This window comes from Trachurus trachurus (genome assembly GCF_905171665.1).
Source record: "Trachurus trachurus genome assembly, chromosome: 12".
Classification (NCBI taxonomy): Eukaryota; Metazoa; Chordata; class Actinopteri; order Carangiformes; family Carangidae; genus Trachurus; species Trachurus trachurus.
Window position 1 is genome coordinate 18885440 of NC_139908.1, and position 138375 is coordinate 19023814.

At 40.8% G+C, this 138375-nt stretch overlaps 6 protein-coding genes across 8 annotated transcripts in view; 4 read left to right on the forward strand and 2 right to left on the reverse strand.

Moving 5' to 3' along the window:
* Positions 1–20472: 20472 nt before the first annotated feature.
* On the forward strand, positions 20473–45281 carry LOC310994553 (5-hydroxytryptamine receptor 4; the record flags this gene model as incomplete). Its single annotated transcript, XM_083983286.1, has 6 exons — positions 20473–20553; positions 21509–21688; positions 22354–22554; positions 22802–22955; positions 24470–25131; positions 45188–45281. The coding sequence occupies exons 1-6, from the start codon at positions 20531–20533 to the stop codon at positions 45279–45281; spliced, it is 1314 nt and encodes a 437-aa protein (XP_083839412.1). The 5' UTR covers positions 20473–20530.
* Positions 45282–54827: 9546 nt separating this feature from the next.
* slc26a1 (solute carrier family 26 member 1) lies at positions 54828–62311 on the forward strand. Of its 2 annotated transcripts, XM_083982991.1 has the most exons (8): positions 54828–54938; positions 57232–57715; positions 57810–58016; positions 58104–58350; positions 58538–58769; positions 58941–59124; positions 59454–59741; positions 59909–62311. In XM_083982991.1, exons 2-8 carry the CDS (start codon positions 57308–57310, stop codon positions 60485–60487), a joined length of 2145 nt encoding a protein of 714 aa, XP_083839117.1. In that variant the 5' UTR covers positions 54828–54938; positions 57232–57307; the 3' UTR covers positions 60488–62311. The 2 variants fall into 2 exon arrangements, with proteins under 2 accessions (XP_083839117.1, XP_083839118.1); XM_083982992.1 differs by lacking the exon at positions 54828–54938 and having other exon boundaries at positions 57158–57715.
* Positions 62312–64463: 2152 nt separating this feature from the next.
* Positions 64464–70222, reverse strand: paqr3b (progestin and adipoQ receptor family member IIIb). Of its 2 annotated transcripts, none has more exons than XM_083983883.1 (7): positions 70075–70222; positions 69415–69658; positions 68988–69150; positions 67992–68147; positions 67575–67772; positions 67255–67345; positions 64464–66594 (listed from the first exon to the last, which is right to left on the reverse strand). In XM_083983883.1, the coding sequence occupies exons 2-7, from the start codon at positions 69609–69611 to the stop codon at positions 66452–66454; spliced, it is 948 nt and encodes a 315-aa protein (XP_083840009.1). In that variant the 5' UTR covers positions 69612–69658; positions 70075–70222; the 3' UTR covers positions 64464–66451. The 2 variants fall into 2 exon arrangements, with proteins under 2 accessions (XP_083840009.1, XP_083840010.1); XM_083983884.1 differs by having other exon boundaries at positions 69415–69719.
* Positions 70223–73017: 2795 nt separating this feature from the next.
* LOC310994937 (anthrax toxin receptor 2-like) lies at positions 73018–84978 on the forward strand. Its single transcript, XM_083983850.1, has 17 exons — positions 73018–73320; positions 73977–74048; positions 75055–75126; positions 75296–75377; positions 75487–75591; positions 76067–76135; positions 77315–77395; positions 77507–77567; positions 78225–78320; positions 80790–80859; positions 82419–82497; positions 82579–82674; positions 82849–82908; positions 83352–83444; positions 83674–83847; positions 83931–84011; positions 84813–84978. The coding sequence occupies exons 1-17, from the start codon at positions 73193–73195 to the stop codon at positions 84849–84851; spliced, it is 1458 nt and encodes a 485-aa protein (XP_083839976.1). The 5' UTR covers positions 73018–73192; the 3' UTR covers positions 84852–84978.
* A 63-nt stretch (positions 84979–85041) lies between these two features.
* LOC310994935 (ras-GEF domain-containing family member 1B-B-like) lies at positions 85042–101131 on the reverse strand. The gene is made up of 14 exons (XM_083983847.1): positions 100892–101131; positions 92074–92673; positions 91844–91966; positions 91296–91433; positions 90652–90867; positions 90147–90221; positions 88590–88682; positions 88244–88346; positions 87788–87867; positions 87486–87581; positions 87293–87388; positions 86891–87014; positions 86691–86763; positions 85042–86579 (listed from the first exon to the last, which is right to left on the reverse strand). Exons 2-14 carry the CDS (start codon positions 92665–92667, stop codon positions 86546–86548), a joined length of 1845 nt encoding a protein of 614 aa, XP_083839973.1. The 5' UTR covers positions 92668–92673; positions 100892–101131; the 3' UTR covers positions 85042–86545.
* Positions 101132–129339: 28208 nt separating this feature from the next.
* LOC310994345 (chondroitin sulfate proteoglycan 4-like) overlaps positions 129340–138375 on the forward strand; it is a gene marked incomplete at its 5' end in the record, with an annotated part of 15407 nt that continues 6371 nt past the window's right edge. The window contains 12 exons of the mRNA XM_083982996.1: positions 129340–129403; positions 131642–131805; positions 132444–133547; positions 133682–134092; positions 134195–134316; positions 134461–134569; positions 134696–136024; positions 136156–136248; positions 136578–137075; positions 137323–137457; positions 137737–137922; positions 138042–138224. Of these exons, the coding sequence (XP_083839122.1) occupies positions 129340–129403; positions 131642–131805; positions 132444–133547; positions 133682–134092; positions 134195–134316; positions 134461–134569; positions 134696–136024; positions 136156–136248; positions 136578–137075; positions 137323–137457; positions 137737–137922; positions 138042–138224 (4398 nt within the window). The remainder of the gene's footprint in view (positions 129404–131641; positions 131806–132443; positions 133548–133681; positions 134093–134194; positions 134317–134460; positions 134570–134695; positions 136025–136155; positions 136249–136577; positions 137076–137322; positions 137458–137736; positions 137923–138041; positions 138225–138375) is intronic.

The following is a 138375-nucleotide window of genomic DNA, read 5'->3' on the forward strand; positions in this document are numbered from 1 at the left end:
GGAGTCCAACGCAGAAGTTTGGTTGGTGTTAAAAAAGTTTTTTTTTTTGACCAAAATTAAAATTTCTTCAAATTTCTCCAAACTCTGATATATCATCTGGTGGGCCTAGGGGACTCCAACGCAGAAGGTTTGTTCGAAACCGGGCAACATTTTGGTGAAAATGACCAAAAACCACACAGGCAATTTTCAAAATTTCTAATCCCTGGGGGGTATCGAAAAAGTTTTTTTTGACCAAAATTCAAATTTCTCCAAACTCGAATAGCCTACATTATCTGGGGGGCCTAGGGGAGTCCAACGCAGAAGGTTTGGTTGAAATCCAGCCAGTGGTTTTGGAGAAAATTACTAAAGAGCCCTACATATTGTCCCCCCCAATAAAAATACCCTCATTTTCAGACTTCACATTCTTCACATTTTCGATTAACATCTAAAAAGAAATTATTGAAATGATGGAACAAATAATGCTTGACAGATTTCTGACTCCACGTGTCTTCCACTAAAATGCAAGTTTCTTACACAGATGCTGATGACATCAGCAGGCTTAAAAAAAATCTCAGGGCTTCATATTTTGATATTCATCCATATCAACTGGGTGAATCCTCGATTCTGATTGGCTGCTGGGTGTCCATTAAAAAGTGATAATGGACACCCATAAAGATGTTCCGGTAAAATAGCCTGATTACGTTCTAAATATTACTGCGCTGGCTCAAACGCTTGTTAGTAACCACGGCAACGGACACTCGGACCAAAACAACTTTTTTTCAGCGCATCACGGCACTGGAGTCTGTAAACACACCAGCGGTAAGAAGTGCACTGGACCTCTGAAAAACTTTGTGTCACGTAACATTTAAGCCTTCACCTCACCTCCCTTCATTGATCAGCTATCAGGCTGTGGCAGACTCACTGGCTGTAGTTATGCTGCGGTCACAGCGGGTCCCTCTTTTTTTCTCTTTTATCGCCGACGAGTTTATTAAATTATTATTATTATTATAACCTTTATTTATTCTCGAGAGACATTGAGGTTGCCCTCATTTTCAATGTCGTCGAGTTTACAACGCAGTTTAAAAATATTGACAGTGGTTACAGTCATTTGAAGTGATTACAACCAATATACACTTAACAAGAAACAAGAAAAACAATCATCTGAAACAGTTACAAATGGAAACACAGTTATTCATGACCAAGTACCTAAACTCACTGAGTGAAGGGAGCGCATCCAATCTCAGGATGTGCTGTAACGCGTTCCAAGAGCTAGGGGCATCATAACAAAAAGCAGTCTTGCCAATACTCGTAAAGACTCGAGGAACTTTGAGTAGCAGTAGTTCAGCCGAACGGGTCCTGTAAGTACCAGAGTTCCATTCCAACATATTTGCTACATACAGTGGTAATTTGCCTGTAAGAGCCTTAAAAATATATAAAAACCAGTGCCTCTTGCGCCTTTCCTCAAGAGAAGGCCAACCAACTTTTCCATACAAAACACAGTGGTGAGTATCATATTTATCACCCGTGATAAATCTTAGAGCTGAATGATGGACTGAATCTAGACGTTTCAGAGTTGAGGCAGCAGCATGTCTATAGATGATATCACCATAATCAATGACGGACATAAACACCGCTTCAATTATTAATTTTCTTGAGAGCATTGGAAAGCAAGATTTGTTTCTGTACAGAAAACCAATTTTTTGTCTCAACTTTAAGATAAGTTCATTAATATGATATTTGAACGAGAAATCCTCTTCTAGCCAGATCCCAAGATATTTGTACTCCTTGACTCTCTCAATTTCTGAGCCAGTTTTGGTGTAAAGATGGATACTATTGTAATCAACATTTTTGGATCGGGTAAACAACATAGCTATATTTTGTCTTGTTTGCATTAAGCAGCAGTTTATGTTTGATTAATGAATCCTGAAAAGAATTAAAAGTAGTTTGCAGGTTGTTGATGGCTGTCTGAACAGAATCCGAAATACAATATAAAACTGTGTCGTCCGCATAAAAATGGACATTACAACCATTTAAAGAAGGAATAATGTCATTGATATAAAGAGTAAAAAGCAATGGACCCAAGACTGACCCTTGTGGTACACCTCCCGTAACAGTCAAAAAATCTGATTTTGTATGGCCAAGCTTAACACATTGATGCCTGTCAGTCAAGTAGCTCTGAAACCAAGCACACGCAATATCATCCAACCCCATTGTCTCTAATTTTCTCAGGAGCAGATGATGATCAACTGTATCAAATGCTTTAGATAAATCTATAAATAGAGCAGCACAGTGATACCTCCTGTCTAAAGCTGAAATTATATCGTTTGTCACCAGTGTGATTGCTGAGATTGTGCTATGGTTGGCCCTGAAACCAGACTGATATGGATTTAAGAGTGAGTGGTCTGAAATAAAAAGCTTAAGTTGAGAGCTGACTAAGGATTCCATAATTTTTGCCAGACAAGGTAGTTTGGAAATAGGGCGATAGTTATTCAAATTATCTCTATCTCCACCTTTATGTAAGGGGACCACATGTGCTGATTTCCATTGTATCGGAAATTTTCCGGTTGAGATGGATAGATTAAAAATGTCTGTTAATTGCTGGGTGACTATTGGTGCTGCTAGTTTCAAGAAAAAGGAATCCAGATTGTCCTCACCGGTAGAGCACTTAGGATTTATGGCCTGTAATTCATCAAGCACCTCACTGCAAGTGAATGGGTGGAAGGAGAAACTAGAGGTGTGAACCTTGGAGGACTTAGCAGTACAGCTGCCTGAATCGAAGTTGTTGAGGTGGAGTTCCGGGTACTCCTTATCAAATAAGGTTGCAGCTTCTGCAAAGTGTTTATTTAAAACATGGCATATTTCAGCCTCATTTAGTGCGACCGGGTTCCCAATTTCATTGTTTAGTAGTGGGATTTTAGAGATCTTATTTTTATTTTTATCCATATTTACTGCTTTCCAGAACAATGTTGGGTTTGAGGAGGAGCTAGTAGTGTTGGGCGATTTTGACATTCTCAGATCGTCCCAATCGCCCTCCCTGGAGATCGCCGATAGACCTATCTATCGCCGGGGTCCGGGGGGGGGGGGGCGGCGCTGTTCCACGTGTTCGTTCGACGGGGGGGGGGGGGGGGGGGGGGGGGGGGCGGCGGCGTATGAGTATCGCTTTTACCGTGCCCTGCTGTCATGCATGCGCGCTTCTCTCTCTCTCTCTCTCTCTCTCTCTCTGTGTGAGGGCTAATAACAGAGAAAGAGCGTTATGATCAATGAACAGAACGCTATTGCGTTGCCGAAAGCCGAAAAATCTATTCATGGCGGACGTAATTCACCGGATGTCTTAGTGAACACCTCGTCGGGCTGTGACATACAGTAACAGGGCTGGCGTCGGCAGCCTAGTCACTGCCACAACACCAGCTAAACGTGTTTCCTCAGATTTGAGGCGGAGTGGCCACCCTGTTTACCACAGAGATTTTATGTGCGGTCATATGACTACCTGGCTCCGTCTGATTGGACGTCGCCAGTGGCTGCATTTGATTGGTGAAACACTGTCATATGACAGAGTATCTGTTGGAAGCAGCAAGCCAAGCGGCTTCATTAAAACAAAACAAACAGATTGCGCATTAGATCAATAAAAAAGTAGCGAGTATGTGAGTGTGTAAAATCGCCAAGAAAACAAAACATCGCCGCTCGTCCTTCCAATCGCCGATAGACGATTGGATCGCCAATCGGCACAACCCTAGGAGCTAGTGATGAGATTCAGGTAATAATTTGATTTTGATTTTCTCAGGGCTGAAGTACATTTATTCCTAAGTTGTCTAAAGCATAACCAGTGTGAAGGATCACCTGAACGTCTTGCTCGGGACCAGGCTTTATCCCTCTCACAGAGTAGGGCTGATAGCTCTTTATTAAACCAGGGTGCTATCCTATCTTTAATTCTAAACCTCTTGAGAGGGGCATGTTTATCAACAATAGAAATAAAGGTATCGGTAAAAGAGTCAAGAGCAACCTGAGCATCACTGTTGTTCACTGCAAGATTGGCAAGAATATGGACTTCGCGGAAGCAACCGTCCTCCGCTTCGCGTCGGACGGTTCACGCCTCCGCGTCGTCCATTAATTTCTGATAATGGACACCTCGTCGGGCATTATCCCTTACATAAAGTTGTCCCATACACAGGGTCAGAGGGAGGCGCGACCAAGATTTACTAATATAACAGTTAAGTAAGCAGTGATACGGAGAGGGACCCGTATGCAGGGACAAGGGCGCCGGCATGGCTCCTCCATACCGGAACTCCCAACCGGAAGTTGGTTGAACTCCCAACCAGAAGTTACTATTCTTCATATTATTTCGATGTAGATACAAAAGAACACAGTAATTCAAACTGTCCATGAAGAAAATATTTTTTTCTTAGTTACAGTAGATAAATGACGTGTCTGACAACGGGAGGGTTTTGACGTCCTGAGTTTGCTGCTGTTAGCTGCAGCCACTGATGCTTTAGACATTGTGATTCCCCTGAACTGAGGGGCCTTGTCCCTGCGTACGGACACTCTTGGTGATACGCGCTGTTGGCTGTTAAATAAACAAGAAAAGTAAACACAATAAATTATTCCCTGTGCAGTACTTTTTGAATGAAATGGTGAGCCTCTACAAAGTTGTGGCATGGTATGAGTTGCATATCCCTGCAATCCCCCCCCAGTCCTGACATCATTCATTGACAAATATATGTTTTAGATTAAGGTAGTTTTCAAGTTGTTAAGAACAATTTGTGCCCACTACACAGTAGGCTAGTTGACAAGATTTTCATTACTACGGCACACAAGACACAACTGAGAAATCTGAGTTGCAGCAATTTCAGGATAAAACTATTCAAATTTTGTCTACTGTATTATTGAGATCCAAAATTGTCCAAATACAGGCTAAATAAATAAAGTATGATTTTCTGTACTAAGAAACCACAAAATAAAACTACACTAACTACAAAAAATATATATTTTGGCTTGGCTGTTTAACTGTCTCCTGAGATGAACTCATAATGGATCAGTAACAGGCAGGGCAAGGCAATTGTATTTGTGTGGCCCATTTTTTTTTACAAACACTTTTTTCTCAAAGGGCTTTACATGGCATCATAACAGGAACTGTGACTTCAGAGTGTGCTCAGCCCTTTGCTGTTCACATTGATGACGCATGACTGTTGTGCCAAATACACTTCGAACCACATCATCAAGTTCGCAGACGACACAACGGTGGTGGGCCTCATCAGCAACGACGATGACTCTGCCTACAGAGAGGAGGTCCATCAACTCATCAACTGGTGCGACAAGAACAACCTGCAACTCAATGTTAATAAAACAAAAGAAATAACAGTGGACTTCAGGAAGAAAAACATGTCACACACACCTCTCACCATCAATGGCAGTGCTGTGGAGTCTGTGAAAAGCACCAAATTCCTGGGGGTGCATATCACAGATGACCTGACATGGACAACCAATACCACCTTCCTTGTCAAGAAAGCACAGCAAAGCCTCCACTTCCTCCGCAGGATGAGGAGAGCCAATCTGCCCCCTTCTGCACTCACCACCTTCTACAGGGGTGCTATTGAGAGCATCCTCACCAGCAGCCTCTCTGTCTGGTACGGCAGCTGTTCTGCTGCGGACAAAAAGGCCTTACAGAGGGTGGTGAGGATAGCAGAAAAGATCACCAGATCAGCCCAACCACTCATCCAGGATCTGTACACATCCCGTTGCTGCAAGAGAACCATCAATATCATCAAAGACAATACCCACCCAGCACACAAACTGTTCTCCCCCTTACCATCCGGCAAACGCTACCGCAGCCTGCGGTGCAAGACAACCAGACTCAGCAACAGCTTTTTTCCACAGGCCATCAGACTACTCAATTCACTCAAGGACATACACATACACATATGAACATACACATACACATATGAACATACACATACATAACATATGGACTTGTTTCTGCTGCTCTGCACTTTGCACTTTTCATATTGCACTTTATTACCTCCCCACAACATCATAGGCCTCTGTCAGTATATTTGTGCTTTCTATGTCATGTATGTGTGGTATGATGATGTTGAAATTTTTAAATGTTTTAATGTTTTTAAATTGCACATTTGGAGTTTGGGGAAACGCAATTTCGATCCCCTGTGTAACTGTCAGTTACATTGTGTGATTGTCTGATTGACAATAAAGTTTACTGAACTGAACTGAACTGAAGAGTGTGTAATGTTCACACAAGTATGACTGGACAATGTACTAAATGTATTTTTGCACCACATTCATAGCACAAAAAAAACTACCAGTGATCCTATGAGTTTCTTAATTTGTGATTTATGAAACAGGACTTCTGCACCTGCAGTGAAATGAGTGATTTGAGAAAGTGTAATCATTGTGATATGTTTGTAAGATAGAAACATGTTATATACATCCACTCCTAGAAATGTTTCCCTCTGTGACAAATGTATGACTATTAAATACAACTGCAAATACCACTGTCACAGGTCAATGCCCTCAACATCCTCATATTCCATCTACCCACCTGGTGTTGTTAAAGCTTTCACACAGCAGAAATAAAAAATACATTTCACTATTTTGTATTATATACTAACAGCAAATAAATCATAATGACTTCACTGTATTGTTCGCCAGTGTCACATCTTTTCAGGACCCCTGATTGTGTCAGGAACCACAGCTCCATTTTCTCATTAGGCCTACAGTTATACAACCACATGGTGGCAGCACCTCTCTCTCTCCCTCTCTCTCTCTCTCTCTCTCTCTCTCTCTCTCTCTCCCTCCCTCCCTCACTCTCACTCTCTCCCTCCCTCTCTCTCTCTCACTCACTCGCTCAATGGCACCAGGCTGACTGTAGCCCAAGTGTCACTCATCTGCAGCTCATGCAGATGGGATCGGTCTTTATTTGTTTCTACATATCACCAGCTGGAATATGAGAGGCACTGAGGCGCTCTGAAGTGTCTGAGTGGAGGGACGGAGGCTAGGAGCCCGGTACAGGTGAGAGCAGGTTACATGCGGGTGGTTTTTAAAGTTAGACAGAGCGAAGAAAGAATGAGAAAACATGTTTGTAAGAGTAATTTAAAATTAGATAATGCTACTAAGACATGTAGACATGTGAAAGAGAATACACTTTCCAGATTAAGACGATAACAATTAATTCCAAAAAGAAAGAAAATCAGTCCTATCTACTTAGTTCCTATTCTCATAATTGTCATCTTATTGGTTGACGTAGAAATAACCAGGCTGAATCATCAGTGCACTGAAGGTGCAAATACAGTAATTTGAATGTGACCATCACTTGACTCATGGTCGGTCTAATTACAGTACCACTGTCGGTTTCATTTTCATCACCCGCTTTTATACCATTAAAGGTCACAACTAGACCACATTCAAAGAAAAAAACAAGGCAGTAGAGTACAATGTTTTATATTTCTGCTTTAGTTTGTTACAATTTGTTAACTATGAATTTACTTCCATGAGATGAATAGTATATTATTATATACTAAAATGTCACTGGACTTATATAGAGTACAGGGAGGTTTTATTTGTGCACAAGAGGAGAAGTTAGTAAGTCTTTTTACTTGAAGACAGATAGGTTTTGTTTTCTATTTAAAGAGACACTTGATCCTCGAATAAGTGCTCAAACTTTTGTTGAACTTCCTTCCTCATTAGGTTTTATCACTCGCTTTATGACATGACTTCTATCACTGAAGTCAGAGGTGTGCCATCTGAGAGTGTGGATGGGTAAACATACTGTGGATGTGACTTATAGGTGGAAAATTAGGCAGTTACAGTAACCCCAGTGGTGTCATCCAGGTCTGAACATATTCATCAGGGTCAAGATGAAATATGTTGGTCTGGTAATGAAACAGATCTTCATATGACAAGTGTCGCTGGGGTTTAAACTTTTTCCTTGCTCGTGCATCTTGGGAGTTGGTTGTGTCAGAATTCAATACTCCGCTCCTTCAGCATTCCTCGCTTTTTGTTTTGGGTCTCTCTCTGCTGAGAGATTCATGAAGAGATTAGTGGGAGGGTGTTTAGCTCCAAAGATTTTTGCTGGCTGGACACATGCAAAGGTCAGCTGTTGTTCAATTACTCCCAACACAGTCCAACTGATTGCTGACCTGCCAGATTGTCTCCTTGGTACATTATTACAGCAGATTACACTTGTTACTGTACGTGCACAAAAGCTCACGTGCACACGTGCATTCTTCTGTTAAAGCGAATGCACTTCAGGAGGGTGATCTGTAATTGGCTGCTTTTCAACTGATAAAGCTTTTAATTGATTGTAAGCATCCTAGTAGACAATACAGTAAGACAACTGATACACTAGTATTTGCAGTGTTTGAATATGAGTGTGTGTCTGTGTTTGTGAAGAAAAGGAGGTAGAGATGAAATAGACAAGTTGTGCAGGCTGTTAAAAGATTGTGAAAAGTGATTTCAAAAAGTTGTTGCATTGATTTTTTTAATGATATTGTTGTATTCTAACCAATCAATTAACAATTCAGAGTCATGATCCCATTGCAGTAGCACATAATCTTCAACTCTGATGATGTGCGCTCAAGCTTTTACAAACTTTTAACTCTAACTGGAAGTAATCATCCTCTGCCTGCCCCAGACTCAACAATAAACTTCCTTTTATTGTTTTGTCAGAGTGCAGGTGCATAAACCAGTGTATCCATTAATAGTGAGCGGAAACATAGAGATAGCTAAGTTGATGCACAGATGTTGAGCCATTAGCAATAGGTATAAATAATCTAATAATCTAGTATCTCCAAACACAACATTTATACCAATCTCAGAAATGATGGGTCGTATAGAGTCCTGTTGATTGTGCATGGTTGCATCCATCCATTAGCTACACTGCTTATCCTCATAATTTAGCAGAGGGTCTGAAACCTATTCCAGCAGAAGGATCAGCAATCTGCCACAGTCCATCATACATAGACAACCTCACATTGACGCCTAACCAATACAGGCACAGGGAGAACATACAAACCCCAGGGCGCCTAACTTTACTACCTTTAATTGAATTACTGCTTTGAGATGACAACACTAACCACTGGTCAGCCACTCGTAGAGCATGTCCAACTTTGATGCAGGAGATTGGAGTTCCCCTCCTGTCACAGACCTACAATCAGTATTTGCTTTTGTATTAACAATAACCACAATCTTTCCATAATCTTAACCAACTGCCCTTATCATATCTCAACCACATTTTATTTGACATGATCTTTCCCCTACTGTAAACATAATTTACAGTAGTTGCCTTGTGCAGATCTTCAGTTTCATAATCAGCTTTGTTGATACAGTAGCCTACTCTCATTAAACACCTCAGTAGGATGTATATATTGTATGTTAATATTGATACTGGGCTCGGTAGGACCTCAATTTGTTCTTGCAGCCTCAATACTTTGTGGCATGAATTCCACGAGATGTTGGAAACAGACATAAAGTTGTGCAAGAAATAAGGGAATGCACACATGTTTGTGTATAATGCAATCTGCCTTTTTTGTATTAGTACTAAGATAATCATCCAGATCCATCATCTGGTGATAAGGGTTGAGATAATACTGTACAAGACGGAACATCTTCATCCTTGAATGTTGAAACAGTAGATAACAGTTAGTAGATAACAGACAGGCTCACCCTTACTTTACATTGTATTTTTCCTCATTGTATAACTACTGTACATTTTTGAAGTAGGCTACTATAAAACTACTTAACCTACTCTGGCTGCGATAGATCAGTTGTGTTTTACTAAGATATCCAAATGTATTTCTGTATCTAATTTGAGACTTGTCTTTATTTCATGAGACCAGCAGCATGTTTTCACGAAGAATTAAGGACGTTTTGATAAAGCAGTGGATTATGGGTCGTATTCACTGATCTCACTTGAAGTATTCCCATTTTTCGCTGTGATCAAACATAATCAACATGGAATAGCTGCTGTACAAGACGACTGTGATAACCCACAGCCCACTCCTGTTCTGATCATTTGCCAGCACAAAATATTGCAGATATCAAAAGAGAGTGACATATATTAAGTTAGACTGATGCACGTCTAAATTATCACACGGGATGCAGCATTTTCAAACAAAGCAGCAGCAGCAGCAGTGGTGTCATCCAAAAGCAATCCCCTTGGCCATTGTTTAAACCCCCTCTGGTAATAAATCAACTTCATTGCTTTCACTTGACATGGCTCCTATTTTCAGGAAATCTTGTCCAAACCAGTATTAGCCTGCCAACATCTTTTGGCATTTCCACATGTACAAAACATATTACACACTGCCCAATCCTTTAAACACACAGCAGTGGTCCAATCTAGCGTTGAAAAATAAGAACCAACAGATCCTCATCACTCATTTTTATCTTAAGTTATTTCCCAGGAAAAGAAGGTTCCAACTCTGTAACCTCTGGCAGCATCTGGGAGGAAGACAAAATAAATAAAAGACAATTTGTGAAAACAAGCAGACATGGTGGTTTACTATTATTACACATTTTATTGCATAAAAGATTGAATCTGGATAAAAATTCAATCTGCTTTTGATTATCTTAGATAAAAATAAGGATTCCTGTCTCATCCAGGAATGTAAAACCCAAAGAGTGGGCATTATCCCAACACTGGCCAGTAGCCATAAGTGGAGTGGTAAATTAATCAGGCAGGTGAAACAAATTGGAGTCAAGAGACAGTGACTGTAGTAGCCTACTTGAGTTACCTGCTCGGGGTGAGGGGTGGGGTGTGTCAGCTGTGGCCTCTGCCTTTACCATGAGCAGTTAACTTCTTGTCTCTGCTCTCGCCTATTGTGTTGTCCTTATTAACCACTCCCTGCAGACATGTAGGAGAAAGCCACTGCCCTCAGGCTAATTTTAGGCCGTCTGTATCAACACCAACTCATTAGCCTGATTCTCAGGGCCAGCCAGGCTGTGTTCGTTATCAGTGTCAGCTCACTCAAAGCAACGTATCAGTCTTACTCTTCGTTATCGAAATAGAGTTATCATATGATCAGTAGTAAATTCAAAAAAGTGTTGTCAACAGTGATAAAAGCTATTTTGTCTGCCGACTTCTTTTTTTGATAAATGTTTCCGTCAGAAGGAGCCATTTGGAGATAAGCGCCATAATGATCAAACATAATTTAAACCACCAGTGAAATCAACAAGTGTGTGTGCAGAGCATGGCTGAGCAGATTTATGTGTAGAGAGAAAGACTTTGGCATTTTCATTGCAATTTACTGTCATGCAAGTTCAAAGTGTCCAACAGAAGAAACTTTTTTTATTTCAATTTTTGAACATTTAACCCCTCCAAAAAATGTCTGAAAAGTATTTACCGTAGTTTTGTCCTTGATTTGGCCACTCACATTCAAATAATGCGAGTTTGTTTATATCTGATTGGTTGATTGGTTCACTTCATCACTGCTCAGTTGATCACACTCTAGATCTGATCTATTATGCTACTTGCAATTCATGTTTTTTGGGATTGATTACATAATTTGCAATCATCTTCCGGGTGTAGTGATTAGCGTGTTAGCTGCGTGTACAGTAGGCTATATTAGCATTTTCTAAATTCTGTGTTACACATCATAGTAGTGGCACGTTTCTCAAAAAATACAATCAAATAGATATGGACTCATGTACTGTAGTGACAGATTCTCTGGGTGTAGTTTTAGCCAACGTTAAACGGTGCCTGTAATAAGATTACTCAGACTACTCCAGCGATCATTCTCGAAGTTGGCCGATGGTGACCAGTCCACATCTCTTAATCAAATTGAAAACCAGGCCCTGCAGTTGTTTCATGCTTGTTTGACTTTGTCTGACTTCCTTGTGTATGACCACGGGGTGGGTTTCCCCTAAAAACACTTTGGCGTCTCGGTGCTCTATAGTTATCGTGTCCAAACAGTGAAGATGGCAAAAATACCTCACATGCCATTGAACAAATACAAGGTTCTGAGCATCTGAAACATAACAATCAGCTGTTGTTGTTGTTGTAGTTGTTGGTGTAGAGAAACCTAAACTGTAGTTGTCTGTCCTCCCACTATTGGTATGTTTATCTCTTAATGCAGCCAGAATTTAATTTCGGGCTCATACTGGAAATTCCAGAATCTTTGTTGACGATCTATTTGCGGACTATGTGTTACTTGAAAGAAGTAAATATGACAGGACAGGGAGGAGATTATTTTCTCATGGAGGTGGTTTTTCTTTTTTCTTTTTTTTGGCAGGTACATGACTTGAATAGGTCAATTTATTCTGTGAGATGAAGTAACCCACATGTTGTTGTGTGACACTGTCTTCACTGATCATGGGCAAAACTTGTGGATGTTTAATTTAAGTTAATCATTATCATAGTAGATTTTATGTGGAACAGGTGTTTTATTGTTTAAACTGGCATAAAACTTAGAGGAAGAAGCTTTTTTAATTATTTGTTGGCATATAATTGTTTCCTTGAATGTATTTTAGGCATGATTTTCCAGCAGAGCTTGTACAGAAGGAGATATTGATGTGGACAGTAGTAGTATGAGAAAGTGGAAAACTGATCAGTACTAACTAAATCCATGGGGATGCACACAGTGAGTGATTGCCCTGAGTATAGATGCTTTATTTCCAGAGGCTGCTGGTCTTTTTCTTTTTTTTTTTGCATTTGTTTGTGCATGCACTTGCGTACACAGCGGTGTGTTGCCCACTTTATTTGTCAGTCATTATCCTTTTACCTCCTTCATCAAGTGAGCTGGCACTCCTATTGTGACGAGGCTAGCGCACTCAATTGCCTGCTCACAACCCATTAACCCCCGCCCACACAGCTTTATCCACAAGACACACTCCGTCCTCTGCCGGCTGCATCTTGCTCCAGTCATGAGTGCAGCAGGCCAGTGTGTGATTGAGTGCATCATTGTGATCGCATAGTCACCAAGGGAGAAAGGAAGGAGGAATACGTAGTAATTGTAGTTGACACCATTTAGGATGGGTTTTATGCTTTTCTGTTGATTTCTGTATGTGAAATCTTTATTGGTGATTTCAATTTCCATAAGATGCTACCTTGGCAACGACTCATCTTGGGGACCACTACTGTAAACAGTTTTATAATAAGCAATTCCATAATGAATCAGAGACGTCTTGTAAGTCCTATTAGGGTTATCAGTCTGTGGGTTTTCTCACACTGCTCTATCATTTATCATCAAGCTCTAAGTATTTTAAGTAAGTTAAGTAATGAACATAGTTTTGAATGGTTTTAAATAACTTGGAGAAACTCAATCTGTTTTTCAGCCACACTGTGTGTTCCAGGAATTCACCAGTCTTTCTTTATTTTAGCTGCCAAATATGGTCTTTAAATGGGGAGGGGGGGAACTGTCTCCAGATGTTGTCTGGACTGATAGTTTATAAAAACCCACCAGATTAACTGTCCTGTTTGCACATCACATGCCACATCCACAGAGTTTACGTGGCCTCAAAAAGACACAAAGCCGACAAATGGAGCAGAAGTTGTCATGTATGTGGTCTTTTTTTCTCCCCCCTCCAACATTTGAGCCTGGTATGAGATAATGACTTAATTCTCTGCAGACTTTGTCCAGCAGGATCTGTCATTACAGCATCTATTCCAGGCTGATGGCCCATTCGTCCCCACAAGGTTGTGACTTCAAGGTATCACTGCAGAATACTCCTCACATTCTGCACCAATGGACACCTTACTTTCCTCAGTGGTGTAGAAAGAATCTGTTTTATCATGTGACAAATGTCCAGTTTTACCAAACTGATGCAGCAACAGTAGCGTTTTGTCAGTGATCTGTATGGGATGTCAACTGTGGGAAAAAACACTACAGCATACAGTAATTGCATTATTTTATGTCAAAGAAGGACTGGACAGTGTTGGGTATTGCTGGATTGGAGTTTGATATTAGCATGGTTGTTAGGCTTTCAGTTGATAGACTGATGCAGATCAAATCTTATCTCACACCGGCTAAATCCAAACGTGCCTGTGTTGTGTCTTATAGCGACCTTGCTATTGTTACCGTGCTTACACTCAGGAAAGGTGGGATTTGGGGATTATGTGAATGTCACAACTTCACTGTCAAAATGCTCACTAATGTCTTGTTTTATATTTCCACACCAGTTGAGTACAGCAGATTTTTAACGTGTGGATGTCTGGTTTGGGGGTAGTTTAAACGAGTCTTCGATGGAGGTGTAATGTAGTAGCCTGATGTAAATGGCTTTTTACTCTTGAGTAATTATAGCCATGTAATGCAATCACTACATTTTTCTAGTAACACATCCAAGACAGAATCGGGGCTAGCATGAGCAGTTGTGGCCGGTTGCACTCTGCTTTAATAAGGCCTGGCAAATTTACTGCACCTCATCAGTAACATGAATTATTCCATACTGTGGGGAGTAAACGAATGCTCTTAGCAACCGAGATGGATGGGTTATGGAGGGTTTGAGTTTTGACTTTCTGCGCACTCACTCTTTCCACAACAGATTTAAGAATTTGATGTGTATTGATTGCAATCGAGAGTTAAGTGTAACATAGTCCAATCCAGCCGGAGAAAGTTGTGTCTGTGTGCACTGTATGCGTGTGTTGCTGTGGCTGCTTCGGGTGGTGACAGGTTATTTCATGGTTTTGATTGGCGTCCCAAACCAATTCGTTCTTGAGCAAACTTTACAGGTTTGTCATTTCTCCAAATCCTCTGTTTCCTGCTGCTGCTGCTGCTGCTGTTAACATAATACTGTATCAAACCTTCTTTGCTCAGTATGTGTGTGTGCACGTGTGTGAAACCGGATGGCGTTTTCTCTTTTATTCCTTTTTTTGCTTTAGGCCTGATCATTCCTGAGTGAACCTGACAAGGGATCTGCTTTTTGTTTTGTTCTCTTAAAGTTCTGCAGCCGTAAAAAATTGTAGCGAAATGAATTCATCATCTTTCCACGACCATTAAGTCACTTGTAATGAAGAGTTACTGAACCCAGCAGTGTGTGATGTATCTGTCTCTGTTTATAATGTAATAAGGTTTTAAGATCACGTTGTGTTTTTGCTGTCAAGTAGAAAAACAGTAGTGTGGTTCTGATCCCACTGAGCATCAACAGAGAGCTGAGTGATGAAATCTTAAGTGTTTAGGGACTCTTAAAATGATTTCTCCTCTCATTTCTCATTTCGGTTTTTTTTTTACCAATTTTTTTTTTTCTTACATTGTAAACAGCACATGTTTTGAAAGTTGTGAAACATTAAAGAATGATGACAAATGTCATCAGCATCTTTGGCAAAGTGACAGTCTCTGGTTGTTTTGATTGTCCTTTGACTTTCCTCACAGTAAATGACCAGTTAGCAGCAACCTGATTTGCTAAATGTGAACTTGTGCAAGCTGTGTGGATGGCTATTTAGAGACAAACACGATTCTTTGGCATCAACACACAGGCCCTTCTGTGCAAGGCTCAAAGTGCATTAATTTGGCAAACAAGTTTAGTGTTCGGCGTTGTTTGCAGATCTGAACATATGAGTAAACAACACCTCCACCAGTGAGTCCTAATGATCCATTAACATTTAGCAAAATGTGTAAAGATGGACCACCAAAACCCCAAAACACTGCAGACCAAAATGAAAAAGAGCAAGGGTTCCTTTTTAGTGCCAGCACTGAGAGAAATTCATTGTAGAAGAGGCCAATTTTTATTCTCACAATAGACCAGAATGCTCTTTTCTCGACTGCCTGCTCTTTCTGTGTTGTTGCTATCACTCTCTCCACCTGCTGCATTTAAGCAATATAGGACACAGGGAATGACAAAAGTATAGATATATAGAAACTGTATAGAGAATAAATTAAACAATAATCCAGGTGAGTTTGAGGGAATTGAGTAAATTAAGTTTTATTAGAATGTTTCCCCATTGTACGTTGTTATTGTCAACATTTTTTATAGATTCTTTAGTCAGGATGTTCATCTGTGAAAACAGGTCAACATGTTATTTGATGTCCACTTATGTCCATTTTCTAGCAGAAAAGAGATGTTACAACACTGAGGAGCACCTTGCCCCAACACAAAATATTTGCGTTGTTTAGTTTTTATGGCAACAAGATCTACATCACCACTGCTACTAATGGTGCGTTCCAGGCAGGCTTTTTAACCCGTAAGTCACGACTTCAAGTCACCAGTTATGAGTTTGTAGCGTTCCAGGCAAGTTACGAGTTACGAACTGGGAACTGGGAGTAGATCGATCTAGTACGAGTTCACAGGTGGGAAGTTACGAGTTTGACTGTACGTTCTAACGGGTAACCATAGGAACAGGTCGGAAAAATACGAGTTACGGGTTGCCTGGAACGCACCATAAGTATCAGGCTGATCTGTCGCCACAACTCCCCTTTTTAGTGAGTTTCTATCATAATGCAGAAACCAGACAGAAGCCTCGATTTTCTCAGTAACGAGGGTGATGAAATCTACCCCACCTGATAAGTTGTCTGAAGAAGAGCTGTAGTGATAACAGGAGCACCTTTCTGTGGTTCAGAGATTTTCAACTCGAAGCATGTAGAGTGATGTGGTCTGAAAATGCCATATGACACCTGCCCTTAAACAGTTATTAAACCGGTTTGTGTCTTGTTATTGAGATCAGTTTTTATCTTTTCATTTCAGATTTGGCATTGAATGTTGATAAGAAGATATAAAATAACAAAAATATTGATCTGGTAATCCCGCTCTGGTAATGATTTAGCTGCTACTTTACACACACTTTACAGCAGGAGAGCATCTGTCCCGGCAGTAGTTTGTTTAAGACGCATCTTCCTTACTCAAACATTTCAAATTACAGGAGGATAGACAGCAGAATATGATACCTCCCAGTCGCCTTGGCAACCGTACCAGAGATTCCTCCTCCACATGCAGTACAAACAAACAAATGTGCATGTAAGCACAGACACACACACAGATACACACACATGGTTCAGCCCTCTCACAATCTGAGGTGTGAGATTATGTGAGAAGTATTTACTTCCCACCTGACAAGAAAACAAGTGAGAAGAGAGTTAAGGAGCATCTAATTTTCCAGCATTTGTTGATCTAACGATGATACAAGGATCACAGCACAATAGTATTTAATAAACTTAACATGATTTGCGACTTTCAAACCTTTGTTACATTACAAATGATCTCAGCAGACACATCTGGGCACATTGTCGAGCGCCAGCACATTCCCAGCTATTCTTGTTTAGAGTAGCCTACATGTGCAGGAAAAATCATTGTTTAGCTGGAAATCTGCTTGTGTGTGTGCGCATTTTTCACAAGTTGCATTTCATAATGAGTGGTCTATAAAATAGTCAATATAAATAAAATTCACTTCTTAATTGACTTGACTACGTGTGTATTGTTTTAAGGTATGCATTTTCAGTCCCACCTTTGAACAGCGCCTGTCTTGACTGACTGTCAACAGAAGTGAATATAATTTAAGTAAATTGTTATAACATTGGAGAAACCTCAGCTCGTCATCCCATCACCCTTAGCTCCACTTTGTGTTTAGTATTGTTACCATGCGAAGATACTAAAATAAGATAGTGAACGTTATATATGTTGAGCATCAGCATGTAAACATTGTCACTGTGAGTATTTTGGCATGCTGACATTAGCGTGTAGCACTGCTGTGCCTCAGTACAGCCTCATGAAGCTGCTAGCGTGGTTGTAGCATCCTGTGTCTCACTTCAATGTAATGAAAGAAGAAAATATAATCAAAATAAACTTTTTAAATAGCAAGAATAACAACTGTGAGCTACACAGCAAATAAAAATCACAAAAACTAAAAGCTCTGCAGAGCTCCCAGCTCAGAGTTTATTCTGTTCACTTCAGCTGTGTGTCAGTCAGATGTGAAATGGACACGGTGAGCTGTGAAAACACGCCTCCCTGGATGTGCATCACACAAGAAAACCACAGCGACCTGACAGAAATATAGCTCCTCTCCTTTCGCGCTCTCTCTTTCTTTCACTCCTGTGTTTTTTTTTCTTCCTTTCTTGAAATTCATATTAAGAAAATATTTTCTCATTTCATTTCAGAGTGCGATGTGTGAGTAACCAAGTGAGCAACGAGAAGATGGTGGGTAGTGTTAGTTTTGTTGTCCGGTGATGATTTTTGTGTGTGTGTGTGTGAAAGACAGAAATTATAATACTGATTACAATTTCCTCAAGAGACAGTTTAAGATTCAAGCAGCAATCAGTCATGTTTCAGTGTGATTTTGAAAACTGAATCTAATCTGTGCACCATTGTTGAGCTGAATTGTTCCTTCAGCAACTTGACATTTAATTATATTCATTGTCTATAATCAGTGTTTTTGTACCCTAATTGTGAATTGTTTTTTTTTTGTTCTTTTTACTGAATGGGCTTTTTGTGACCAGGCCCATAGAGGCCTAAAGGCTGAGCAGGGCTAAAGGCCTCAATGCATTTAAGAGTTTGTTAGATCTTTTTTTTTATTTGCCAGGTGTATGGAGGTGTGAAAGTGGGCAGGATTTGATCTACAGTATATGTGATATAGATAGATATGTGATAAAGACTGTCAGGACGTTGTGCACCACACAATGATGTTTCGGCATTCAACCTCATTCTTCTGTTTAACTGTTTAGATACTGTTATGATTTTACAAGAGTCAAGGAATTATTCCAATGTTTAGGTTTTGTCTCTCTTCTTTTGGTGGATCTGGTCAATAGGAAATCGAAGAACATCTGTGTTGGTAGTCGACCACCCACAGATGGTGTCGTTTTTTACTTATTGTCCGTGATCCATATGCATTCAGGAAAGGACACGGTGTCTTACTGGCCCTAGTTAAGTGCAGATGGTATGTACAGTATGCTCTTCAGCCAAGTACAATGAGACGGTGGTGTAAGAAAGTGGAGCTGTTGATGCTGTCTGAACTTTCCTTGTCAACTCAGTTTTGATTTCACTTTTTCACAAAAAAAAGAAGAAAAAAGCGTCATATATTTTCACAACCTAATGAATGTTATATATATATGTCAAAGACATGATGTCTGGACAAGTCAGAACTGGAAAAGCTGTCAACCAGATCAGGCTTTCTCAGCTCTTTTGGCTCGGGGGAACATAAAAACAAATCAAGCCCAGTCTGGCGGACCCGTGCTGCATCTGTATTTCTTCTGAGATAAAGTCGAAGCCTTTCGGAGCCAAGATTCAGTCTGGTGAATGATGGATGGTTACGGTATGAAAAAAAAGTTAGACATTGGGTTAAACTTACATCATTGTTATACCTGGACTGGATGGTACGAAGAAAAACCATAAATGGTGAACTGTCTGCGGGAAGTGTTGTTGGCAGAATCACCAGTTATCACAGTCTGTCAGGCGATGATATTGACCCTTGACTGAGATAAGACTGGACAGCTGTCATAAAAAGGCAGAGCTGCAGCAGATGTTGTAATAGGTGCTTAAAGCTGATAAGACATCTCCAGCACTCTACTGATGAAAGGCTCTCTGCTGTCCATCAACAACACATACTGAGGCCTAAAAGGACGGGGAGCATGACTCCACTTCCTAATGCTCTTTGTCATTTCCTGTTACACTGATTGATTTTATAAAAATGGTTTTAGTTGTTAGAGACAAACTGTACAGTACGCACTTGTTTATCGTCTTGGTGTAATATTTTTTTTTTACATTTTACAACAAATCTATTTTTAGCTGTTCATGGCTGTTGGACTCTTGCTCCACTATTAAAAAGAAAGATATCAGCCCTATCTCTTTTGTTTACTGCTAATTGGCTGTGTCCAGTTTCAACCTTGCTGCGCTGCTAAAGGGGTGGTAGAGCCTTTGTCCTGTATATTTTTGTGTACATGGTCATTACAAAAAGTGCATTGTAGTGTAAAATAACAGCACAGAGGCCACTGAACTTAATCAGAGAGCTAAAAATAGCCAACAATAACAAAAAGCAGCTGTATACTGATCTGAATCAGAACTTGGCAGAAAAGGAGAAGATAAAACATTGACCTCCAGCGAATGCTTTAACCTTCCTCCTCTGTTTGATACTAATTGTCATCTCGTTACCTCAGGCTGTTGTTGGTAAATTCAATACCTTTCACGTAATTACCAGGTTAAATATGGGCTGCCGGGTCAACCAGTGTGACCTTCAGTAAGGAGAACTGGTATCTGCTGAATCTCCACCAGCCCCAGAGGTGTTGTTCACGAGCTGATATCTGACCTTTGATCTCTCTTGACAGGGAAACAAGGAAGGAGAATTTCTCTCGTGGCACCTACTAAAACATATATTATTATTGCATTACACAGACAAACTAACATGCTGATGGAATCTGGCAGACGCAGCTGCTTCCTGCTGCAGCCTATTTGCCCTATAAATATCACACGCTTTCAAGCTGCGATCCAGCTACTTATTTATATCACATTTTTGACTCTGGACAGACAAACAAGAAGGAATTGGAGCGGTTTATATGCACAAGCTGACCCATATTTTCAGGAGAATGCAAACAAGTCTTTACATTGTGTGTGTGTGTGTGTGTTGACAGGGCTAGAGCATGGGGTGATGAGGACTCTCCTCTGCTGATCTCAATGTAGATGACCAGTGATGGCCACAGCATCACCTCAACAGTAAGTCACACATTTAAGTATTAAAGAAACCCCCCCTAATCTCTCCAAATTAACTTTATGCATTTCTGTCAAATTATTTTAAAAAATGTAAATATAAAACCTGATTAATTGCAGTATTAATTGTCCTCTACACAGTCAAATCTTTTTCTTATTTCAACCTCAAATACAAAAATGCTTGTGATTTATGCCTGCTTACCCCTAACAAAGTGTGACTCTCTACTTAACTAAAGAAGCTGAACACTACATAATCACAATATCACCGATTCAATTGTATTTGTTCTTCCATTTCATTTATTTCCTGCAGATCAATACTATATCAACTACCAATAAACGGCAAATTGCCAACATTTTAAATCATTTCATTTTAGGAGGTTGTGGTGAACAACCTAGTGAAAAGAAAGAATTTTAAGAAACGTGATTGTTTAATTTCTGTGAGAAGGAGATGAGAGGATACAGTACAGGTGCAGTGCAGTGTCTTTTATCATGCAGTGTAAAAGACATGGGAATCAACTAACCTGGTTCTCTCAAGACAGAGCCTACCAACACTTCTAAAGCTAATTTATAATCATGCTGCATCTCACTAGTTTAATGTTATACACAAACAGTGCAAAGATGATAACATGTAATTTTAGTAGAAGCCAGGCTAGCTCCTGCTGCCTTGCCCTTCTTTGAATCAAAAGTATAAATCCTCTAACTCATAAGAGAAAGTGGATTAAAGGGACGGACTGGGTTATGATGATGTAGCCTGCAACTTGTGTCCCCCACCAACAGTCAGCACTGATTTATTTTAACCACCAATATTCTCTTGTCATAAACTTTAACCGTAAGGTGACAGGTCATTCTTATGTGCTCTTTTTGTTTGTGGAAAAAGCTGATTTAATTTTGTATGATAATAATACCAATATAGTAGGAGTTCCAAATGCTGACAGTGCTGTGCTCTCTTTTTGTATTGCAGTTTGTTGGATGTCACAATAAACACAGGACAACAAGAGCAGGAACAACAGCAGCAGCACCAAGAATTCCTGAGCTCACTGGAGACGATAGCTCTCACCATCTTCCTCTCCATCATTATTATCATGACAGTGTTTGGTAACCTGCTGGTGATGGTGGCACTCTGCAAGGACAGACATCTGCGGTGAGACTGTGATCTTAAACTCCAGATGAAATCAGAATCTGTGCAAAACAAACCCAGCCTCACATTTCTTCCCTACCATCTTTGACAAAAGACAAATACTTGTTGAAGTACTGATCTTAAGCAAATGACAGGTTGGTCAAAACCTGCCTGTAAGAAAGAGAGAAACTGATCTAAAAGTTGTGGTATACTTTGGAAAGTGGTTAACAAGGGACCAAGTCAGGGCATTGCTGTTTTGTTCCTGCAAAGCATTCTGACAACTAATGTTAAAAAACAACACATGAAACAATAATTAATTAATTAATTAGTTAATTAGTTAAATGTAATGTGTTTAAATGAAACCTGTTTTTGAAATCATATTAAAAAACCCAAGTAAAAACATATTTCTTATGCAAATGCAAATTGATTTGTAAAGATCCTTGATTTTAAATTGCAAAGTGTTTTTCCCTAAAACTGGACACATGTTGCTTCATATTTCTGCAAATTCATATTAAGAGTTGGCAGATTGAGCAGCAGCAATAAAGCTTGGAGATGCCAGCTCGTTATATGTGAAACATGATTGTACCATAAAATATGCAGTACATCACAAACTGTTTCTGTTTCATTTTAATGGATTATTTCTTGTTTCTGATTTCCCCCTCCTCTTCTCTCCTCTCCACTCGTCTCAGGAAGAAGAAGACCAACTACTTCATTGTATCTCTGGCGTTCGCTGACTTGCTGGTTGCGCTGGTTGTAATGCCCTTTGCTGCGATTGAATTGACTACTGGCCAGTGGCGGTACGGCGAGATCTTCTGCCTTGTCCGAACGTCTCTGGACGTCCTGTTAACGACAGCATCCATCCTGCACCTCTGCTGCATTGCACTAGACAGGTTTGTGTGTGTGTGTGTGTCCGAATGAAGAAGAGAAATTATGACATGGATTTGAACCTCATTTTGGACTTTGATAGCTTAACCTCCTTTCAGAGGCCTAAAACACTGTCAAGGAAAATACAATCCGTTGCCAACAATGAGAAACACTGATGAGAAATAAAAAAATATTAAAAAATATTAAAAATATATATAGATAAAATAAAAAGCGTGGTGTGCATTTTGTATGTTTTTGTGTGTATTATTCCAGGTACTACGCTATCTGCTGCCAGCCTCTGGTCTACAGAAACAAGATGACGCCGTTGAGGGTGGCAGTGATGCTCAGTGGCTGCTGGATCATCCCCACATTCATCTCCTTTTTACCCATCATGCAAAGCTGGAACGCCATTGGCATTGAGGAAATAGTGAGTCTTCGGCCGCTAAGACACAGTAATGGGCTGAAAAACGTATAAGAAAGTGAAGAGTTCATATACCTCCCTGAGATACCTGAGAAAGATGTATTTTCTGCAAGGGCAAATGCAGGAGAAACCTTTCCAACCTAATATTGTCTGTTTCTAATAACGTTTCCAATCCCTCGAACAATGACACGGTAATGCAGTAATCACAAAACAATTCCAGTCCCCGTGGAGGCTCTCTTGCTGAGAGCAAAGACAGCACTTCAGCAAGCATTTTTCTGCTGGTTTGGATATGTTTTGGCGTGAGATTATTTCAGAGCTGCCTTGAAATGAGCTGCAGGACTCCCAGAGGCAGACTGGGATGGATGAATTTATTCAGCCACACTTAATGAAATACATGGCTATTTCTCTCTGTCCTTCAGTCGGGCAGCATCCAAACAACAATCTTTTCTTCTAAATAGCCGGCTTCAAGTGAGATGTCACAGACAAAATTGCAAAGGGCATGAAATGACCTACGCCGGCACTTTAGGTCAGGTTTTGGTTTGTTATTTTGTGCATTAGGAGTAATGTTTGTTTGTTTTGGCTTATTTTTCTTTCAATTTTTTATTTTAAACTTCCAATACACATCTGCTCTGCCCCAAAAATGAATAGTTCAACTGAAACTTCTCATTCCAGCTGTCACAGAGCTACAAGAAGTGATTACATAATTGTGACAAAACTGTGGTACAGTATATCTACTTGGTTTAACTGAACATAGTTGTGGCGGCATGGGGATTTGAAACTCAGGAGTCTCTGCTCTCTCTTAGCCTTGAAACCAGAAATACTTCAGCTGAGTAATTTGTGAAAGATAGCCTTTAGATGCTTTTAGATGATGGATTTTACTGCCCCATTACACAAATTTATGACCATGTAGAGCTCAGACGGTGGTTCACCAGTACCCAGTAGGCCCAGCTACTACTCAAGGGAATGAGCAAAAAAATAAATAATAACAGCGCTTTATCTTGAGGTAGTTCTGTACCATGCAAGATCATAAATTTACTTGAACTTAGTCAGATTTTCTATTAAATACTGGTTGTTGACCAGGTGGCTACTACTTCTTTCTTTAACCTACCTGAGCTTCAGCCTCCCCAAACTCACAAAATATGCCTGTGCTTTTCTAATTAACATTTTTGTTTGTTTGTTTGTTTAATCCATACACAAGCAGAAAGTGGGGGAAGCCTATTTTTGAACAGGTACTGCAAGGCTAGTTGTTTCTCCTTCTTTATGCTAAGCTAATTATTTCCTCCTGATTTGAGCTCCCAACTTAGCAACTCTGACTCTGGGAAAGAACGGGTATTTCCAAAAGTGTTTAACTTTGATGAAATTCAATTATATCTGACTTGTACTGAGAATTTTAATGTTTAATTAAGACCTCATCTGTCTAATTTGTGTATTTACTTCATACCTTGCTTGGTCAAAAGACATACTGTAAGTTGCACAGTGTTTGTTGTTATTTTTCTCACTGTGTCACTTGTCTGTTCCAGATTGAGGAGAGGCGAGCTCTGACAGGCTCCAACGACACAAGCTGTGTGTTTCTGGTCAACCGGCCCTACGCCCTCATCTGTTCTGCCGTGGCTTTCTACGTCCCGTTGGCCCTCATGGTCCTTGCCTACCAGCGTATCTACGTCACAGCCATGACCCATGTACGACAGATTGAGACGCTGCAGCGCGCTGGTTCCGCTCCCGTAAGCGGGACGGTTCCGGTCATCACTGTGAGGTCCTCCACTTCTTCAGAGCCTTCAGAGCATTACCATCTTAGGACAGCAATGGGTTCCTCCTCCTCAGAGCAGGCTCCTATAGCGAACAGCCGCATGCGTGTTGAGACGAAGGCGGCAAAGACGCTGGCCATTATAATGGGTTGTTTCTGCCTGTGCTGGGCGCCGTTCTTCATCACCAATGTGGTGGACCCATTCATTCACTACTCAGTGCCCTGGCAGCTGTGGACAGCCTGGCTGTGGCTTGGGTACATTAACTCGGGGTTGAACCCCTTCCTGTATGCCTTTCTGAACCGAGCGTTTCGGAGGGCGTTTCTGGTGATCCTCTGCTGTGGGGACGAGCGGTACGCACGGCAGGGCAGCTACTCCTATAGACAAACCCCCAGGCCGTGCTCTGCAGCATCAGCGAACGGGACGTCTATGGCACTGAGGTAAACACACAGTTCAGTTACAACCACATTTACACCACTTTCTTTGAATATGAGTGAGCCTGATGATTCTTTTTTTCCTGGTTCATATCCCAGTTGGGTTTGGGACACTCACAGGTAAAGCCAACCCTTTGAGTTTGCATAGTCGGCCAGTAGAAACAGTAGTTTGCAGTATGAGACTGTGAGATTTTTTTCATATCTGATGGGAAGCAAATTAAAATGCATGTTAGTGTGAGCAGGGCCGTTGTATAGGGGAGAAAGGTGATGATAATACTAGGGGCCCAGCCCACAAAAAAACCCAGTAGTCTAATCTTTGTATGACTAAATTATTCTGCATAAGACCCTGAATAATACTCATAGTAATGCTGCATTAGCATCAAAACAAAGTAGGTTAAATAAAAAATGATAATACATAGTAGTCTACGAAAAAAAGTGGAAAAGTCAGGGGCCCACTTTAGTATTCTTTCAGGGGCCCCAGAATTCCTAGCAACGGCCCTGAGTGTGAGTAGCTAAACAGATGTGGGAGAGTGTGGATGTTTGTTCTGTTTCGCTGTTTTCTTGGTTAAGTGTCTATCAAAGAAGAAATCAAGGCCTCAGACAGGAAACAACACTCATTTACTGTATCTCTGCTTGCAGAGAGAAATGGATGCATGGCACCTTCCTAAGAACGATTTCTATCTGTTTTCTTCGTATTTAGATTTTCTCTGATGCACTTCATTGTAAATCTAAGCCGAAAATTGTAGATTTGATCCTCCTCAGCTTCTTCGTCATTTTAACAAAACGTCAAACAGAGCTGTGGAGCTGCTCTGTCGATGCCTGGCTCAGCTAATTTAGAATTTTCAAAGCCTCATTGCGTTCACGAATCAATACAACATGACATGCTGGATACATTACTGAAGGGCTGCATAGATCACATCAGATTAAATTACTGCCTTTTCAATACATTTAAAATACTGAAAACAATTTTGCTGATTTAGTTTCAGTCGTCCTTACATCCATCTTATAGATCATCATATTGCAGATTGGTGATTGGTGCAGATTGGTGGCAACCATTTTCTCATTTGAATTGAAAGATGCCTGATACAGGCCATGTCTCATAGTCTAATGTGTAAATATTAAATGTGAACATACTGCAGCTTCTTTAGATAAATGTCAATTCTCCAAGCGGCTGTGCTGCTCTGCAAGTGGAACATTGGTGCCAAGTGAATTCATTTTATGGATATGAGGTTTGCTCATGAGTCATGTACACATTTTGTATTTCAACTCCTCTAAGGAAATATGATGTAAGATATGTTTTAAGGGTAAAATTCAGACTGAAGTTCAGGTTTTGCTATACATGCCATATGTTTGTTTGTTTTTATTATTCTGTAGATTGCTTTCAGGACAGAAATTAGAGGCAGTTGTAGCTGGGTGAAGAAATACATCAACAGATAGAAGCTATGACCCAGTTCAGGGGCCACATCCACTGCTGCCTGTGGTCTACAAAGGTCTGGGGCTTCACACCCATCGTGGACCACTAAGGCTAAACTGAAATGGGTCCGTCTGGTCCACACAGGAAATCAGCTGCATCTATTACAGCTGCGTCACAAAGCTCCTGCTGCCTAGCAACCTCAGTGACATGTAACCTTGGCTCACAAAACCCTGAGGCTTTAAGGCCGTGACCCCAGCAGTCAGTTGCTGTTGTTGAACTAAAATGAAACCCACATATTTAAATTTAAAAGTATGACTCACTCACATATTTGTGTACTTTAATCCGTCATAAACAAGAGATTACGGGTTACAGGGCACGTTTGTGTCGCGGTGCGCAGAGATGAGAGCTGGGACACCCCGAGCTTGCAAAGTTTGTTTTTCAGCCAAGAGATGCAATAAGTAACACGCATGTGGAAGGCAGAGAGCCTCCATTCTCACTCGTAACAAGTTGAGTCATTTCAAACCATCACAATTACTCCAAAACTGTTTAATTAAGGTAAGAAATGTAGCATAGCTAAGCTCCAAATCCTGCATAGTTCCTCTTTAAATAAATCAAATAAATCAACCTAATGTATCCTGAGAGGGGGGATGATTATGGTTAGTGGTTAGCACTGTTGCCTCACAGAAAGCAAGCTAACATTTGCACATTTTCATGGTAAAAAATCTGATCTCAGTTCAAATTCCATTATCCTGTGTTTTTCCCAGCATTATCCCTCCCTCCCTCCCTTAATTGGTGTTGCTGTAAAAAGTGAACCTATCACTATTTCCACTAATGAGTAGTTCTTCATCTGAAATGCTGAGAAAAGACAGTGTCATATTTAATGATAATGTATAACATCACGTAAGAGTCCAACAATCTTTTTCAGATTTTTGTTACAGCAGAGCATCTGTTGACGTTAATGGTGGTGATTTAGTTGACGTCTGTGTTTGTGCTCTCAGCTCCTTTGAGTGGGGAGGATGATGGAGGAGGTGACCTGCTTGTGTCTGCACTGTTTAACTTTAACACAAATACTTCACTGCCCGAGAGAAACAAAGGCACTCACATACAGTACACACACACACACACACACACACACACACACACACACACACACACACACACACACACACACACACACACACACACACACACACACACACACACACACACACACACACAGATATACAAACAGCCGACAAAATAATACATAGAAAGTGTAAGCTAAGGCTCGCGAGTGAAACTCTGATACCATGTAATTGGATTGTGCTCATATACTGCACACATTCATGTATTGTATGTGCAAAAGCACACACATTTGCACTTCATTCACACTGTTTGTGCTAATGTGCATCATTGTGGTCCTATGTGACCAACAATTGCTCAGTGGTGATGTATAAATGCATGTGCATGTGTATTTTGGAGCGCCTGTATCAGTCCAGTATCTTTCCTGCAATCGGTTTAGTTTGTAACGTGTGAATGGTCTGTCTGTGTAGGAAATAGGAGGTCAAACAGTGTCTGGTATCCTCTCTAAAAATCTGTCAGACAGAAAACAGACTCACACAATCAGATTACATCCGACAGGAGACTGGAAACCAAAATTACTGGAGGAATCCCGTCGAGTGATTTCGTCAGACAGCTCTAGGCATTTAGGCAAGGCACTGTCTGTGGGCGGATGGTGTATGTGTTTGTGTGGGTGTTTCTCTATGTGAATGTGTGTTGTTTTAAGTTACAAAGAGAAGCAGCTTCTCTCTTTCTTTCTTTTTTTGGCTTTTGTGTGTAAGTGTGAGAAGTATACAATATTTGAATGAATTAGCAAATACAAACATAAAAACATTACTAGAATGGTCCCATAAAATGAAAATGGATACAAAGCTGCTCTTCCTCGGTAGGCCAATAATATATGAATATTTAAGTTCATATTATTGACTTTTACATTGAGGCCATTTTTCTGAGTGGTCCTAACACACGCGCACACACACACACACACGTATACATAGTGGATAGTAGACACTTGTTTGTGATTAAAGTAATAACAAAGACCTTGTGTTGTGCCCAGTGGTAGAGAAAGAAGACACTAAAGACTAGATCTAAAACAGGTTGAAGCTGTTGAGTAAATACAGTCATACCGTCCCTCATGTCCTTGTGTCGGTGCTGTTTTACAGCATTTTAGTCTTTGTTTACTGTTGGTACTCTAGTAGACCATATAGCTGCATTGACCAATTGACCAACCTGTTTGTGAACTATGTACACCCAATGACTTAATTAACAGGTGTTATAGTTGCCACAATTGCATTAGGAAAAAAAACGTAGTGATGATGGCAACTTTAATCTGACCCTGTTGCATTCACAGTACCGAGCCAATACCAATGCATTTGTATAATATTTATCTGTATAACAGCTAACAAGTACAAGGACGCCATCTGCAAAGAGCAGAGGTGCAATTTTGAGGTCCCCTAATATATTTATCAGTGGAGTGGACAAAATAATAGAAACTCCAGTCAATACAACAAACAGCAATACAATCAAACAGCACCACAAGCAGCAGCCACCAAAGTGATTAATGTGTGTTGATGGTTTGTAATATCAAGTTTATTATTAATCTTGAGTCGATTAAATTAGTCAGACCTCACCAGTCCATCATTCAGAATCATGGTTCAGGATTGTGGACATTTGGGCTTGGTTTGGGTATAATGGTATAATGACTGCTTAGCTTCATATTTGGCAAAGAGACCTGAGACATTCATCCTCTCATCTGATACTCAGCAAATAAGTGAATTAATGTTAAGTTTTTCTTTTCCATTACCTTTACCCAGTGTGAAACATCACAGGTAAACAAGATAAACTGTTGTCCTTTAAGATAATACTGAGTTAAAGCAGAAGTAAGCGATCTGGTCGTTTTGGCTAATGCTGCGTTCCAGGCATGCTTTTGAAACCGTAAGTTACGGCTTCAAGTCACGACTTACGACTTTGTAGCGTTCCAGGCAACCCGTAACTCGTGTTTTTCCGACCTGTTGTGAAAGTGCACTATAACGACCACTCGTAACTTCCGACCCATGAACTCGTACCAGATCGAACTGGTACGACTTCACAGGTCGAAAAAACACGAGTTACGGGTTGCCTTGAACGCACCATAACTTCTTGTCAGCCGATGGAGTTAGCAGCCCCCGCCCTCGTCATGGATCTATTGGTCCTTGTCCCTACGTCACCACATTCACGTGCATCCCTTGGCTGCACACACAGCCCTTCATGCCGTTCTCTCTCCTCATTGGATAAAGCTTGTAGGATACAAGGAAAGTTTTCTCCTCGGCTCACAGCAGAGCAGAGTGACTGACAGACCCGTGTTTCAGACCAAACACTCTATGTAAGTGATTGTCGTCGGAAGATATAACTATTTAAGACTTATATTAACACAAAAATTCCGCTTCTGCTTTAATACAAACAACTATCTGTAATCTTTGTCATCTTTACATCTTTCTGGCATATGACACCAGCACCTCAGTAATGTGTGCTGAATGTGTGAGCTTGAATTCAAAAATAAGGTATGCAAGAGTGATTACAAATAAGCAAAAATCTGTATAAGAAAACTATTCATTATTTTTCGTTCTTTCTTTCTTTCTTTCTTTCTTTCTTTCTTTCTTTCTTAGCCAAAGTGCTCATATTGAAACTTGTTATCCTCCAGAGTTAGGTGTCTGGTGAGAAAAATAACAAGCTACAACTCCTGTTCCTGTAGCAGTTAATCAGACTCACTGTGACCTGTCCTGAGTTCACCTTCAGCTCGGCACTGAGATCACAAGTCCTGTTAAATACAGCCGAGCAGCGGCCACTGTTATCATGTGTGTACAATCAAAGTGGTGGTGATTCGGTTCAACTATCTGTCATCAATGCCAAGTCAAAGCACAGCTGCCGAATGATCCGACACCAGCAGAACTTGCAATGTCTGCGGTGGTAGGTGTCTCTTCGGTTTTAGCGGGTGCTGCCGAGTTCGATGGATGCATGCATCTCTTCTCCTTTTCCATCCCACTGTTTCGGTTTTGATTGTTGAGATAAGATGGAAGTCTCAGCTCCATGTAGGGGAATTAGGTCAGTGCATAAGGATTCAAAATGAGATAATGATAAATGAACAGTGCTACTGAAGTATTAAAGTGATAAAACCAGTGACCCAGTAAACTTTGTTTTTTTGGGCTGAATTAAAGGGGCCTCTCCACAAGTCAAGGGGAGCACTGCTCAGCCAATTAAAACAGATGTATAATGTCTAAGTGATTATATCATAATGATATCATCAGGGTTGTTTCAGTTTTGGCTTGGAGAAATAATAGATGTTGAAAAAATGAATTATAAACTTAAGGTGCAGAGATTGGAGGTAGGGAGTGTCCAATAAGACAGTGCTACCAAGTTGTATTACAGGAAATGTAGGATCAAGGTGTTTTGAAGCTTTACCCTTACTGTGATCTAAAACTGGAGTTTGTTGTCCTCAGCTGCTTTGATTTGGACAATTACATTTTTTATTCCTCACTGCCAGTGACAGGCGTGACTAAAGGCAATTTATTATGCCCCCGTCTAGTGAATTCAATATCTCATGTCGTCTTGAGGGAAATTCTTCAAATTTGGCACAAACGATCCCTTGGACCCAAGGATGAATGATAATGCTTACAGGTCAAAGGTCAGCGTGACCTTACTAGACATGTTTTTGGCATGAATGTGAAATCCCAATAATGACATGAGGGGATTTATTGGAATTTGGCACAAACGCTCACTGAACTGATTCTGTTTTGGCGATCAAAGTTTAAAATTAGCTGGTGGTCATCGTGAGTTCACAAAACACGTTTTTGGCCATAACTCAAGAATTCACATGCACATTTAGGGGCCGGAAGGCAAGCCAAACACCCAAATGTATGTTAAAGAGCCATCAAAAAGTGATATTTCCATATGTCCCCTTTTAATATTTTAATACTTAGTCATTAAAATAACACATCTCATTTGTGTTATCTGCCCATCTGTGACGAGGGTGAACAGTATTATGACCTGTCATCATCCAGAGAGTTTGATCCTGATTGTCACAAGATGCCAGAGGGCAATCACATGGTCACTCAGGCTGTAACATGTCCTGCATCCGTGTAAATGTATGAATGAGAATCAGGTCACTGGTGGAAGAGAGTATGTTTCATCGACCACAGACACTTAGTTTAGACAGACAGGCTGGAGCAGTGTAAACACTCTATTCTGTGATTTACATGAGACCTGTATGATTTATTATTGTTTGATTGAAACCTACACTTCTCCAGCTGCTCCTCTCTGTTCTCTCCCTCTGTCTTTTTTTTCCACAGAAGATTTTTATCTTTTGTTTCTATAATTTTTTTTTCTTGAACAGTGGTGTGGAGTGTTTGTCTTGTGCCTATAATCACCTCTATTTTCTCTCCCTTCATAGCCTGCTACTTGCTACTTGCCGTCTTTCTTTTTTTCTAGCTCCCTTTTTTTCCCCTTTGTTGCCAAGTGAGAAAATGTTGTGCGTCTCTATTGATCACTGGCTCACTAGGGTGTCTCTGCCTTTCTTAAGAAACAGAAATAATGTTGATTATCATATTAACAGCTAGAGCAAGGAAGGGGAATTGGAAAATAAAAGATGAGAAACTGTCACATCTAAATTATAATGAATGCTCTGAATGTCACTCTTGTCCTCATTGCTTCCTGTTCTACTTGGTGACATTAGCTGCTGGTGTGCCTCATCCGCCTCACTTTCCGACTTTTGATTTCCTAAACTCATCTGTGACTCTAAATAAAACTCATCTCTCTCTCACTCTCTCCATCCGCCCATTGCTTCACTCTACTCTGTGATAGAAATACAGTTGCCTTGGTGACAAATTGGACCACAGAATGGACCCACCTGGGTAAATCAGCTCTTTGAAATTCAATTAAGGGTGGTCTATTCTCTGAGAGACACAAAGGCCTTGTTTTGTTTATTTTCTTTAAATATGACTGTGGCCACTCTGGGTGAAACAGACCAGGCTCTGTAAGAGCTGGATCTGTTTTAGAACTAAAATTGTGATATTATCTCACTCTCTATCAGTGAATATCATATCAAAAAAGAAAAAGAAAAACTCCTTGATGTGCAAACAAATATAGTCAAACAAGTCAGTAAAGGGTGGAGTGCACTGCCTTTTTTATGGAAAACATATTAAGCAGGAAAAGCAATGATGTTTAAAGCAGAAGTAAGCGATCCGGTCGTTTTGGCTAACTTCTTGTCAGCTGATGGAGTTAGCAGTCCCCGCCCTCGTCCCTACGTCACCACATTCACGCGCATCCCTTGGCTGCACACACAGAGAGGACCGCCCCTTTATGCCGTTCTCTCTCCTCATTGGATAAAGGTTGTAGGATACAAGGAAAGTACAGCAGAGCAGAGTGACTGACAGACCCGTGTTTCGGACCAAACACTCTATGTAAGTGATTGCTGTCGGAAGATATAACTAAGACTTATATTAACACAAACATTCCGCTTACTTCTGCTTTAATTAATACAACTGATGGATGAAAATGATCGCTCCTCTATTGTTTTCAATATGCCAGATGCAGCCATTGTTAGTGTTATTACACACACAGAGACAGACACACACACACACACACACACACACACACACACACACATAAAAGTCAGTCACATCAGTCAGTCACATTGTGGAGCGACGAAGCACCCATCAGACAAATGCAACAGCACAGGCTTATTACTTATATTTGATTTCACAGTCTTGATTTCACGGTTTCCAGAGATCCCTGATCTAATTCTTCTGCAGGACCTCAGATGACTGTCGGCCCGACAGAGATACCACTAAAAAACAACAATGAGCAGGAAAATAAGCCTTAACTTCATTTCAGCGTTGAAACCCCATGATGGACCTTCACATCAGATCTCCTGCCAGGTCTCTGATGGGGCTTCAAAGCACTCACACTATCACCGTTTCCCATCACTGTGCGAGCACACTCAATCTCCATTGTGAATTTGCTGAAGCTCGTTTACTGGACGTCTTTTCCAGCTCATGTCACCAACAGTATAAGATCACACCTGTAGACTGTCCAAATGATTCTGGAAATGTGGGTCTCTGTTGTATTTGGCTGCGTTTGCGAGAAAAAAAACGAGTGGTGAGCAGTTTATTTACTTGACAGAGTTGACAATGGAAACTGACAGGAATTCCTTTTATTTCTGCTTCACTTGAGCATGAGTGCCTGCTGACAGTCAGATGTTAGTATCGATCATCTGCTGCTCATAAACCCTCATCTTCTTTTTTCTTTTTATTACTCACTCCATATGTCACCCATGGGTGTATTATAATAGATCCATGCTGTCACCCTAGAGTACATGTGCAACTTTAATAGTACAATTGAGTTACTGTAGTGTAGTCACCAGAAGTCTCTCTATTGCACGTCTGTCCGTCCTGGGTGAGGGATCCCTCCTCTGTTGCTCACCCTGAGGTTTCTCCGATTTTTCCCTGTTAAAAGGGTTTTCTATGGAGTTTTTCCTCAGTCGATGTGAGGGTCTAAGGACAGAGGATGTTGTTATGATGCCATGTAAAGCCCTTTGAGACTAACTGTTTGTAAAAACGGGCTATACAAATAAAATTGTCTTGCCTTGAGCTCCAGGTCAATCACATACTTTTTATTTCTCAGCTTGCTCGAAAGAGAGAATGAACAATGGACAATAGATGATTGAATGGCCTGATTTAAAATCCGACATAAAGGCATGTACAGCCGATATTAAATTTGCGGATGAGAGAGTCAGGCATTCATTGGATTTGTTTGTTCATTTGTTTTCATTGTGCTGATCATGTGTTCTTACTTTAAACTCCATTTACAGAGCAAATTCCCCCAAAGGAGCAATAAAGATTTAATTCACTTCAATTCAGTTAAAGTGTTTTCTAGGAAACAGTTCAGACATTGTGTCCTCAGTTAAAGCGTCAGTAGCTTCTTCCTGCATGCCAAACATTAAATATGACTTTTCTGCCCGTCGTTGATTGATGGACTAGAAACTCTCTCTCTCGCTGTGTGTGTGTGTGTGTGTGTGTGTGTGTGTGTGTGTGTGTGTGTGTGTGTGTGTGTGTGTGTGTGTGTGTGTGTGTGTGTGTGTGTGTGTGTGTGTGTGTGTGTGTGTGTGTGTGTGTGTGTGTGTGTGTGTGTGTGGGGAGGATGTCTGGTAGCCTGTTGTCTTATGTTTTACAGTTTGTATGTATACTGTACAGTTAGGTAGATAGTACAGGAAGACATGTTCTTAGAATGATAGAAACTCAATCAAAGGTACATGCATGGCCGAAAAATTAATTTCCGGAAATAAAGACATCAGGAAAAATATTTAAAGACCCCCTAGACCAAATATAGATTTTTTGAAATTATTAACATGTCAATTAAGTGTTTGAGTTCTGCTACAAAGACATTTCAGCAGTGAAGTCGCTAATGCACACCATAACTGAGCAGGGGCAGAGGCAGATTTGGTACCAAAAGCAAAAACATTTGTTTTTGGACCACCTCAGTGTCCGTACCTCGGATATTGATTGGCTGAAGGGTGGACCTGGACCTCTATGCATCTATGCACATCTTCATGTGGCTCCATTTACTTTGAGGAGGCTGCTCTGTCAGTCCATGACTCAAAGTTATTGGATGAATTGTTATGTAATTTGGTTCAGTCAGGATGAATCACCATCAAAACATTTGCCTTATTGGCATGCTGATGGTAGCATTTAGCTTAAAGCAAGAAAAAGTTAGTTCTGAATCCCTATCTGTGTAGCTGTCTATGAAAACCAGTTGGGACCAATACAGGTGGTGAGGTAATGAATGTACAAGTCAATGAAAAGTTGGTGTAAGAGTCCATAATGCAATAAGTGATGTTATTTAAATGTGTTTTCTCATCATACCCAAATCTTGGCTATAATTCATTTACCGCATATTTAAGCAATAATGTTGATGTCTGCTTCAAGTCTTAACCATAGACTGTATAAAAAAGTCTTAACCATTTAAAATTTCAAATAATTCCATAGGTTGGCTTCTGTAGGAAGTTATTACATGTCTTCAAATGAACCATACTGTAGGCTATATCTGTTATTGTTGAGATGACCTGCCATATTAAGTGTTAACTTTGATTTAATCGTGATGAATGTTGTGCCGCAAAGCTGACAGTGACCTATATAAGGTGAGATAAACAGAGGACGAGGCTAAACTGGGTTACTTCGCAGATCTGATTAGCATGTGTCATACTTCCTTCATTACCCCACCTCAGATGAGGGTCCATACACTGTCCAGCTAATGTTCAGGGGTTTTTTTTGTTTTGTTTTTTTGTGTTTGGTTTTCCTTAATTTGTATATTTACTTCCTTCTTCCTCATAACTGACGTTCTGCAGTTTTCTCTGTGCCTCCAGCCTTTAAATGAACCAGGCATTTAAAAAGTTTGTGCAAATTATTGTTTTGCTCATGTGTGTTTCCTTAGCAACAGCGAGCGAGCAGGAGAATATAATGAACAGTTTTTCTGAACCCACAGATTCGTCTTCAACTGGGCCACATACAGATTTCACTCTAATGTACTTGACAGATGAGACAATATAACATCTGACAGCCTTTAGTTCTGTCTTTAGGGAAGAATGCCCATACGTTGGAAGGAAAAATGAAAACTGACACTAATATGACATCTGAAATGTAAAGAGTTAATTGTTGTAACAAAATCATCATCCCAACAGTCTTTTTATTTTAACATAGACATGTTTTTCTACCGGAGTTTCAAAATAATGGCAAACTCAATAAATAGTATGTATTAAAATCTGTAGCTGCTATTGCTGGCATTCACAGATTCAGTTTCTAAATTCAGACATAAAGGTTTGAAACCTGTAATGTTTCTGTGTTTAAGGCCAAATCACAGTCTCCAGTCTCTGTAAATGTTTTTGATTTATTAGCTTTTAATCATGTTTCTCTCAGATAAGAGAGGACCTGCTGTGTGTCTGGCATTTTGCAAAGGATGCCAAATGCCATTTTTTTCTTTGCTCTGTCTCCCTCGTGTAGAAAAGTCAGAATCTGGGACAAAACTGAAAATGAAAGTTAATGTGACCAATTCACAACTCTCTCTCTCCCTGTTGAAACTGCACTTTCAGAAGCAGTGACCTGTAGAAACCCAGAGTAGATCAGGATTGCATCAGACACAAACTATCTGCACGGAGTGTGAATGCATCCTGAGATCCGACGATGAAAGATGACGGGGCAGCTTAGAGCGAGGTGTCTCCTCTGTGTCCCTGTCAGATCTGCCATCATCCATTTGTGCTGATGTTCTTCCTCTGCTGCTTTTCAGACAGAGTTTAGCTGCGAACGGCTGTGTTTCAGCCTTTGCCAAAAGATTGAATCTGGACTCTGCTGTTTTTCTTAAGTTATAGAGACTGACAAGTCTGTTTGTTCTGTGTCTGAGTGTGATTGTGTGTGTTCGATTGACAAAAAGATAGCGCAGTCTTTTTTTGTCTGTGGTGTCACGAAGTGGTTCTGCAGTGCTTAGAGCTCGATCCAACATTTCTGGTACAGCCAGATAAAACTGCATGTTGACCGCTTTATTTTATTTTAATTGAGTTTTATTAAATAAAAACAACCATCATACTCGGGTATCTACCGATTGGATGTCTGAAACATTGAGACAGGCTGACATCTGAGCTTCTCAGCTGGAGGAACTTCATGGTAAAGACACAATAGCTTTGCACTCATGCACATATATAGATTGATAACCTGCAGCCCAGTTCGTGGCCATCATAGACCATGAAGGCCAAACCAAAGTGCAAAGTGCAGCTCCTAGCAGCTTCCCAGCCTAGCAGCTTCACGCATTTTCACACGTTTGGTTTTCGGACCTGAGGTTTTAACAATAGTGCCCTAAGTTGTTGAACCAAACTGAAACCCAATACTTCCATTTAAAAACATAATCCTCTGGCCCTCTGTCAATGGGATTACTAAAACATGGTTTCCTAAAAACTGGTCCAGAAGACTTGTTAGAAATGCAGCTGTTTTTTTTTATTTTCACTGTATTATATTCACTAATAATTTGCCAAGATAAAGATAGGTTTGCTGGGTAAACAAGACTTACTCTAACAAAAAGAAATGTTTAAATATGAAAATAAGTCTTTCATTTGAAAAAAAAATCTTTCATTTTGATGACACACACAAACACAGGCACACAGTCTTGTAAATAGAAGGAGCATCTCACGACCAGGTAGCCCATCTCTGAGCAGGAAGTGACTCAGTGCCAGTGGGACGGGGGAGTTCAGGCCCAAAACTCTGTCAGATTAAATCATTTCCCTTTGTCTCTAATAAAACAAGCTCTGTTTTGAGAAATGGAAAGATTTATTTTGTTTTCTTAAAGCCATATGATTGAAGTCTGCGCTGACACACACACAGACAGCACTGGGGCTGAGTGCTATGGGGAAAATTTATGTCACATCCATTGTAAGAACTCCAATATTGGTTTATAGCATCAGCAAAACCACAAAAATGGTTAAAGCGACCTCTTCCCAACCGTGTAGCCACTTTATCAACTTTTGTGTCATTGTAATTGGTATTTTATTTTGATTTAAGTAGGCTATGATTAGTACAGCTGAATGATATTCAGCTGAGGAGACCTCATGCATGGACGTCAATAACACCTGATATGATGCTAGTGAAAATGACAGGTTATGCCGGTAATGAATTCATTATGTGCTCATTATAAGATATAACCTGGCTGCAGCTCACTGCTTGATGAGATTTTCTTCTTCAAAAATGGCTGCACATTCACCTACAGCTTAACACCAGAAGGCCAAACATGCGATGCAGAGGATTTTCTGTCCTAGAAACCCAGTTCCTGCTCATTAATGGGCCACAGGACACCAGTGTGGCATTTGAGGCACAGCTGGTGAGTCTCACAGTTTGATTTTAAAGGCACTTTTTGTTGAAGCCATTTTTGCAATGTGAATGTAATCTTAGCGAAACTTGGACACCTGTGTTTACATTTGTCACTGTGTGATCAGTATTTTTCAATTTCCAGAGAAGCAAAGGCACTCCAGGTTAGCGTCTTAGGTCTCTCAGAATGTATTTTGATGTCAGAGGAAAAATTAATCTAGTTCAAAACCTTGGTCACCATCCTTTGAAATGTCAATTTAATGAGATTTCGGCAGGAGGGACTGTAATCTGAATTATTATTCCATTTAAAAATCACTTCTTGTGGGATTTCATTGATGGCAGCAGATTGTAAAATTGACAAAGGCAGGTTTAAATAGAGACTGGGGTGATGACGAAACTCAACAGGTGTGTGGGAGGACAAAGAAGCTCAGGTGATTATCAGTTGCAAAGTGGAACTGGAGCCAGGAAGAAAGTGCAGGGACATCTGGTGGGCGGATGGAGAATGGCAGCTCCAGGAAAGATGAGGGGATCAACGTGGCTCAGGAGCAGTAAGCAGGGGCTGGAGACAGGAGGCCGAGAGGAGCCAAGAGGCAGGCTGTGACTGTTTGTTTGTGCTTTGTGTGAAAGCTCAGTCTATCCACAGCTTTTGATTGATTGATTATAGTGCGGTGTACATTTATAAGTTGATTTCCTGTTGTGCTGCTCAAAGTTTCACTATGTTGTGTCTGACCCTGTTTAGTCCTGAAGTAACATGAAACTCAAACCTTCAAAGAGGGGAGATGAACTGACCTTGTATATAGCAGTGAGTAAATGAAAATTTAAAAAAAACTGCCTGTAATGTATTATTAGTCAGGTCAAGTGGCCCACATCTAATAAGTCAAAATAAAAACAAATCAGACTATGTGGCTGAGTGATACCTTGTAAAACATCTCTTTGTTTACATGGCAAGAGCTTAGGGTGCTGCTAAATTCAAACAACTCGATCGAAATGATCACAACCACTCATATACAATGTTATCATTCACAAAGTTGTGCTTGGACTGCAGGTCCCATGCCGCATCCTTCCGACTCCCACTTGACCTGTCCAACATAAATGTGGAACTAGAAACACTAAAGCCTACTGGCCCAGTTTTCAGGGTGTGTTGATGAATTCACTCAGCTTAATTAGCCCATGAAGTTCCCTCAAGTGCAGGAGCTGCTCAGCACTTCAGTCTGTACATGATCCCTTTCCGTGTGTGGCCATGGAAACATGGACAAATATTGAAAAATCTTCATTATTAAATACAAATAAACTAGTTTAACCTTTATCAGCTTGACTGAAGTTCTCAAGATACATACAAAAATTTGGTGTAGAGCTCCAGACAGAAGTTTGCACACTGTCAGCATTTACAGCTATGACCCTCCTGTCAGTGTATCGTTAAGGCCAGTCTGGCCACCACGTCCCTCTGCGTTCTTGTGGGAAAACACACCTTATCTTCCTCTCACATCTTTCCTCGCCACTTCAGTTCGGAAAGTGAGGAGATAAGAGTGAAATTTGATTGTTGAATGTCCTCAAAAAGATAATAGCGTAAAATTAAAGGAACACAAATCTCTCTTCTATCTCGTGCCGATCTCCGTTGAGGTCATGTCACGGATCAGTTGACGTTTCCACACAAGTCACTTAGGGGACCATGAAGTTGTTTTGTGAGTCAGGGAATGCAACGGAGCGAAATATGAAATGACTGCAATAGGATCATAGCTAAGATTTCACCCTCACAGGCATTTAGAAACAGAACTATGCGTGAATCCTAAACAAGGACCACTACAGTGGCTTAAATGAAATTATGTAAATTAAGTATTCACACGTCATTGACAAAAACTTGTAGGATAAGTTACAGCTGCTTTAAAAATGTAATACAGTAACATTTAAAGTTTTTCAAATTGAAAATGTCTCCTTTTCCCCAAAAGAACTAAATCTAAGTTTCTAACCAAGGAGTCTGAATTTCGTCCTCACTCTCAGTCTTTTCCTGAGCACGTAGCTTTATTATTTCTATTTTGATTGACTGTTTCAGTTTATCATTCTGGAATTCAGCCACAGATCAAAATAAATGACAGAAAACATCAAATCTGGCAGCATGGAGACACACGATGCCGTCATGACCAGTAAACTGAATAATATGACTTCGGCTCAGCTGTAAAACGCCACCTTAAATTTGCCAGTCGAATTCGGTAGCAGAAGGAAATGTCCAGTTTGTGTTGGTGTAATTTGACACCGATACAGCTGTGGGAAAGGGCATAGCAAATCAATTAGGATACAGTTGCACTAAACTGCACGCTGCTTTGTTTTTCTTCCACTCCCTTGTATGTGTGAAGTTAATTTGAATCCAGGCGGCACAGTGAAAACTACTGTACAGTAGTGTGCTGTGTCAGAGGTAAAAGTAAATACATTGAAGGGCTGTTGCCAAAAACTGGATGAACTAAATAATGTCAGATGTTCATGACCCAATCCAACACAAAGAGTCTAAAATTTCAGTATCAGCTCACTGGTTCTCTTCAGGTTCAGTTGCTGCTTATTATCTCAGAATAGAAGCAAACATTTTCCACATATTTAAGCCTCCCCATGAGACAAATTACTAAAATACTGCAAGATGTTCCTCTCTTTCTCCCTCTCTCTCTCTGGCTGACCATGTGCCGTCACTGTTCTCTACAAGTTTTAATTTTGTAATCATAATTGACAGCTGACACGACTTCATAAAATGTCTTGCTGCCCACTAAATGCACTCAATTATGGAAAATTACCACAGTGCATGGGCTGAAAGAGAAATCCCTCTCACCTTTTCCTCCGTTTTTAGCGGGACTGTGAAAAAGCAGACGGCGAGACAGATTAGAGGAGACACCGGAGGGAAAGCTCTGGTTGGAGCTGACCACTAAAGTCTCTCTCTGGACAAAGTGTCAGCCCTGCCGTGCCTTCAAACTGATCTTATAAGATTTGATTCAACTTGTGGGAAAGTTCCAACTCTTCCCTCCCCCCACATTTTGTTTTTAAGCTCTGGGGATGTTTCTTATGGGGAAAAAACCTGCTGTTTCAATGTTTTAATGCTATAGATGAGACTTGCCAAATCGAGGCTGCACTGTTGCACTCAACGACCAAGAATAGATACTGTATATGTTCCATTTTTTGGACTAATATATTTAGTCTGTATGTATTTAAGTGTCGTATATCAGCTGATATGTGGAGTCAAAACATCTGCCTGGACCTTATGGATAAGATTTAAGGATAACACGTTCCTGTTCTGATTATGAACACGACCATATATGTACAGTAAGTGGGCAAAGTGGCCCGTACCTCAACTGAATGTGGTTGAATTTGTGGTGATAAGAATTATAAACACCATTTTTGCTCTCATAGTGGTATGCTAGTGTTTTGGTCATTGGCTGAACATGTGAATTCAATATGTGAATTATTCTCAAGATGCTGGATTAAAGTAAATCCAACTGATGTTTAGAAAAGTATTAATTTAATGATGCTGAATGCAAGAGTGACGTCGTGGCCATGGGGTCAGATCAGAGAGGGGTCAAAGGGCAGGGCTTTTCTTTTCCTTTTGTACATGATAAAGAGCAGTGTGAAAAAAGTGTCACATTGGACGAGGATCTATCTGGATAAGGATATCTGCATGGCAATTCAATCTAAACAAACTCAATAAACTCATGATCTTCAAAAAATCTTCAAACAAAGGAGCGCTTCGTGGACTCGTTGTTTAAAAAGAGGTGCTCTTTGGAAAGGGATCAATGATGTGAGAAAACAAAAGAAAAATTCCAAGGCACTCTCTTACCTATAAAATGCCTTTATTAAATTATGGCATGGTCAACATGACAATTAAAAAACTCCGACGCGTTTCGGCGATCTAGCCTTCATCAGGGAGTCAACGCGTCGGAGTTTTTTAATTGTCATGTTGACCATGCCATAATTTAATAAAGGCATTTTAAAGGTAAGAGAGTGCCTTGGAATTTTTCTTTTGTTTTCTCAAACTCATGATCTTCCTCAGGGAACTAGGAGCAGCTGCTGTTGCTGCTAACATGAGAATGCTTTATTGTTGGAGTTTTTCAGATCACAAAGTAGCCGGGTTTATAGAGTGCTTATTGACATACTCTTCATACCCCACAATTACAGATGTTAAACAGCATTTGGTTTAACTGTGGCCAATTTACAATGATGTTTATCAATGTGATGTGTTGTAGCGGACTTATGTTCATAAAAAACCAGGACATGGACGTATCCGGGTTTATGTGATTTGGATGTGCAAACATGTCAAAAGTGAGTGCATCTCCAACTGAGTAAACTCAAAGTATGATTTACATTTTCTATGGTTATGTTTAATCAACTCAAAGCATTTGAATGTCAGAGGAGTGAGGTGATAGCAGGGCCGTTGTATAGGGGAGAAAGGTGATGATAATTCTAGGCGCCCAGTGCCCAGTGGGGCCCACAAAAAACCCCAGTAGTCTAATCTTTGTATGACTGATTTATTCTGCATAAGACCCTGACTAATACTCATAGTAATGCTGCAATAGCATCAAAACACTGTAGGCTAAATAAAAAATTATAACACATAAGTAGTCTAAGAAAAAAAAAGTGGAAAAGTCAGGAGGCAGGGGTCCACTTTAGTATTCTTTAAGGGGGCCCGGAATTCCTAGCAAATGTGAGACAATGACGTCACTAACATGAAGCACGGGGTGGGGTGCACTGAATTTTTCCTGTCTCCATTTCACACTGTCTAATTGAGTAGCGCCTTGATGGCTCACCTGGCCGAGTTTGAGTCCAACCCATGGTCCTTTGCTGCATATCCCCTCTCTCCCTAATTTCCCTGTTCATCTCTCAATGTAACTCATATGATGGACAGTGCTGTTGTTGGATATTCTTGAGGAGATCTCTGACCTCAGACCATTGCGTGTTTATTTCTATTGCAGATGCCAGTTTCGCTCAGTATCTTCCTTAGTATTTTAGGTTAGTATTGTCTGATAAGAATTCCTCCCATGGTTGATGGATGTTGGGAATCTCATCCATGACTGTGAGACAGACGGACAGATGGACGGACAGAGAGGCAGAGCAGTGTTTGGACAGTAAACAGACTCCCAGTACAGAAAACACACAAAACAAAGGAGCAGAAGTTACAGAACATTTCTGTTTATCTTTCCCCCATTGCTGCCTCAGCCTGGACGTGCCTGTGCATGGGATTGTGTGTGTGTGTGTGTGGGTCCATTGTAGTAAATGGTCTAATAACACTCACCAATCAAAGGGACTAACCAGAAGTGATCCACCTGGACTTCACCCTTCAGTGTGCGTGTGCGTGTGCTTGTTTGCATTTCCTAGCCGTCACTGCTCGTGAGGTGCTTCAATCTTCACACGGCAGGAAAGATGAGCAGCTCCTCTAGAGTAAAAGTCTTCCCGCTGCAGCATGTGGAGTGTAAATTGGAGTGACTGTTAATTTACAGTTTAACCAAAGACACCCTGGTGGAAAGACTCATTACCTGCACGCTCTCACTGGAACACTGAAATTGGTTGCAACAGCAAGACACAGACAAACATTGAGTGAATGGGGCTCCTTGTTAAAAATTGTTCCTGCATTTGTGAGGAATTTCAACCTCAGGATTTTAAGGGTTTTGTAAAATCTTCCATGTACATAAAGCCAAATTGATTTTTGCTATGTTATTCCCTTTAAGTGGTTCTATTCACCATGATAGTAACATGATTTCATTATGTAATTTCTGCATTGTTTTGGCATGTCGTTATGTTTTTGTGTGTATTTCTGCAGATGCTGGAGCATCTTGAGCAAACATGTAGTCGGATTATAAATAAATAGACCTTGCAGCTGTATTCTTGAGCTCAGACTGTTGGCTGTAAACAGACCAGTGAAAATATACTACAAACTCGCTAAATGACTAAATATTTTTTCATTTTTGCTGAGTTTTTCATATTTAAAGTTTGTAGATTAAATAAACCGTCCCTGCAAAAACAAGCACTAAATTGTCCTTTCTCCAAGTTTGCCTTAATCATCTGCTTGGATCCTTCAGAGGGAGTCATCTTTTTCCCCCTTGTTTCCTCCTCCCTCTTTGCAGAACACTTTGCCACCAACTTTGAGAAGAATTTCGACAGTGGTTCCCAGTCACTCTCATTTCCCAGGCTTTCTTTCTCCTCTATTCCCACTGGCAATTCCACAGAAACCCTCTTCTCTGCTTGTTTGTGCCAGCAGAGCAATGGCATGACCATGTCTGCTTTGACCCAAACCTTTTCTCTGGACCTTTTAATCAAATCTTGGTTTTATTTTCTTTTTTTGTTTATTCTCAGGCCAGTCTGTGTGATAGCCAAGCACTCTGAGGTCCTGGTATCTTTTGTATTGTGTTGTTATTGTGTATCTAGTAAGTGTGCGGTGCCTTGTCCTTTGTTGTGGTGCGAGACAGAACAAAACCAGTAAAATGTATTGTATTGCTGTCACAGACCTTGCAATCAAACCTAATTTTATTTTCTTAGGCAGAAGTGCTAAGTACTGCATCCCTGAGCTGCCTCTGCATTATAATGTATCAACCAACACCCCACCCTTTATCAATAAGTCTTTTAAAATTGTGAATATGTCAAAAACTGTTTGACACACATTCTGTATCTCTGTGTATTGCATTTAAAATGTATGAAAGACGTGACTTTGATGGTCTTGGCATTATTCTGTGCCAGTGACTTATATTAAGAAGTCTCTCTCTTCCAGATTGTCCTTCCTGCCAAACCGGAGCTACAGTGACAACGGGCGGACGATACTGGCCAACGAGCAGGAGTCCCAGGACTCTCTGGGGACACTATGAAGAAGACTTTAAAATGACAGAGCTGTAATATTGAGCTGCTGTGGAAGACCTGTGTGACGTCTTGGCTTCTGCTGTGATCCAACCATGCTGATCCATATGAGGATATTGTCTTACCTGGATGTTCAATGTGTGATCTATCACGGCATCATTTTATGTCGCGTCATATGAATGTATGCTGATGCTGTCCAGGGCAACTCAAAGGTTGGCACCACTGCTGGTCGTCAGTCAAGTACAGAAAAACCTGATCCCTGTTAAAGAATATTGGTGCAGAAGTACTGAGAGTACTGTGAAGCACACTGGCAATACGTTTCTCTGCTCTCGTTCTAAGGAGGAGGAAAGAGCAGTTCCCCTCCTGGATTACAGATTACAAAGTCAGGGGGACTAGAATGTTAAGAAGACAAACTGTAGCCAACATGATGGGAGACGCATCATCGCACCATAAAACTGGCATCCTCTGGTGCCGTGCTATGAAGGAAGGAGCTGGCCACAGAGACAACTGTGGGTGCTAAAGTTAAAGTTTTGTATTGTGTGCTTACCTTTTGCCAGCATCAGTCGTCTTGAGTAGGTCTCTTCAACAAAGACAGCTGTCGGACACTGCAGGATTCAACATCAAAAATTGATGCTTTCATTTGTATCTGTTTATAGTTTTTTGCAAATGGAAGTGTAATTGAAAAAACACCAAAGACTGAGCATGTGGAAACAGGAATTAATTTCACTTCCCCATGGACAATTACAGCTGCGTTTAAAACTGGTTTAAACAGTGATGAGACACTTGGTGACTTTACCTTTCCATGGCGGACCAAGTTAAGTTTAAAAATCTGCTGCATCTCCAACCATTTCCATTTCCATGAGGCGACATTGAAGCGCAGTTCTACATTATCATTTCATTTCCAGTGTTACAATCAGTTTTTATGAACACCACCACCATCATCATCCTGCAAGAGCAACAGCAGCACAGAATTTTTACTTTACAAAAAAAGTGAAGACTAAATTAACAGTCTCAAAGAAAGTACAATCAAAGAGACTCACTACCATATGTCAAAAAAGGTAAATGTCTCAAGAATGTGAGAAAGAAAATCAATAAAAAAAATTTAAAAATGTAGTGAATGTGGATTTTGACCTCTCTCCACAGTGCTCGGTCAGGCTGTGTTCATTATCGTTCTGCTACAGTTAAACTAACTTATTTTGGAGGGCAGCTCACTCTTGTATCCCAGTGTTTCTGTGCTGGGCAGGTGACTGTAGGTGTGATTGTACCTGTCGCCATTGCTGACAAAAGCGTGATGTTAGTTGGTATTAGAGTTTGTTTTGTTTTTTTCTCTAACCAGTGGAAAATGAGCTATAGTTTAGAGAGGGGGAAATTGTTTTGGTGGAACACTTGCACACGTGGAGGTGAACGATGTCATTGAGATAGCTAATTATATGCAAAGTCACAAGTCAACCGTGTGATTGCATGATCAAGTCTTCATCAGCATGTCGGCAGGGGAAAGAGGTGAATGATTGGAATATACAGAATGTGTCTGATTAAAAGCCTGAGAAATGAGCAGTGTCTTTGGATGCAACATATTTTCATATGATACTACTATGAAGATGCCATGAAATTTAAGTTAAGATGAGAAAATTAAATTTGCAATTTTCTCTCCTGAAAATTCACAACATCTTTCTGGATTCATTTTAAATATTCAACCTCCGAGTATCTAAACAATATAGAACTACAAGGATGAAAATGTTCTGTTTTTCATTATTGATCCATATATAATCAAAGTATAAAAACCAAAAATGCATCAGTCCATCTTTCAATACTTTTTGACCTCACTACCCTGTCAAGAGTAAATTCTCCAAATTAGATTGACCTCAGTCATTTGATTCAAAAGATACAGAGGAAAAATGTCTTTATATATCCAAATCCTTCATCCTTCATGCTCAGTTTACATATCTGAACCCTCAGTCTCCATCTTAACACATTTAAGAGATTGATACAGAGGTGTGAAACGACTCATCCACCTACTCTGTCATTGCTGGTGTCCACTTAAGTTTCTTTCTGCATCTCTGCCTTGTTTTTATGTTCAAGTCACAGAATCAGAATGAATCAGAATGCCTTTATTTGTCATTATACTTGCGGTATAATGAAATTAGAGCCCCCCTTCAGTGCAAAAAACAACTTCAAAGTCCAGCTTCAAAGATGAAGAGGTAAAGAACATTTTGTTACCAATAATCCACTCCCACACTGAAACTAATATCAAAATAATCCGTCAATATATTTACTCAGTGAAAACACCCCTGCCCAGCCTCTGTTACATTATGGCGGACAGGCACATCTTTGTTTTAAGCAAATACATTTCCTCCAATTTAGGTAAGTGAACTGTCAATTTGCCTTTGCACATCTTCTATTGAAAATTAACACATTCATAACTTGGGCTCTGCGATGTGCTGCTGTAAGACAACCATGAGCATCGATCACAGACTAATATTATTCTGTGTGGGCCTGAAAAACATTTTTAACAAGCGTTTATTATTGTTGGCGGTGGCAGGCCGCAATTACACACAAAGCCCTTCATCAGGAACCCTATTTGGAATGGCAAACACGATTATCCCCAATCATTCCCTCCCCCGCTGAAAACGATCTTTGAGCTGATTTGTTGGGTTGATTGGCGTGAACATCAGGTCTGTGGGCCATTAACCAATCAGGAGAAATCCAGAGGAGAAATTCATTATTCTTTGAGCCCTCTCAAAACTCACAGACTCCAACACAATCTCTCTGGGCTTACATCCTGCTGAAAAGCATGAAGAGCTCAAAGCATTGTCTCACAGCACAGCAGTGCCAGGACCGGACCTGCTGGTTTTCTAAAAGCATCTTGGCCTCAAGTCTAATCTGAACATAAAGTTATTTTTACCCCATGGCCCACAGGAACACTATTTTATCCTTCCCTGGGCTCCAAGAGACTTGTCATGCAAGTTGCAGCAAGAGATGTTTTTTTGTTCCACGTATATCCAGCCTAATCTGCTTTTCCAACAGATATGTGCAAAAAAAAAGAAGAAGAAAGAAACTACTTGCTCGAAGATTTTAAATGTGTGTGTTTTTTGTTTTGTTAAATCATTTCTTCCAGAGAGGTGAAAGGTCAGCCTTAACATCAGAGCAGTTCCCTGAGCCAAGCCACATTCAGGACTGTCTCCTCCACTATGTGAGAGACCGTCCAAGGTGGCTCCCATAGAGGAGCTTTGGGAAGCAGTTGTGCTCTGACTGGAGTTTAAGCTGACAGGATGTGCATTTTCTAAAACAATGACTTCATCTTTACAGCCCTCTCAATTTAAAAAAAAAAGGTACAAAAACTACACAAAGCATAAATCTAATGTGTTTCAAGTTAATTTTGAAAGTAAAGCAGTAATGCTACATGTATCCACAATTACACCAACACTTTGGTGTGTAAAAGAAAACAGCTCCAACCAAGCTGCTTTTCCACATGCGACCACTAGATGTAGCTGCATCTATAGAAATTGGATTAGGTTTTTGCTCCTCTAGATGCTCTCAGGTTGAGACAAAAGTTGCAGAAACAGGTCTTTTTTTAACATTATAAAGACAGACAGAAGAGAGAGAGAGAGAGAGAGAGAGAGAGAGAGAGAGAGAGAGAGAGAGAGAGAGAGAGAGAGAGAGAGAGAGAGAGAGAGAGAGAGAGAGAGAGAGATATTCCCTCATTCAACTTACAGTAAATCAACTGCAATTTTTGTATAGCAACGTACTGTCTCTTTTACCCCGAGGTTTAGCTACATCAGGTTTACTTGTGTCTGATGTTGTAGTGTCACAAGGAGGGGAAGTCAGAGCTGGTTATGCTTGCAAGCTATTGACTTTTATTCTTCTATTTTTGGTTTAAGACAAGACCTATGTACAGTATTCACCATTTGCAGAAGTGACAGGACGGTTTAGGTTGCACTTCAAAACAGTGAAACAATATGTATGAATTGGGAGAGATAGCCCCAAATTGTCCTTAATGTGTCATCAGTGTGTGGCTGTGTGTACTAGGACCAAATGCATAGGAAATGTGGTGTGTGGATAAATAGGCCAAATGTGGCTTGTATGTGTTAAGTGTTAAGGACTTTGAGTGGTTGAGAGACAGTGATAAACAACACTATAATTCAGAGACAAACAAGAGACTAAATACACACAAGGGGGGCAGGTAATGAGACACTGATGTAACACGTTAGGGGTAATCACACTAATGCAGGGAGCAAACCATCTGACAGACACACAGGTAAAGTAGGCTAATTTCCACTAAAACGGACAGAACTCCTAATTGAATTGAATGTTGAATAACTCCTTTATTATCTGAGATTGTGTCACTATCACCTGCTTCACTTGTTCAGTAGCTGAGCATTTGTACAATGCACCATAAAAAACCAACAACTATAAAAAAGTTTTTCTTAATAATAACTAACATTTTCTTCCCCTGAATTTTAAGTTGACACAATAATCACATTAAAGTTACAAGAACAGGCTGTCTATTGACATGTCTCTTGTAAATAAACAAAGAAAATCTGTAAAATAAATAAATAAATAATTTTTTTTATAATATTACCAAACCTAAAATAACCTTCTTTTTTCTTTTATTTGTTTGTTTGTATGTTTTACAGTGTGGGTTATGTCAGTGGTAACAGAACATCCTCTGAGGGGCTTTTTGTATGTTTACTCTGTGAACCCATGCCTCCTTATTGTCACTTAAGAAAAGCCATTGTGCCATTAAGATAAGAGGTTTTCAAACATCCTTCGAGCAATGCTGTGTCTTCAGGGCAGATTGGAGGCTTCAGTGAATCACTAACAGAAAATGACGAGATGGACTGGCCAGTGCTGGCTAGTTAGCATCTTAACGTCAGGAGTTAACACTTATGTTGCATAACGCTGGGGACACACTACACGATTTTCACAGTCATTGCCAATTTAGAAAAGACTTGGACTCACTAAGGACTCCACACATCCTGGTTACTAACTGTTTAAACTGTTGCCCTCTGGCAAGAACTACAGGTCTGTGGAAATCCACAACTCCAGACTCAGAGACAGTTTCTGCCCCGAAGCCATACAGAACACTCAAAGCAAATATACTTTGAGAGACTAGGCTACTTTTACTTTAGTGCAATACTGCCACTACTGTAACAACCACCAATTCAAACTCACATTGACAGAGTTTTAATTATTACGCAATACAATGCACATAAGATCATATTTTCATATGTTAGCATGTACATATCTTAATTTTATTATTAGCAGGAATCTGACTTGCAGAGGTTACAATGACAGCAGAGGCTTTCTAATTCCAGTACTTGCGCATATTTTCTGAAGTAAAGAGGATCATAAAGTGTGCAATTGATATCCGTGAATGGGTAGTTGGCGACTGCTTTGTTAGAAAGGAAGAAAATACAAAAACATGACAAAGAGAGACTGTGGAACTGTATCTGAAGCGACGAACATGAATGTAAGACACCTGCAGGTGCATCATCCAATGGAGGATAAAGCAGGAGAGAAGGATGGTAGTCATTGGATCAGGCCACATGAACATTGATGCAAAGTCTTGGACACAAGACTGGATCACTAAATTCAAACTTGGTTCAAGCAGGTTGTGTTCTGAGAAAGAAACTTTGGCTGTTTCACTTCACTTACTGGTTCTTCTGAGTCAGCAGGATGCTTTTTTTGTACCTGACCTCATGTATACACTTTAAATGGGTTCAACTATGACCTGACTCAAGTGAGTAACATCTTAACGGGAAACGTGTTTTTTTTGTGCATGACTTCTCCTGTGTGACAAGTAATGTTCTTTAAACATTTACCCTCCTGACAGACAAGAAGTCTGCTCTCAACTGAATCAGTTAATAGGTAAAGGATGGTGCCCCCTGAATAAACTTGCGTACACAGTGTCTCCTGCAGATTCCTTGTAATCCTTGAGATATGTTGTAGGTGAAGAGAAGGTTAAGTGGCGGCATGTTAGGGGGTTATCAGGACTGCTAACAATGTCTGACAAATTAGAGGAGGAAAAGAACCAGAAGATATGAGGATGTTTTATTAACTAGCTGAACATCTGCTACAAGCAAACGTGAATATGGAAAATCACTATAAAGTGCTTAAAAATTAGGAAATGCAAGCTTGAATCAGAGTGATATTTTTAACCATTAATGAGAGATCTCAATATATACTGTAAATGTTAACCAAATCTATCCTTATGAGGCCTTTAAAAACAATGACGTAGGTACCTTTGCTCACTCCCTGATTGAGTCCAATGTGCTTGTTTTCTTATGGCTCTCTTATACTTACACCCAGTTCCACTGCCTGAATCTGGCCCATGCACAACATGACTCTCAGATGCTACCTCCACATCTGGACCAATTCTGACACACACAGACAAAAATCTTCCAGCTGTTAGTCAACACAAGAGGATAAGGGCCAGAATCTTCTTAGATGTGGAAGCACTTGGGCCAAACTCAAGCTTATGATTAAGATAAATGTTGGGCCAGAAGATTCTTCAAGTCTCTACGTCATCACTGCACATCACCTAGATTATTTCAGTCAGATATCATAGTAGTATTATTATTTGATATTTTTATATAATATTTTTATGATTTATATTATATGAATTATAATCGGTTCAGGTCCAGATGTTCTGGTATATTTGTATTTGATAATTTTTTTTTTTTTGTCTTTTCGGAACAACTTTGTGTGTAGTGCAGAGTCTGGTCAAATTAACCATATAATAGGCCTACAGTTTATGTACACTGAGGCATTGTTATGTTGTTGCATCATTGTTGTTGTGATAGTTTGTTACTATGATTTAAAGCAGAAGTAAGCAATCCGGTCGTTTTGGCTAATTTCTTGTCAGCCGATGGAGTTAGCAGCCCCCGCCCTCGTCATGGATCTAATTGGTCCTCGTCCCTATGTCACCACATTCACGCGCATCCCTTGGCTGCACACACAGCCCTTCATGCCGTTCTCTCTCCTCATTGGATAAAACTTGTAGGATACAAGAAAAGTTTTCTCCTCGGCTTACAGCAGAGCAGAGTGACTGACAGACCCGTGTTTCGGTCCAAACACTCTATAGAAGTGATTGCTGTCGGAAGATATAACTATTTAAGACTTATATTAACACAAAAATATCGCTTACTTCTGCTTTAATGAAAGAGAGCATAAAGTGTGCAATAGTGGATTTTTGAATTGACCTTGTGAGGACATCATCTATGCATTGCGCGCACACACACACACACACACACACACACACACACACACACACACACACACACACACACACACACACACACACACACACACACACACATTAGCTGGGGTTTAGTGACCATGGTAACCGTCACCCACAGCCAGTCCCCCCTCCCTCCATGTCTTCTTCCCCTCTCTCCCCTCCCCCTCTGCTCAGCTGCTCTCGGCAGGCATGAACGAGAGTGGGTCGCCGCTCCCATCATGCTTTGCAGAGGGAAACAGGAAGAAGCAAGATGCAGTCAGTGAGCAGCAGAGTGGAGTATAGAGGAATAGTGTGCGATAGTGGGTGAGAGGCAGTGGGCAGGGAAATATGGCTGATGTTATCTGCAGGTCCCATTCAAGCTGCTCCTTCTCTCTGGGTGAGTCATCCACTATTCCACTCATTTTTAACCATAAAACATCCATTAATGTTGATGAACATGTGATGGAGCTTGCAGTCGCACAGACAGATGGATGCTGCTGGTGCATTTAAAGGGGCAGTGCAGTAATCCTCCCAGATGGAACTGGATGAGTGTTTTTTTTTCTTTTACTTTACACCGAAAGACCATCAAAGGTGATGGGCTGAGTTAAAACCATTCAAATCTTACAAATGTGAAATGTGCGTTAACAGGAAGTGACACTGTGTTGTTATTGTACAACCCTAACCACACAAAACACACAGTCTGACTCCGGTCTCATCTGCAACTGAGCAAGATGAAGAAGTGAATTGCTACAACTTCATACTAACACTGACAATAATGCCATTCAGTCTAACATATAATACACACAACACCCACTCAACCACTCTGCATGTCTGAATAAGAGACATTGTGTCTTTCATACAACACACAAACCATTTCATCCTATTATTAGCCTATTTATGTGTCTGTTTACCACAGGACCTTTAATTTCAGACACACAGTTCATGTCAGAGCCTTACTTCATATTATGTGTATGACAGATTCACATGGGTTGAGAGTAGAAAAACTCAAACCTGTATCCCCTAACATTGGCAGCATTTATTCACTAAATGATATACTCCTGCACCATTTATTCGAAAATAATCTAAACAAGTAGAAAAGTGAAATAACAGCAAACATAACAGACATTATTAGACAGAAATATGATGTTTCCATCATCAAGCCCTGTGCTCTGAGACTCTGTATATCTCTGTCTGGAAAAGCCAGACAGACCTTATTTTTTATAATTTCCTCTGTAATTGACTGAACTGGCCACTAGAGGGAGAAATTAAATCTCACCTCTCTAAGTTTGTCCACTTTTTCACCTGAGCTAAGTGATCCATTACTATTCAAATGTAATTCATTATATAGAACAGAAAGTGAACGCATCGCCACATCTCTCTGATTCTATCTTCAGTACAACAGGAAATTCAGTATAGACTCCTACACAGCACGGGGGCACCTTTGACATGGTTAATAGCTCAGCAAACACTATTGTTTATGAACATCTCGTGCTCTTTCAGTTAGCTGTTAACCACAAAATAACACCCCTTCCCGTAATGCCCAGACTGTGTGTAAAATAATCTAGACAGACTGTATTCATCATTGTATTACTGTAGCTTTTCAGATTGACCATTTTTTCCCCTATTAAAAGCTACATGTTTTCAGTCATTAACTGTAACACAAATATATCAATCCTAATTTGTCTGAAAGGAGATGTCCCGCCTTTTATTTTTTGGCACTGTTGTGTTATTCTTGTGGTCATTTAAAATGATTTGGAAGCTGCATGTGTCATGAAAAAAATCTGAATTTACAACTGCATGATTGTCAGCAGTTTGTAGCACATGATCTAGTAACTAGACTAGACTAATACTTGCAGAACGACTGATGTAAGTCACACTACAGGTTGTTGTAGTGCAGGTCATACAGATAACAGCGGCACCTCTTTGCTTGTTGCACCTCATGTGTGCCTTATCTTCTGTTTGCGTTTTACCCACGATGTATCTCTCAACAGTATGCTAACATACAAGTCTGTATAAGTCTCACTTTCACTTTGCAAATATGATCACAGGCCCCAGGCCATCAGCAGGATACATTAACACTGTGGTCCAGTGAGAAACTGACTTTATTTAACCTCTTCATAGAGCTGCCCTTACACACACACATACACACACAGAGAAAGTGTGTGTGTGAGAGAGAATATGTCCCACCCACTCCCAGTGATCAAGCCAATAGGAGACACTGAGGGTGAGCAAAGGGCTTCTCTTATCTTACTATTTATCCACTGGAGATCACACTGTTGTCTGATGGCCAAATGACATCAGAGAGAGAAAGACATACATAGAGAGAACGAGAGAGAGAGAGACATAGGCAAAGAATGAGAAGTCAGTGAGGCAGTCAACAGAGCTGATTTTTTACTTGACTCATCAGAGACTTGTGGTCCTGTTTGTCCCAGCGGTGGTGACTCTGCAGGTGAGTGTATTATCACACTTAAATGACCAGACCAATGTGTTCTTAAACTTTGGATTTACCTACGAAAGAACCACTGATGTTTTCAAATGTGGTTTCTATGTCACCTGGAAATATGGAAAATAATTTAAAGGAAGCACTAATGTTAATGTACTAAGTGGTGGAGAGTTGAATATTGTGTTGCATCCCAGTTTTTCCACAGTTGTTTCAAAGGTTAATGAATGATATAAATGAGATGCACAGTATGAGTTCTGAATAGACTGCAGACCCTTAAGGTTGTGAATGTACTAGTTTAATAGTATTTATTTTTATCAGCAATCCTTTAATCATGCGCTGTATTTTAGTATGAATCATTTTAATAGTTATTATATAATTAAGCAATTCAGTATGGCATTCAAGTTTTACTCACTGCTTCCAGCCCTCATTCTCACTCTAGCGAATCCAAAAGCTGAAACTGTCCCTTGACTGTTAGCTGTTAGTTAAACTAATCATTTGCATGATGTGAAAAAGTACCTGTTCTCTAAATAAACATCAGGCACAAAGTAAAGTGGGAGGAAGGTGAAATTACTGGAAATTACAATATTACATCATGTTGTATCTTTACTGGTGTTTTTATTGGGGGCAGTGGTCTTGGATTCAGTAGCTTCATTTTACAGGGAGATAGATATATGTAGGCTACTGTATACATGCTGCCATAATAAACAATAATTAATTATTTTTCATTTGTTAATGAAAATATCAAGAAACATGACCTCTATGCATTACTGTAAATCTGAAAAGATGTCAACTACAAATGAAAGGCGGACACTAGCCACAAAGGGGGCCTTTTATACCACATGATTAAAGGCAGGCAACATTGATTAGAAACGGGTTAGAGAAACTGCTTTGATCAGTTGACACGGTTGACATGTGAAATGTTTTGGTTCTCAGTGTTACTCCTGCCGTGTTCATCAGTTAATCAGGTGTCTGTTTCTCTGCTTAAAAGAAAAGCTCTTTCAGGTCGGCAGCTTTATCTGTATGAGGGAGTTTTCAACACATACAAGGTTGTTCTTAGCACAAAGCAATGGGTTCATTATTCATCTCCTGTGGCTTTTATCGGTGCAAAAAGTCAGGTGAGATTTATAAGATACTGTACACAAGAACCCAGGTTGGGCACTGTATTGGTCCGTCATTGCTATGCAAAGTGGACCATTTCTGTCCTGCAAGTAACATTTCTTGGAAATAGTGAGTGAGAAAACACGAAAAAAGTAGAAAGCATGAGAAGACTTGTACCAAGAGAAAACAAGCTATTTCCTGCAAAACAACCAATCTGATGAAAGAAAAAAAGAAGAAATGACTCCCATTTATCCTTCTGTCATATCGGCCTGTATGAGAGTTGTCATGGCTTGCACAGGAAGTCAAAATCACTGCACATACCAATGTTGTTGTGATGGCAGAGGCTGATAACATTTGAAGTGCTTTATGGTTTATTTGGCCTGGAGCCTATAGCTGGCACACAGAAACCCCTGAAAACAACTGGTCTTGAATTGCCAGTCACAAACTTCACTGTTGTCATGAATATGTTGTTCACTTGTATTCATTTTTTGACGTGTACATTGATTGAATTTACTCAGACCTGCATATGAATTCACTTTGGCTGAATTATTACATGCTCACCTGCTTCTATTAGACCCTGGTAAGTGTGTATAACAACAGGAGAAGAAACAGGGATGAGCAAAGTCTAAATTAAATTTTCCATAAACAGCACAATGGAAAAGTATAAGTAGCATATTAGATACAGTAATCAACAAGGAGTGCACTGGTACCAGTATAGTGAATGGTTAATGGAAGCAAAACATAGAGTAGCAGTTGAAAGTTGATATGAAGGACAAGAACTAGAATCTGATGCATGTTTTTTCCAATCAGGGCAAATTATAGTTCAGATTTTTCAGTACATGTCTAATGTGGTTTTTTGCCCATTTGCTTTACTCTGGACTCACCAGAGCTCTAGAAACCCATCCATGCAACCATTAGGCTATTACCTTCAACAAGGACGATGCAAATGTATTGTTGCATAACCATCCATTGAAGTTTAACAGAACAAACAGGAGTGTAAACAGTTTGATTTTGAAAATTGGGTTGAGTGTAGCAATGCACCTGCAAAACAGGGGAGAAGACAACTAGCAAGGCTGTAACAATGTAGCTAATGGGATGATACAGTATCTTGCCTCTTGATCGATTCATCTCCACTGATTCTGTTTCCATTTTGTCTTTCCCTGTCTGTCCTCTATGCCTTTTTTCCTTGATGTCCTTACAGGAGCACAGCTGACCACGTTATCCACCTCCCGTCCCTCTCCCTTTTATCGTGCTACCTCCTCTTTCTCCTGAAGACCATGGAAGATGTCACCGACGTCACAGAAACCTCACCTGCCCTGCCTCCTCTCCTGAAACGGCGGGATCGGCAGCGACAGCCCACAGTTTCAGTCCTCAAATCTAAGCTGAAGAAGGGCTTGGACTGCTCTGTTCCCAGAGTCCGATCCACCCTGACAGGTTTCTTCCCTGTGGTGAAGTGGCTACCTAAATACAAGCTCCGAGAATACGTCTGGGGCGATGTGATGTCTGGGTTGATTGTGGGTATCATCTTGGTACCACAGGCCATTGCCTACTGCCTGCTGGCAGGCGTGGAGCCCATCTATGGCTTATACACCTCATTTTATGCTAACATCATTTACTTCCTCATGGGAACTTCTCGACATGTTTCTGTGGGAATTTTTAGCCTGATGAGTCTCATGGTTGGACAGGTAATGAACCACAAGTCACAACAGTCATACTGAAAACTGATACTTAATTATCTCATAAAGTAATTTGTTGTTGATTATTTTTGATTGTCTGCAGGTTGTTGATAGGGAGGTATTCCTGGCCGGTTTTGACCTCAATGAGGATTCCAAAACATCCAGTCTAGATGTGTTTAATGGTTCGATGGACGGTAACCTCACAGCTGGCACACAGCACACTGTGGAGTTAATGGGTCTTCAGTGCGGGAAGGAGTGTTATGCTATTAGTATCGCTGCTGCTGTTACGTTCCTGGCTGGCATCTACCAGGTAAAGGAACAGTGGCATACCATCCTTACTGTCCCAAAACTCGTGTTTTGTTTGGCTTAACTGTCTATCTTATGATCCCTTCACCAGGTCATGATGGCTGTGTTTCGGCTAGGCTTTGTCTCCGTCTACCTTTCATCACCCATGCTTGATGGTTTTGCCACTGGGGCCTCTTTTACCATTCTGACCGTGCAGGCTAAATACCTGTTAGGTCTGAAGATACCCCGTCACCAGGGATATGGCACAGTTGTCGTCACCTGGATCAATATTTTCGCTAACATTCACAAAACCAACCTGTGTGATTTAATCACTAGTGCCATCTGTATCTCCATATTAGGTAAAGAACTATATTTTCATATTCTGCATTGGATTCTCAGTCATTTCTTAAAATAGCATGGGAAGGGGCACTTAATACATTTTCATTTGCACAGACCTTTGATGGCACTTTTGTAAAGGCCTTGAGTAAAATCTGAATTCAATTTCTTTTATATATGGTATATAACACTATGAATTTTGAATTGCAGTGGCCGGGAAAGAGATCCAGGAACGCTACAAGGACCGCTTAAAGATCCCTCTGCCAACTGAGCTGGTAGTAGTGGCAGGAGCCACACTAGCCAGCCATTTTGGGGAGCTGAACAGTGTTTATGACTCCAGTGTTTCCGGTCACATTCCCACAGGGTTCATCTCTCCCCAAGTGCCCAGGTTTTGTCTGATGTCAAGAGTGGCACTGGATGCCATCCCTCTAGCTGTTATTAGGTACAGTAATGTGCAATCAATTTAACTACATGTTATGTGAATATGTTCTTTGCTAACCAATTACAGTACAGTTGCGAAGTGTTTCTTCATGTCAGGTTTAGAGAGCCCATCACATGCTTTTATGAGGGGAAAGAATAACCCAGCTTTAACTGTTTTCATTTAATCTTCTAGTTTTGCCTTCACGGTGTCATTGTCCGAGATGTTTGCCAAGAAGAATGGCTACACAGTTCGTCCCAACCAGGAGATGCTGGCTATCGGATGCTGTAACATCATCCCCTCCTTCTTCCACTGTTTCACCACCAGTGCTGCACTAGCAAAAACCATGGTGAAGGATTCAACGGGCTGCCAAACACAGGTAAATTTAAAACCTTACAAAAAAGGTCAAACCCATTTTTTCTGACTGGTTAAATAATTTTTAGTTTTGTCACTTCATACGTGGAATGCTTTCTTGCGATATTTTCACGTACATTCACATAATTACTCTATAGATCTTTGTTGTTTACAGTTTACATTAAATCTCTTTGTTTATTGCAAGTTCTCATTTCCCAACATACCTGCTATATGGATTCAGCATACCTCATAAACATACTGTATTTGATCTGTTTGTTAACTTTGTGAAAAGTATTTCATGATCTCTTTGTTTCTTTATCTCTGTCTTTCCACATTTCTCTGTACCTTCATCAGGTGTCCAGTTTGATCAGCGCCTTGGTCGTCCTTCTTGTCCTCCTTTTCTTTGCACCATTCTTCTATGCTCTTCAGAAATGTGTTCTTGCCTGCATCATCATTGTCAGCCTTCGAGGAGCACTGAGGAAGTTCAAGGATGTCCCTGCTAAGTGGCGGGCCAGCAAGAATGATGCCATCGTTTGGCTGGTGGCCATGTCAGCAACTGCTCTGATCAGTGTAGAGCTGGGCCTCCTGGTCGGAATCGTCTTTTCCATTACCTGCATCATCTATAAGACCCAGACCCCTAAGGTGAGTAAATGACAAATTACTTGAGACTAGTATTTGATTGCACTTGTTGTGGATCTTACAGACTAGATGCTCCACTATATAAACAATGACTTGTTGATAGTAAATCTTTAGTTAAAAACTAATATTGGCCTTTGGTAATCTTTTAACCTTATCTAATCCCATGTCAGGTCTCTTTGCTGGGCCGGGCCAGCAACTCTGACCTTTACGAAGATGTGGAGGAGTACAAGGACCTCATGCCACCGCCTCGGGTTCAGGTCTTCCGCTTCCAAGCTCCATTATACTTCGCCAATAACGAACCCTTCCTCAAATCCCTCTACAAAGCTATCGGAGTGGAACCTTTCTTGGAGATGACCAAGAGGAAAAAGGCAGAGAAGAAGGCCAAAGAGATGTCCTCAAAGCAGGCCAAGGCAAATGGGGATAAAAACAATGGAGAAGTTGTTGTTGGACTTGTCCAAAGAGAACTGGAGTTCCACACAATAGTTTTAGACTGCTCTGCCATTCCGTTCATAGACTCAACAGGAATGGCGACGTTCAAAGGGCTGGTTAAGGACTATAAAGAAATAGGGGTGAGCGTACTCCTTGCCTGCTGTAACACCTCTGTCATTGATACCCTGCAGAAGGGACAATTTTTTGGGAAGAATGACAAAGACATGAGCAGCCTTTTGTTTCATACAGTTCATACCGCCGTTCTATATGCCAATAGTACATCTGCAGCATTGGAGAGGTCAGAAGACTCTATGGTGTAGAACAGTTGAAGGAAGAAGGGAGTTCTTATTGTATCTGAGCCTAAAACAGATTTCGGTACATGTTGCCGCCATCTGGAACAGTTCTGCATTAGTGTTGAGGTTGCCATTTGAGGATCTTTGTTCAGGAACACATCAAATTATGTTTTAAAGCCCTTAAATGCATCACACCCCTGCAATCTGCATTAGACATAGATATAAACTCAAAATCATGTACTTGAAAATCTTTGACAATAATGATCAAGATAGATGAAGCAAATACATTAATTGATCAGAAAATACTACTATGGCTCTCAATGCCAAGCAAATTTATGGCTTGTGTGAATATCCTTCAAACTGGATGCATGTTTCTTGGTCAACTCACTCACCAGATTTGTTACACATTGGTTATGAATTTCAAATGTACATACAAGCTAAGACAAATTATATGATCATTTGCTTAATTTCATTTGTAATGGACTATGCCAATTGCGGTCACTTCAGTTGCCTTCTCCTATTGGACTTACTCCTGTATTTTCCTTGTTTCCTCCAAATAACTTCTAAGCTGAATGCAAGTAAAAGAAAAAAAGAAAAGTGAAGTAGGAAAGACAAAGGAACACGTCCATGGTTTTGTACATCCTAGTGTCTGTAATGTAGATGCAGGAAACACAGACACAGTCTAACCCTGGCCCTGCTCCATAGCAAGAGTAACATCAATAAATGAGGCATAAAATATGTAATATAACTTCAATGCATACCCTCTTGTTAGTTTAGTGCTAGATTTTAGCATTGTCTGGATAATTGTTAGTGGACACGGTGTGTTTTCTTCAAATTCCAGTTTAGGTCCCATTCCATTTCTGATGAATATCTAGGTTTATCTGGGTTTTTCAAACATTTGTGTCACTGTGTCACTAAAGCTGTTTCATCATTTTATATCACTTCAGTTCAGACCATTGTCAAAGTCCATAACAGCTCTAATCCTGGAGTCCAGAGTCCAGAGGCTTTCAGTGGTATTTCCTAAGGTGCAAACTATTACCCTGGACCTCGTAATCATTTCTAAAAGGTTAGTTAAACTCTTCCTGACTTAAAGAAGCGTATGTGCATGGCAAAAAGAAAAGTTAACTTGACTCACTGGGACGGCAAGGCTGCTTTCCTGTCTCAATCATACACTGAGGGAGCTTTTCACACCGGGGCTCATTACAACATACTTGCACTCTTGCCCTGTTCTCCGGTCTTAAAATGGGGACAGCTTTATGATATGTTCTCATAAAAAATAAAGGATTTACACACATCTGAGATCTCCTCTCAGATACTGAGTGAAAGGAAGTACCCACTGGTGCTTCTGTAAAGTATATTTTTGCTAACTTTTGGCAGCAGGTGATGCCACATATTTGGGCAAAATGCTTCACTGCCACTGGTTTGTTAAATCAAATATTTTGTGATAAAAAAATAAGAGCAGACACTGTCTTTCTGTTGAATCACTGTTTTTCCGTGTTTCATGATGTTGGTGAGGAGTGTAAAATCTAGATAAAAATAATAACAGTTTCATGTATATACACTAACTTAAGTAATAATGTCCTTAGTTGTTTGTACGTTTATAGCGTTAATTCTTTTGTATTTTCATACACTTGTTTCATCATCAGACTTTTGCATGTGTTAATTTAACTCGAATCATGGTTGTGATTACGTTTAAGTGAAGTCTCTTTGACTTTCATTTTAGACATTGTGTTGACATTCAACATCTACATACAAATACCTACTGCCTTAATGTTCAATACTTGAATTAAACTAAAACATTTTCTAATGAAGCATTTGCATCTGGGACTTTATTTTGCAAAAGAATATCTAATATATATTACAGATCTTGTCATCTTGCCAAAATTATCACCATTCAGCAAGTGCTCATTCATTGTTTTGGTTTTAAAGCCCGCAACCTTACTGTGTTTGTTTGAAATGATAGAATGTTGTAGTTTGTTGGATAAGACCTCAGGGTGAGCAGTTTTCACTGAAATAAATACTGACAATAGCGTTTAGCAGTAGGACAGACTGACAATGAATATGGGGAACATTTTTTAGTGAATGTAATATACTTTTTTGCCACTGGGTCTCGTCTCTCAAATACATTTCCTAAAGTGATGATTACGTGGATGACCTGAGCAGCTTTAACGGGCAACACTATGCTGCTGTGTCAGGCTTCACGTAACTATCCATTGGTGTGTGAGGTGATGCGTTCATGGCTATTATTTTCTAACATAATAATACTTTCAAAGAATGACTCTGTCTTCCTGTATCATCAGTTGGTTGCTCCCCTGACAAAAACAGACACATGCTTTTAGCACCTTCAGGTATATTTCCAGGACCTTTCTCTTACTTATTAACTGTAAACATGGTAAAGGTAAGCTATTTGCATTAACCAAGATTGTCAATAATTACTTAAGTTAATGTGTATTAAAATGTAGTCACACACATTTCACGACAACCACACAATGTCTAGCTCATTTCATTGCTGGGAATAAGGACACATGTTGCCTATTAACAAGTGTTTTTACACTCTTAATTTTAGTATGGATTTAACCTTTGAGATATAACACTGTTATGGAGGTGTGTTGTGCTGTGTTTGTGCATGGTGTTTTCGTGTATGTGTGTGTGTATTGAATGTGTAGGTGGAGTTGCCGGCTGATGGTCCCGGCCCTGATTGGTCACTTCAGGAGCAGCCAGGCTTTATAAGCTACGCCGCCTTCCAAGATGGCCTCTCCACTTTGTCTCCTGACAGCACTGCCAGCACCCACCATGTGTTCCCATTACTTCCATTGTTGAATTGTTTACCATGCTATACTGTAACTTGTGGCCTGCTCTGTGCCCCTCATTCTGGCCTTTCTTCTTGATCCTTGCACATAGGAGGGAGAATCCCTTTTCTGATGTTTAAATGCAGGAGTATAGGTAAGCTGCCTGTCTTTTCTTTATCCGTTTGTGAGGCAAAACCAGGGCACCGAGTGTTTTTTGTTTATTGTGTTGGAAGTGCTCATCTCTGACGTACAATAAAACTGCTTCGTATCTGTGATTCCTGTGGTCCTGGCATTATTGGTTATCAGTGAGATAGGTGGAGAGCTCACCTTATGTTGCATGCAGGCTTCTCCTAGACCCTGGACGTAACAAACACGTTTATTGCTGAGCTTCTGAGGAATGTGTTGTCAGATATTGTTAGCTGCGAACATAGATTAGCAGTTTCTAATCTAAACATAATCTAAGACAAGCAAAATAATACAGGCTATGATAGCTGGCTACTGGATATAACATCTAACTATCAACAAGAAGGCAAATGAGCTCATTTCTCAACATGTCAAACTATATATTTATTTGTTTATTTTTATAGAATAGTTGAACGTATGCTTTGTAAGGCACATTCTCAAATCTTCATGGTTCCTTAGCTGCAGAAACAAGACTCAGAAAAGGACTGTCCAGTTAAGCTTTTGTTGTCAAAAATGAGCACATAGTGTTTAAACATCTACAGTCTCCATCCTGGATGATCAGTGAAATTTCAACAGAAACCATCAGGATGATTTTCCATTATTATGGTGCATCTGATCATCATCACATCATTAACATTTGCACAAATATTCCAATGGTATGATGGTAAACTGTATAATTTTCTGATATAATTACTATAATTCCAAAGCTGGTAATTATAGATGACAACACTGTCATCAGACAATAATTATGCATTTTTCACAATAATAAAGATGGACAGCGAAAGCTTTATACTTTATGCTCCTGCCACTGACAATATAAGCATGTGACGTGACCTCTGATCTGCTGAGTCATCAGGAGGTCCTTGTGTTCAACGACCATGCAATTGCCAAACTGTTGTTTAAGTATCACTTGAGACTGAACAGAAAACGCTCCACTGTTAAATACCTAATATTCAGTTTAATAGAAGACAACTGAGAAAAATAGGTGAACCACAAATGTTCAACTACATTTTCTCTTTGTCGGCTTCTCCTTCAAATGGCAGATATTTGTATCAGTGCTGCCCTCTATTGTTTAATAGTGTCAATAGCAGAAAACAGTTTATACCAAACACATGATGATCCCTCACTGACTTCATGTGATTATTATGTTAGAACGTGACCAAGAGGTGTGAGATTTAAACACAATTCAGATGCCAATGGTTCCCTGCTAATAAATCTAATACACATTTTTTAAAATATTTTTCCAGCATTCTTTATTCATTTAAAATGTTTAAAAATATATTTTCACAGAGGCACTGAAATAAATATTATACATCTTGAAAGTCAGTGCCGTCGTACAAATGATATTCAGCAAACGCACAAATAAGTGGTGAAATAATCAATCATGAAAAGATCAAGCAGTTTGCAGTAATCAGAGGGCAGTTCAAATAAAAACATCACACTAAAAGGCAAAATGAAGTCACTTCTTTTAGCACCTGTACAGTGCATTTCCCAGGTCTGAATTCATAACTTGCTCTACATATCAAATCACACCATTAGAAAGAAAAATACTGGCCTTGTGGTGTAACAGCAAAGATGATGTCGGTCTGAATTTGATCATTTTGTTCTGATTGAAGTTCACCTTGTGACCAAAAACAGATTGTAACAGAAAGTGTGTCTACAGTACAAATACTCAAACATTATAAGGCAAATAAAGTACACACTACACAGTTGGAATCATGTGGAGACAAACACAAACATAACATTAATGAAATGAAACTTTCCCAAAGTGTACTGAGGAAATGTAACTAACACCAAAAAAAATTACCCAGACTTCTTTACACTGGCCTTATTCGAACAACAGCATCAAGTAGATTTCATTTTCTCATATATCCAGCCTTAATGGATAACTTTATTATAACAACTGATAAGTGACAACTGATAGCCACTACAGCTGATACACGATAATCCCTATGACTGATATGGTAGGTAACTAACCACTCAGTGAATGCTACTGCTGATCGTATTATCAGCAAAAAATGTTATTTCATTGTCTTTACTGTAGAGTTCAAGGGGTCATTTCACACAAATTAAAAATGAATGTTTAGTGATTCCCTAAGTGTTATGCTGTTGAGCTGTTAAAGTGCCACCTCATTTGTTCCAAAGAGAAAACACATTTTCACTTTTTCAGTTCTGCACCTCATCAGATTGCAGACTGTTGTTCACTGACCTTTAACTATTTGTTCAAAAGCTCTTAATACTTGAGGCATTGAGACACTGTTTCTCTCAAAACAATCAGTTCAATGTTCACATGTTGAATGCCCAGTGGTCATGATCCTTTCTGTGCTTCCCAGCTTTTATCAGGACCTTTTATGCAGACTAATCTTGAACAAACTGACAGATAAAACTAAATTACAGGCAAAAAAAAAAAAAAAAAGTCATTGTTAACACTGGCTATTGTCTTTCCTGATGTATAAAAATCACAACCTAAACTAAGGGAACATGATTATCAGTTAAAAACATCAAAGCTCTGGTTGTTCTACAAATAAATACAAATTGTTGCTTCATGCATTGATCCAACAGGAGTTACATGCTGTGTCTCCTGTCCATCAGGGGAGTTAGTTGTGGCGCAGCTGCATTACTTTTGACATCGGTTTATAGTCCCTGAAGGGTACACTTAAGTCTCCTGACTACTAGCCAACAGCCTAGAAATACGAAGCATCACAGGCTCTGGTCTGTTGCCCTTTTTATCAGGATAATTCAAAGAGACCTTCAGAGAGGTTACTGGCCTTTAACAGCAGCTCGGTCCACAAACAAAACAGTAACCAGCAGCTCAGTAAAGGCTACGAGCTACTCATCACTTTCACACTCAGCTTTAGCGGCTAATAGTCAGGAGCTCCTGGTGGTTAGTGGTTGGCAGAACTTTAGGTAGTAACTTCTAACCAGCAGCTGATGTGGGGAAGATGTTGAATTTTAATTTAATTGGTTATTAACCTACGACTGATTCGGGTTTTAAACAACAGTATTCGATCAGTTTTACTTAGCTGCTGCTGGAGCGGCTCGGGCAGGGCTGAGTGTGTCTGAAGTGCATGATGTGTACAGCGGTCTGGTGCCACCAGTAAAACATCACAACCACAAGTACGTGCCACAACTGGTGGCTGGCGCCCAGGTAGTTCAGCTGTCCTAGGATGGGAGAGATTAAAAAAAAAAAAGCTCTAAAAACTGATTTATGCATCCAGGTTTTATATTTTCTTCAAAATGTACAAAGAACAAATCACATTTCAGGAAGAAATAACAAAGGCTAAAGATAAACTGCCACTGTGAACACAGTTCATTCTTTAAAACCAATATGGATTAGATAAGTTCTTCAAGTGCAGAGAAAAACAGTGCAGATTTTAATATCTGCAGCTGACAAACTCCATCAACATGTGATATGGCGAACCAAAGCTCTGCATCAGCTACTAATGGAGCTTGAGATGAGATTGTTTTGTCAACTGTTACTGGGAGATGTTTTTTTCAGTATTCTGCACAAAAATATTTCCTAAATAAGTTACGCATCAGCAGATTTACAGGTAAAAAAAAACACTTAAATTACTCCATTCATCTTTCCATCTTATAATGTATTATAATGCTGACACATTTTGCTCTGCAACCTGGAATAATAACAGTCTCCTTACATACACTGTTACACTGTAGTATCAATAATGAATATACGTAAGCTTACATGATTTTTCTTTCAGAATTGGTCTTGATAACTGCATTTATACAGCTAAGAACATCGTATTAACCCTAGAAATCTGCATAAATACTAAATTATTTGACCAGACAGAAACAGGGACTCACCAGGGAAGTAACGTTCAGGGATTTTGGTGACGTAGAACAAGAAGGCAGATCCAGCTATCATGTACATCACCATCACGCGAGGCAGAAACAACTGTGCAGACGAGAAGAACAAAATTTGCATGACTAAAGATTAAATCAGGAGAGAGGGGATTCATACAAATTAGGGCTAGAATAAGGGCAACATTAAATAGAACAACCACTTGAGTAGATTTCCCCTAGAGAAGCTGCAAAATAGTGAACACCAAGGTGTAAAAAAAACCCGCAAGCATACATATCATGCTCTAACTGCTTGTTTTCTACCGTGACTGCATTTCCCTGACCTGTACGACATCAGAGGTGAATCCACCAGTGAGCAAGACCCAGTGACATGCAGGAATCACACTTATGCCAGCCACACAGCAGAAGATGACCGTGCGTATCCGTCGCCAGTCGTTACTGAGGTAACGAGGGTGGACCTGAGCGCAGAAGACGGCCAGGATCAGGGAGAGCACTGTCAGCAAGTAGATCTGTCGCCAAAACTACAAGACAAGAGAGTGACCAATCAGAGTAGATATTGCAAAGCTGGAGCAACAGTTTCTTTGTCAGTGTTGTAAAGAATCATGAGAAAAAGAAAAAACAATCCAATGGAAATTTTGGATTTAATTATTTTCCAACTTCATCTAATCAACAAAATCAAGTCAAACATGCTGCATGCTATCACCGTAGTAGAAACCTCTATCTTGAGTATTCACACCTACAGCATTACAGTAGAAGGCGTAGAAGATCCCAGGTACATAGCAGCCCAGGATGCCAACAGAGATGCCAGCGTAGTCTAATGCCAGCCAGCGACGGCACGTCTTCTCTGACCGGTGGCATGAAAACAGGTGATATCCCACTGAACACAACATGCACACCTGGGATGAAAACACACACAGTTTCTTTACATATATACACATATATTTTGATTTGAAGTTATCAACTAAAATACATGAACTTACCTCAAGAAATAATGATCCACGAACATGCAATTATGTGGACAGACGAGGATTTCACAAGGAAGTTGAGGGGATGGCTAAACTACATACTCACTGTAACAGGGATTCACACTGACTTGCCATCACAAATGTACTATCCCATTACCAGCTGCTCAAAATACAATACAGCTAACACGCAAACAGTACAACTGTCTCCATATTGAACAAGTCACCAGCTGCCAGAGGCACTATGAACTACATCACCATTCCTAATGTTTATAACACAAGACTCTGCAGCAACCTTATGAAATAGCTTACACATCTGGGCAGGTCGAGGTGAACTTTAATGCACCTGTGGCAGGAAATGTAAACCTACATGAATCAGTTTGTTAAGCCACATCAATACACTTTAATACAGAACACTGCATACACTACTATACTATTAACATACAGGTGCTGGACTGTTGAAGATGTTCACAATAAATTACCGGCGTTTAAGAATTGCGGACAAAAATGAAATAACAAATATGCAAAATATGCTGTTAGTCAGTTAAGGAGAGAGACACAAAGAGATCATTCACCTTGTGTTAGTGAGCAATGTCTCTCACAGTAGTAAGGGAAATCAAATCCCTACATGCAAAGCATCTTTTATTTAACAACATCTTTGCAATCATTCATGTCAAAGCCACATAAGACCAGGAAGAAGATACTGTAAAGAAAGTCAGTTGAAAGAATAGGTTTTCCATCTTTCGCTACATACACAGTCAAATGATGATTTACCTGGAAGCAGAACAGCCCAATAGCATAGATGACGTAGTCTTCTCTGTTAGCACCAGAGGCTGGCAGTACTGTGGAAAGGTCATTGACCCCCAGAGAGAAGAAGAGCAGGAAACCCAGCAGGTGGCTCCAGATATTCACCGTCTCATTGGACAGAATAAAAATACTGCAAGAGACAAGAAGAAACAACGATGTACATATGAGAAAAAATAGACCTGCTCCCACCTAGAGCTACAGTAAATTGCAAAGTAATGGAATATGCGAAATGGCCAAGCACAATATTCAAACTGCAGGAGCTGCATATTTTAAATAATATGTATTGAAGTGAAAATAAAAGGCAAGAATGCTCCTCCCAACTGAAATGGCAGTATCAGGCCATGTAATCATCCCAATGTAATGTTTTCTGCATTTCACACAGCCCCTCTCCCACCTCTTAAGGCAGAGCTTGGAGGGCAGGTGAGCCCTGTAGCCGTCTGTGATGTAGGGGTTTTCTTTGAGGAAGAGGGGGATTTGCTCGTAGGTGTACAGTCTTATCCTCTGGGGTATGAGCACGGGCCAGTGCTGGTAGCTGCCCAGCTCTATGTAGTGGGCAGTCTTCAGCAGCTTCTGGGGCATCTTCAGCAGCATCTTGGTCTCTGCTCTTCTGGCTCAAGGCAAAAGGAGGGAGGTCAGGGCTGAGTTTGGAGAGAGGAGGAGAGAAACAAGCGGTCAGGCTGTTGCCACTGGACTGATAACCTTGAAAAAACAAAGGCCAATGTTGCTTAAGTTACACATATCTAACAATGGGAGTCAATGAGTGTTGACATGTCATTAGCTAAAGATGCTGCCTCCTGTCTGTCCTCCATAAGTTTGAAGGTTTGTTTTGCGCTATGAAACACACTCGCAGCATTTTACCAGTGCCTCCTTGGCTTTGAGACAAAAGCTCAACAGACATTATCACTTCTTTTAACTGTATATCAGACCGCTCAGTTACTGCGAAATGTCAGCAGGCTAGACCCCGGCTAGCTTACAGTGCAGCTAACCTTGACTGGCGTTATTTTTAGGGGTAACCAGCCAAACTGGTTTAAAGAAACAGCGTTACGAAGCTCACCATTAGTCCCAGTCCGACTGTCGACGGCCTTGTCCGAGCAACTGAGCCATATCCAGATGGCTAGCAGGCCAACATGACGTTAAAAAAACGACATTTTAGTGAAATAAAATAACATGCAATAGTCAGGTCCCGAACAAAACCAGCAGCAAACCTGTGTCTTCTTCTCTTTGTTGTTGTTGAGTTCAATGAAGCGGCACGTCGCTGCCACCTGCTGGCAGGAGCGGCGCACCGCTTTACATTTACATTGACTCAAAGACAATCTGCTGCAGGGAATATCTCTTGACTCTTCAATCAATTAATTTAGAGCAAGGGCGTAACCACCGTATACTTTGTGTTGCTTACACAGAAATATAACCTTGAACACACCACTTGAAACCAAGTAATGGGTGATCTCCTGTTAAATTATTACATTATTCGAGTATTATTACATTATCAGGTCCCTTGAAATGGAAGGCTAACCTGATAATGTAATAGCCTCCTGTTAATGTAGGCTAATAGGCCTACTTTATTACATTATTGTTTAAGAGTGTATTACATTATTGGGAAATGCACTTTATTACATTATTGGGAAGTTATTACATTATCAGGTTTTATTACATTTTCAATCCACTCAAGTGAACTTTTTTAATACATTATTGGGGTTATTACATTATCGGTTCTACATGGTGCCCCACCACTTTTTTACATATAAAAACGCCACTGTATATAAAGAGAGAGATTTGGTCCCCCCCAATGTTGACTCCATGGTTACGGGCTCAGATTTATGTTTATTTTCCTCTGTAAATGTTACATATGGATTTTAATGTGGTGGTTTGATTGAGCAGTTCCCAGAAGACAACTCCACCTAACTGAAGGGAAATCACGCCCATGCTTTTGAGGTCAGTTTAATTGTAATGCAGATTGTTCCCTGACAGTATAATTGCTCTTTTTTATTTGATGATCTGAACTCGTGGCCACAGCCTAAACGATTAATTTGTCTTGGATATGATGATATATGTTGTCAGTCACATAGTCTTCAGTTTTTTCTTTTGTTTTGTTTTTTTCACTAAGGTGAAAGAAGTGCATCTTAGACATAATGTGGATGACACAGAGTCAGCCTCCTCCCTCTGGCAAACAGATGTCCATTCACTTGCTGCTCTGATAGGAAGCTTCTCCCATTTTAACCTGTGATGTTGACCTTCAGTTTCATCATGTTATAGCCTACAACTAACCTGAAGTTCAGCTTCAGAGATGATTTTTAAGAAAAAATTTGGATTCTCATTGTGGGAATTTGAAAAATCTTATGTGGGTGTGAACAATGTTTGGCTGCACAGTTTACTATTTTGCATGCCAATTGGACTAAAAAGGTTGACCATGACAAACTCTAATACATACACATGATGCTTCTGGCTTTGGGGTCTGTGATCGGTGCCTGTGGGAGTGAATGTGAATGTGGATGTTCCTGATGTCCATATTGATGATTACCTGATGGTTTCTCTTGCTAAACAAAATGATTTTTGTCTTTGGAATAGAGGAAACACAGATTGGACAGTTGGAGTGGAAACAAAGCACCTCTCTCCTCCAGTCCAAATACACCCTCAATACTGATTACATAATTCATAACAGCTATCCATGAAATGTCCAAGGGGAATCCCTGCCTAGTGCACGATTAAACAGAAGACATGCATGCCATTCGCTGACCCAATGACTTTGGTATTTTATTATTTGGGTTGTTTGCTGTCATGACTTAAGTCTTCTTTAAGGAGCCACAGTCAATCAGTGCTTCATGTCCCTGCAATGATGTAGGGACTCCTGCAGTGTGTTGACTGCCTCAGATGGATGATAATTACAGTATAAAGCTTTTTGAATGTGGTTGAGGTTAACTTTTGAGGGCATGCTCTAGCATTGGAGACCCAACAATTGCAACAATAAAAAATGGGTTTCATTACACTGTCAAACCAATGTTTCTCTAGAGATGAAGCAGAGGCTTAATTGCTCTTGGGAGGCAACTTTCTAGATGGGAGTCATGCAAGGGAGCAGATCTCTGACATACCAAGGGCGTAGTGTTATAGCCTTTTCAATTCTTTTGTCCATCTGCAATAGATTTGCAGGAACATGATACACTTGTTTGTCCTCAATGCATCATCAGGAAAAAAAAAAACAGCATGTGGATAATTATTGTGAGTGTGGTTTGTGGGTTAGACATGCATTGTAATAATATACTGATGAATTGGTCATAATCCAAATGAAAAATAAAATAAAGCCTTTTCAAACTGGACACCTCAAATTTGATTAGCAAATGAAAGAATACACGTGGTTTATTTTTGTTTAGTCAACTATTTACATCCCTCTGCCAACAGCTCTAAGTGGATGTCAAGTCTGATAACAGCAACAGGGAGGTCCTTGACCTTCAAAATAAAGCACAATGAAGGAAAACTGGTTACGAATGGAAATAAAATGCTTTAAGATTGTTTTTGCACATTATTACTGCTCAGGTTTTTTTTTTTTTTTTTTACAACATTTACTAGCCTGCATTAGATCATATTTCTGAATTAAATTTAGCTTGATACTAATATAGGCTAGCCTACTGTATAATGATTTATAATACATGTTCTCTATGTGTGTAACAATATAGGCTGTACTGTTTGCAGCTTTGAAATATAATAATAATCAATGCTGGTTTCATTATTTTTATTTCAGTAACTGTTTCAATAACTAACTCAAAAATGTGTAATAATGACTGCTATTTTATAGCCTAGATGTTAAATACAAAGCCTATTTGGATTAGTATAAAATTGTTGATGTGTGTATTACTTTCTTAATGTTCTGCTAGGTTCATGCCTGTTCTTTAATGTGAAAAATCCTGAGGGAAGTCTGGCTCTGATGTTACCGCTGTGTTGACGTCACTATGTGCAGCAGCTGTGTGCCCTGCCCCGTTTATTTCATTGTCAGCCTGCTGCTGTCAGTGAACACACTCTCTCACACACACAAGCACACAGTGCCTCCCGAGACACACACACAGTGGTTCAGCATGTGGACCGCTGACGCTGTGAAGATGACGGACTCGTATCTGCGCCTGCTGCTTTAAGGATATAGCGCCTTTTTAAACAGTCCCCCGCTGATATGAAACACATGGATTATGGATGGAATATGGATATGTTGCCAGATCCTACTTCTTGTTGTTAGTGTTTTTGTTAACGCATCGCCACATGGTGAGGACGAAGCTTCCTGCGATGGGGCGTTTGATGTCTATTTTGTTCTGGACAGGTGAGTTGTGGGTCGCCTGCAGAGTGTGTCTGTGTTCATGTGTTTGGAGCAGAAGGAAGCAAAGGAACATGCTCATCAATCCACTGTGTCACCTCAGTGCAGAAGACGTCTTTGATTAACTCCATGTATGGCTGTGTTTAGTTAACATGTCCCTCTGCTGCTTCACTGCAGCTTTGACAAGTTTATTTTAATCTTTTCTGTCCTGAGGTAAGTGTTTGGAGAGTGTAGTCACTGGGAGAAACTTTACTTCCAAAGTCCTGCTCGTCTATTATGTTTATTATTTTTCTATCAGTAACAGAATACATAATGTTTGTCTGTTATCTTTTTTTTTTTACTTGTTCAAGTAAGGTGACAATCAAAATATAAACTTTCCAACACCTATTCTGTCTTCATGCTGTCATTCTGGGTGTGAATTGGTTTTTGCTGTTGGGCTGTCCTGCTTCAGATCTGCACTCAAAGTTTGGGAAACCTGATATTCCTTCTTTTTTTTTTTAATCTAAACTTTTTTCACAAAGCTTATACAAAAATATGCACCTGTAACTGACCATGTTATAGACGTTTGCCTGATTTTAAATAATTCTGTCATCAAAATTTTGGGAAAATCACATAGTGGGTTTTCTGATTCTCTGTTATCTATCACTGTCTTGTTTCTGCAGGTCAGGCAGTGTGTCGGGACACTGGGATGAGATCTATGGATTTGCGGAGCAGCTCACCAACAGGTTTGTCAGGTAAGTACATTTAGAGTGTTTTTAACTTTTGTGACAACAATCTCTCTGTTTTTGCCCCTTTCACCCCTCCACCCTAAACCTCCGGGGTATTTATGCAATAGGAAAACAGAAATTTAAGTAGTGAATAAAAGATTATCACAGCGAGGAGTCAGTATAGGTTTTCATTTACAAATACAAAACAGTAGTAGCGAGTGGAAAAGTAGGGCAAAGCTATTTCAGGCAGCATACCTCATACAAGGCCACCAACTGCTCCAAAATCCCGCTGGGTAATGGTGCAGAGGGTGTGTGTGATATCTTTAGGTTTAATAGTTGGTTGCTAAATATGAGAGCAAAACATCCAGCCAGACGTTGAAGCTGGTGCTGACCAACTTTTACAGCTGGAGGGGTAGACCAGGGAAGTACAACTGAAAAGGTTAGAGAGTGTAATGTAATTGTCATGTTAATTTTGTGGTTTGTTAATTTATGTTTTGCAGCATGGTGTAAATTGCTGTCATATTTAATTATGTTCTGCTGAGTCAAGTCTTGTCAGTTACATGTACAGTATTGCTATGATTTTCATTACATTACAGTACACGTCATTATATGTTAGGTTATGTTATACTGTTTGTCAATGCTGTGTATGGTGTGAGTTTACACTGTTGTTGTACATACCAATATGTGATGCTATGACATGTATTATTGTCATGTGCTACACTTGTATGGCGTGACATAACAGTGAATTACAGTGTAGCATTTCACTAGTTGATGCATAAACTAGCTATACTACATACAACACATTTCCAAAAATGTAATTATGTAATGTACGTCAATGTTATGTATCACTCACTTTATCTCATCTTATTTTATTCAGTCCTACTGCACTTAGTGCCAGCACCCTAGCAGAACATTACATTTTTCTCTCCAATCCTTTTTGTTGACACAAAACTACTGGTAATTTTGGAATTGAATAGCTTGATTTTATGTATGTCTGTGTGTTTGTGTTTGCATTTTTGTTTGTGTGTTTCAGTCCCAGGATGAGAGTTTCCTACATCGTCTTCTCAGCCAAAGCAGTTGTAATACTTCCACTAACTGGAGACAGGTACAGTCCTCAGTTTTCTTCTTCTTTCTCTTTCTTTCTCGTCCTCTGTAGTTCTCCCTGATCCATGTACACCATTATCATTCTCTTGGAAAGACAGCAACACAGGTAACCAGCTCATAGAGAAACTATTTACACTGTGCTGTCCCTGTATTGTGATCTGGTTGTGAAGGTCAAACATAGATGAGGGTCTGAAGAAGCTGAGTCAAATCAAACCTGCTGGTGAAACTTACATGCACGAAGGCCTGAGAGCGGTAGGTCCCGTGAAGTCTGACAACAATAAATGAGTGACACATTGTGCACAGTATTTGTGTAACCTGAAGAGTTTCCTCATCTGAATGTGCGCCAACTTTCACTCATCAGGTGTCGGAGCAGATGAGGGCACAAACTTCACCATCGTCCACCATCGTCATCATTCTGACTGATGGCAAGTTGGAGATCTACCCCTATGAACTAAGTGTACAAGAGGTATCACATAGACACACACCTACATGCTTGTGAGAGAAGAAGGGGCACCAAAAGTTTTCTTCTTTTATTACATCTTACAAACAACCACTAGTTTCCAGTTTAACTTCACTTTCCCTTTTTTTTTTGACACATTCTCAGTCTTCTCATATCTCTCTAGTCTGTTGTCTTACTGAGTTTCCACACACTAATAAATGTTTCAAGAGTGCAAGAGTGTTGATTTTTGTATCATGTTGCATGGAGCGAAACAGCATGGAAGAAGCAAAACAGTTATCACTCTAAAACCTTATCATAACCTTAGGACAATTGAAGGCCTTTGTATGAAATATACATGATTTGATTTACATACATAGATTATAACAAAACAAAAACACTCATGTCTGTTATAAATGACTTTAATCCTCATAAACATGAGTTTACTGTTTATCAGTAGCAGCAAAAGCTTCACTCGCTGCTCTTTTTGCATAATGCTTCCAAGGCTGACAAAGCCAGAGGGTTTGGAGCCAGAGTGTACTGTGTCGGGGTCATGGACTTTGATCACAAACAGGTAGGAGGACTTCTTTTTTTTTCTCTTCTCTCTTTACTTTGTCTTGTTGGTGGTTTCTACTGTGAGAAAGAACGCTTTCTCTCTGTCTCTGATGCTGTTGGCTGTGGTTTTTATTTGTCTTTCTGTGTGTGTGCGTGTGTGTTGGGGCGGGGGGGGGGGGGGGGGTATTGGGTCATGGTCAGAACTTCAACAGTCTGCTGTGGTTGACTCAGATTTATTCACACATCATGACCTTGTTGCTGGGTGTATTTGAGTTCAGGCAGGCACCTGGTAAAGATTTCTACTTCATGATTTCTTTCTGCTGCATTTGGTTTATGTAAAAACATGGAATACATTTTGACAGGCCGCATACAGTATGTTGAGTTATCAGTTCCTTGGAGAGAATTTGATTTCATCCTGTGCAGGTATCATGTTGATGAAAGGGGGCATTGTGTTAGTAAAGAAAACTTTGATTTCAAGTGGGTGTATTATCTCTAAAGTTGTTTTTCATGCAGAATAAGAACACATTCAAATGTTTTCTGTTGAATGTGTTGCCTGTGAGAAATAGAAAAAAAATAGAGTATGAAATAAGTAGTATTATCCTATAAACGTCAAGATGATTAAGAACAATTGGTCTGTGGCATTTGCTATGTTATGTGATCTATCAGGTCATAAATTATCTTTATCCTTAGAAAACAGTAATTATATTTATTGAGAAAAATAATACAGCAATATTTCATCTAAAGTGACATCCACAATTACATAAACCCTGCCCTGAATCAATATTGCATTAGTGTTGTTTGTTTTGCTGCTGCTGTGGCCGAAATCACATCATCATGTATCAATAAGCACAACTATATGGCTTCAAAACTGCATAACTCATGAGCAGGGAGTCTTATGTAGTCAACGGGTGCAAATGATCTTCTGCCTGGTCACTGACCGAGCCTACTCTGTGGTCTGAGGAGGAAGCAATTACCTCACTCTCCTAAATTAAATAATGCCAGACAAGCTTCCTGTTCTGCTATCACCAAAGCAGGAGATGAAAGCTGTAACCATCTGTCCAGCGCTTTCATCTCCCAGAAACAGGCTTTTCCTCCCTAAATGATGCTGAAGCACTGAACCAAGACCAGTAGAAATGTCTTGATATGAAGTGAATGCAAAGACGGGTAGTAACTGTAGTTCTTTTTGTTTTTGACACAGCTTGCTGAAATAGCAGATGGCACAGAGCAAGTCTTCCCAGTTTTATCCGGCTTTCATGCCCTCAAAGACATCGTCAACTCGGTGAGGTCACATATAACCGTGCACAAAAACCTCAGTGGCCGGACAGTTTAAGTGTGACATAATGCAGTGTAAATAGAGAGCTCTCACTGGGGCTGTACTGTATCTCCACAGATCCTGAAGCAGTCGTGCACAGATGTGTTCACGATTGAACCGTCAAGTGTCTGTGTGAATGGTAAGTTTGTTATCTCTGTAATGTTTGAATTTTATTAATGTAGCTGTGATTATGGTGTAAAATAATTATGTAATTAACTGTGACATTTTGTCCAAATGACAAACTTTGGTAAGTTCCTCTGGTGTCACCAGGTCAAAGTTTTCACTAGAAATATTTCAACATTGATTTGAAAGGTTGCCACAAAACTTGTTGGTCTTCTGCTTTTTCCCCCCGAAATTTTACCCTTTTTCATTTTCATATTTTAAATAAACTATCTCAAGAAATAATAAATAGATTTTCATAAATTATTTAGAAAGACATTCTTGTTCCCCTCAGGATTAATTTGAATAACTTTTGTGATCTCCTGACTCATTCATTAGGTCAAACTTGTTACCAACACTATCAAAAACTAATGATATTCCCATTGGCCTCAGCTGAACTTTGTGTTTAATGAAAGTCAGCATTCTGGTGTACTAAACTGAGACGGTGAACTGAACTTGGTGAACATTATCCCTGATAAACATCAGTACATTAGCATCATTTTAACATTTCGCTCCAAGAACAATTGTGCAGCCTCACACAGGCAGAAGCATGGTCGTAGAGCATTCAATTGAACTGTCTCAATCATTGTATTTTCTTGCAGTGTCGTAGTTGTGTAATGTGCCTAATGTTTTCCAGAGTCCTTCAGTGTGGTGCTGAGGGGCAGCGGCTTCAGTGGATCCAAGAGGGCCGACAGCGTACTCTGCTTCCTTACTGTCAATCAAAACACATACAGTCAGTAATCACACTCATAACTTTTACAGCTTTAAGGATCAGCTGATCAGTTTTACTTAAAACTAATGTTAAATTGTGCTGCCAGCCTGGCACATTGTACCATAGTGGACATTTTGATAACATCATGTATTAACTGCAATGTGGCAGAACGTGCAGATCTCTGGGCTGCAGTGGAAAATCAGGGACATGATGTCCAGAGACAAACAGTGGCTGCTTTTTATTGACCTCAGCTGGAGAACAGAGGAGACATTATGAGACTGAGCAGAGGGAGGGAGGACATGCTCACTGTCATTAGTCTATTAAAGGATCGATGGAGGGGAGGGTGGGGGAGCTGTGTCGCTGAGAGGACATACAGGGATAACACATGACTGTATCCAGTCGTCCCTCATCTTACTGCTTGTTTTCAGCTTTTCCTGCTGGAGTTTTCTTTTTAATTCTTCCTCAAGCTATCACTCTGTTTCTTAAATCTATATTTAGAATATTTTTTATGATGGAAAAATAAAGAAAACTGATATCAAGAACTGATTTTTGTTAAAATAGACTCTGGAGATAGAAACACTAACAAACAAAGGTTTAAGAAGTTTTTCTTTTGGTAATTTTATGATAAACCCAAATGTAACATCATGATGGTCATATCTCATTTTATAACTCCTAGTATGTAAAATGAGATGATGTGACAGTCAAAACATCATAAACAACATGTCTTCTGTGTAGCCAGTCATTATACATGTTGTTAAAATGTTTTTATTTTAACCCTTGTGTTATGTTCACATTTTGGACCCTTTGGAACTGTTCGGGTCAAATTGACCCGGAACATTATTGTTGGTTTTAAAAGAAATATAGAACTAAATATTTACATAAAAAAACTCCAACATATATTTTCTTTATCTCAGTTCCAAACAATATAGATAATATACATGAATCATGTTTGCAATTAATCTCTGCTAGATCACATTTAACAATGGAAGTGTCATTCGTTTTTTGTGATAAAGTTATAATGTATGTAAAAAATCCACTATAGTAAAGCCTTGGGGTGTTTGTGTGTGTCTGTGTCCATGTAAGTTTGTGTGTGTCTCTGTGTCTGTGTGTGTCTGTGTCCGTGTGTGTCTCTGTGTGTGCGTGTTTGTGTGTCTGTGTCTGTAAGTGTGTGTGTGTCTGTGTCCATATAAGTGTGTGTGTGTGTGTGTGTGTGTGCGTGTGTTTGTTTGTCTCTGTGTGTCTATGTCCATGTAAGTTTGTGTGTGTCTGTGCGTGTGTGTGTCTGCGTCCATGTGTGTGTCTTTGTGTGTCTGTGTCCATGTAAGTGTGTGTGTGTCTCTGTGTGTGCGTGTGTGTTTGTGTGTGTCTATGTCCATGTAAGTTTGTCTGTGTCTGTGCGTGTGTGTGTCTGTGTCCGTGTGTGTCTCTGTGTGTGCATGTTTGTGTGTCTGTGTCTGTAAGTGTGTGTGTGTCTGTGTCCATATAAGTGTGTGTGTGCCTCTGTGTGTGCGTGTGTTTGTGTGTCTGTGTGTGTCTATGTCCATGTAAGTTTGTGAGTCTCTGTGTGTGCGTGTGTTTGTGTGTGTGTCCATGTAAGTGTGTCTGTGTGTGTGTGTGTCTCTGTGTGTGCGTGCGTGTGTGTGTGTTTGTGTGTCTGTGTCCATGTAAGTGTGTGTGTGTGTCTCTGTGTGTGTGTGCGTGTGTTTGTGTGTGTGTCCATGTAAGTGTGTGTGTGTGTCTCTGTGTGTCTGTGCGTGCGTTTGTGTCCATGTAAGTGTGTGTGTGTGTGTGTGTCTCTGTGTGTGCGTTTGTGTGTCTGTGTGTCCATGTAAGTGTGTGTGTGTGTGTCTCTGTGCACGTGTGTGTGTGTGTGTCTCTGTGTGTTTGTGTATGTCTGTGTCCATGTAAGTGTGTGTGTGTCTCTATGTGCTTGCATGTGTTTGTGTGTCTGTGTCCATGTAAGTGTGTGTGTGTCTCTGTGTGTTTATGTGTGCGTGTGTGTGTTTGTATATGTGTGTGTGTTTGTGTGTGTCTGCATCCATGTAAGTGTGTGTGTGTGTGTGTGTGTGTGTGTGTGTGTGTGTGTGTGTGTGTGTGTGTGTGTGTGTGTGTGTGTGTGTGTGTGTGTGTGTGTGTGTGTGTGTGTCTGCCTGCCTGTCTGTCAGTCAATGTATTTCATCCGGGTCAAATTGACCCGAACATCCTATGAAGGACATAAATGCGTAGGGGTATTGTAGCATATCATGTCAATATATTTTTTTTCTTTCACACGTTCTTCACATAAAATAAGCCAAGGCCATGGATTTTCAGGTCGAAAAGTCGTATCCTTGTATATTTTTTCTTTTAGTAAACATTTGAAACGGGTCAATTTGACCCGAACACCACATAAGGGTTAAATCTTATAATTTTTGTATATATTTTTAACGTTGTTGTAACTTTGTAGACAGAAATGGTTCTCAGAGTTTGTGTGTCTGTCTGTTTTTTTCTCAGACCAGAAACCCACAGTAGTTAGAGACGGCTATTTGTTGTGTCCAGCCCCTGTTCTGCATGAGGTCGGACAGTAAGTCCACACACACACACACACACACAGAGAGACAGAGAGAGAAAGAGAGAGAGATTATTGTATTGTCATAGGTTATTTTGCATTATATTGTCATTAAATCATTACCCTGGCATTTCTCTGACAACACCAGCTTTTACTCAGGCGTATTACTGAGGTAAACCAGTGAGAAATGGAATTAAGCCAGGAAAGCAATCCTTAGCTTGTTGTTAATAAACACTGCAAAAGAAAATTACACATATTGACATTTACCAAAGTATGTTAAGAGCAAATAGAATAATATTGGTAGATCATCAGTTCAAGCTGTCAACATTTCTCCAGCAGGCTGAAATTAGCAACTAGAAATGTGTTGTGTGTTTAAACGTAGAGAGAAGCGAGAACAATGTTTACAGTAAAAAATCTGTGAACAGCTCGAGCAGCTTGAAGCGTTGGATGAACAGAAGCCAGTCGGACCAGAATATCTCTGTGACATTTAGAGAGCGAGCCAAAACTGATTTAACATCACCCACTTCAAACTGCGCTCTGTCTCTCTCACTCGCTCTCTCTCTCGTCTCCAGTCACCTCTCACTTTCCATCCTGCCTCACCCACTCCCTAACGCTCGCTCCGCGCTGAAACTCTCAGTTTGATCGTATAATTTCTCTGCGACATACCAGAAGCAAATCCCAGCTGCAGTTACAAACAAACTGCAAACTTAAAGTTAAAAAAAGGAAATGTGGACAAAATATGATAAGAACATGAATGGCAGTGACTTCCTTTTTCAGTGAGTCACAGTTCTTGGCACTAATTGTCCTCAAGGTCGGCAGGGAAGTTGACAATGTCCCTTAAGATGAAGCAGTGGGGAACGGGTCAAAGGCAGCTGCTGCTGAAACAGTTCACCCTCTTGATGGCACTGTCCACACACTCACACCGTATCTCTGTGATTCTACCCTGAAGCCTTAGTGAATGTCATATACATGATACACTACTCACAAAAAGTTAGGGATATTTGGCTTTTGGATGAAATTTCAGAATGTACCTAAAATGCACTATAACCTTTAAAGGTGAAAATATTGACCATTGACCTAACCCTAACCCTAACCCCTAAATGTTCTGGTTTAATGACAGTTTTCTATTGAGACAGTCCTCCTCTTCTCTGATCATGCTGCTCACATTCTGACATCACATAACAATCCATCAACAGTACCTGGACATGTCGAGGCTTCAAATGGGATGTTCTCAGAGGGAGGTGTCCACTGAGCTCAGAGTGTCACAGAGTGTCATCAGCAGGTTGCAACAGAGACACAGAGAGACTGGAAGAGTCACAGAAAGGCAGAGAACTGGACGTCCTTTTGGCCACATGACAAGAAGGAAGAAAGAAAGAAAGTTCCAATTACCATTCCATACTTCTACTTAAATGCCCTACTTTCATGACATAATATAAGTGTGGCATTAACTTTTTACATTTTCCATAAATTCACCTGAAAGTCAAATATCCCTAACTTTTTGTGAGAAGTGTATGTTAATGGCTGTGCAACAACCTTTTCTATTTCTTATGCTTATTCTGTTTTGATCATTTCAGATCGATTGAGGTGCTGGTCAGTCTGAACAATGGAGAATCTTACATCTCCAGTCCCATCACCATCTATGCAACAACATGCGTAAGTATCAATAATATGGTATGAGCGAAGCTACCAAAAGCTGAGCGTTTGTAGGTGATTTATAGTGTTTGTTCTTTGCAGTCTGATGGGACCTGGGTGTTCTGGCTGCTGTTGGCTGTGTTGCTGTTATTGGTTCTGGGTTTGCTGTGGTGGTTCTGGCCTCTTTGCTGCACTGTGGTGAGTCTATGCATGTGCTAGTATAACTCAAATTTAGCCCTTGTGGAAGCACGAACCATAATTCAGTGCTATTGTTGTTTATGGAAGTAGCCATTGAGTTTTTTGTGTTTGTTTTTGAAGTGTGGCAGTTCGGCCCGTGTTTTCTGCAGTAACAGTCCCACTTGTTTCTCACAGGTCATCAGAGACCCGCCCCCATCTCGGCCCCCTCCTCCTCCTCCTCCACCTCCGGTCATTGTGAGTAGACACTTTGAAAACGTGTTTCTGTTTCATCAGTGGTAGTTTTTGAATCTGGGGTTTTGGTTTTACTACAGTAAGTTGCCATCTTGGCAGTGACTGGGATGCAGAACTGGGATTTCACCGACCTCCAAAGTGCCTGGAGAACTGAAAAATGTCTGAGGAGGTCTAAGCATATTAAATCATCTTTCTATTTAACTAAACAATGTTTTCCTCCATCAAGCCTCTAAACAAAAAGTCGAATGACCTATTTAGACGATGCCATGGGGGGAAAAAAATGGACTCATGTGGACTCGTTAAACTGCTAGTGTATGATTTAGTGTAAGAATTATACAAGAATAAGCGTAAAATGCTCACAACACACTGGACTTGTAACAATTCTTTCTTGGAGCATTACCATAAAGTTGTTTTAATTAACTAATTAATTAACCATTGTGTTTAAGGAGCCAGAGGATCTATCTCCCAAACACAGGTGGCCCACAGTGGACGCTTCATACTATGGAGGTAGAGGCCCTGGAGGAATCAAACGCATGGAGGTAATCATATAAACATCCATAGTTCATCCTTCTAGTCATTATTATACGTTTACAGTCTTTCATAACAGCAGATTTCATAATTTTAATGACTAACACCAAATGCTGAAAACACACACATTGGTTACTATGGAGATCAAGCCTCTGCACATTTACTGACTCTAACCATTTGGCTGCCATGCTGCTGCCATGAAACTGAGCTGTGTCATTTGTACCTGTGTGTTTATTTCAGGTGCGCTGGGGGGAGAAGGGCTCCACAGAGGAGGGGTCACGCCTGGAGAAAGCCAAAAATGCGGTTGTCACTATGCCAGAGGAAGTGGAGGAGCCCATCATACCCCGACCCCCACCAAGACCTCCTCCAGTCTACACCCCCCCAGCAGAGTCCAAATGGTACACCCCCATCAAGGTGAGGCTGTTGAGATTAAAAGACCCTCTGATTATTTATAGTCTGTCTTTGATCGACCCGACCTGATTTGATTTGACCTTCAGGGGCGTTTTGATGCGTTGCTGGCATTACTGAGGAGACAGTACGACAGAGTGGCAATCATGAGGCCAACACCTCAGGACAAGGTAAGAAATGTCTGCAAGATTTTAACCTAAAAACAATGATGCTTCATCATGTCAGATGACAGAAAACACTGCTGCAGTGTTTACCACCATAGAGACTACTTTTCATTTGCACTGCCTGCAGCCACCAACCAGTGATTGTATTTTAACAATAAAGCATCAACAGCTAATTTGGTCAAGAAAATAACACGGCCCAGTTTGTCCCTCTCTAATTATCCACCCAACAGCTTCCTGCATCAACTCAGTTGTTGTAAATAACAGTCTGAATGTGGATGGGCATCGTCAAACACAACTCAAACAGACAGACCTCCACCCTGTTAGGACTGTTTCATTCTCACCAGATTTACTGATCTAATGCCAGTGATCTATCTTCGTATTTTTAACCCTGCCTCTGAAAAGATGAAGGAACAGAGACTGTGACTCATCTGCTCCCAGAAGGCACTGTCCTTCATTTCTTATGCCTTATTCATTTATTCATCTAATTTTCTCTTTTCTTTCTTCTTTTGATATAATACACATATTTTTGATGGGATTTTTCTGTATGTATTTACATAGTTGCATAATACAGTTGTACGCTGTATAGACATGTGTATATTCTTTATATTTTTATTTTATATTCAAAAGTTTTACTTGATTTGAAGACTGCTGATAGTTTGCATCTATGCAAATCTTGATCAGGTGACAAATACCAAGCATCACCTCTGGTTTGATATCATATCGTATCATATTATTGTTTAAAAACTCAAAAGGTGCCACTTCCACTTTATGTACATTTGTCAGTGATCTCTTTTGTTTCGTCTCCAGGGCCGCTGCATTAACTTCACCAGAGTTCAGAGTCACTGATGTTTGGACATGAGGATAAACACTTTTTAATTGTATTCCAGTTTTTGGCCAAAGATGACTTATATGTACCCTCAGAGATGAATGTTGAGTTTTTAGTGTGTATTGTAAATAAATGCTTTTGATTATGTTCTGTTGCGTTTTTTTCCTGCTAACTTGTTTTTCTGCATAAAAACCAGTTCGCACATTGTTTTCAGTTATTCTGTTTATTTGAAAGAAAAAATATAATTCTCTTTACACAAAGGCCTTCAGTACAAGTACCCTGACCGGTGACACAAACGATACACAAAAAAGATTGAAAAAGCATAATGTGAGAAACACTTTATAAAACATACAAAACATAAACTGAGCTTTTTTAAAACATAAAAATGTACTGTAGCATCATTTTTCACTTGTAGGCAAATTTTAAAGGACCACATCACATTCGCACATCATCACAGGTGAGATGAAGGGGAGGATGAGCTTCCTGTTTGTACTTAAGCAGCACATATACACGTAAGTTTGGTGCCTTATTCAGACCCAAAACACTTCTTTATCATACATGATCTGGTGCATGAACAAAATAGCTTAGAAACACAGAGCCAGCCAACCAGCAACAAGCTCATAGTGAAACTTCAGAGAAAACACATGAAGAAAAAAAACATCTGATGCAAAATACAACTTAATACTGAACAGAAAGACGCCTTAAAATAGGAGTCACCAAATTATACAATACAATACACAGGACGCCACCGAAGTGCATTTGATTTAACTTGCATGATTAGCATGATGTTGCTGTCACCTGCACAACTTTGCATCACCAATACGCAGTCAAAGTGCACACCTCACAACATGTCTAGAACCAAATAGCGTGTGATTGATGAAAATAGTGTCAGGAAATACAGTTATGTGGTTGATGCATTGGCTTGCATTATGTGTTCGAGTTAGAACGACAGGCTTGAAGCACTGTATAACAGCCAGGAGCTGGTGCTGTATGCAAAGTGGGAGTAAATGGACTAGATGCGTTGCAGGCTCTGCTTCATACATTGGCATTAAACCAAGCACTCAACAAGACAACAAGCAGCAACAACACTTCTAGAAGCAGTTGTTAACCCATTATTTATAATACAGATTGATGCAGAGTGGATCTCTCCTCTTTCTGTGGTTGTTGACCGAGCTGATCAGCTGTAGCCAATGGGGTTCAAAGAAGAGACCGTCACTTCAGGCCGCTGCAGTTATGAGGCTGTTGTTGCCATGATGAAGGTCCAATGTAGATATAAACAGATTCCAGCCTCTGTAGTGATTCAATATCCTGGTAAGTGCCTCAGAGAGGGTTGATGATGAATAATCCAATCAGTAATCTTAGCTCTTCTTGGGAACCATTCGATCCCAGGTCATGAAGTCTCTCAACATAGAGGGTCATAAAAGGGACTGCAGCACTGGGGTCCTTTGGCACTGGATGAATTTCATCAAGGACTGTTACAGTATTTGATTTATTAATCATTTATGCTCCTTGTGATCTCAAAGCCCAGACAATAGTCTTCTGTTTGTCTTTAAGATTATGGAGCCAGCTGCATGTGTAGATCAATGTTTGTCCAAGACCTAAAATTTGGCCATGGGAATGTAAAAAGGCGTCAGTAAGATAATATGAAGGAGTCTGTAGCTTTATAAAAAATCCTTGTTCTTTGACAGTCTGTAGTGCGGAGGAGGTCTTTCTCTTAGGACCGGTTCTCACGGTGCAGAAGGGAAGATCTGCAAAACAGAACATAAATAACCAGAGTCAGTATACTAATGTATTTATTTTATGTTATATTCTAAGGTTGTTTGACTGATTTGGCTGCATGGATGTGTGTCCAAACCCACCTGAGCGACCTACGGCTGTCTTTCTCCATGTGGTTCTCTGGTCCTTCACTCTCATATGAGGCCAGATGCAGCTCTGCAGCAATAAATCAAGATAAAGCCTCATGAGTTTGAATGACTTTGACCTGGTGTCAGGCCACACCAAACAGCTGTGTGATTTTTTTTATATTCAGAGATACATGCAGAGAAGACCGTGCACTGACCATCTTCACTGAAGACTGGCGTGGTGACGAGGTACTGGAGGATCCGTCTGTCTCTGTCGAACGGACAGACCACCTGACGCCAAACCAGGAACTCACTCACTTGCTTTGCCAGCTCCCACAGTTTCTGTTGAGACACAGTGAAGACAGACCTAATTAATATTGTTGCCAGTTTAGCAAAGAGTGCATGAGGAACAGAGAGGGAACATTAGTCTTTTCATACACAAGGGGGCGACACTACATGTACATGAGAAAGTCTCTTCTCAGGACCTCAATTATTACTCTGGGGCAGTTCACAGTGAATGTTCAAATCGATCAAATTTCATCTGTTTATATCTAACAAAGAAGTCAATTCAATCAATCAACATGGGATTTTGAAAAAAATCTCTTCAATTACTGACTGACCTCAAAGTTGATGTGTCCATTAGCCAGCCTGCTGGCACAGCCTTCATTCAGGAAGTAGATGTCTTTAATGAGGAGACTGAAGAAAGGAATCACAATCTAGAGGAAAAGAAGACAACGGTTGTTTTACAATCAAAATCCATTATAGGGACATGACACTGTTTCTTTATGGATCAGGGTTTTGTTTTTCTCTGACCTTCTCCTGGCTGCTGTGTGCAGTCTCCGACCTCTGGGTGGCGCCACGGAGTGCGGTGCGATAGTTACTGAAGTTACTGGAGGGATCCATCTGGTGCTGAATGAGATCACACAAAGGAGACATTGACCAAAACTCAATTACACGGGGATGGACAAAGTTTGCACACACAAACAGTTGGGAAAACAACATTTTAATGGAGTGCGTCATTTGAAAAACAAGTCGAGTTACAACTGAAAATGTTCACACCACTGATACACAATACATACACCGCTGCATCAGTGATGCATTCTGGGTTTTCTCACCTCCAGGATTTCAAATTTGTCAGTGTTGACTTTACTCCAGGTTTTCTTCAGTCTGGAAACAGGACTCATGTTCATCCCAGCTGAAAAGACAGAGATTGTGTGAGTAAACAAAGTATTTACAGACAGAAACCTATTAAAGTGAGCAGGCTGCTCTGCTTCAATAACATCCTTGAACTGATTAGCCAAAAACTCCAGCTGGTACTGTATTTGCTGATTTGATTACTGGCCATTCAACAAAGAAATGAAGGAAACTACAATTTAATAGAGCATCTCTTACTCCAACAACAAGCTGTGACAAAGTGGTTTGTGAAATTTAGGCGAAGTACCATGTGATGCAGCAGGATATAACTTTTTCTGTGGTGATCCTACACTGTATTTCCCACAAATCATTCAAATAGTGTGGAGGTGGAGTTATGTTGTCTGCTTTTAATCATGTGTTTTCTGTTGAGTACTCACTGATGATGGCCATGAGGGAGTTGAAGTTGCCAATGTTGAAACATTCCTGAGCCACATCGATGAAGAACTCTATGATCCGTGCTCTGTGTTTCTTCTTCACTGGCTGTAAAAAGACAAAATGACAGGAAGTGAATGGAAGCCATCATGTAACATACTGAATAGGCAAGTTTTAGCTTCAATACAAATTCAAACACAGGTCTTTGAGACAAACTGAGCATAGAAACAGATATTAGAGATGTTTTTTGTCATGTAGGGGTGGTTAGATAAATGGCAAACTACAGCCATGTATTTCAGATGGAATGGCTGAAAAGGTAAAGTAGACATCTGTGTGTGAACAACAACCTACCATGCAGATCTCAGTGGCCACCAGGTAACTCAGTCTGTTGAACCAGTTGACGTAGGCCTCCAAGTTGCTGGTTTTACGCTTCCGGAAGAAACCCTAAGAAACAAAAAGAGGGAGACGACAAGATCAAAACAAACGTCAATCCACAGATTTTTTTTTTTTTTAAATGTTCCTGATCAGTATTTCTACTTCATCTCTCAAAAGTGGGAATAATGTCTCACACAAGAGCTGTGCACCTGATATAGAAGCAAAAAGGAACTATCTTGCATAAAATGGCCATTCAAGTTTTTTTCTGGACCGTTCAACAACATATCACAGACTTCACGAGCAGAGAGTACTGAGAAAATAATTATTTCCATTAAACCTATAAACAAATATCCTTCAGATTTTTTTTTGTAGCACATTGTAATTTTCCTTTTAAGCAGCTTTCTAGGACATAACCAAACAAAAAGATAAATCAGCTCTATAAATATCTGTGATAAATAATGTTATAAAAGAAATGCGTGGTAACAGACTGTTGCTACTGTGTGGTTTCCTTTGCAAATGGATCCTGACAGCCCTCACACCTACACAACCTCTGGACATCGCGCTGGTGTCTCTGACGAGTCTGTAATTGTCACCTCATTTACATCTGCTTTTGGGCCTTGGTTTTTTTTTTTTTGTGAAACACTGTGGTGGTGAACCTGTTTGCCAGAGGCGCTTTTATATAAATAAACATTATAAAAGCTCTGTATAAATAAACTTGACTTGGCTGTGATGATGTAATCCCGGAGATTCATGGCTCTATTAAATGCTTACACAACACCAAGCAGCCCACTCCACTCCAAACTTCCCCTCTACACTTCAGGACCCCTTACGCTGACTCAGCCGCCCTTTTATACAAAGTGGGTCTTATATAACGGGTGCAGCACCGGTGAAAGCCGAGATGCGACGGCGGAAAGCTTATTCTCAGCGGCGCTGATTGAAAACGACCCTTCAGCTGACTCACTGAACCACTTAGGAGAGAGAGAGCCCTTCAGCTACACTTAGACATACGTAGAATGGGCCTTTCATACTGTGTTTGATACATTTTGAAAAGCTACATTAAAAAAAAACGCTGCACAAATTCACATGTTATCTGCCAGAAGGATCTTTCATGTGGTTTCTAAAGCAATTGAACTTGAAGTGAAGCCGACCGCAAATTACACTCAAAGCAGATCTTAAACGAAGGCGCTTCGTCAAAATAATATAGAATGACTTAAAAATGAGTCCAGCCTGGATCATTCCTCTTCTGTGGATAATTGTAAACAGGTCATCTTGCGTTATCTGTCTTTCCACATAAGAACTATATGCTGCAAGCTGTGGCGGTTGGATTGATCCGTCTTCTTATTTTGACTATGTTAAATTGAATTAGATAATTAAATTTCGAACACTGGGTGAAATCACTCCAGCTTTAATCATTTAGAGAAGCTTTTAATCAGCAGCATGTTGTGTAGGTGTTTCATAGGGTTGTGATTGGGATTGTGCAAAACAGAAATGCTGTGAGCTGCGAATACATGTTGCGTTCAGACCCAATCGTACCTTATGGTTCTCCAGAGGATCCTTCATGGCGAATGTCTGGATGAACTCCTCAGGACCAATAAAACTCAGTCTGTCCTGGAGGCAGAGAACAGGAACAGAAAACAATCAGGACGATAACAACAGTAATATAAAAGATGAATACAAGGACAAAAAAGACTAAAAGCAATTTATCCTTATTCATGATGTAAACACACTTTTTGGAGAAAAGAATAAAATAAGGAAACTTTAATATCAACACACAAGCAGGAAACAGCAGTTTATGAGAATAACCCTAACCCTAACCCTATCCATATATATATAAGACTATAAAAGTGTTCTTTAACATTGTCTGTGCATAACGCAAACAATTAACTTACTAAATTTAGCTCAGTGAAAAGAAGCCTTAGTTACCACAAGCTAAGACTTATAAAACCTTTACAACGTTTTTAATAAGAGACACATAGACGTATCGTCCTCGAAGTCACACAGTAAATGTGAACCACTGCTCCAATAAACAGGTTCTTACCAGTTCGATGTGCGTGAGCTGCTGAGCGAGCACAAAGGGGTCGTCGCACACGCTCAGTACGTCGCTTCTCTGACCTGAAGCCTGTTTGCTTTTCAGCGAAGCGGGCCGCTCCGCCGCCACAGCGTTGAGCGCAGCCACGGCCTCCTCATACTGGCCGAGCGCCGACAGGCGTTTGATCAGCCTCTGGGTCATCTGCTGCATGGCTCGCCAAGAATACTGCACAAACACAAAAAATCAGATATAACAGTTAAACAGACCAGAAAAGTCACAAATGTAGAATTCCTTCCTTGACCAACTCAAAGTAGAGACTCAGGTTGGTGTGAAAATCAGTTTTGTAGGTGTAGGTGATATACTGTTGCTGGATGGAAAAGTCTGGATCGACCAAGATTCTGGACCAACTAACACCACACAACTAACACCACACTGCTAAAAATGTGAAATGCTGCTGGCAACTATGATGAGGTACTGCTAGAAAGAAACTTGCTCCGTCTTAAATAAGACCACCATATATAAAGAAGTTTTATTTCAAAGCCAAAAGTCTTAGAAGCTTAAAAGAAGTTACAGACGCTGTTACAGAACTGTATTAGCCTACGTTCTCTACTCCACACTTTATTTATCGGATCGTTTTGTACTTGTACACTGACCTCATCGCCTCTGGCCACGTGGTGCGTCATGTCCTTGAGGCAGCGCATCATCCTCTCGTCCCTGAAGTCGTATGGAAACGTCTCTGTCCATTCAGTCAGCAGCTGCACCAGCTTAGGCGCCACCTCACGGAAACGGATCTAAACAACAATCAGGTGTCATGTTTAGTGTCACTGAATGACACATTAAATGGTTTAATAGCATTTATGAGCAAACCTCCCATCCTATTCAGTGCTGTATGTCTTTGTGAAACCAAATGCTGCTGTTATTTCTTTAGTTGTTTACTTCATTGTTCTCAATTAAATTACTGTATGTTCCTTTCACTTTCATTATCACTGTCAGTTTGAAGCACTTCTCTTATTCTCTGGAATTTCTTTGCTTATGAAAGAGTCGATAAATATTCCCTCCCTCAAAAAAAGAATTAGAGAAGCTCATGTGTGCGCTTTTCTGTGGGTGAAAAAAGTGTGACAGTGTTAGAGTGGGTGTAAGCTTGTGTGGGAGAGACCAAGAAATAATTATAACCCTGTGTGTGTGTGAGTAATCCTCCCACCTTATCCAGCAGGGCGTCTCCCGACCGCTGCTGCTCCACACACAGGTGACAAACCCTCGTCATGAGCTCGTACGGGTGGAGGAAAAGGCGTGAACTCAGCAGGAAGGTGAACACATATGACCTCTGATGACGAAGACACAAAACAGCTCTCAGAAAACAACAACGTGGAACTAATCCATCAACTGGAACAGGCCATGTTCCTACTCAAGAGAGTGTATTTCGCTACTTACATCAGGGTAGTAGTCCACTGTGGGCACCAGGTGCTGAATCAAAGCCTCAAGAGATGCTGAAACCAAGCTGTTGTCATGGTAACACATCTCCCCATAGCTAGCGGTGATGCCGTGTCCGTAGAGTCGAGCTTTGGCCACAGCATTGTTGTTGTTGCGACAGGAGGACTGCTCGCTGCCGCTGCCGCCGCTGCTGCTGCTGGTGGTGTTGGTGGTGTTGGTGGTGTTGCTGTTGCTGTTGGTGGTGGTGGGTGTGGTGTGGCGGTACGCGCGGCCCGGACAGGAAGTGCTGTGCTGTCGAGGGCTGCAGGGCTGAGGCGACGAGTAGGGGTTCTCGGAAACCACGCAGCTGCCGTTGTAGTGGTGCTCCTTCGCCGTCACGGAGGAGACGGAGGAGCTGCGGTACGAGCTGTGAGGCTGCGGTATGTCGTAGGGGTTCTCTGTGACCGAGTAGGCACCGTTGTTGTAGACGTTCTCCTTGGCAGGTTTGGGGCCGGTGCCGCTGCGGTACGGGCTGTGAGGCTGGGGATGGTTGTTGTTGTTACTGTACAGAGCGCAAGAGCTGAACTTTCCAGCGTAGGGAGTAGTGGGGGGCATGATGGCCTGCAGAGAAGACACAAGCAGTGTGAGACTCAGAGTGGGCAATAATACTGATTATAATAATAATACATACATAAAATAAAATACATTTTATTAGGGCCCGAGCGGCGACTGCAAGTCGCCCAGCGAAAGCCCTATTGTAATTGCTATGTTTATTATTATATTCTCCCTAAAATCGCATTTTTGGGGGCCTCAACATGCCCCAAAACGCGTGAATTTTGGCATGCACATCAGGCCTCGCGAAAAATTTGATATTTTAAAGTCGTTGGAAATGGGCGTGGCCAAATGGCTGAATAGCGCCCCCTACAAACACGTGTCAATGGCATCGCCATCGTCTTACTTTGTCATACACACACAAAATTCGGTACACATATGTATTATACCCAGATATACAAAAAATCCTCTTGACCTCATGACCTCAACACAACAGGAAGTCGGCCATTTTGGTTTTGATTTTTCCCGCTCAAAACGAACTCCTCCCACAGCGTTCGCCCGATCAAGTTCAAATTAGGTACACCACATCTCCAGACCTACCTGAGCTTATCTTGTGCTCCGTGAGTCCGTAGGTCAAAGGGCGTGGCTGCCAGCGCTCAATTCACTTTGGCGTGCTCGCCATGTCCATACGAGTGGCTCTCACGCCCACATACTTCATCCAATCAACTTCAAACTTGCTGGACATGATGACGGCTCCGCCCTGAACGTCCCGATATATTAACTTCCCACGTAACTCATAGCGCCCCCCGGTGGTAACAGGAAGTGTACTAAAATTTGGAAAATGTACATACTTTATCCCATCAACTTCATTCCACTTATAAAACATGCAGAACCAGTTGGTGAAGCTACATCATGAAGACTGTGAAGCTACGAGTAATGGCGTCCGTGTGGCGACGCCGCGACCATTCCTCGCCATGACAATACGTTTGGCTTTATGATGGCTTTAATGAACTCGTATCAACATGAAAATTGGTACACAGGTCCAGGGTCACGACCTCAACGTCTCCATATGCTCATAGGCGATCTCACTCATGTTGCCCCCTAGTGGAAACAGGAAGTGGCATATTTTACATCAACATTGTCCGATTTCCACGAAACTTCACATGTGTGATGAGGGACTGACCCTGAACACACCTGCACGCATCCCATTACTGCCCCCTAGTGGACAAACCTTTAACTGCTCATAACTCCCTCATGCTTTGTCCGATTTCCACGAAACTTCACATGTGTGATGAGGGACTGACCCTGAACACACCTGCACGCATCCCATTACTGCCCCCTAGTGGACAAACCTTTAACTGCTCATAACTCCCTCATGCTTTGTCCGATTTCCACGAAACTTCACATGTGTGATGAGGGACTGACCCTGAACACACCTGCACGCATCCCATTACTGCCCCTAGTGGACGAACCTTTAACTGCTCATAACTCCCTCATGCTTTGTCCGATTCACTCCAAACTTCACACGACTGATGAGGGGCGGCCCCTGAACGCACCAGACCACACGCGGTGACTGCCCCCTGGTGGATGAACGAAACATTGCATTTTTGGCCTCCTTCCAGGTTTTTTCTCCATTTCTGCTCCACGCCACGGCCCCGGCGTGCCTCAGGCCCCGCGTTGGCATGGGCGAGCGAGGGCCCGCCATCGCCGCTTGCGGCTTTAATTTCATATTATTTCTGTCACTCAAGGACACCTTACAATGAATAAAAGAAGTGCAAAATAAACGATAAAAACCACAAGAAGTACACAAGATTAAAAACAAGTTAAAATTAGACAGTGCAATTAAAACAGTCAGAGGGAAAAGTCAATCTTAAACAGGTAATTGTGAGAGGCTAAACACAGCATCTATGATTTTATAGAATAGTATCATGTCAAAGAAAAGAGAAAACAACTTGGCATGAATGTCTGTTTATGGCTGATTCAGCACGACCTGACATGCCGATGTTCCTCAGTTGGTGCAAAAGTCATAAAAGATGTAACACGCAGCAGTTATGCTAACTGATTGCCTTTGGCAACATTGTTGGTAAGGACCTCAGCTTTAACCTGTTTTATGCAGTATTACCCACATATCAAGATACACTAACCTCAGCATAAAGAGAGGAAGACGAAGAAGATGAAGAAAAAGAGAAAAGAATATGTAGCCCACTAGTTTGTATTCCTTTGACAAGCATGTGCATTTGCTAAAAAGCAGCAGATTTACACATTCAAGAAGCTGAAGTCAGCAAATAATGATAAATGGTTGAATTGATGAATGTTTTCTCACACAGATAATACCATATTTCACTAGTAGCTAAGTGAAAAATGATTGTGCTAATTACTACTATATTAGGAATGCACGCTTCACTGTAAATTAACTGCTGTGCTGTTTTACAACAGTGTAGGCTAAGTGTTGTAACCTCCCGTCCCTCCCTCTACATTACCCAAAGCAGAGACTTAGACGTGTCTGTGAAAGTAATTACACTTAATCACATAATGTTACCCCTCCTCTGTTTACTGTTTTGGCTTTGAACTGTTGAAAGATACACCTCGTGAAAACCACTTTCTTGAAAAAGTTATTTGTTGGTTACATTATTTTATTTTTTTTACAACTTTTTTTTAATATACTGTCTGCTTTATTGTATCTTTTGTCACATTCTTGAAGCTAGCTTGTTGGAAACAAGCGCTGTAATGAGGAGTGGAGGAAAAATAAAACATGCCAACAGATGGATGATCTCAAGACGGCAATGAATTTTTGTCTTAATGGTTGAGATAATTGGATCTGAGGTTGGTAAGCTGATCCCAGATCACCACCAAGGCGTGCTTTAACTCTGGAGCCATCTTTATCCTGCTACTGTTGTCTGTCTAGGAACCACATGCCAGTGTAAATCTAGCCGCATACTCTCACACACACACGCGCACACACACACCACACACAGCGACGTATATTACACATCCACGTCCACTGTGCCAGAAAACAAAACCCTGCAGGAATCCTGCAGACTTTTGTTTGTCCATCACAGCGCCGACAGAGGAGTGTCTGCCCGAGCCAACATCTTATACACACACACACACACCCTTGTCCACCATGGCGCCTAGCCCCATGCCGGTATAATCCAAACACACACACATGTCACACGTAAACAAATGATGGTTTGAGCAACACACACGTACACTCTTGTATACCACAGCGCCTGGCCTCGTGCCAATGTAAGCCGGTCCAGTGCCAGCCCGTCTTCTGAACCCTGTGATCTCAGCCTGCTGCTCTCCTTCTAACTTGGTTAAAAGATTACAGTGGCTTTACCTTCCTCCAGTTACGATATGTAATCTGGAAAAGCAAATCTCTGGTGTTCAAGCTGAGATAAGCATTCGCTGAGAAATATTTACCTAGTGTGTGGATGCCTTCTTTTCTTTATCCGGGCTTCTGTTTGCATTGAGAGGTGACCTTACACAAGAGGGAAAACACGTCTAGAAATCTAAAACCAATCGTGGTTTTTCCAGACTGACTTCCTGAAAAGTTGACCCTTCGGATAGTTGTGGCTTCCAAGCTGCAGCACTGAAATTTTACTCTTTCTAAATCATAGGTTGGACTCTCTGTGGGCAATTTAATAACTACGTTGGGGGGGGGGGGGGCATAATTTCATATTGAAAGCATTGTTTACATTCTCTTGTTTGTAAACTTTGAAGACTGCATCCTTATGAGAAGGTTTGATGTGGTGACACAAACACAGGAAAAAGGCAAAAATGTATAGTTGTATACAAAACCATGAGGGTAAAGGCCTTTACATGCAGGATTTCTCTTGTACTGAACTTTTTTTTATAGAACTAAAGAAACATGGCACTTTCCTTTAACCCGAATCATTTCTGTAATGTGATAAAAAAAAAGAAAAAGATAATATATCCTCTGCTGACAAATGGCGCAGATTGTAATGTGTCTAAAATGACATAATCCAGTTTATCAAAAGGTTACAACTAATTGAACTTTTGATGGAGCTGCAGGCAAATATGGTGGGATTGATGTCACACTGTTTGTGAATGCAGCCTTTGTCTGATTTTTGTCCAATGAAAATTTGAACGCTTCCTCAGAAGTTTCTTTTTTTAATGCGGCAAAAATGAATTTGGGGGCAGCATTGGTGTTCATCCATTTGTTTTGCAGCTGGACAACTTTCACTCTTAGATCCCTGCAGGTTTTGCAGAAGCACCAATGGCAAGACAAAACTTCCACTCCAGTTGGTTCCAGAGCTGGAAGCAGCCTAAAATCTATTCAACCTTAGGCAGACTAGTTTTTTTTTCTAAATCACATAATGTGGTTTTTAAAGGTACACCAAGCTATTCTGAAGCCAGCTATAACAGGAGGGGGAGAGCGAGGGGAGGGGGAGGTCTTCAACAATAGAGGTATTATCTATCCTGTCATGGCATTAACAACCGCACAAAGACCCCCAGGAAGAGATCAGAGCAGATCACAGCAGATCAGACACACACAGCAGCTTTCACACACTCTGTTCTCCACCGTCAGGCCGTATGACGCACTGCCTCTGCGTGAACCGTGGCTGGGATCGTTTTCACAACAGCCAAACCAGTAAAGCAGACTTCTCTCATTCTCTGTTTAAGGTGTGTGTGAACTCTTATTATGTGTTGTCGGACTACATGTACTGTGAGGTCATGCATCACAAATCTGCCCTTTTATTTAGGAGCGCTATAAACGCACAGGAATCTGTCTTCGTGACACTGATAAAGGAGCATATCGAAACTCACATATTGACATAAGCAGATTTTACTGCATGTGGCTCAAGGACGGCAGCGGCTCAAATGTGGCACAGCATAGACTTAAAAGGACTATTATGTATATATACACAAGAGTGTGATCACGCAAAGCTGTGTGAGTGTACAGCTAACTTAATCACTCTAAATTGTCTTTATTGAAAGCCAGTTGACCCGTGTGAGCATCTACATACTCACCGGCCTAATAATAGTGAGTGCTGAAACCCCCTGATGGTTAACTACAACAGTCAGCTTAAAAGAAACAAGTGGAAGATTTGTTTGCAAAGACTTCTGTTTTTTGTGATGTCTAATCAAATTTGACGACTCCAAGCGCGGCCAGTGGCTACAAGATAATTCAGTGTTATTGCACTTCGACAGTCGTGTTGCTGCGGATTTACCCATGAGGTCATTTGACTAATTTGCCACAGTTGGATTTTTCTATCAGCAATCGCCTCGTTTAAGGCCGCATGTAACACGCGCCATAATCTGAGTTCACAATGAAGGTGCCACTCCCCTCGAAGCCATCGGACTGACTCGTGTAAAGTTCAGCACGTAGGTTAACACAATGCGCGCCAGACACATGGCATGAGAGAAGAGTTGTGGAGCGAAGCAGTCAGTCAGGCTGAAGGAACAGCCAGCGTCTGATAACAGGTCCTGTAAAACGATTTCAAAGTGGTAAAAGGCTGATGTAATGGGCACTATCTCTGTACCTTTGACACTAATAAGACATAGCAACGTGCTAATTGGAGGGGAACCTTCACACAGTCAGTCTTATTACTCACAATGCATGAGGTTAAAGTCCAGACTGTGTTCATATCACTTACTTGTGGTTTTGTCAAAGCTGCTAACTAAACAGTTTTACTTGTAGAGAAGTTAACCCCTTGTACAGCGACACCACACATCTTATTTTTATCATCCTGGCTCGTCTGTGGTGGAAAATAACAGTTTTGAGTCCAGTTTTCTCTAGAGGGAGGGCTCCCTCACTGCTATTTAAAACGATTTCACTCTCAAACATTGATTTGTTGCTTCCTGTGGGAGGAGAAGTGACTATACTTGACCTCAGAATACCAGACACAAAAGGAGATGAAATGCAGTCAATGTTGTTAGGACAGTCTGCTCTTAATTTTCTCATTTAATGCTTCAAAAGTGGCCCACTGAAACCCCTTTTTTATCCGGCCTAATTAATTGTTGTGTTGTGTACATCGTCATGTAGGTCCTGTACAAAAATGATTGTACTAAGGCTTATATTGAATTCTAATTTTAAAAGGTTAGCCAAATTACACCTTCAAAGGCATCTTTATTTATTACCAGTCATGCACAGACGCCTGTAGGACTGAGCTATTTAATGTCCAAATACAAAAGATCTCACATAGACATGGCCAAAATAAATGGCAAATCCATAATAAAGAGCCAAAAGCTGTCCCTGCCCCTCTCACACTGGCGTGCATTCACCAAAAAGCAAAAGTGCACACCCCTCTCCTTTTATCGATCCCACCCACCATCCTAATAACTTCTGTACAGTCCCTAAACACGACACAGAATTCAACCAAGATGTTTTAAAATGCCCTTTGCCAGAAAACCCTTGAATTTCCCTGTCAAATCAAAGACATGACATGAGTCTAAAAGGTTTCTGGGGTCAAACGTGGGTGTGTAGTACAGTTTGAGCCTTGGTTTTTTCTATATTTTCTTTTTCTTTTATAATGGCCAAATTCCTGTTGAGAGTGAGTCTGAGGCTTTTTCTGCCATTTGAGTTTTGGGGTGTCCCACTAGCAGAAATAAGGCAACAAATCAGGCTCTGTCCACTCCCTTAATGGGCTAGTTTTCCTCTGTTGGGTTCATACCAGTTACAGATATATGGATAAGTTGCTGAGAATGAATGAGCATCAGTCCAGATGTTATTCTGTTCCACTTGGCGGTAATCTGTTTCCATCTTGTTACACCCATAGTTCATGGTGTTTTGGGGTTGTTATCTTGTTCTTTGCTCTCTAACTGCATCCTAGGTTTCATCCTCTTGGCATCATGACCACCAGACTTCAAGCGTCATCATTAATTGACCTAACAGCCCAAACCAAAGCAGGAGGAAACACCACAGAGCTCAGACAAAGTGCTCCACTCACGCTCAGGGAAGCGTAAGGGTCAGATTAGGCCTGCGGCCGCTGTCAAAACACCAGGCACTGGGACACGCTGACCAGCGTAAAAAAAAAAAAAAAAAAACCTGCACCTGCACCTAAATCTGATAAACAGGCAAACAGAGCCGGATACAGACAGACACCACACTCAGATTGACTGCAGAGATTATGAGGAACACAATTCACCCACTGCTGGACCTGTTTTCTCCACAGACACACACGCACACTCATCAAGTATGCATTTCCTTGTGCAGAGGCTCCAAACAAACAGGGTTATAAGTGCATGGAGGCACACTAGCACACACACATACACACACCTGTCCCCTGTATGATCTGGTAGGCTAGTACAGTATTAACCTAGAGTCAGAAAGGATAAAGACACATTATCTCCCCTGCTGCTATAAACCTAAGCTTGTGTAAGGGATTTTATCTCTCTCACACATTTTTTTTTTTTTTTTTTTTTTTACATTTTTCTATGTCTATTAATCAGGGATCTCATAAACCTCTGCCTCACAGCGCAATAGAATCATTTCACATTAGGATTAAAGGTGGAATAAGTAGCTTTAAGCAGTAAATCATCTGGATTTCACTGCTTTTAGACAAAATGTTGTTTGTGTGTGCTTCTCACTCTGCATTTGTTGTTAATTGTTAAATTGGTTTAACCATTTCATTTGACTTTGATTTAAGCTGCCTCACTGGTGGAGCAAATTGAGGCATTCATTTAAGCAGTTTAGGGGACGGTTGGTCTATTTTAAAAGGTGTTTGGACGGACAAAGAGATGATTCAAGCTTTTTAAAGTCTGTTTGGGCAGAAGTACACACACTTTCTCTGATGCTTTTTTCTCTTCCCTGTACTGACGCACACACAATCTGTTATTCTCTCTCATACACACACACAGACACACACAGACACACACCATGCCTGGTCTACATTATGGGCTTCTAACTGAGTCATAACACAATAAAAGTAAAAGCTTACTGTGAAAAAGCCATGCTGTGCAACCACAGTCCCATCACAGGTGCTGGTGAGTAATTGTTTGTTTGTGTCCGACAGTGAGTTTAATTATAACTCATGAGGGTGGTAAACAATAACAACAACAAATGTTGCTGTCAGGGAGATTTAAAGAATAATTCTTGCATTGGTTAGTCAACTTATCAAGACTGAACAGAGGCTATTGGGTTGTAAAGTGAATTATTGTGACCTTGTTACACATTTCCCGGAGTTACATAACAGACTTTAACCCAGTTAGACGTTCCTTGGCAATTTCTTTTTTTTTTTACAGTTTCCTGTAAAATTTCTAAAAAAAATAATAAAGTTATTGTTTCTATTTTTAATAACATCATGCAACATGAACAACTCACCTCTTCTGTGATGCAGATCTGTGTTTCCGATTGCAATGTTTCACTGACAGGAACAGTTGAAAAAGAAGAAAAAAGGAAACAGACTATCCAAACTATTTGTTAATTCCGCTGTTTGAATCTGTTCCCGCACCAGGATAGAGATGCACGGTGCAGAACACACCGATAAGTCTTTCAGCAGTGTGTCCGTGCTGTGCTCAGCTCCATTGTGTGTCGCCCGTCTTGATATTTGAGTCAATTTGAACCAGCAGCGCTGTAATGAGCCACAAAGCGAGGCGTATTCAAATGACTTACATAGAGCCGGGAAAATCAACCAATCGCTGCGCGGGGGCGGGAGCCTCGAGGGATCGCTCCGACCAATCGTGGGGGAGGAGTCGCAAAATCGAAATCGTTGCCGACGCTGATTGGCTGGTTCGCCATCCGTCGAGTTCTTTCTTTTCAACCGCAGCCAGGAGCAGGGACTGTTTTTGTTGGAGAGCTGAAATGTGGAAGGTGTAAGGTTTCCTCCGGGAATGCGATTGTGTGAGTGTGTCTGCAAGTTGTTCTCAGTCACATAAAGTCAAGAGTTTGTAAAAGTAGAAGCTTAAAAGCTGTTGCAGAGAGTTTTACACGGTTCATTTCGTCATGAAGTGAGAGTGGCTGATGGGATTCAAGACATCCATGGCAACAAACAGATGAACCCTCCATCAGAAGTTATCAGCTTTTGTAGCCTACAGTTATATTGGTTATTTTTTAAAGAGTGATGGAAATAGTGCAAAGGCATAACATAGCAGTATTAAGCATGGTCACACACGGCTATGAGTGATTTTCTGCCAGTCATAACCAGAATTCATCTTGAAACTTTCCCAAACATTTTCTTGAATGTTTTTTGGCTTAAAGCTGCATTGACTCATTTAGTTATTTACTCTCTAGGTTCAGCTGCACAAACTGAAAACACATCTGACATAGAATCAATTTTATGATGAATAATGTGTTAGGAAACAAGTGTCCAAATACCCAGCAGCCAGGGAGCCAAAACTACATTTAGGTTTAATTGTACCTGCAATGACAGTTCATGTGGATCTGACAATGCAAGTAACTGCTTTCATAATACAGTCACTGGTATTGTGATTGTGTTTTTGTTTTGTGATAAGTTAAAAAAGTTTGGTTCGTTGTTGGTTTTGTTGGTGTGCTCATGTTCTGATGATAAGCTCCTACATAAAAGATTTCTGTTTACATCCCTGCTACAGTAAGCTACTTAATGCCACTAGTAGATTATACAAATGTTAAAACATGTAGGCTACCATTCACACAGACTGTTGCTCAGGTAAAGACAGCTGGTCATGCTAAAACTAGACCTGAAACTGTACCTGAGTGAATCTATAAACACACATTGACTCTCAGTGTGTACACTATTACAGTGAACACAGGAAGGGCAAAGTGGTAACAGGATTTCATCCTTATTGTTGGAACTGCATTAATTGCATGTTGTTGCATTAACCCTTTTCCAGGAATTAGCCTCAATGACAGTGATTTTCTTTATGGGGTTTTGAAAGGATTTCACAAGATTTTTAATGAACCTAACAACGAACAACCCATAAGATATTCTTAAATCGAAGTGAAAATATGAAAACTAAATTAGGCTTTGAAGTGACAATAGGACTGTGTGGAGTGAATCCTGTTTTGTTTGCATGAAGTCTGTTGGTTTAGGCTGTTTTTAGACACTGGGAGGGTTAAAACAGAAATCCCTTTTTTCTTTTTTACGTTGTCAAAGTATGAAAACACACCTGCTTTCTAAATCCCCTTTTTCCAAATGTTTGGAATATACTCTAAATATATATACTATGCTGCCTCCAACAGTCTAATTTCCCCTGAAATATGGTAATTAAAGTAAGGTGGGTGCACACCATACCCACCCCCTCAACTACCACTGCACTGCTGCCATCCACCTCAGCCCAGTCCAGTCCCTTTTTATTGCGTAAACATCAAATTACATAAACACAGCGTTAGATTTACAGTACAGCCGGGCCCCGGGGTTGTGGGCGGCGCTCATTTTTTGATCACTGACGCCTCTTACATTCTGACACATCACCGTTCAGGCGAGAATAGCTGATCTCTGTATCTTTCAGGCTGCGGGGTTTTCTCATTTCAACAACCCAACTCCTACACCACGCATACGAGCGCATAGCTTCCGGCTACTATCAGCTGTGTGTGGATCACCAATGCACACTGAGACAAAAGTATGCCGTGCACACACACGCACATGCCTCTTCTTCCGGTGGCACTTGACCATGGCGACGCTCAGTTAGGGCCCTTATGGGATTTTCGATTGGATTCAGAACGCCCACAACCACCAGAGCGCTGTTGTAGACAACCTCCCTCCAGAATGGCATTATGAATTCAAGAATGCCAATGTTAATAAGATTAAGCCCAACTGGAGGCAAGTATACAGTAACCACTCACTCCTACTATGACCCAAAATATTTACTATGGATATCGTATAGTTAGGCTACTTTTATTTTATGTTACTATATGTTCCTCCTTAGACATACTTAAAACTATGGGGAAAGAATGTGCTGCATATGGTTCATATTTTGTATAATCTATATGTTTTGTATTTTACAGTTTGACAGTCAAAGGACCAAAGCATATAAAGATGGTTAGCGAAGGAGACATTCTTCCAGAGAAAGTGGAAGACATTCACACGGTACGGATAGTTATTTGTTTATTTGGTTTGCCAGTTTGTGGCGAGTGTGATAATGCAAACTCTTGCTGTCAGTAGCCTACTTGAAATGCGTGAAAATGCACTACGTATGAAGATTGTTAGTGTAGGAAACGTGAATAATACTATCCAATACTATGCAATGCAGGGTTTATTGTTTATTTATTCTGTTCTTTAGGTATATGACACATGAATCCTCTGCAGTTTGAATCCATAACTTTTGAGACTATCATTGTATCACTGTATAGTTCCAGGGTGAAAATAAACATGTTTTTTTCACTCATGTCATGTAATATACAAAAAAACTCATAATCATCAACATTTTCTCATGCTTTTAATGGTGTCCTAGCACACTGTCTTTAATTGCTTAATTGTTTTACAGCATGACAGAATGTAATCATGGAGAAACTGGATGGGAACATCCTGTAGGATTCAAACTTATAAATTGGTTTAATGAGACGGTAGTATGATACTTAGAGAAGAGACGAAAACCTCATCTGTATTCCTGTGTAATTGAACAGAGAGTGATGTGCAGGCATTAAGCATAAAGGTCACTTTGTGTGCGTTGTTTTGTAACTGTGGGAGAAACACTCATCATCTTGCCTACACATCTCTCTCATATACAGACAGATGTAACGCAAAGGGTTGAACTCATTTTCACATTATTTATGAAAACTACACATGCAATGACGCTGGAGGTATAATTAGGGGGAACAGAGAAAGAAGAAGTCTTGACCTTAATTCTTAGTCATCATTCCAACACTGACAGGTTAAATGGTGAAGTGTGATGTAACACAAATTCACTTTCAATCATCCACAGCTATTAAAGCTTACTTAGGAATGAATGTAAGTGAAATTAGTAATTTTTTATGATGGATGTTAACGTATAAGCATTATTTCTATGACCTCTATGACACTAAATTCAATGTCACAATCCAACTGTTTTGTGTGACAATGGCAGGATTTTTTAAAATAAGGCACGCAGTGTATTCAATTAACAGATATGTAGACTGTATTGAGTAGATGGAATAAAGAGCACCACTACTGGCAGTGAATCACCAGTTCCTTTTACGTGTGCAATCCAGTTCAATCCACACCAGCATTATCATAGTTATCATATTTAGGTAGCTACAAACACTCTGAGTACTTGTGTATGAAAGGGATTACTCATGGTGATGGACCCACAGCATTTTCATTTAATTCTACAGTTCTTCTCAACCAAAAACACATTGTTTCAGTTCTTTGTTTGGGTTTGGAGGGCCTGACTCAAGTGTTTTGATTGACTCTCACCACTCTCAAAGCGCTATTTTTGGCAACAGCAGGCAGCTAATGGTAAAGATAAAGCTCCAAATACTCTGAAGGTACCATCTCAGCGCCAAACACACAACAAAGTTAAAGCCGGCTTTAACTCATGGAGCATCTTGCAGCTGAGGATCCAGATAATTGTCAAATTTGTTAACGTAGGGGGACGGTTAGTTTTCATTCAAAGTTTGTTACCAGAAAAGATCAACTCAGTTTTATGTTTTTAAGTAATAATTATACTAGTAATTGATGTTGTTTCTAATACTTTGTCCCTATTAGTACCATTTATCCAAACAAGTAATCCAGGAGACTTTGTCCTTTACAAAAATCAAAGGAATCCATTACTTTCCACTTGAAACCTCAGTGGCACAATACTATATAATCCTGCTTCCGACTCTATAGTCAAAAATAAAACTGTCTGAAAGCTACTCCTTATACCTATTTTTTACAATAAGAGCAGTGCTTAAGATCAAACCAAAATGTTCTGAAGCCTCTGACTGGCAGCGTGTTTTGGATTTCAGGGAAATGGTGACACGGACAAAACAAATGATGTCAGCCACCACCGCCACCAGCAGCAGCAGCAGCAGCAGCAGCAACAGGCCTGTGTGCCGCACCGAGTGTGGGTGGGATTACACAGTGACAGCTGGGTGAGATCATTACAGTTCGGGTAAGAAAGGGGGGGAGCCCGAGAATCGGGGGAGGGGAGGACATGGGGGTATAATGGGTTGGGGGCAGAGGGGCGAGAGGCTTTTATGGTGACATTCTTTTCCCTGAGGAATGCGTGTGCCCGTATGTAGGAAAAATTTCACCATTAAAGAGTTTGGCAACTAGAAAAAAAACAATCAAGCTCAGAGCAAATCCTAACATGCATATGTACCCCTCTTTATTTATTTATGTTCACATGTTTGGAGGACCTGGAGCGAAAGACAAACATGAAGACAGGCCAGACTGAGAGGAGCAGTTGAGTAGTTGATATGGGGGACATATGAATAGGGGGGGGGTGAGGGGTGGATTAGGGAGGGGGAAACAGACGGGGTGACGCATGGGCTTCCAGGAAGAGGTCTGAGTCAGCTACTGGAAGCCCCCTGACCCTGTCTGGAGACAATATGTGGCCAATAATCTGTGCTTTTCACTGTGCTGGAGAAAGGAGACCCAAAGGTTATAAAATGTGGAAAAAAACACTGCAGCAAGGGAATTTGTAAGCAACAGCTATTACTGTTTAAATGATACAGAGTAGGTGCATACTTTATGCATATATTATGTGTTTTCTAGGTTTCAGTATTTGTCACCAGAGTCTCAGACCCTCATGACAGCTTATTTACAGGATGCAAGGGGGGGGGGGGGGGGGGGCTAAAACTTGTTTTTAAGACACTTTAGTTCTTCAGAAACACAGTGCATGAGTCACCTACATGTGGCCCCTTTATCATCACCCTAATGCACACTATACCCCCACCCACTTATGCGTTCATTGTTTTCAATCACTCCTCTTTCCTATAAGTGATCCATCTCACTTTTAAACCTTATGACCTATGAATAGCGTTCCTATAGCGATGCTCAGATGGGAAAAAGGCGACCATTTTCGCCCACGGCAACAGCACCCATGTAACAACAGGAACTGCCAATCAGAGTCTGCATAATGATTCAGGCTTGCAGGCAGCTGATGTGTGGATATAATGCCAACTTCCACGGCGCGTAAAATGTCCCTTTCTTTTGGTTTTTAATCTTTGTTTTGGCTTGGATCTGATGAAACAAAAGGGAAGCTGCAGGTGTTTGATTACGTAATTGGTGACTAAGGTTTGAACAGTTGTCAGTTGTTTGTGTGAGCTTTGTCCTTCTGTTGCCGACAGATATGAACATGAAGAGGCATCAAACCAAGAGGAGACGGATTGTTGCCTATCACATGTAAAACAAATGTCCCTACACCAATAAAGCTTTCAGTGTTTTTATGCGCTTGCTGTGTGTGGATAGTGTTCTCTCTCCTGTCACCTGGTTATATAACTCACACTAAAAGATGAAACATACACAACTCAAATAATCACACCCTAAGTGAGAATCAGCTTTCTAAGTGACTCAAGTTGCTTGCACTTAAAAATAACTGTTGAGCAATGCTGCAAGTTTGAGGGAAAATTTGGATTAGCCTGCTCTCTGACTGAAGCCAAAAAGACGCCCACTCATCCTCATCCTCTTCTTCCTCCAGGTTTGAGCCTCCGCAACCGAGTGTGGGACTCTTGTGGTTGGTTTTCTGGTGATGGATGACAGTCGGACAGAGGGCCTGTTTCCTGGACGTGCCCTTAACTTCCATGTCAAACACACAGATATCCTCTGAGGATGGGAGGTACACACACGCACACACACACACACACATTTACATAAATGACCCACTTTCACATGCACAGACACTCAAACACCTTACATCCTCTGTGGGTAGACAGACCTCACATTCCTTACACTGACATCTGCTTTAGATTATTGTATACCGCCTAAAGATCAACTTTTGAGTAGCTGTGGGTCAAATGTTGATTAATTAGATTTTTTTGTCTCTCTATTTCCTGATGCTAGAGACGTTTTAAGATATTTAAGATATTCTCAAGTCATATTACACTGCAGTGAAACCATGAAATATGATAAGTACCTGTGAAAAGACAGAATGCACCTAGACCATCAGCAGTCTAAACGTTCTGCCAAAAACTATAAACTGGCTTCCAACGAATTCATGAACAACATGTGAATCACTGCACAGAGAATTTCAGAAAGTCTTAACCTCAGTCATACTATAGTGTACTCAAGTCCAAGATAAGCAACATGCTCTTGGACTGTGTTTTGCCACTCCAGAAGTAAGGCAACTGCTATAACGTATTGTGTTTTTACTATGTAGAACTCAATTACTCATCTGTAAAGAAAATATAAAACGCAGCAGAAAGCTTCATGTCATATTAGATGTTTTGTAATTTTAGCTTTTTCTTTCCATTCTGGGCTTTGAGACACTGAGAACACAAGTCATCAATAACACTCCTCAGAATTCACTCCTTAATTCCTCCCATATGGAAAATAAAAATGTTACCGTCACAGCCATGACTTGCACTTCTTTGGAAACTTACATAATCTTGTGTGGGTGAAGTTTCTACAACCACATCTGTCTAGATTTCTGAATGACTTAGAAATAATTGTTTTGGTCTTTTTGATTTGTTTTTGAAGATGGATAGGACTGCATGATCTGCTCTGTATCTGTTTAAAACACATATTATATCATAATGTGGCAATGTAAGGGTGGCACGGTGGTGCAGTGGTTTGCACTGTGGACATGGTGAGCTCATTGACCATAATAATAAAAGTAACTTGGAGCCTTACTAGTCATGATGATGGGAAGGCTTTTAGGTCTGTGTGATGTCAGCATTTTGTCAGTAACAACTAGTTAGTTCAAGGTGTGAAGTCTCTGTGTTATTCCCCAACAGTCAGGATTAGAAAAAATGGGAATTTATGCAAAACAGTATTTCCAGAGAAGGTGTGTTGACAAGAGTGTGACAGTATTCACTCAGAGCTGAATCACTGGCATAGGCAATAAGAGAAGACGTGTGAGGGACAAGTGATGATGCAAATATGAATTTTTGTTTGTATGCAGATGACATTCTTGTGACCCTTTATGATGCGAGGATAAGTTTGGCTAAATTAATGTATCCACTCAAAGACTTTGGCTCAACAAGTGAGATTTACATACCAAACTCCTACTTTTAAAGGGACTACGAGGAGTTTCGGAAAGTGAAGTGTTTTTACACCAAATTTCCCATGAGCCTCTGCTAGCACGGTGAAATTCTTGGACAAGACAGACGAAAGCAAAACATTTGCCAAGAATGTTTTTATTGATCAAGAATGAAAGTCGGAGGTTCGAAGATGATCAGATACCATCGTAGTTCTGACTATAAACGGCGATCCGGCAGCGTTATTCCCATAACCCGCCGGGCAGCGTCTGGGAAACCGAAACTAGGAAATGCTGGGCGAGTCGACCGCTAAATAATAATATCAAAATAACTATAAAGACAAAACTATATATTTATCCAAAATGGACCCATTAACAAGTGTGGGTAACATAGATTCATCCACATTAATATGAGACTCTTTTATAACCAAAAGCAAACTCCTCTGGTTCTCTTTAAACAATGAACCAATAAAACATTTGCAAAGTATAGGTGGGTTGCTGTTGCCAGTGAATATGGTTAACCCAGATTTGTGTTTGCTTTTTCATGGTCAAAATTAATGTCAGAAATTGATCTTGATTTTAGTGTTATATAAGCAAAACATGCCAAGTGGGCTCAAGAAGCTAAACAGATGTTTATTACAAATGCAAGCAGTGGTGAATTTAAAGAGGAATATCCATGAAACGGCTGCATTAAGAGTTGCCAACATTCCCTGTATGGACAGAGATAGTTCAGGACATTAATCAATAACTGAATATTTAGCTTGAATCTGAAATTATTTTTGTGGAACCGATAGAATGACCCTTTGGTTATTAATGACAGGAAGTTTCTACTTTTCAAAACAATTTTATCTTTGCATGAGTCAGAGTCATGGGGTCAGAAGGTCATCAATGATCAGTCATGTGTTCATTTACATGATGCACTGTAATCTATTTTCTTTTCCTGTTTCTTTTATATGAAACTGGGCAATTTAAACCATGGTTTGACTTTTAGTCTGTTTGTTCTGCTTTTCTTAGAAAAAAAAAGAAAAAAGATGCATATCCATGCAGATGTGGCCCCTTCTGTGACTTTACAAAGATCTGGTTTACTATCAGTTCACATCTCACTCTCTGGCAACTCTCTCTCTCTCTTGGTCTCAATTATCCCTCCTCTCATCCCTCTATTTACTGTCTAATTAAGGCTGACGACCCATGAAAAGTAAATATTTAAAGGGAGTGAGTGAAACACATATTCATGTTTTTAAAGACACAGCGTAGGCACCCTTGCTTTCCTTCCAGCTCTATATCTGTATGAAGCACCCACTCAACTGCCTCCAAATCCTCCCAATAAAGCGTTAAACCTGAAAGAGGTCTGAGGTGGGATGTGAGCTGCCCACGTTCTTACTAAAAACAAAAGTAAAGATACATCTGGGAGCGAGTGCAGACTGCGAGTGTTTTGATTTACTTCTGTAATTTCACTGTAGCTCCGGTGGTTTTACTGTAAACCACTCCTACACTGTCTGCAGATGTGGCACTGAATTTTGTGGGAGGGAATGTATGCGAGGCGAGTGCGTGTGTGTGTGTGTGTGTGTGTGTGTGTGTGTGTGTGTGTGTGTGTGTGTGTGTGTGTGTGTGTGTGTGTGTGTGTGTGTGTGTGTGTGTGTGTGCTCCTATACAAGACCAAAAACTGAATCAGATTCTTTCTGAGGAATTCTGTTGGTTTCAAAGCAACTGGACGTCACTACAGAGAATATTTAATCCACTGGTTTTCATTCAAAACAGTTGCTCCTCTTCACAGTGACTTAGTTCTGCTCTCATTAGTGGTGTAAACATCCAGCAGACTTTTTATAACGATGGAAAAATCCTGTTGGCTGAGGGAAAACACAGATTGCAAGAAGGTATGATTAGTGAAGGTTTACGTATGAATGATAAAGCTGCTAAAATCAACATTTGTGTGTATTTGTTGTGTGTGAGTGGTGTTGCATAAAGCCCATTTTCCATTGGTCAAAACAACTTCCAAGACCTGCTGATATCATGCTTGTTGTCTGCAATGGAAAACACTGCAGTCGACATGGGTATTCATTGGCTCTTGCTCTGATTGGCTTCACTTGGTATTGACGTAAACACAACACAATCATTTCCATGCCTTCTCCTATTGTAAGTCTTTTTAAAGCACAATGTTGTTAAACCAGAAAGACTACAAGACTACAGCTACAGATACACATGGCAGTGGAAGTGCAAACACCTGTTTCAAAATAAGTCTCTAAGACACGCGATCGCTGATGTAAATGCATCACGGGGAGGATCAGACGCTTTTACAGAAGCACCACCCCGGGGATTAGATGTGACGGATCCATTTTACCGTTCTTGCACAGCAGTTAGCAGCTTCCCCCCAATGCTTCTCTGTGTGTCTTCAGTCCTAAGAGAAAGGCCAACTTGACTGGCAGTGGCTTTTATTAGCAGGTTTAAATAACCCACTTATACCCCACTTTGGTTAAAGTTTTAGGCACCTGCAGCTAAAAAATGTCAACCCTTCTCTGTAGTTTCCAAAGGCCAAATGTGTAATCAAATTCTACAATACACAGAACCCGACTGTCAAGGTGTTGTTGCCCTGCCAACTTACAGTAAGTCCTGTGACTAATGCAATAATACTTGGCATCCTGTACCAAGTGACTTGTTGATGATAACTCTTGACTAGTTTATGGTCAGCGTTTTAATTAGTGCTAAATTGAATTAGTGCCCATGATGTCATAATCTTTACTCAACCTTAAAACTGCACACATAAGTGACCTTATTATTTTTGGAAATAAGGGAATTTACCTTGATATTCCTCTGTTACTTTTCAATAACTTCATGACTTACTTGTGTCTTTGCAGAGGATAGACTGGCCTTCTTTGTTTGGACCTGGTCCTTTCATCTGTGGTGATGTGAAAGACAATTTTTCACAATAAAGTTCCTAACTAGCTCATTTCCTACATCCCTTCTCCTGTAAATTTTTACTACATTAGCTACTATGACCCAGAAAGACGACTACAATGGGTACAGCAGCTGCTCACATGCCTTACATTCCTCTACATGATTGTGGATATAACATCTATATTCATCCCACTGACCATGTAAACAGTCAACACAAAACAAGACGAATGCAAAGGAATCCGAGGGCATCCTGGACTTTCTATTCATACTGTCAAGAATCAGTGAAAAACAAACTTGTTTTCACCCAGGAGGTGCATTGTTTCTCCACATGTGTTGTTGTGCAGCTGATGAATAAAGCTCCTACTGGAGCGTTGTGCAGCTGAAAGTGTTTATGTTGGCCTTTAGGTGCAGGTGCACAATCAAAACCCCAGGGAAGGAAATGGAGGGGAGCGGTTTGAACGCGACACAAACAGGAAACAAGCTTTCTGTTCCCTACTGCTAAGTGGTGTACATGGAGTTTTTTATCCCAAACTTTGCCCTTGTGCAGGCTATTTTGCAGACTTATCTAACACAATATGCTTTGCCAGGAGCTTACATAACAGGCAATGTTGAAAGATATTAGCCAAATAAATTCTTCTCTACTATTTTTCAAATCTCTCAATGACCATATTTCTGTCTTCATCCAGACTTTTATGGGACAAAGTCCAGTTTGGGCAAAATACGATTGTTAGTTCAGGAAATGGCTTTTGAATTGGGGGGAAAAAAGTGACGGCAAAATGAGTCCCTTTTTTTCTCTTCTTTTGTTCTCATTTGTTCTTGCTCACATATGGGACAAGTGTCCTCCTTGGGCTGAACTGTGCTTTTTGACCAGATACCTTCTCATGTTCTGAGCAGGATCAATGTAAGTCATTTGATCCTAAAACAAACAAACAAATACCCAGCCTGAAGTAATAAAACTGTTTCCCCCACACATGCCAACAACAGAACAAAATGCCAAAGACAATGCACCATCCTTCAAACCTCTAAGTTTATTCTATGCATGAAGTATTTGGCCAGATAGCCACAGCATGTAGGTCTTCATGTTCTAGGAGCAGGGTGTATTTCCCTTGTGTGTGGGTCAGAGGGATGTCCTACATGGTGTGGGAACAGGTCCTTGCCCTGTACAGGAAAGACATTAGGAACACTCTTGGGGGAGAGGGAGACAGACCATGGGAGGTGTGGGTGGGGGGTGGGTGGGTGGGTGGGGGGGCTTCAGGGAAAGAAGGAAACGAGAGGAGAACACCCTCGAATTTTCATTCTCACAACAAACCCCTCCCTCCCTTCCCCCCCACCCCTCCCCCACGCTGCCAAACAAGTGCGAAGTGTCCCCTCCCCAACAATAACTGCACAGCAGCATGACACAACAACAAATAGTGCGTCACTAACGAGTCACGGCAAACATTCCTGTATGTCTGCGTTGTTCTCACGTCGTCCCTTTTCATTCCCGCCACTTCGTGCAAGATTTGAAATGTGTTTTGCAACAGACACATTGTTATGGGAGGGGCCCTCTATGTCCTTTTCCCAAACAGTTCAGACAGTTTTGCACAATTGTGTTTGTTGTGATCCAGCTATTATAGAATCCCTTTCTCCCCTCCATTTGACCTGGAAAATGTTGCTTTTGCAGATGATTTGTGTAATCCCCTGAAGTAACTGATACCACCACAATTTTGTGCCACATTCTGGGTTAAGCAATAGTTCAGTTTGACTAAAACAATTTTTTTTTAGAAGTGGTTGTTTTATAATAGCCACATATCATCCAGTTTCTGGTGGAAACATTGCAGCTCTGAAAATGTCAAGTTTTCAGGAAGTGAAACAGAAAAAAAATAAATAAATCAGCCTTAATTCCAGCCAGACTGCCAGGGGTTTCTGAGTTTATTCAACTTAATTCAAATGTGTTTCATAAGACTGAAGATGGGCTCAGTTCTTAGATGACTATGCAATCCTGCAGTTGGATTAAACGATTTTCACATGAATACTAGGACAATGGAACATGAGTTTTTCATATAACGACAGCGATTTGCGACCTGAATCTGGGCCACAGACAGCTCTTCTATAAACACCAGAGCCAAAAGGGAGGGAAGAGTTTGTTTTTAGAGTGAAGTGCCACTCCAGCTCCTCTCATGGGAGTGATTCATAGAAAGAGAGAGAGAGAACAGGGAGGTTTTCATGAGGTGTTGTTACTGGTAACTCCATTACCACAACTAGTTAATATTCACACCTACGGTTGGTTCATCATTTATTGTTTATTGTGTTATTTTTGCTAAATCATTTAAGCGACACTCCAAAATGACGCATGTGTTTGCAAGTGACAAAGCTTGTTCGATGTCACAATAATTATGATGGAAACGCATGAGGGAATCAGGTGACATCACTGTAAAAGTTGAACAGGGTTAAACGGTCAAGAACATGTTTTTTTTTTAATGGGGGAGTTTGTTGTTTCCAGTTTCAGCCCAACAATGAACTTTCTCTTTAACCGTAAAATTAAGTAAGTTTTGTTTTGTAATAACAACCAGGAAGGTCCCCACCTATTAATACTGTTATTTTAACCCTAACCGCAATGTTTCCCTGACCTTACCAAAGTAATTATTTTAACCATGATCCTTTCCAAATTGAAACCATAGCCTTCTCACATCATAAAATACATTTTTCAACAGTGCTTTATAACCGTATTTTGGATGGGCCAGACAAATAATGTCCTGTCGACAGAGGCGTCAGATGAAAAAGTGCTTCAAAAGTATGTGATGTTCTAGGGGGCATAGACAAACAAGTGTCCTGTTTGATTTGGCAGACAATGAACATAAAATTGGAAGTGTACAATTGGAAATGAGGAAATGAGGAAAAGTAAGAGAAATTCAATCCCAAACATGAGTGATGGAGCCAGGAACAGGTCTGCTGTCCTGGGGAGATATTCTTGACAATAACACTCAATTAAAGACTTCCTGGAAGATAAAAGTGTTGTTAGTATTGCAGAGCCCACTGAGAATCAGCTCAGTCTGCAGTTTTATTTACCTATGAGACGTTTTGTGCTAATTTCTTTGGTCAGTTACTTTTGTGCAATTGAGTCCTTGTAGCTCTCACTTGCTCCCCCCATATTAAAACTGTAGGCAGCTGTAGTCACTGCCCAGTGGGAACAGACTAAGTAAATGAGTGGCTTAAGAAAGAACCAAAGCAGAAACAGCAGGCCACCAGCATTTGGTTAACCAAACCAGAGCAGAAGTCTATCTTTGGAGACTTTCTTCCTCCTTATGGGTACCAATTGCTAAGTACGGGTAACAATTAGCTTCTACGTGACAAACAAGTGAAAATATTGTGCTCAAGTTGTGTTTTTGTACCATAATCCTTATGCAATGGGAGAAAAGGTCTTTTTTGTATGTATCAACACATGAACCAAGCTTGTATCGAAATCTTCTGACAGAACAAGCAGACATGCTTTAATAGACCACTGGCTTCTGCAGCAGCCGTAATCACATCACAGTTTGAGGTGCAGAGTGTCTTTCAGTTCACTGAGGAACAGATGTAACAAGACGGAGGAAAATTCACACAGCAATTTAGAGTGGAGCATCAACATGGCTCATGGGAATACGCTTATACCATGAACGATTTTTTTGTGTTAAAGCAAAACTCAGTCATAAGCCCAACGTTAGACAGTATGGGAGACAACAATAGCTGATTTATATCCCTCTCACTTAATGACCAGGTTGCAGTTTGACCTTCTGACCCAAGTTTTTGTCTGTGACTCTCAATTGTGCCCTCTTAATTAGTTCAACTTCACAATTGGTTCTTTCATATATCACTGAAGCACTGCCTGTCTTCCCAGGCATGCTGTTGTTTTAAAAAAAAAAAGACAAGACAGCATGGAGTTGTTGTACCAGTTGTACCAGTGGAAGGAATCTCTGAAATCCAGGTTTGAGAGCAGTGGGGGTTGAGTTTGTCTCGATGGTGGGATTTTTGCATCTAAATATGTAATTATATATTTATAAAAGGGCATAAAGAGCAAAAATAAAGAACTGGTACACTCATTCATTCCATTTAGCCATCGACAACTCGCAGTATTTAATTACTTAATGCCTAATAGATCATTTATCAATCAAGTTAATTTTTCTATATTTCATCTGTGCATATTGACTATAGTGATACACTTTTCACATTGTCAATATTTGCTCATTAAATGTGTCATTTAGAGTGGGTTTAGTCAGTGTAACTGGCTCTCAGGGGAATTTCCACTTTGTTTGTTTTGCCAAGAACCAACAGTGTTTTAGATTCACTTTCATTAGGTTTGATTTTTGATCATGTCTTCAACACCATGCTGTTTTTGTTAGCATTTGTTGTTCCAGGAATCATAAAAGGTATCCACCCCTCCTACCAAAATAGCTTTTGGCAAGTAAATCGTACATTGGGAAATTGTATCACCATAGTTAATCCAGTTAGATGCTGCATGGGATGGATCACAGAGAAGCTTCATAGAAAGAGACCAGATATTAGCTTTGGGTGCAGCACATGATATTTAACGTATTTCCTGTTTTTAAACTCACAAACAACTCTTGACTGTTTTGTAGCCCCACTGGCAAGAACACAAGGATAAGAAGAGTGGAATATTTGGACGCAAAACAGCCGCAAAGTTGTGACTGCGCGTCACACAGCTTAACGACCATGTCCTATGTGTGTCATTGATCACAATAAGCATCAATCAATAAGCATTTAGAAGTCCAGCTTAGTGACTGGCGAATGATTGACTGATGAACGGAGACTGTCATTTCTTTTTGCATGGTTAGAGCTTGTGTTGTTATGTGCAAGACAGAAGTGGTGACTCAGATGATGTTTTGCTTGCAAGTCTTTGAGGATGTTAAATTATCCGATAAGCTGCACAGTCAAATGGTTTGGCAGTGAGTCAGTCCAACAGCTGCTGGCAGCCATTGTGTTTAGGGACTGAACTTTGTCACCGAGATACAGAGGGAAAAGTTGAAATGGGAGAAAAACAATCCTCAGCTGAAAGCATGGTGTTGTGTCAGGGGAGCAGTGTGTGTGTGTGTGTGTGTGTGTGTGTGTGTGTGTGTGTGTGTGTGTGTGTGTGTGTGTGTGTGTGTGTGTGTGTGTGTGTGTGTGTGTGTGTGTGTGTGTGTGTGTGTGTGCAAAAGAGAAAGCAAAATGGTACGTGCAACTTTCAAGGACTTCATGTGAATATCTGCACGCATGCATTTGTTTTGAAAATGTGTATGTGTCCTTGTAAGCGTCTTTTAGTGTGTATTCAAAACATTACAAGTAGTCTCCTTATGAACTTTTGATGTTTTGAAAAGACACTCACTCTGATGAGTGTGTTTATGGAGCTTAATATGGAAAGAAAAAAAAACATAACATTAAAGACCACAATCCCATGACTTGTGATCAGATTTCTTCCATTTCTTCAACCTTCTTACCGTTTTGGGAAAAAAAATGCTAAGGTTGTTTCCTCTCATCCCTTCCCATCCTTCCTTCTTAGCACTTTCCCTTCCCGTTGATCCTCAGTGTGGGTGCTGATATTGCAGAAGTTGCCTGTGTTTGTTTGTCCAGAACTATCCATGCTTTACGAGTTGATAAGGAGGAGAGGAAAATGAATGTAGCTGAAAGGGATCTGAGCCAGTTAGTCTGATAATAAAGCTGGATCTTTGTAAATCTAAATATGTAATGTCAGAGCCACTATTGGTCTTGGTAGACTTTGGAAAAGCGCAGCTGCAACATGTTGATAATAACATAAATGATGGCTGTGCTTATAGTTTTGTCTGTTTCAGGGCCCCTCGATGGTGCTGAGCCATTGTTAATGATACTAGTTCCACCTGTGCCTTTCCTGCAATGACAAGTCAAAGCATTTGCTGTGAAATATGTCTCCTGTTTTCCCTGAGGATGTTTGTACTAACACTTTCCCTTCTCTTTTACTATCCCTCATAAATTTTAGTTCACAGGCAAAAACTAATGTTATTCCCATCAGCCTCAGTTGTGCCTGCTTCGTTACGTGAACAATATTCTAACACACTATATTGTGATGATGAACAGGGCAAACATTATAAAATTTATATTTAAAAAAACACATTCATGTTGGCCTCTAATTTATCATCCTGAGTGACAAATATGAGGAATTTCTGATGAAACTGCAGAGCAGCTCTGCGAACACACTACCACTCGAGGTTACATGCAAGTAAAAACCCACAAAAACACAAATTGGTAACCCTTTCATTTACAGGCCGCTAATTATGTGATAATTACGTGATAATGTCAAGAAATAATCAAGAAATAACAAGTAATTGCGTAGTTATGTCAAGAAATAGCCTAGAAATTTCATAGTAATGTCATGTTTTTCATAAAGGCAAAAGATTACACATGCTTTTCATGCTTTGAATTTAGCTCATTTAGGCTATTGTGTTAGAGAAGGCATGTTAGCATGCTTACATTAGCATTAGCTTAACAAAAGTGTGGCTGTAGACGAGTAAGAGTCTGGGTTTCAGTTGTTTACAGATAAAACTCCTAAGTTAAAGGTGGCTATGGTGATTTTTTTTTGTATGGCTGTTGTGGCTACAATTTCTATTTTTATTCTTTGGCAAATCATTCAATTTTATCCATCTATCTCTTAGGCTTTTTCATTCTCTTTTGATGTTTTATTATGTCCTCTCTTTCATCAAATGAGCTAAATAAAGTATCTGTGACTCAAAGTGACTCACACCTTGGTCACTTTCCTGCAATAGTAGTCCATGGGCCAGACCAGATTTTGGTACCACTCAGAGTGGCAAAGTCTAGTAACATTTTTTGAAAAGGTACATGTCCATAGATGATATTTTGGTATGATAACCCATCCTAAGTGGTAGCTTTTTGACAGTTATCAGCTCATAAAGTTATCAACCCCCTGCAAAAAATAGGCCTCTAAACGCAGGGGGCATATCTTGTTTTGTGCTCATTTTCAGACCTTTACTCATATGTTATGAGGGCATGTTTGGTAGCATTTTAAAGTGTACAATCCCAGCTTTCATTTAGACCTAGTTTTGGGCCTATCTACAAAATATAAAGGTCACATGGTCAAAGGTCAATCTGTCTCAACAACTATTTTTCCACTATTTTCGCCTAAACTGTAGTCTTTCTTTTAACACTGTGAAATGTAGGTACAGCACTGACACAAATAACAAAAACTGAAATACTCACAGGACTGTAACAATTCAGGAAATGCATAATCTTCCCATAATTTCCTACTATGAGGAATGATTATGGGTCTTAAAGTGGAACATGGGCCCAGGCGAGAATTGTCAATAACTGCTAATTCCTCTGTATTTCTCAAAGAGTTTTTATGTTTTCTATACATCTTTGTCCTAGTTATAATCATCATCATCATTATAGTCCAGAGTGAAGGCAACTTCTTCATCCTCCTCCACCCTCTGATTTGTTCATTTGTTCATTTCTGTACACTCGAGATTGTTGGTGAGGACAGGGGCATGTCCAGAGTATTTTCTGGTGGGGGGCACAGGGGGTAGCAACAGTGAATCCGGGGGCGTGGGGGGGTGGGCACCCAAGTAACACCCAAGTAACAAAAATGAAAGCTACCACTGATCGCTCTCTTCAATATTTATATTGTACAGTTACACACTATTTATAGTATGTCTTGCAGCATTAAAGCAGAAGTGAGTGATCCGGTCGTTTTCGCTAATGCTGCGTTCCAGGCAGGCTTTTGAAATCATAAATTACAGCTTCAAGTCACAACTTACGACTTTGTAGCATTCCAGGCAACCCACTCGTGTTTTTCCGACCTGTTTTACCGGTGAAAGTCACTATAACGGCCACTCGTAACTTCTGACCCGTGAAATCGTACCAGTACGTCTTTTTGTACAGTCTATGTACCAGATCGAACTGGTACGACGTCACAGGTCGGAAAAAAACAAGTTTCCTTGAACGCACCATAACAGTCCTCGTCCCTACGTCGCCACATTCACGGCGTTCCTTGGCTGCACACACAGCCCTGCATGCCGTTCTCTCTCCTCATTGGATAAAAACTGTAGGATACGATAAATGTTTTCTCCTCTGACTCAGAGCAGAGCAGAGTGACTGACAGACCCGTGTTTCAGACCAAACACTCTATATAAGTGATTGCTGTCGGAAGATATAACTATTTAAGACTTATATGTATATATATCACTCACTTCTGCTTTAATGCCTATGCCTACGATGCCTATGACCTTTTCATTTTCCGTTGGCAGTGTCAACATTAAGATTATAATCAATCAATTACTAATCAACTCTATGTTATTAAAGGTGTACAGAAATGGGCGTTTGTCCTGTTTGTCGCGCCGAGTTGTCACAAGCTGCAACACGAGTTTACCCGAGTAAGGAAAACGAATTTGATTGGTCGTTATGGAGCGGGCGGGATATTCAAAGCTTGGGGCGAGACCAAGCTCCGTGTGTGTGTATGTGTCAGACGTTTGATTGACGGATTACGGATCCAATATCAGTGGCTGATGAATCGTGTACACGCTGACGTATAATCCGTGCGCCTGAATTATCCAATGCGGAAAAAAATTATCACACTTTCATCCCGGATTTACTCAAAAATAGAATTTTGCACAAAGTTTGGCCTACATCGTCTGATAGATGAGTTCTTACACTAATTTTATGACCCAGAGTGGGCTCAAATTCAATTTTCTTTTCTGTACACCTTTAACAAAAAGCTGAATAAGCAACATAAATTCTCAGTGAACAATATCTTATACTCTTACCCAGTAGTTAGAGCTCAGCTCTGGAGAATAAACATCTCAGTGTTTTGTGTAACAGTCAACATACAGAATAACCAGAACAAGTATTTCTCAAATATTGAAATTGACAACAATAACAATCTTACACCATTTTCTTTATTTAGTAGACAGAACACTGGGAAGTTTGCTGTATAGCCTACAACGTTTATTAGCGGCCTTAGGGCCGAATCTACTAAGATCCCAGATAAGGGGTGCTAAATTGCATGCTCGTAGTACAATTTTGCGTGTTTGGTTAGCGCAAGCAAAATAGGCGATCTACTAAGAGTAACCCGCTAAATGACGACACGCACAAACCGCAGTATTTAAATGGGGGTTTCCATGGAGAGTGTGGACAGAGATCTGGATGGCCACAAACGCAGAATGAAAATTTGATCTGATGGATTAATAGAGGGACAAATAAACATATTGTCGAGCTGCAGCAGAAGAAACAAGGGAGATTATATGTGATTGGTAAAACAAGAAGAGAACAGATGAAGTACAGAGAAGATGAAGAGAAAGGCCTATAAGGCAAAGAACAAAAGAAAAATGTGGTTCATCATAAAACCTCTGCAAACGAGGAAGAACTGCTGTGATCAGTGTTGGGCAGCAGGTGTCAACTCGGGTCTAAACGCACTGACCAGAGGGATGCGTGTGCTAGATAAATCTATTTGCATCTACTCCTCCCAATATTTTGCACATTCTGGCAGAAACGCCCATATTTGCATATTCATTGAGGCAAACACGCTAAATGGATTGCACGTGCAATTTTGACCATTTGAGAGATGCAATCCTCGGTGCGCCCGCTTAGTAGATCAGCTCCAGCATGTGTTTGCGTGTGCAATCAAGTTTGCGGTTTTATACACACAAACCTTTAGTAGATCTGGCCCTATGGTCAGATATGAGTGGGTCTGTACACTGAACATAGGAGTGGTTAAGAGCATTTCACAGTGATTGACCACGAGTCATTGACCATTTATGGGCACCTGACCCCCACAAGGGGGGCAGGTGCCCCTCCATGCCACCATGGCAGACCCGCCCCTGGGTGAGGAAGGACAAGTCTGGAAGCCTACAGGTCTTTGTATGTGGTTGAAGGGTCTGACGGTGCTGAGTCCAGGCCAAATTTACCCCCAGGGGACAGTAAAGTATATATCTACAGTATCTAACTATCTATCTATCAACCGGGAGTTGTTGTGGGTGTGGTTGTGTTGGTCACTGTAGCATGTACAGCAACTCCAAAGCTGATCCCACAAGAGTTCAATTGGGTTGAGGTCTGGACGCCAATCAGGTACCAGTCATACACCTGTGACTGACACACACATGGCAGCACTTGGAGCTCAGTACAAGAGTGAATAGGCTACCCACGGGAGGATATTGCAGGGGATTTTGGCGTTTTTGGGAGGCACTACCCACTCATCCTGGCATCCCAGCTCTTCTTAAAGAATTAACTTCAACCTGTGTGCTTGATCCCATTCCATCTAGCTTCATGAATAACTGTCTCTCCATCATCACTCCTCTCATCACTTCAATTATCAACACCTCCCTCACCTCGGGTTTTCTCCCTTCTTTAATGAAGCTGTTGTCACCCCCATCCTGAAGAAACCTGGTCTCAGTCCCAACATCATGAACAATTTCTGGTCAATTTCAAACCTTCCATTTTTCTCTAAAATACGTGAACGTGTCATTTATGCCCAACTGAAAGCCCATCTCAGCTAAGAACCTATTTGGACCATTTCAATTTGGATTCCATAGACAATACAGACAGCTCTTTAAAAGCACCAATGACATCCTCCTCGCCTCAGACTCCGACCACCTCACCATCCTCATCCTTCTCGACCTCACCGCAGCCTTGGACACCATCAGTCACTCCATCCTCCTCTCCTGTCTTTCCTCCACCCCACTGGAACTGCACTCTCTTGAATTCAGTCATATCTGCTCCTCCACTGTCCCCCTGTCCCAAGGTGTCGCCCAAAGTTCGGGGCTTGGTCCCCTCCTCTTCATCCTGTACTAACATCATCCATCGTCAAGGTCTCCAGTTTCACTGTTGCGCCAATGACATCCAGCTTTACATTTCTACAAAATCCATCACTACTACCAGCCACACCACTCTCATCTCCTGCCTCAATAATATTAAATCATGAATGCAACACAACTTTCTGAAACTTAACTATGACAAATCTGATATTCTTCATTGATCCCAAATCTCTCACTAAATCTACAGACAACTTCACCCTTTCCATTGACAACATCTCCCTAACTCCCTTCCTCCCACATCCATAACGTTGGAATTTCCTTTGACAGCACCCTCTCCTATGATCGTTACATCGCTCAGATAGCCCGGACTGCCTTCTTTCACTTATTGCCTGATTTCGTCCCTCCCTTCGTCCTAACCCTCTCTGCTGCTGAAACCTTTATACGCCTTCGTCACCACCAGACTTGTTTACTGCAACAGCATCTTTTATGGTCTCTCATCCAGAACCCTCAATAAACTCCAGTATATCCAGAATTCTGCTGCCTACCTGCTCACTCATACTTGTCCCCATGGCCACATCACCCCCGTCCTCCAAAACCTTCACTGGCATCCTGTTTCTTACCGTATACAGTTTCAATGCCAACCTCCTGTACTACCCCCCATGACCAAGCATTGGACCTGGGACGACAGAGCCTTCAGCGTCGCTGCCCCCTCCCTCTGGAACTCTCTCCCCAAATCCATCTGCAACTGTACCGACCTGTCCACCTTTAAGACCCTTATCAAAGTCTTTGAAGCACTTCAAAATAAAATGTATTATTATTATTAGCTATTTAGCTGTGATACTCAATCCCAGTCCAACCTTGTCATAAAGGTGACTAATCAGGCTTTCCAACAATAATTGCTTGAATTTATATAGGCCTATCGCTTTTTGGCACTCAAAGCACTTTTACACAGTAATGGTGGTGGTAAGCTACAATTGTAGCCACAGCTGTCCTGGGGCAGACTGACAGATGTGTGGCTGCCAATGTGCACCAACAGCCCCCCTGACCACCACCAAACATGCATACACATCACACGAGGCAAGGTGGATAAGATATCTACGTTACAACAGCGACTGGGATGGGGTGGGATTCGAATCTCTGGTTATTGGACGACCCACTCCACCTCCTTAGCCACTGTCATCCCAATATAAAATACAACACTAACTGTATGTGAAATGATTGACTGAAATAACTTTTTCAAATTTTTTTGGGAGTTGTTTATATTTAGACATGCTTGTGTCAGAAACTTTGGTCTTGTTTTTGTACTGTGCGTACTGCGTAGCTATATGTTATTAATTGAAAACCCTGATAAAAAGACTATGAAGGGGGAATGTGAGAGCCAAGAAAGAGTTATAGAGAGTTTATGTTCTATTCTGTTACATTGTAATAAGGCTTTTCCCAAGTTATAATGTCTCTAAATTATTTTGTGGTGCTGAAAAGATGAAGCAGCAGCTGTAGGGTGGAAAGAGCATTCCATGCTAGTAACCACTAACCACTGGCGGTCATTTTTTTAAATGGCTGCCACAGTCATCAGAATTAAAATTTGCAGTGGCCCAATATCCAGATTCATTCAGCAATCAGTGTACCAAATTTGATGCTATTATCACAAAATGAACAATTGTCTACCTATGCCGTCCCACTATAAGGTTAATTGAGCCACCTAGAAAGTATGAACAAAGTTAGCTAAGCAAATAAATTACATCATACTGTATCTGATGGAGGCAATCCCAATATGTATTAAAAACAGATATGTCTAGAAAAGGCTATTTATAACTCATCTATCAATTATTATTTAAAGAGCTAGGACGCTCAAACCTACAAAGCTACATACTTTGGACTGGTGATGATGATGATTAGGGTAAAGATGTAGAGAGTAAAAAGTGCACGGAAATGTGCAAACTGCAAACATGCACAAATCAGAGGGTGGAGGAGGATGAAGAAGTTGCCTTCACTCTGGACTATAATGATGATGATGATTATAACTAGGACAAAGATGTATAGAAAACACAAAAACTCTTTGAGAAATACAGAGGAATTAGCAGTTATTGACAATTCTCGCCTGGGCCCATGCTCCACTTTAAGACCCATAATCATCCCTCATAGTAGGAAATTATGGGAAGATTATGCATTTCCTGAATTGTTACAGTCCTGTGAGTATTTCAGTTTTTGTTATTTGTGTCAGTGCTGTTCCTACATTTCACAGTGTTAAAAGAAAGACTACAGTTTAGGCGAAAATAGTGGAAAAATAGTTGTTGAGACAGATTGACCTTTGACCATGTGACCTTTATATTTTGTAGATAGGCCCAAAACTAGGTCTAAATGAAAGCTGGGATTGTACACTTTAAAATGCTACCAAACATGCCCTCATAACATATGAGTAAAGGTCTGAAAATGAGCACAAAACAAGATATGCCCCCTGCGTTTAGAGGCCTATTTTTTGCAGGGGGTTGATAACTTTATGAGCTGATAACTGTCAAAAAGCTACCACTTAGGATGGGTTATCATACCAAAATATCATCTATGGACATGTACCTTTTCAAAAAATGTTACTAGACTTTGCCACTCTGAGTGGTACCAAAAAGTCAAATTTTGGCCTCTGGCCCATGGACTATAGGGGGCTCACACACACAAACACACGAACATCCACACACACACACTTGCAAACAAAGACGCCGAGGTGTCCCTAAAGCAAAGGTAGCAGCTGTTCCCAGAATCACGTTGCGTGTGTTAACAGAGAAATATCAAATATCTGAAAAGTTCCCCTAAACATTTGAAGAGGTGCCTCCAGAGATGGGTTACCCACACACACCAAACACACACAGACACTCACAACCACATACACACGGAGAACAAAGTGGCGCGGTGTGCGTTACGTCTTAATGTGACTTGTAGTTGCCGTGGATGGAAAGACTATACCTAATGACTGATGGCTGATCGAGCGCGGGCCTCCCTTACACACAGACACGCACAAACATGCACTCGCCCACATGACAGGATCAAATGTCCTGAGTTGCTCTTTGTTGAGTTTTATTAAAAATGTCATGATATTTAAGCTAAATGCTAAAGATGCCCAGAGCAAAGAAAAACAACAGCTTGTTAATCATCTGTATCCTTTCCAAGTGAATGTCTATCAGTGGATCTTGACCTTTTAAATCTCTCTGACAGCTTCTCTCTATAGGCTACTTCTTCTGTCTGTTCTTCTTTATCTCATTTTCTCTCTGTCTCCAACTCCAGCCCCTCGCTATGGCCTCGTTCTCTCTCTCTCTCTCTCTCTCTGTTCTTATGCAACAAATTTGCAAATAGAAAGTGAATGTATCAGTTAATTACTGTATTTATACTGGAAATGGACTAACGTCTCAGGCCAAGGTCTGCACTAGAGCCCACGCAGGATTTTAAGCTTTCTTCCATTAACTTTTTTTTCTTTGCTTAAGTATTATAACACAATGACTCAGTCATCTGAGCTGCACAGGTGGCTGATGTGGTGGGCGCTTTTTGTTCTTTTAACAGTTTATTTAGCAAGTCACAAATCAATAGATCTCTATCATACTCCTCAGGAAAATGTATCTCGGATTCAAATGTGGGGAAGGAAGAAGTGGAAGCGAAGGGAGATTGCCATCCATTATTTTTCCAAGAGCAATGCTGGATTGGCTCTCTGTTTTTTTTTTCTTTACATGTTCAGTTAAACATACAACATTAGTGTTAGTGACAGGGTAAGGAGCTGGGACCTTTTGAGGCCCGTCCATCCAGCTGTGCAATGTGTTTTTGTTGTTTTAGCTGCTGCTATAGTTAAATCAGTCCCATTCCTGCATCTCTTCCTGGTCTATGCTGTCTGCCTTATCCTCAGCCAGGTGGTTCCTGTTCTCCACTTTGTATGCTCCCAGAAAGCCAGCAGCACCCATTGTCAAAGCCTATAAAATGCTCTCTGGTAAATATGCATGCAGCCTCTTTTACTTTATGCAGTAGTACAGGATTCATCATAGTTCTGTTTTAGATACACGGACATGCCAGTTAGTTTTCAGAAAGCTCAGTTTTTCTTGCTAAAAAAGGTTGCAAGCTGACATGTTGTGATTTAACAAAAAATATTGTTTACTTTCTTTGACAGCAAGGGTGGGCGTCTCACTTTGACAATCATCCTGTCAGTTACAATAACATTTTTCCTATACTACAGCAGCTCAGTTAGTCAGAGCTTTTAATTAAGTGCAATAAGGCAAAAGGAAAACAAGCAATGAGATGGACAGTTTGTCATTAAGACAAGCCCCCACTGTCCTCACACATGTCACACTTTTTATAATCATCCATTCGCAGTGTAAAACGGCACACAAAGTCACTCATGTGGTTATCCAAACTGAAATACGTTGAAAAGGATCACAGATATTAGATAAATGACAGTTTCATAATAAACGCCTATAAAAACATTTATGTAAAAATGTTCTTACAAGATATTATACATTGTATGGAGGTGTCTTAAGACTTAAGGAAGGTAAGTATTCATGAATTGCAGCGAGACACTATAATTTTCATTGGAACAAATAGCACAGAATATCAGGAGGTCATAGGGTTGGTGCACTCCATGCATAGTTTCTTATCTGTGTTTAATTTGCTTTTATTTGTCAGCATGGAGAATAGTTTTCCTTTATTAGCATCAGAATGCCCCCCTGCAAAACTGCCCTCATGAAGAAAAAAGATCAGTAAGAGTGAAATTTATAAATCAGGCCTCAATATAAACATGGCTTGTGTCCCTGGTCTGCTTTAGAGACTTCTGCGGCCTAAAAGACAAGACGGTAATCCTCTCAGCGTGGGATCCAGCCTCATTAAAAACACCACTCTCCTCATCATGAGAGGGCCCGTCACCAGCTGAACTGTGACCCATTTTGGGTGCGACCCCTTGGTTTAAGAAACCAGGCTACAGAGTCTATTATTCAGGTTCCTGGGAACTAAACCTAAACAGCACTCCTCTCATGTGCGAGCCAAGCCGAGAAGCCGAGCTTGAATCAGCAGCTGAATAAAAGCCTTCGTGTGTTCTTTCTTTTTTTAATGGACAGAAAACTCTCGAGCTGCAGCTTAAAAGCACACTAGTGTGTAGTGTGTGTGTGTGTGTGTGTAGAGGTGGTAGGTTAGAGGGGGGGGGGGGTTCAGGATACAGACTTGGGAGTGTGTTTCTGCAGTTTGAACAATCACACCCAAACTTCCACTTCACTTCAATCAGCCACCACCTACTTCCCGCCTTTAACCTTTCATTCCCTTTTACTTCCTCTCTCTCCCTTCTGTTGTAGCAATTTTGCACACTCGCTTTTCCTTTTCAATCTTCACATCAGTGTTTTCATTTTCATTTTTTCCTCATCTTTATTTTTTCCTTTTCTTTCTCTCCTATCCTAACCCTAAACCTAACCCCCCTAACCCTAGGCAATTCATGTCACTTAGCTAATTCACTGCATAGAAACTGACCTCAGACACTTGTTAATGCAACCAACACCCATTTCTTCCCCCATTTCTACTTTTTTATGAACATTTTTTAATTCACTTTTGTCATGATTCCTGTCTTAGTCCTGTTTATGTTGTTCTGCCTCTGTCTCCTGTCATACCCCATCTGGCCACTAGGTGTCCTCTGACTTACCTCCTGCTCCCCAGACCCACCTGCTCCCCTGTTTCCTCTTCCCAATCAGTGGGACATCTACCATCTACCCACACACCTGTTTCCCCCTTGTGTTTCTATAAGTTCTCCCAGAATGTAGACAAATTGTTAGACATCTTTCAGTTTTCTTTGTCGCTATGTCTCAGTATCAGTATTGTAAATTTGAACTACCTCTTTGTTTGCCTGTCTATATTTAAGCCTCTTTAAGTTCAAGTATTTCACTGCACTAACATTAAATGTATTACTAAACCTGCTAACATCCTAGCTAGCACTGAGTTCCCCAGTGCTAGCTAGCGTTGAGGTGAGGTGAATGGGCAGAAAACATAGTGATCTCAGTCCACCTCAACCTGGACTGCACAGATCAGAATTTTAGTCAATGTTATTCATATTTTGGTCAAGAGACGTGTTTTTTGCACTCAAAGCAAATGTGTTCAACCCATTTTGGAGAAGCAATGATTAGAGTGATCAGAGAGAGTTTTTACTGTCATAGCCCATGTGGGAGACTTTTCATTTAATTTGCTTTGAGCCTCTTTTCCCTTTGTAGGCTAACCAGCGACTCCTGAAGAGAAGCAGCGTGTTAATGGTTTATTGAAAACTCTGATGTAGCCTAGTTGTTTGGAGATACAGCGACATTTCAAAAGATCTTTAAAGTGCATTACTTCTCAGTTATAACTTACGCAGTTTGAATTTAAAACAACACAAAGGGATGATAATAGTTTATTGAGTAAATGTTTTTTTTTTTTTTAAGGGATAACTAAAAGGCGTACGGTCGCTTTAATTAGCTCATAGCTGTAGAGTCATTTGCAACATAGCCTACGCACTTGGCTACAAGGGAATAACATTGTTATCATAATCACACTAAATTTATAAAAGAAAAATTGAAACATTCTCAGTGATCTTTTATCAGTGCAACTCAGTTTGATGTTTGTGTGTAACAGCAGCTGGTGCCAAGTTTTTCTCAGCAAAGATAGTAAGAGAGGTTAATATTAGGCCTACTTAAACTAAGGATGGATTATTTATTATTGCTACAATATTTTTTTTCAAAATAGGCTGTATCTGTTTCAGCTGTATCTTCAATGAAAATTCACACAATTGTGCTGTACTTGATGGCTATGCAGCACTAATTTATCTCCCTCTGTGTCTCTGTTCATGTTGGGACACACCTCCCCCATGTGTTGATGTTTGGTACTGAGCACTACATCAGCCGGCTCCTCTGTGTATGAGGGCTGAGGGGAGGATCACAGGGTGGAGCTCCACCTCACTCTTCTTAGCTCACCAGCGCAGGTACATTTTTTTAAAAGGCTGTAATCCAAAACCAGCAAAGCAAGCAGAGGCTGCCTGGAAGTTGGCAGTGGTGGAGAAGACAATGGATGGCGTAGTTAGGCAGCCAGATGTTGCTCTTAACTGAATGCAAGTAAGAAAGTAAAGGCCTAACCAGCGATGGGGAGTTTTGTGGCTGATCTGTTTGTGCTCCTGCTGATTTCCACAGGACAAGTTTACGGAGGTAAGGTTCTGCAGAGGTGAGGAAATCACTCCTCCTAACTGTCAGAGGTAACAACTGAGAACTGATATGCTGCAGTATTATCGCTGAATGATACTGTATGTTGCTTTGCTATAGTACAATTGGTAAAACTGCAAAAAATGTTTCCCCCATGTCTAAGAAATACCATTTGTGTTAGTTGTTAGTTAAATATCTTAACATAGATGCGTGGTTGTTGTCCTGAAGTATATTCCTAATCCATTCTAATATTGTCTATAGACATATGGCAGCACACTGCTGGATACTGGATTATATTTTGATTGGGTGTTTGCAGATACTTATGTTATGCAGCAGGACATAATTACCTGACCTGATGCCTGATACACTCCTAGGCTGTTCAAATTTTAGTTGAACAGTAAAAATCTTTAATAGCTGGCAGGAATGTCTCATAGAATTGCACACCTCTATATCACCCTTACACCTGCTCATGAGAGTGCGTAAAAGACCTGCATTCATATGTGTGTATGTGACTGTAGGAAGATTACTAATAATCCAGTGTTCACTGCTATCATAGAGGCAGATTAGAGATAGATGGACAGACATGGGTTACACTGACAGTGGGCTTATAGGCTTTATGCAGAGCGGCATGCTGGGCCAGTCTGCTGACTGAGGACTTCTCTTTGGGACCTGTCTTTTAACACCTCATAATTTCCTTGATAATCAAATTTACTTTTTGCACACAATGCATTTCTGATCCAGAGTGTCTGATCCATAGTTTCAAAGCATATAACACAATAATAAAGTATGAAAGCTATTTTGCCAAATAATACTATATCTCAGAAAAAGATTTTCAAAAATACCGGTACAGAAGAATTTAATTAAAGACCTGCCTCAGATAAAGGCCTGGTGTCTTCTGAAGTTGAGGACAAAGGTCAAATGATACAATATAAAATTGCTGTGGATCCTGGACAAAGACTCTCTGAGAGACACAATAAAATAGATACATTGTTGATATCCCATTGTTGTCTGACAACAGAAACAGAAAAATATAATAATTGAGAAACTGGAACACAGCTGTATTAAAATACTATACATGGGAGCACAGTGAGGAGAGACAGGACATGATGGTCCATTAACGTTTTCAAGTGCATTCTCACTTTTCCACATTGGCCATAGGCTATCCAGTCCTATATTATTTTTTAAATCATTGTTATTTAGATAAGTTGAGTGTGTAAGAGGCCAAAACTATTTTATTTTTTCATTCAAACCTGCACACTTCTGTTTATTTTGAGAGCACTGTGGAGAGTTTTTAGAGTGCCACCCACCCATCCCCACCACACTCTGGCTCTCGCACACACACACACTTTCCTGACCTCTATTCATTGAATGTTACGGTTTCAATGAATGGGGCTCCAGTGCTGTGGCTTTGTATGTCAAATCAATCAAAACAAAAACTGCTTTACTTTTTGTCACTCAGAGATGTGGGCGGTACACTGGCCTCACTAATAAATAAAATACAATACATTGTGGTTAAATATTGACATGATTACAAAATATAAGCATGGCTATAGATTTTTAGTCTAGTTTTAACATTAGGTATATAGGTTTAAGTCAAGACTAGACATATCATTTTGAGATCTGACATGAAGGTACATGACGAATGCTGTATCATGAATGTTTAATTTACATTTGGACCATGGCACCCAGTTAATGATGGTGGGTGGTGATTTGTGCTTGCTGAGCAGCTCTGCCATTGACAAAATGTTTGTACAAGTAGTTCCGTTTCGTCATCTAGGTCAGCAGTGAAGTCTATTTAGCATCCGAACATTTCAGGATGACCCACTCCAGGATGCATTAGCCGTCATTAATTGAATTCAGATAGCAGGTGTAAAGTGCAGAGTTGACCACATTGACAAAACAGTCGATGCAGATTAACTGAATAGCCTTTGATTTGGCATTTACCATAATGTGCCATGAATCAGATATAGTCTGAATATAAATAAATGTTGAAATGATAATAATTAAGACGATTCTGACAAGGCTATGAGTTCATTAGCACGTATCGAACACCTAACTGTAACACATTAGTGTTGAATCAATTGCATTTAAGCACTTTATTGCCTCGTTTGTTTAGTGGCACCAGGACAGATTGAAACAGATTATGAGTGTGAAAGTCAAACTCTGTGCCACTCATCAACCTCACTATGAAATCCCACATAAAAACTTTCAATTTCTCATCTGCCTACTCTTTTGTTGTCACAGTGTCCTTCTATGGTGATGGCTACATCCACCTGCGGACTTTGGAGGCATCCGTCCAAACTTTGCTCCATGTCCGATTTCGAACCTCCAGTCAGACAGGGCTGCTGTTTTTGGCAGCAGGGCAGAGAGACTACTTGCTGCTGGAGCTGATCTCTGGGCGTCTGCAGGTAGGCCATAGCACGTGTTCGAGTAATAGCAAAGTTTTTCCAGGAATCTAGTCATGGGTATAACTTGACAGATGTGTTACAAGGACAAATATATTACGAGATTAAATGAAATGTAGTTATTGCTTTTGCAAGGCAAAAATCATTTAGATTTTACTGATATGGCCATATTGTCTCCAGGCACTCATATAAAGATGCCTCATGCCTTCAAAACAAGAGGAAAATATTTGTCCCTCTGGCCATTTTAACTCATATATGTCGGCTTTTACTATCCTGAGGAGAACCCAAGAGAAGGCACAGCTTGGTGTCAGATTGCTCACAAAGAGAAAAGAAAATAAACCCTTTGGCAATGGCTGCATTTCAGGGCAAGTTCCTTCATGACCAGGTTAAGAGAGAAGACCAAAATAGTTTAATGAAAGCTCTAAGGCAGGAGAGATACTCATGTTTTCTGATTTTTGAATCTATAGCCAGTAACCTGTAGAATAATACATTTGTTTGTTTTAAAATCTATAAAGTTTATATGTGTTTCACTTTTGTTGCAACTTGTCTTATAAATTTGAACAGGAATGAGAAAGACTTTGATGCCCTGTTTCTTGGTTATCACCTTTTATCCCTCCTTTCCTGTGATTTTGACTTCTTAGGTACGTTTAGACCTTGGTTCAGGTGAGCGATCAATCCGCTCCGAAAAAGGAATCCACCTCAGCGACCTGGGGTGGCACTCTATGGAGCTGACCCATGACCGCCATAATGTCAACATGACCGTGGATCGAAATTCTCACACCAGCCTCCGTATGCCAGGACCAGACCTGGAACTCAGTGTAGAAGATGGACTATTTGTTGGCGGAGCAGCCGGTCTGGATCACCCTTACCTTCTCAACACCTCTACTGGTTTTAGAGGTTGTGTGGATGAACTTGTCTTCAACGAACACAATCTTCTGTCCAGTCTAAGGCCGTACTCTGGGTATAAGCGTGTCCATGAAGTATCACTGGGCTGTAGTCCACAGTTTTCCGCAACAGAGGAAGATCCCATCAGTTTTTTCAGCTCGAAAGCCTTCGTCTCACTGCCAGCATGGGAGGTGCCACAGGAGGGACTGTTTGAATGTGAGCTTCACCCCTCTGAGAGAGAAGAAGATGGCATTATCCTGTACAGCTCTGGCAACCAGGGAGAGTTTGTTGCCATAGAGATCATAGATGGCTACCTGGTGGCGACAATAGGAAATGGAGAAGGGACTAAATCTGAGTTACGTTCTCTAACGCATGTTCACAGCAATGACACCTGGTACCCCATCCAGCTGCACCTGCTACCCAACAGCATCCAGCTGAAGGTAGACAAGGAGTTAATCAAGTCTGACCTGAGTCTGGAGCTCCAAGTCATCCAGCTCAAAGGGCCTCTCCTCCTGGGAGGGCTGAACAAAGAAGCTTTAGGAGAGGCTCGGAGAGCTGGGTTGTTTTCTGCCTCATTTGGAGGAGGAGGCTCCTTTAAAGGCTGCCTTCGAGATATTAGGGTGAACACTCAAACAACGGGCCTCCCTCAGGCCACTATCACCAAGGACATCACTGTCGGCTGTAGGATGGGGCAAGCCCCTGTGACAGTGTCCACCACCAATCCAACGGACCACCCTGACTTTTATTTCACAACCTCACAACCAATGAGCAACAATAAGAAGAACCCTAACTTCTTACTGCTGAGAACGCTGGAGGTAGCAGAAGGAGGCCGGGCACCGCTGGAGCCCAAACACATCAAGGTAGGACTTCAAGGTCCTGCTGACCCCTTCTTATAGATTTTACTTCTAGTTATTCAACAGGCTTCTTCAACATAAAATTTAAAATAAATGGAGCAATGTAGTATAAACCTATTCCTGTGTGTACTCCCTTGCAGGTGAATCTGGATTTCCAGAAACTGGGTGTCCATCCATCCCAGCTGATGTTCCGCATTGAGGAGCAGCCTGTTCATGGCCAGCTCCGGCTGGACCTCAGGCCAGACCCTGACGGGATTCTCGATGAGGACCAAGAAAGAACTATCACAATAGGAAATGAGGAGAAGGACCGGACTTTCAGTATGCTGGACCTATGGCAGGGTCGGGTGATGTACGTTCACAGTGGGTCAGAAGACCAGAGTGACTTCTTCATGTTTTCACCTTTCTCCAACAATATGAAGGAGCTCCCTGTGTTCCTGAGGAGCAACCGTCTTTACCGATTTGATATTGACATCAGTCCTGTTAATGATGCTCCTGTACTGAGCCTCCCAGAGGGAAACCTTTTTACCCTGCTGGATAAGTCCAAAAGACAGGTAGGCACAGCAGCATACCTGGTTGGTATGAATTTGATATTTTTGTGTGTATTAATTAAGCATAAGAACATGAAAATGCTTTTACATCTCCAATGTCCCCAGCTGACAACAGATGTGCTGAGAGTATCAGACCCTGACAGCAGTCCTGTAGAGCTGGTGTTCAGTTCCCTCGGAAACCTCAACACTGAGGCCGGATACCTTGAACATCAGGATTACCCCGGCAGGTTGTTGCTATGACTTGGGAGGCTTTAAAGTGCCTCACTGGTCTTCTTTAAACCAGTCATTGAGGTCTATTAGAGAAGCTGAAGGATTTGACAGTTCAAACAGAACAGATCATAGACGTTTATAGGATTATGTCTATCTTTCAGGGCCATTAACCTGTTCTCCCTGCATGATCTGGAGGAGGGTAAGATCAACTTTGTCCACACTGGGGTGTCCACCTCCAGGCTACCGCTAAGGGTCAGTGATGGGCAGAAGGTAAGAATTGATTACTTGACCCTTCCTCTATTTGTCATTTTCTTTTATATATCTTCTTTTGCTGAGCTCTCTTCTCCTTTATTATCCCACATCCTGTCTTTCTCCTTCTCACTTTTCCTTCTATAGTTAAGCAACACAGTAGTTTTGCGGATCATGGCAGTGGAACTTGAACATAATCTGGCAAATAACACAGGATTGGAGGTGAACCAAGGCGAGGCTTTCATCATCACCACCAATCATCTCGCAGTACAAGTAAACGTGGCTGATCAAGCGGCAGAAATCCGATACGACATTACAGAGCCACCACAATATGGTGAGCTCCAGCGGTTGCACTCAAGCGGCGACTGGAAACTCACAACCTCATTTTCCCAGAAGCTCTTAGAAAAGGAACGGATCCGATACCTCAGCACTTACCGTGGCCTTCAGACTCAGAACAATATCACTGATCAGTTCAGGTGTAAAATCAGCATCAATTCTTTGGCTACTGGGGAGGTTGTTTTCCCCATCGTGGTTCGCTGGATCTACTTCAAGGTCACACGGAGCAAAATGGAGGTCAGCGGTGTTCAGTCGGCCGTTGTCACTCCTGAGGACCTTCATGCAGTTTCAAAGGGCGCCAAACTCAATGAGAGCAACCTCTTTTTCAGGATCCGCAGCGTACCAAAGAAAGGGCAGCTGTTGCTTGACAGCAAAGTTCTACAGAAAAACTCAACCTTCAGCCAGAAGAACATCACAGATGGTTTGCTGAAGTATGAGCTGTTTAACAGGCTACTCGATGACACAAGAGACACATTAAGCTTTCAGGTCTTTTCAACACACGCCAGCTCGACAAGTTACGACTTCAGAATCAACATCAAAAGTGAGTCAATGGCCTTTACCGTTGTAAACAAAGGCCTTTCGATGCTGGAAGGGGGGACCAAAGTCATTACCAAAGACATCTTGTTCACTCAGACAGTAAGCAACCGGGAGGTCCAGTACAGCATCACAGTGAGCCCCAGGCATGGGCACATAAGAAAGATCAATCTTTCCAACTCAACGTCCATTAATGACAACATTGTAACCTTCACAAATCAGGATATCATGGAGGAGCGGATTATGTATGTTCACGATGACAGCGAGACTAAACATGATTCTTTCACATTTCAAATCGTGGTTCAGAAACCACATAAACTCAACAGCAAGAAGGAGGAGAGAAACACATCTGAACACACCTTCAATATCTCCGTGCAGCTCGTCAATGATCAGAGACCTGTCAGGGTTGTCGATAAGGTTTTCCATGTGGCCCGTGAAGGCCAGAGGTTGGTGACACTGAATGACCTTCGCTACCGGGATGATGACTCTGACTTTGAAGACAGTTGGTTGGTCTACACACGGAGAGGGATTCCCATGGGAGAGCTGGTGCTGGCCACCGATCCCAATCACAAGCTGTATGAGTTCACACAGCGGGATATCGAACAGGTGAGTAGCATCTGTGAAGGTTCTCCATCATCCAGGTGATATGATATTCATAATCACTAAATCAATCTTCTCTTCTCTTCTCTTCTCTTCTCTTCTCTTCTCTTCTCTTCTCTTCTCTTCTCTTCTCTCAGAAAAAGGTGTTGTTTGTCCATCGAGGAGTGAGTTTTGGCCGTTTTGTGCTGTTTGTGTCGGATGGCAAGCATTATGTTTCCACACTTCTGGAGGTGATTATGTCGTCATATTCATTATTATTTCAAGGATTATTTACCGATTTATGCTTTAGTGGTAAAACCCCATAATCATCATCATCACTGAAAACATGGCCAGTTACAGTAAAATGACATTCTCAGCGTTGTTATCAGTTTATATTTTCATTTTTTTAGCAGTATAAAATGTGTGTGTTGGTTATTTCCTCCTCTACAGATTATTTCCTAGTAATTACATATCAAAAGGAATTTAAGAAGTAACCCTATAATGTAATGTATGATGTTATGCATTCACGAACTGCTGTTATTATTAATATCTGTCTCTGTTGTGTAACTTGCTGATACAGGTGATGGCCCAGGATCCTTACCTGCAGGTAGAAAACAACACCGGCCTTATAGTCCAGCGAGGTGGAATCACCAACGTCACCTCCACTAACCTCAGCGTCTTCAGCAACCTTGACATACGTGACCCACAGGAAGTGACATTCGAGGTCTTCCTTCCACCTAAACACGGTGTGCTCAGATTTACAGATGGTGATGAAGACACTGTAAAAGAAGGAGAGCCAGTTTCAACATTCACCCAGCAGCATCTGGTGGCAGGACGCCTGATGTATCAACACGACGGCAGCCATGAATTGTCAGATGGGTTTAATGTGACGGCAAGGGCAAAGGAGAAAAACACAGAGAGGCAACCAGAGAGAGGGAGGAGAGAGGTCCATCTGGACATCGGTGTGCCAGTAAAAATCTACCTGGAGAGCCACCAGAGGCCACCCACAGTCATAACTAACCTTCCAGTGGTGGTTGCAGAAGGAGAGAATGTCTCAATTACCAGGAAGCATTTAGAGGCAAGTCTGTAATCATAGTATATAAGATATAAGACGCATCCATCAATTGTCTAACAGATTGAGATATGCAAACTTTCAAAACTCACTTTCTATGCAGGGTCATCCACTATAGCCTATAACTGCTGTTATAGTTCTGCATTTGTATATTTTCTCCTTTGCATCTTCTGCGTTATCATCTTCCTGTTGTATAATAATTTCATACTTCCATAGTATTTGCAGATACATAATTATGTTCTCTTTTCACCAGGTGGTCCATGAGGACAGCCAGCCCTCAGAGATTGTTTTTACTGTGCAAAGTCCTCCCACCCTGGGTTTTCTTCGTAGGATCTCCTCTATCAATAAGCTCCCGAACGACAATGGAGAACAGCGACACCTCTATCAGGTACAGCTGACTTTATTTGTTGTGCTGATACAGGACAATAGGGACTGTCTATACAAAGCTGAACAGTAGAAATGCAGAGTTGGATCATATTAGGTGATTGGATGACCCCTTTTCATATTCATTAGTTGAATGAAAATAAAGATTTTGGTGCTAAACGTTTTTTAAAAGGTGATAAAAGTTGCATATCACTGGAGTGGTTGTACTCCTAAGCATTTAATCAGCAAGATTGACACAAACACCATTTGATGTGTCTGTCCTACTCTCTGTTCCTTCCTGTAGGGCATCAGAGAGCAGCAGACAACCTCCTTCACCCAGGACGACCTGAACCAGGAATTGATCGTCTACCATCAGCGGGAAACAGGAAGCACCAACGACTCTGTTCTGTTAGAAGCAACCAACGGGGTCACAAAGGTCGGACCTATCAGGCTGGAGATCGATATCATTCCTATCCTGCTCCCTCTGCAGGTACAGCATCTGTGCCTGGATGGTGGATGAACTTCCATGAAAGGCAACGTTTGCAGTCATATAACTTAGAGGCCCACCAGCAAGCAATCGGTTCTTTCTTCCATTCCTTGTTTCTGCAGGTATCTGACTTGTCCCTTGATGAGGGGTCATCCCTGCCATTGACCACTGACATCATCAAGGTCGCCAATCATCACTTCTCGGACATGAACTTCCTGTATCAAGTCATCGATCCACCACGACACGGACATCTGGAACACAGCCGGATCCCGGGGATGCCCATCACTGCTTTCACACACACTGAGGTATGACTGAACACATACATAAATACTGTGTATGTAAACTATGTCAGATATTTTGACGTGGACTTTTGAAAACACATCAATTAATGTTTGAATGTAAAAAATAAAACCTGGTTATCTCAAGGAAGGAATGGCATAATTGTATAGAATTCTT

Excerpts from the sequence above, each read along its gene's own strand:
- paqr3b (XM_083983883.1), bottom strand. The coding sequence starts at position 69,611 with ATGCTGCTGAAGATGCCCCAGAAGCTGCTGAAGACTGCCCACTACATA. Across the intron at positions 68,148-68,987 it reads TTGGGCTGTTCTGCTTCCAG|GTGTGCATGTTGTGTTCAGT; the intron begins GTAAATCATCAT and ends TTTTCATCCCAG. Across the intron at positions 66,595-67,254 it reads CCCTGAACGTTACTTCCCTG|GACAGCTGAACTACCTGGGC; the intron begins GTGAGTCCCTGT and ends CTCCCATCCTAG.
- LOC310994935 (XM_083983847.1), bottom strand. The coding sequence starts at position 92,667 with ATGCCCCCCACTACTCCCTACGCTGGAAAGTTCAGCTCTTGCGCTCTG. Across the intron at positions 88,347-88,589 it reads TGGCCACTGAGATCTGCATG|CCAGTGAAGAAGAAACACAG; the intron begins GTAGGTTGTTGT and ends GTCTTTTTACAG. Across the intron at positions 87,389-87,485 it reads CACACAGCAGCCAGGAGAAG|ATTGTGATTCCTTTCTTCAG; the intron begins GTCAGAGAAAAA and ends CTTTTCCTCTAG.
- LOC310994937 (XM_083983850.1), top strand. The coding sequence starts at position 73,193 with ATGGATGGAATATGGATATGTTGCCAGATCCTACTTCTTGTTGTTAGT. Across the intron at positions 74,049-75,054 it reads CTCACCAACAGGTTTGTCAG|TCCCAGGATGAGAGTTTCCT; the intron begins GTAAGTACATTT and ends TGTGTGTTTCAG. Across the intron at positions 82,498-82,578 it reads CCATCTATGCAACAACATGC|TCTGATGGGACCTGGGTGTT; the intron begins GTAAGTATCAAT and ends TGTTCTTTGCAG.
- slc26a1 (XM_083982991.1), top strand. The coding sequence starts at position 57,308 with ATGGAAGATGTCACCGACGTCACAGAAACCTCACCTGCCCTGCCTCCT. Across the intron at positions 58,770-58,940 it reads ATCCCTCTAGCTGTTATTAG|TTTTGCCTTCACGGTGTCAT; the intron begins GTACAGTAATGT and ends TTAATCTTCTAG. Across the intron at positions 59,125-59,453 it reads CAACGGGCTGCCAAACACAG|GTGTCCAGTTTGATCAGCGC; the intron begins GTAAATTTAAAA and ends TACCTTCATCAG.